Source organism: Channa argus, chromosome 5, assembly GCF_033026475.1.
Source record: "Channa argus isolate prfri chromosome 5, Channa argus male v1.0, whole genome shotgun sequence".
Taxonomy (NCBI): Eukaryota; Metazoa; Chordata; class Actinopteri; order Anabantiformes; family Channidae; genus Channa; species Channa argus.
Window position 1 is genome coordinate 7,977,082 of NC_090201.1, and position 144,179 is coordinate 8,121,260.

The 144,179-nt window shown below is 39.9% G+C and overlaps 6 protein-coding genes and 2 non-coding genes across 16 annotated transcripts; 6 read left to right on the forward strand and 2 right to left on the reverse strand.

Annotated features, from left to right (window-relative positions):
• Nucleotides 1-243: 243 nt before the first annotated feature.
• Nucleotides 244-18,168, reverse strand: prkcdb (protein kinase C, delta b). Of its 2 annotated transcripts, none has more exons than XM_067505427.1 (17): nt 17,985-18,168; nt 8,779-8,909; nt 8,298-8,570; nt 5,958-6,126; nt 4,897-4,928; nt 4,721-4,806; nt 4,290-4,419; nt 4,062-4,162; nt 3,885-3,969; nt 3,555-3,670; nt 3,251-3,424; nt 2,959-3,050; nt 2,757-2,819; nt 2,493-2,631; nt 2,051-2,239; nt 1,741-1,869; nt 244-1,586 (listed from the first exon to the last, which is right to left on the reverse strand). In XM_067505427.1, exons 2-17 carry the CDS (start codon nt 8,885-8,887, stop codon nt 1,428-1,430), a joined length of 2,046 nt encoding a protein of 681 aa, XP_067361528.1. In that variant the 5' UTR covers nt 8,888-8,909; nt 17,985-18,168; the 3' UTR covers nt 244-1,427. The 2 variants fall into 2 exon arrangements, with proteins under 2 accessions (XP_067361528.1, XP_067361527.1); XM_067505426.1 differs by having other exon boundaries at nt 3,555-3,673.
• trnae-cuc (transfer RNA glutamic acid (anticodon CUC)) lies at nt 7,526-7,597 on the forward strand. The gene has a single exon. It is a non-coding gene; the product is annotated as a tRNA-Glu (tRNA).
• Nucleotides 18,169-22,470: 4,302 nt separating the features above from the next.
• fgd5a (FYVE, RhoGEF and PH domain containing 5a) lies at nt 22,471-52,471 on the reverse strand. Of its 2 annotated transcripts, none has more exons than XM_067504511.1 (21): nt 52,167-52,471; nt 47,420-50,144; nt 39,480-39,597; nt 38,433-38,491; nt 38,064-38,094; nt 35,279-35,430; nt 34,910-35,066; nt 31,307-31,397; nt 30,963-31,013; nt 30,194-30,252; nt 29,506-29,577; nt 29,271-29,339; nt 26,834-26,917; nt 26,588-26,667; nt 26,366-26,462; nt 26,011-26,148; nt 25,710-25,812; nt 25,431-25,567; nt 24,920-25,021; nt 24,383-24,537; nt 22,471-23,936 (listed from the first exon to the last, which is right to left on the reverse strand). In XM_067504511.1, the coding sequence occupies exons 1-21, from the start codon at nt 52,174-52,176 to the stop codon at nt 23,900-23,902; spliced, it is 4,527 nt and encodes a 1,508-aa protein (XP_067360612.1). In that variant the 5' UTR covers nt 52,177-52,471; the 3' UTR covers nt 22,471-23,899. The 2 variants fall into 2 exon arrangements, with proteins under 2 accessions (XP_067360612.1, XP_067360611.1); XM_067504510.1 differs by having other exon boundaries at nt 24,893-25,021.
• Nucleotides 52,472-71,495: 19,024 nt separating this feature from the next.
• On the forward strand, nt 71,496-76,797 carry uba3 (ubiquitin-like modifier activating enzyme 3). Of its 6 annotated transcripts, none has more exons than XM_067504687.1 (17): nt 71,497-71,625; nt 72,422-72,542; nt 72,633-72,713; nt 72,792-72,874; nt 72,974-73,054; nt 73,519-73,562; nt 73,986-74,050; nt 74,189-74,344; nt 74,453-74,555; nt 74,697-74,810; nt 75,050-75,103; nt 75,269-75,305; nt 75,390-75,471; nt 75,548-75,663; nt 75,811-75,874; nt 76,016-76,070; nt 76,187-76,797. In XM_067504687.1, exons 1-17 carry the CDS (start codon nt 71,606-71,608, stop codon nt 76,273-76,275), a joined length of 1,365 nt encoding a protein of 454 aa, XP_067360788.1. In that variant the 5' UTR covers nt 71,497-71,605; the 3' UTR covers nt 76,276-76,797. The 6 variants fall into 6 exon arrangements, with proteins under 6 accessions (XP_067360792.1, XP_067360788.1, XP_067360793.1 ...); XM_067504688.1 differs by having other exon boundaries at nt 71,498-71,625; nt 75,563-75,663; XM_067504689.1 differs by lacking the exon at nt 71,497-71,625 and adding an exon at nt 71,636-72,204.
• Nucleotides 76,798-77,027: 230 nt separating this feature from the next.
• Nucleotides 77,028-86,530, forward strand: tmf1 (TATA element modulatory factor 1). 2 transcript variants are annotated; one of them, XM_067504685.1, is made up of 17 exons: nt 77,029-77,646; nt 77,757-79,144; nt 79,760-79,863; nt 80,196-80,322; nt 80,526-80,631; nt 80,832-80,974; nt 81,468-81,634; nt 81,963-82,113; nt 82,487-82,579; nt 82,670-82,826; nt 82,910-83,102; nt 84,472-84,541; nt 84,625-84,717; nt 84,844-84,966; nt 85,067-85,225; nt 85,393-85,518; nt 85,839-86,530. In XM_067504685.1, exons 1-17 carry the CDS (start codon nt 77,511-77,513, stop codon nt 85,977-85,979), a joined length of 3,477 nt encoding a protein of 1,158 aa, XP_067360786.1. In that variant the 5' UTR covers nt 77,029-77,510; the 3' UTR covers nt 85,980-86,530. The 2 variants fall into 2 exon arrangements, with proteins under 2 accessions (XP_067360787.1, XP_067360786.1); XM_067504686.1 differs by lacking the exon at nt 80,196-80,322 and having other exon boundaries at nt 77,028-77,646; nt 80,504-80,631.
• trnar-acg (transfer RNA arginine (anticodon ACG)) lies at nt 84,187-84,259 on the forward strand. Its single transcript has one exon. It is a non-coding gene; the product is annotated as a tRNA-Arg (tRNA).
• Nucleotides 86,531-87,092: 562 nt separating the features above from the next.
• Nucleotides 87,093-102,548, forward strand: eogt (EGF domain-specific O-linked N-acetylglucosamine (GlcNAc) transferase). The gene is made up of 16 exons (XM_067505750.1): nt 87,093-87,180; nt 88,435-88,687; nt 89,467-89,567; nt 89,824-89,932; nt 90,143-90,237; nt 90,330-90,434; nt 93,572-93,678; nt 94,003-94,106; nt 95,071-95,163; nt 95,408-95,479; nt 96,302-96,388; nt 99,854-99,922; nt 100,243-100,304; nt 100,476-100,595; nt 100,966-101,068; nt 101,355-102,548. Exons 2-16 carry the CDS (start codon nt 88,484-88,486, stop codon nt 101,499-101,501), a joined length of 1,578 nt encoding a protein of 525 aa, XP_067361851.1. The 5' UTR covers nt 87,093-87,180; nt 88,435-88,483; the 3' UTR covers nt 101,502-102,548.
• Nucleotides 102,549-106,135: 3,587 nt separating this feature from the next.
• tafa4b (TAFA chemokine like family member 4b) lies at nt 106,136-141,323 on the forward strand. The gene is made up of 6 exons (XM_067506135.1): nt 106,136-106,657; nt 118,655-118,824; nt 119,392-119,507; nt 127,862-128,017; nt 138,340-138,464; nt 140,314-141,323. The coding sequence occupies exons 3-6, from the start codon at nt 119,393-119,395 to the stop codon at nt 140,323-140,325; spliced, it is 408 nt and encodes a 135-aa protein (XP_067362236.1). The 5' UTR covers nt 106,136-106,657; nt 118,655-118,824; nt 119,392; the 3' UTR covers nt 140,326-141,323.
• The last annotated feature ends 2,856 nt before the right edge of the window (nt 141,324-144,179 follow it).

The following is a 144,179-nucleotide window of genomic DNA, read 5'->3' on the forward strand; positions in this document are numbered from 1 at the left end:
TAATACTGAATTTCGCTGTAAGTCTTTACAGTACATCTTTTTTGCTTTTAAATATGAAGCCTTGCAATATACAAGACTCCATAATTAACACTACAGTAAAGGTAAACAAAAAAATGGAGTCTGGTAAACAATGGTTAACACGAATTTTGAGTTTATAATAAATGTATTAATAATCAGATGTAAAAGAGGAGGAGAGTAAAAAAAGTACACCCACAGAATACATCATGCTTACATACATATTAATTTCTCTCTCTCTCTCTCTCTCTAGATATATATATATATATATATATATATATATATATATATATATACACACATTCATATGTTTCTTGTTAAAATTTTCTACATTCAAGTAATATAACACATATCAAAGACCTATGCTTACAGTAAAATGAGTCCCGCCCCCAACAGGCAGATAATAATTTCCTTCAAGGTATATAGATGTGCATGTAAAGTACCACACCATTACTTCAGTTCTTTACAGTGAGTAAAGACTGTAGCAAGAAAAGGACCCAGAAAGTGACTATTACATAACAAATGATTGTTTGCATTATACTGTAGTTTGATGTAAGTCTACACCATGAAGTTTGACATCAGAGGCAGATAAAAGACAAGAAGATTACTACTTTAAAGGCTGTGTTAAATTAAAGATAAAAACACATTTTCTTATTTCAAGGTTTATGAGACTAAAGACTTTCTCATGACAGCGCAGAAGAGAAGACAACTCAGCTCTACAAAAACCTTACTTCACTTAAGAGGAAACCTGAATTCGACAAACCATTATATCACAATTTGTTCTTTGATTCCTGGAACAACTGAGGATTCATTCGATATTAGAGTACAGTAGCACCATTTGCATCTGAGGAAATACCTGCACAGAACCAAAAATATTTTATGCATATGCATAAAACACACAAATGCACACAGTTAGGGTGTACTAGGTGGCATACAATTGGAAAAGCCCACAGAGTGAGTGTATTTAGGGACCACTGAACTCTCTAGACCTGCATGTGCAAGGTTGGGTGTACATATTTAGCTAAATAAGGGTGTTGTGGCTGTGCATGTGAATAAAAATGTCAGCATAGACATTCAGTGATTAGTACAGTTTCATATTATGAACGATGCCAGATAAAGAGAAGACTGAATGCATCACTAATGTTGATTATGGTAACACTGGTTTCTTAAAAATCTGCCTTAATTTTCTGGTATTTTTGTACACCTGTAAAAGTTGACAGCTGATATAGGATTATTGCTTCCGGATGTTTTCTGGTATCTGAAGCAATACTCCTAGACCACAAAAGATAAGCCTAAATCTTTTAATGTTCTTGTCATCCATCCAGTTGGACCCCAATCACGTGAAGATAAAGGAAAGAGGTTAAGTGTCTAGTTCAGACTGTCCATGTTCCCATAGCAGCTATATAATCTTTTCATTTTTTTATCATAGGTACCAGTGTTGGGTTGACAAATGAAAAGCCAGCAAATGCTGATTGGTCCATGGAGTCTATCAGGTTTTTGTCAGCGTGGGAGAGCCGTGGCTTCTCGTTCAGGAACTCTCGGTCAAAGTTGCTGCAGTCACTGGGAGACTTCTGTGTGATGCAGGTCAGGAATTGTAGTTAGGTTAATGTTGCACAGCATACTGAAAAAATGTACCAGATTTGCACAACTATATTTACATTAAGGGCTTCCTGGTACCACATAGTTTAGGTAAAAAAAACAACATAAAACATAAGAGGCACATACCACTTTGGGCTTGAAAGGAGGCTCCACTTCCCTCTTCTCCAGTGCTGACCAGTTAATGGTTCTGAAGAACAGATGTGCACGGATGTCTCCCACCACGCCCAACCTGCGAGTGGGATCTCGCTCAAACAGCTAATATAATAATGGCAAAAGACATCCAATTTCAATACACAAACAACACAATACAACTCCTTTTAACAATATTTTGTAAAATTGAGAAAAGCATGCTATGTCATCCATGCATATTTAGGATATATAAAGACTTAATAAGCATGCAAGGGACAAAGATGGTCTAGTAATGTTGTTTATTCACCAGTTCAAGCATGCTCTTAGACTCCTTGGTGATCCAACGAGGGTAGTGAGGGCTGTCCGACCGGATGGATTCAAATAATTCATCCTCATCATCGCCTTGGAATGGGGACTGACCAATCAGCATCTCATACACCAGTACACCAAAAGACCACCAGTCCACTGAGAATGTGTACTTCTGTCCTAGCAGGATCTGAGATAAGGGAATTAAGAAGATTCAACACAAGTAAGTGAAGAGAACAAAGATATGCAGGCACTTTAGGAAAATAGTGAGTTGCTATGGTTTAATATTTTCTCTGGCCTCCAGGGGGCATATGTAGCATATTGTAAAACTATGACAGATTCCTTGTCAAGTTGGGTCAGCAGATTTTCATATATAACTGGGTTTCAAAGCTTCTAATGGAAAGTTAAAGGTATGAAACTACAAAGCCAAGCACCAAACTAACCTCTGGTGCGATATAGTCTGGTGTCCCACAAAAAGTGGTAGCTCTGGCATCTCCAAACACATTCTCTTTACACATGCCAAAGTCTGCTATCTTTATGTGTCCATCCTTGTCCAGCATGACATTGTCTAGCTTCAGATCTCTGCAGATAAGAAAATACAGTAAGTTTGAAGTACAGTAGTGTAAGATGAAAAGAGAAATTGTTCTATTCTATGGTGATGTAGTTAAACAATATCAGACACCAGTGTAGTGGCTGTTGTGTCTTACCTGTAGATAATTCCTTTTGAGTGGAGGAACTGCAGTCCTACTATTATCTCAGCTGCATAGAATCTAAAGTTTGAAAAATGCAAAACAACCATTAAACTAGGTTTTACAGTGTTTAAGAGCTCAAATCACTGATCCTTCCTTGAGCAAAATGACAACTGCCACATTGCTCACAGTTGTTTACATAGTTTCCCAGTGTACTCACACAGCTCTGTTGATATCAAAGCGGCCTTTGTCTTGGATGTGGAACATCAAGTCGCCCCCATTCAGGTACTCCATTACAAAGAAGAGGTGCTCCTGTACAACAACACATTACTGTCACTGTTGCAAATGGGATACATGTGTATGTCTAAAACAGAATGGATTCAGATAAACGAGGTCTAGAAGTGTGTGGTTTTTCACTACCTGGGGTTTGTTGCTGTTACTAATGCAGTCCAGGCTGATTCCCTATTAGGGGAGTTTTTGGGTTTTAAGATGTTCGATATGTGTGTGCTTACTTTTGACTGGAATGTGGAGTAGAGATGTGTGAGGAAGGGGTTTTCCCAAGCAAGAGCAAGGACTCGTTTCTCCACCATGGTACACTCCACATCGTCATCCATGAGAACTACGTCCTTCTTCAGAACCTTCACGGCAAAGTACTGACCCTGTCCTTTCAGTTCTGCCAGCAGCACCTGTGGTGTCAGAGCCAGTCAGTACTTATACAGTTTCATTTTTCAGTCATACATTCATTCATTTTAGTTTCTACACAGTCATTTCATGTTTAGGCCAGGATTTATGTTACACAGGACCTATGGGTTATACCTTGCCAAAGCTACCTTTGCCCAGCACCTTGTGGAACACCAGCTGGTTCATGCTTAGGCGTACCCGGGAACCTGCAGGTGTGGCTGGGGTTGGGTTCAAGCCCTTGTTGTCATCATCTGCTTAAAACACACATTTGCAAACATAAAGTAAATACATACGCGCACATGAATGCAAAGATACAAGAAACTCTCATAATAATCAATAAAGATTTGAGTAAGTAAGTGCAAAACTACTTTTATAATCATAATATATAATACCCTTAAAGATAAAATCTTATTTATCTTTAACAGCTGTGTAATACAGTGTGTGCGGTACTATGACACAGCTTACCACTAGGGTCTGCTGTTGCACTTTGGATGTCTTGGTAGACACCAATATCCACTGATTTGGAGTTGTCAGACTTCTTTGAAGATTTCTAGGGAGAAAACAAGTTTGCAAAACATTCTTGAGTATATACATCTACATCAACTACGCACAAAAATTAAACTAGAGTATTAATGTGCAAACCGGGGTGACTTGAAGCAGAGCCTCTGCCAGTAGTTTTTGGTTGATTCCACACAGATTGGCCACTTTCTTCTGGCAATAACTATGTACGTTCATGCTGCAGTCTGGACATAGGTGTTAAAAACGTATTATAATGTGTTAAAAAACATCTGAGACATGCAAAAATGCCAATAAAATCGCACAGATGACACATTTGAGGTAAAATGCAAAGAATACATTAATTGGACTTACCTTCACATTTAAGGCCCTGTCTGTAGAGTCCCCACAGCAAACTGCCACAATGCTCACAGAATGTTGGGCTCTTGTAGTTATAGTACTTGAAGCGATGCGGCATGTCAATCTTAAAACGCTCCTTCTGGAACTACACACATTAGGGGTCATTAAAACGAACAAAAGCTGCCTATCGACAGAGGCGAGTGAAAGTCTAAATGAAATTCCACAACCAATACTTGAGCACATGTCTCCATGCATGTTATAAGTGTAGTTAGTATTGATGCTGTCTATATATTTGGCCCTGGACAAGTTTGGCTGTGTAAATATTTATCTGTGTTGAAGAACCTGAGAGGTCAACTTGTGTAAAAGTTTGACCCATCTGGAGATGTAAAAAAAAAGATCTAAGGCCAAGTTTTGCATTAATGGTGGAGAATGTTAACTTTGCTTACCATTGTGTCACGACTATTGGTGGCTGTACCAGTGCACCTGCCGATGATCTTTTCGATGCATTTTTTATGTATTGCTGCATTGCATTCTAGGTAAAATAGAAAAAAACCAAGTATTGTATGCAATATGATTAAATCCAAAAGATGCAGACACCAGTTAAACAACAACAAACACTTACGTCTGCACTTGTATCCTTGTTTGTTGAGCCCCCTACATGTGGAAAAAAGACATAGAATTAAATGTTTCTAATGAGTGACATGAAATATGTGTTTTTCTTTTCTACATAGATGTACTGTAGCTGGGAGGTAGATCATTAATTGATCTACCTCTTGGTCTTGCATAAAAGTTTACTGGCTGTCACAAACATATCTCTCTAGTAATATGCAAAAAAAGCAGGAAAAACCTGATATTAAAATGAGCAAGAAATCATATGGGTGTTTTACATCTGTTATCAGCATAACTGGAGGATACGTATATTTAATCTTAGATAATGAAACTGAAACCTGTTTGCTTTAATGTTAGCCACAGACACACAAACTTTGCTCTCAGGTTAATTCGGCTGACATAGAACACAAATTGACATCCTTGTGGGATTTCAATAGACAGTGAGTCATTCTCACAATAGCAGCCCTACTGTTGTTGCTATTATTACTAACACCCCCAAGACGACTCTATTTAGCAAACTACAAGTGCTACTGATTGGTCTTTTCAGAAACACCAGTGGGGGGCTGGACTACGCTTATTGGACAACGGATGTTTTTGTCCTTTTTGGTACCCAGGGAATAATAGTAGATGAGAGCACAACTGGTCTGGAATTATTACACCTGTGCATGTGACCTCCCTAATAAAAACACCATGCTGATTGCAGTAATAACAAGCAGTAACAGCAAAATAGCTGCTTGCTTCTATGTAAGTCACGAAGGGGGGCCTGGGTTGGGATGTTGAAGGCCGTGGGTTTGAATCCCACTCGACCCACACAGCTACCATGGCTGGTAAAAATAAATTCATGGCAAATCAACGTGGTGTCCCCTGAACGGACAAGCCGAAAGCCGTTGATCTTTGATTTTCTATGTAAGTCATGCAACAACAAAGTAGGATACAAATTGCTCCAACAGCCTCTTACAGAAATACAAGCATACCGAATGTCAAAGCTAATTTGATATGCAAACCAGTTAAAGTACAAAAGTGTAACAGTGATATATTTGTGACAGCTGTTCACGTAACAAACGCAGATCTCACCAGAGGAAGTCTCTGCAGACAGAGCAGAATGTGGGCTGGCCGAAGAAGGTGGCAGTGAACTCGTGGTTCTTGATGACGTGAACCCTGGGCTGCTTGAAAGCTCCTCTCCTCTTGTTGAGGGTCATGACTCCATCTTCAGGAGGAACCCTCACTGATGGCTTAAATGATGCTAAGGGAATACAACAATTTTTAAATCAAACTACTGCAATTGTTTTCAAATCTAGAGTATGCGGCAAACTTGTTCCCCAAAGAGTTCCACTCAAAGTTAAATATAATGATACCATGAATAAATGATACAGGCCACTTAACCACCCTGTGCTTGTATAATGTACCTAAACTTTATTCGCATTTAAATGCAGTTGCAGTAGACATTATCATAAAGTAAACACTGAAATACGCCCTCTAGGGCTGATGCAAGTCAGGGGTGGGGTCAAAACTCATCCAGTGAAGAAAAAGAGGCATGAGAGATGTAAATAAGGGAGGCAGAAACTCTGGAAGAGATAGGGACTGTAGGTGGGTGGATGAGAAGGAGCGAGGTTGAGTTAGGAGGTGCCCAGACAACTGATAGACAGGGAAACATGGGAAGACTAATGAGGTGAGGGAGATAAACTAATTTCCTCTCTTCAATTCTACTGACAGATGTTTGTGTTTGGACAGCACTTCTGTGAGTAGAGCCAGGAAAGTGGGAGTGACGAAGGGCAAGGGAAAGACAGAAAAGGCCGACAGCATTGACGACTGTTCACACATGCCTAAAAATACTCCGGGCAGCTTTTCAGGAAACCTGTGGAGTGTGTAGGAGGGAGCTGATGTAGGAGGTCTTATAACAGCAGGCACACCCCTCTCTCATGACCCTCTTCAGGCCTGAACAGTGAACCCCTAACTGTGCTTGTCCAACAGTGCAACACAGAAACTCCCTATACCCAGAAGCCATTTGGAAAATCTCACCCAGTTCCCTCAGCACTGGCAGAACTACAATAAGTGGGCTTTCCTGGCTGGAATTAGTATCCCAAGACTGCAGTTTCCAGCTGTTAGTGTTCTGCTTCACCTCTGTTTTTAACAACACAGACCTAAAATATTGTATATAGTTGCTTAAAAAAATAAAAAACAAACTATTACTGGCTACTTTGCAAAGTAAAGCCATCCAAAATGAAAAATTTCAACATGACCTTGAAAAGGTGTGTACATTGGAAACATGGTATAGTCACCTGACAAGCTCATTATGAGATATGTCACGCGCATGCAGATTAACCCTTGACAGGTTGAGTTTACTGGGCATTTGGTTCAGAGGATGATAACACTTACACTCCTCAGAGTGAACAGTGACATAAGTGTTACTGTGACAAAAAGCTGTGCTCTTGTGTAGATACAGAAAATAAATTAAGATATACAAAGAATATGCAAAATGTCTCATTAATTGTTTAAAGACTGTAGAGAAATTATCAACAGATGAGGGATTTATTCTGCCAGTAGAGGTCACTACATGTTAGTGCTGCAGGAAAGTGACTTTCTATAAGTGTGAAGAGAGGGGGGGGGGTGATTCACTCTGCCTCTTTGAGACAGCATATGACTCCCTGGTGGTCTAGTGGTTAGGATTCGGCGCTCTCACCGCCGCGGCCCGGGTTCGATTCCCGGTCAGGGAACTTTCTATTTTTTTTTTTTATTCACATTTTCTTGATCACATTGCCCTCTAAAGTGATAGGCTCCAACAAGAACACACAATTTTTTGATTTTAACATTTTTAAAGTTTTCTCAGTTTGGATTGCTTTGCATCAAAGGTTTCTTTAATTTGTTTTTCACTGGTCTGAACTGAGCTGCACTCAACTGGAAAAAGATAGTATCACATATTTCCATGTGCCAGGTAGAATTTAGCAATAATTCCATTCAAGTGTAAATGAAAAAGAGTAAAAACTATTGACTTCTGATTTGCTTCTCTTCAGTCTGATTGAACTAGCAAGGTTCTCTAAAGTTCAGCAAATTGAGAGAGGGAGTGAAATGAATGTCTTATTGTTTTAAATGTTGGCAAAATAATTTCTCTTGGTACTTGCTGCAGGCTGTAACCCTACCACTCCAGCTTCCACTGCATGCGTACTGTTTGCCAGGTGGGCTTTGGTCTGACCACATCCTAAGGATGCTGCACCCTAAGGACATCTTGTCAGGTCTTACCCATACCATCCTGAAGTATATGATCTTTCTAAGTATTAAACTAAATAATTAATATTTGTATGTGTTTTTCTGGAACTCTGACTTCTGAATATTTTTATCTGATGTTACAAAATCATCCTAAAGTCTAACCGCACACTAATCCAAACATTCAGGGACATAACAAAGTAGCTCTTATACCTGCATCACTGTCCTCAAGAAAGAACTGTACAGCCATTTGGACTCTCCCAGTAGGTTGTAGGTCCATCCAGAACTCAGCCTGTCCGTTGGTTTTGGACTTTTTACAGCGTTCTGCCAGTACAGATACGCCCACTGTGGCCTTGGCCAATGGCTCCTCAGTGCTCTGCATAAGGACCACTTCTAGGACACGGCCCTCATAGATGTGAGCGTCAAAAGTGGACTTCCAGGCTGGATACATGGTAGGCTTCCTCTGGACCAAGGTCTTGCCTCGCTCTGTGGAACAACATTGAGATCATCTTCTGGAAGATACATTTCCTGTCTCAGTCCAAAGGGGCTAGAGCAGAGTTTTACAGTATGCGGGGACTTCTGGATATGACTGTTTAGACAAAGAAACTTCAGACATATTGGCTCCCTACTCATTGTGCCACTCCCATTTAGAGAAAATGTGTTTGCATACGTGTATGTGAGCATGTGTACATACCTGTGCTGACAGACTCCTTCATCTTGATGGCACAGATGGGAGGCTCCGTCATAGGACTTAGAGCACCCATGTCATATGCAGTGAAGGCGATACGGAGGAAGGGTGCCATGGCGACCACTCACCTAAGCCTCCTAAACATAAAATAAAGTAAAGATAGATTATCATACACAGCACACATGCACATTCATGTGGTACTTGGATTGCTCAAGTTCTGCACTTAAAACAAGAAGGAAGAGAGTCAGTGGCTATCTGTTCTCAGATGACAACTACAGAGGAAGTAGAAGTTTCCAACTCAACATACAAGTTTGGAAACTACCTGCCAGTAATGAGTGAAGATGGAACAGATCCTGTGCACTTGAGAGCAAGGAGATGGTAACATTACTGAAATTCTAAAAGGATCTAATTTCCAAGACAGAAAGAAAAACCAGTGTAAGGGTAAAAGACAAAAGTCTCTGCTACTTTACTGTTGTCAAATTGGTTATGTGGTGATTTTCTCGAAAAAATCATGCTCACTTCCACAAAAATCCCTTAATGCAAAGTTCAGTTCACTAAAGGCCAATGGCTTAGGAAATACAATGTTCTAAAAATAGTAAAAACATATATACCCCCTTTTTAAATCAATATGGTTTGCCAAAACGATTGTCCCAGATTCTCTGAAAATTACAATTTCCTAAAAATAAAACGGATACAAAAAACATAAGGAGTATCTGCCTGCTTGCTTCTTTTAAGCTGCATCGCTACACCGACGGATTTTTTTGTTGACAGAGTTTTAAAAATAGGCTCTCTAGTCGTTACACAGCATACATCTGAACGCAATAATTACATATTTCTTAAGTAGTGTGATGGACTCATTATATAGATAAATACATACAGTATTCCTATTATACATACAGTACAAACAACCCCTAAAATATTAAATGATGCTTTAAAAACAATAATGTGTGCAAAAGGTCAATGAGTGAACACTTTCTTGGGGCAACTTCCTGTGGCAGGCTTAAAAATTTAAATTAAAAAACTAATTTAATGTATGTATGTCCTGTGTTTTCAGCTGCGACACAGAACAATGTTCTGTAAATCTCAATACTTAAATAGTATATTGTTAAACTGTGAAAACAAAAACTGAAAATAGTGACATTTCCCTTCAACGGGGCCTTATAACAGATTATCAAAAGGGGAAAACACGGAGGGCCAACAATCAAGCCTCATGTTGTGTAAAGGAACTACACTAAGAAACCCTCACTTAACCTTTCATGGTACAAACACTGTTTCACACCAAAGACTCAGAATACCTCCAAATATTTCCACATAGCACATTTTGTGAGCTTTTAAGTTCCTTAACTTGATCTCTTGTAGCTTTAGTTTCACATGCAACATTATCATAATCTTGGTTTAATAGTTATAGCAGAGGCATTGCACGCCTGTGATTTCAGGCATCCAGCAACTTATTTTAAACTACACAATGATGTTCGGACACAGAGTGAAAGGACATTTCTGGGAAATAATCTCTAAATGCAAAAGGCATTTTCTGTTCTTAAGATTGGCTATGCAGATGAAACTCCTGAACAGAAATTTATCATCTATTTATCATCTAAAAAAATGCGTTTGTGCTGATTTTTATGTTGCTCTGTGCCATTTGTTATGAGCTCCCGAGTAACTGAAGCCGTAAGTGCTGTGATATACACACACAGTGGTTTATTAGGTATAACTAAGCCATAGAATCCTGAAATAAATTCTCTTTTTATGAAGATAATGATTTCCAATCATTTTAGAAAGTGTAGTCTGTGATTTTGTTGAACTATATTGTCATAGTGACAAGTTCTCACCTTCCTTACAGCATAACCATATATAACACTGCTCTGTATAGTACACTGAAATCCAGTTATGTTATTATAGTTCAACAGCAGCACACTGTAGACTGTAGCCACAGAGCCAAGAGTTCAACATGTATTTATCAAATGCACTGTTTAGCTATAATGCTAACTTTATCTTTACACCGCTTACTTAGGTATACTTTGGATACCGAGCACTTGCATTTGGCTTTCTCAGCAGTATTGCCACTGGGCTGAGAATGACACATCTCTGCTGTTGCTACTGGAGCCTTTGTTTGACCCTGCAAGCCCATTTGGGATCTTAAAACTGCTAAACAAGCAACTGTTTCTGACTGAGATCATGTAGCTCGAGGAACTATTAGCGCTTTCATAATACTACCCACGCATGGACACAGACACATATAAAAACAGCATTAATCAGGGAGCTTGACCCATACACTAAGGCATTTAAAACCTACACTTATACAGCCTACTTCCAGTTTTCTCTCTGTTTTACATACACTCATTACAAAGACATGGCTACATCAGAGTCTCCCCAGAGAGAGTGGAAAAATTTAGCACATGCAATTGGGGACAGGGTGGGCAGAGATAAAGAACAAACAGAGCTAAAGAAAAAAGACAGACAACACACTTAAAGTCATGTCAGAGGACACAGAGAAAATCAGACTAAATGTTAGAATGAGATTTTTCGGTGGATTCAGCCAAAATGAAGTCGACTCCCAGTGAGATGGATAGTGGTTATTTGCATGTGCGGCTTATTTAGTTACAATCCTGAACTGTCAAACACAGGCAAATGTAAAACTGGAATGCCTGCCTGAGGTGTCTGCATTAACAAAGGAATTCATAAATTATGCTAACTGGAAGAAGGCGCAGCATGCAGAAAAAAACGTGACAAGAAGACATGAACAAGAAGAACATGCTATTAAATGCAGCTTGGCTTGACATGAAAATTACCACTGTCATATCTTCTCATATCAGAGGACGTCTAAGGACTGGCCTCAGTCTCAAAACCATATTTTTTAATGTAAGTCATATTACAACCAATGTTTTAAAAGGACAGCATATTCCAAATTCTATTAACACACGAGGAAAATAAGCATTAGCCTAGAAAAAGCATTTCTATAAGTAAATGCACAGTGAATGCTTCGATGCTGTAATAAATTACCAGCAGGCTAAAACTTCAAAAACATTGCTGAAATAAATGGAAGGCGAAAAGTTACAGTTGAAATTGGAGCCTTTGAGTTAAAAAGCATTACAGAAAGGGACTGTTTAAAATTGTAATTGATTTGTAAGTGAAAGTACACAGAAACAGTTGAAGGTCAAACTGGAGTAAGTTAATGAGGAATTCGACATTTTCATTATTTTGAAGAAATGTAGAAAAGGTAGGAGAAGCTGGAAGACAGGTGAATTGTGTCTAAAAGCTCAAAGCATTGCTGCATCAAATTTAAAAGGAAGTGAAACAGCTAAAAATTTTGGAGTTTAACAGTATTAACTAAAGTGGTCAAAGCGGAGAAAGTTAAAGAGGATTTAAAGCTACCCATCAAAATGTACTAATTAAAAAAACAGAAAGACAGAAAAAATGGTGGCACTAATATCTTTGAAGAGCTGAACAACATAATAGTTGAATGTTTTATAGATTTAAAAACAGATCTGGAGCTTACTTGTATCATCTATTAGTAGCTATAACAGTACGCTCAGGAAATTATAGAAACTGAAATTATGTTTAAATAATTTAAACCATCGTGCTACTGCACACAGCACAGTAATAGAAGAAAACAAGACTGTCTTACAAGAGACAGACAACCATCAATGCCAGGCACACAATAGCGACACCTCAATGCTTTGGTATGCAATGAATTCGTGGAGATGTCTTTTAGTGGAAGAAGTGATTAGGCAGGTTTAGCAGGTTGGACCACTTTTGTGAGTCAACCTTTCACAGACAAGCCCTAACACAGACAACTGGAGAGAATGACAAAACTGGAGTTTCCTTCAGCAAATAAACACGTGGCGCGATATTTTATATTTAAGTCTTTCACGTTATTCTGACAGCACCTAACTGCATTTTGTTATTCCTTATAGAAAGAAGCCTTCTCATTCAAATCAGTTATCTAATACAGCAGTAATGAAAACCATGTAGTTTGTTAAGGCCAAACAGCAGATCCTTCTTGTCTAAAACAAAAGTAAACAAAACAAAAAAGAAAGAGGTTTCAAGTTTAATTAGCTTAAAAATATAAAATATATATTTATGTTATTTAAAAAATACTATCTGAATCTTCAAAATTCCTGAATGGGACTTTAAAGTGTAAAAACTCTGGGTGGCCTATTCAGGTTTGTTGTTAGTTTTTTAAAAACTGGAACTAAATAAATAAATTAAGGATGGGTTCTTTATTTTTAATTTTGACCAGCTTTTAAATTAAGTTTTCAGCTGACTTAAACATGTACATGTAAAAAACATTAATATTATTACATTTTATGCTGGAAACATCTTCAATTTCAGTGGCACCTCCTAACCTACAAACCACATGAATCATATTTAAAGTGCAGCTATCTTATCACTGACAATGAGTCTCACTTCCAAACTGCAGGGAAAAAGCTTTTCAAACAAGCAAACATAAATGTGGCTGTAGACCTCAGTCAGTCATTACATTGTGTCCCCTAAGATTGGGAGTTAATGAATAAAGAAAAGATACATTTCCTTTGAAGTGATTTCAAACACCCTTAAATTATAAAGGAAAGTGCACTTTCGCCCCCACAGTCATTGGTGAACTTTAAACACAACAGAAATGTCACACACAACACAACAGAAAGTGTTTGGATACTTGCTATATCCAGTATTAGTTAAATACTACTGAATGCAGCAGGTATTAATGCTGTCAATTACAAAGATTTATTTAAACATAGGTATGAACACAAAGGTCACAAGGTTTAAACTTGACAACTATTGACATTTGAACATTCTTCGGTTTCTGGACCATGTGATTGTGTTAGTTCGCTGACATACCAGGCTTCATGTTTTACTAAAATGCTTGAACAGAACAGAGCCGTTACACCACCTCTCCTGCCGTGACAAATAGCAATGTTAAGGACAAAGAAAACTAATTAAACTCAATTGGATGCGTAAGACTGGCAGCATAGCCATTGTCCTTTGACATCTTATGGCCTGGCTACTGACAGATGACTTTTATTAAAAGTATGTTAGCTGGTATTTGTCCACTAAGGAATGGGTTTATGGGGAGGTGTAATACTTGGAAATGATGTCCGTCTGTGTCAAAAGAAGATCTTGAGTGATTAAACTGGTCTGACAGAACACTTAAACGAGAAGAAAAGCGGGACGCAGGTAAGACATAACTCTTTTCTAAAAAATAAAATGCATTCTTGCAATACTTAATCAGATGCATGTCATAACTTTAAAGTTACATAACATCACTAAACTAGAGATGTGGTCAATATCAAACTAACCACTGTAAGAATACATCAGCTTCGGCTGTTGCTGGCTCATTTGATGTTGCCTTGGAGGTGTTGTTAGGCAATACCATGAATATAATTAATTTGCTGAGCAATATTTGGAAACGTGTCAAAATATAAAAGAAAAAATAAAGAAAACATTTTTCAGTTACAGAATGATACAAACTTTGGTTTCTCTGTTCTGCCAGAGAGTTTGAGTGAAAGACATAAACATCCCAGGTTAAATGGATTTAAACACATGTGCAACACGGTTATAAAGAACTTGATCACGCATGGTCAAAGTCAGCCAAATCACATTTGGGTCTAAAGCTGCTACTCTGAGGTGGGCGTTTATGTGTAAACATCTACAGCATCAGTGAAATGCTCTTTAAGACAGTACAAAGAAAAACAAACCTTCTAGATTGTGAATTGAACCTTGATAATGGAAAATCATTATTCCTAATTGTTATCTGTTTTCCTAACTTCAAGTACAATAAGAACATTGTGTGTGAACAACTGTCAAAGCAATAACATCTGGGTTGTATGGACATATTCTGCACAGTGTCGAGTGAGGTTTGTTCAATTCATGACACTGCTTCAGTGCTTTATTGATTCCAAAGTTTGCTGAACAGGAATTTGTGCATGTGTGCACTGTCAAATCTAGCAGGGATTTGGAGAATAGTAGTAAACAGTGTTATGCAGAGTTGACAATGTCTGAAGATATGACGGCGACTAAAAATGAAAGCTACGAATACAAATGCAAGAAAACATATTCACTACACCAGCTATTATTTTCAGAGAGCCTAGGCCGACAACATTTAAACCCTCAGCTGTCGATAATGTTGTTGCTGCTGATTGATTTAGGACAAAAGTATAACCTCCTAGGTGGTGGTCATAACATGAGACTGCATCGTGTTTGTGTATAAAAAGCTATGTGATTATCGTTTTCATTCCTAGTTTTGACAAAAATTTTCCCTAATCCACAAGTCTTTCACTGAGACATAGTGGCATGTATTATTACTGCATTAGCACCAACTCAAATAACACATAAGTATAGTAGTGGCACACACATATACACACACACACGCACACTAATAACCTTGAACAAAGCAGCCTTTAATGAATTTCAGCAAGAGACTGGCTTGAAAGAATGAAAGCCTTCCTTTCTTTCACTAACCAAGGTTAATATCTAACACCCCTTTTCCACACACACACACACACACACAAAGTTATGTCAACACACAGTGTGTTACAGTAGTTGTCTGGTAAGGAGCCAACACTTATAGACAAAAAAGGTGAAAACATACATTTAACTGGATAGTAATGCTAAATTATCTGTTTTCCCTCTCTCTCTCTCACACACACACACACACACACACTGATGCACACTCAGTGATCTCCTCAAAGTAGGACAAGTAAGCTGAGTAAGACTGAAAATGAGTAAAAAATGAGCCCTGCTGCTTGTTCAAGGTCGGAATAAGATGAATGGGTGCTGTGATACATTTAATCCATTGATACTCACAGTTTTTTTTTCACATGGCCTTGATTTGACCTCCAACTAAATCAATACAAGCGTTTTGTGAATGCCAACTGGATGTAAGTACAGTGCACATTGCCATAAACTTCAATGTGGGGAAATAACCTTTTCACAATTTCTCTCCCTTCTTCTGTAGTGTCACTGGGCACTGTGACACAATGTCAAATCTGCTATACCAGTATGGATTAAAAGCCTGCCTGTTTGTGTGTGAGTTGGTGTGTGCGTGTACGTTTGCATGTGTGTCTTTTCACCACATGCATTAAGAGCGGTGTCCATTTCTGCCACGCTCACAGTTCACAAAGCCTCAGATAAGTCAGACAAAACCTCATCCGCGCAAGGAGAGCCAAGCAGGACAGCATGATGTGGAGTGAGTGTGTGAGTAAGTATGTGTGTGTGTGTGTGTGTGTGTGTGTGTGTGTGTGTGTGTGTGTGTGTGTGTGTGTGTGTGTGTGTGTGCGTGTGTGTGTGTGTGTGTATTTGTGTGCGTGAGAGATAAAGTGGGAGCAGTAGTGAAACCAAAGGCAACTAATGAGCCAAACTATCTTCAATACACAAACTAGTTACTGAGGTGTACTTACAAGTAGACTGGTTCAATGTCCAGACTTCTAATTTTAAGTCAAGCTTACAGGACTCTGTTTTAAGTCATGATGTGTTTGTGTGCGTGTTGAACTATGAAGGGATCTATGCTCCTTCTCAAACTCCACACTCAGCAGATGTCTCATCCGTGTCTTGCAAGCAGCCTATGATACCATAAGCCAATATTGACACACCACTAACTGCAGGCAGTTAATGTTACCTGTGCTCATAAAGCTGCACAGTTTCCAAAATATACCAACAGGAACACAGAACTGTGCTAAACCGTGTGACATAAGAATTTGCACACAGCAGAAGGAATATTTCACAAGAGGGCAATGCGTTTTGTGTTGGTGTCTTGTTTGCAGCCACAAGAATGTGCCGTAATCTTCAGAAAGACACTTCCCTTAAACTAAACACTTCCATCACACAACTCCCACACGAGCCTTCCTCACCTTTACAAGCCAACGCCAACAGCCGAGAAACAGGCTGCACACTGAACACAAGGAGAGCAATGTCTTTGTGGAGACAGAACAGATGCGACATATTAGCAGGATAATGACTACGAAGCATTTCCAATGAGTAAACCTTAATGCAACAAGGAAGGAGCTTTGGAGCTTCTTTTAAGGTTTGTTTAGTCAGCTGAACAATGAAAACCAGCTCCTGTTCAAGTCAGACAACAATATAAGCCAGGTGCTGGTGTATCACCTTCATTATATTTCTAATGATCTGTCTGTCAAACCAGACCAGAAACCGAATAATGGTTCACGCTATTTAATAGAAGTAAAGTCCTCTACAGATCCTCTTAGCCAGCTTTGTACCTGAAGAAATTGGATTACATCCACATGTTATAACTGATGCAAAATGAATCATTTAGATGTTTAAATCAAAACAACCTACATATAGAATGGTAGTCGCTATAGGTGTGTACTATACAATATGAGGAACCTTACATTGTATTGGATGTATTGCAGTGAGAGGGCCCTTTGTCTTTTAATTCAAGTAGTATCACTAAACAAATTTCTTGAGTATACACCTAAAATGCACCTGAACACAACACTTTAGAGCAAAAATGACTGAGGCTTAATAGACAGGAATGCAAACATGTATCTTCTGTCACATAAAGAGATTTTATACAATCTCCCTACTTCTTTATGTAGAAGTGTAGTAATTACAGTAAGGGGTATTCAGAAAGAAGAAGTTTAAAGGAGATAACCTGCGTTATAGGGAACTTTTTCCCCTGATAGACTGCAGTAAATCGTTGTCATTCACTGGGTTAAAGATCCTACATTAATGTATTTCTGGCTCGTGGTTGCAGGTGCACCGTTTAATCCTAAATTATTATTTTTTTTACAGTAAGTAAACAATCACTTCAAAAACTTTTGCCGTAGGATAAAACACTTTGCTGGTATCACTGGAGAAAAAAGTTATATCATGGAAACACTAAAACACTGCTAACCTCACACAGCAGCAGCTGAAACGCGACAAGAGACGTTCCAAGTCTTACTGCTACTATGTATTACTATGTATTACTATGTATTAAGTACTAAGACTACCACTAATATTATGTAGTAGTAACACTCGCTTCTGTAGTCTCACATGTATCTTCTACTATGTAATAGTAAGTCTTGGGCTAATGCATAGTAGTAGTAGTCAGTAGCGTTTGCTGTCGACAAAACACGGATCAAAGCAAACAGTCGACTCCTGACACCCAGTAAACAGCAGCCAGTCTTCAAGTCCTCTTATCCCTGCTGTCACACACCGAGCTCAAGTTTGAAACACTCCGAACAAGTGGCCTCTCTTCACAACAAACTGTGCCTTACCTCTTTCACTAAGCTGTGAGCTTCTTGTCGCGACTTTGGCGTTTGAACCACGGTTTTTACCGGAGGCTCGACTTCAAAATCTTAAGTGGTGTTTGAGGAAGTGTTCCGTCGGCTGCCGTCAATCTCGCACTCTCTCTCTCTCTCTCGCTCTCTCTCTCTCTCTCGCTCTGCCCGGCTCTGTACTGCGGCTCTACAGCAACGCGCGGTATAGGGCACAGGGTGTCTGACGTGAACCAGGTGATTCCCCACACCCCACCCCCCTCACACACACAAACGCACACGCACACGCACACTTAGAGGTGAGACTACGGTGTTTTGCGGTGTGAGCAGTAAACACGTCATAGAAGTGAGTATTGTTGATACTCATCCAGACTAGAAACCTTGTGTTTCACATTAGAAGCAGGCTTTTCTCACCGACTGCATCATAATTAATGCGGTGTGTTTCCAGAATTCAGTTTGTCTTTGAACACCTTGCCCTGATGTGTATCAGTGTAGGTTTTCAGACAACATAGCAATGTTGAAAAGACAAACAAATACGTTTTACAGGTACACGTTGTGTTAATGTCCTACAACAATTTTTCCCCACGTTAAAATAAATGCTTTGACTCTGGAAGAAGTTACCTGGGAAATCACTGCACTACACTACACACACAAAAAAACAAACACACACGCACACACACAAGAGTAAAGAATACAGTTTCACGGGTTGATCCAACCAGCCCTGTATTTCCATAGTGGAATCCTCCTACAGCACCTCCACTACACTGGCTCCTCCTCTCCATCACAAAGCAAGATGCACGTGGTGCTGACTCATCACCATCCACCCACCAAAACTGACTTCAAGAGAGAATAGATCTGGAAATTCAGGCTGACCATATCAGCTCCTAATGGGCTATTTATAGCTCCGAAAAGGTTGGAAAAATGACGTATAGACTAAGAGATTATTGAGTAAGTCTATGGAGTTACTCATCACCGCCACACACACTTGTAGCACAGGACAACAAACTCAAGCACAACAGTTTTGCTTCAATGTCTCCACCACTCAGAGAGTTTTGGCAGCTAGAGGTTGCCTACTCTAGCCCATCCATATTTTGCGGTATCGAAAGACTCTCACTAATACCTACCAAACATTTGTCATGTTAGTAGTGTACAGTGTAGCCACGTAAGCATTTTTTAACACAAGGAAGAAACCATTGAAAACGTGACGTTGCAACAGGACAACTCATCTTTACCCATGACTTCCTAACTGTAAGACTGCGTCTCTTCCTGATGACCTCATGCTGCAACAGTGGTCATAGGTTAAAATTCCATTCATAAAACCATCTCAGGTTTCTGATTTGTCATCTCGGCCTGCCCTTCCTATAAAATAAAACTGGTGTTTCCCCTATGACATCCAGTGGATATGCTTTTCGCTGACACCTTTTTGGTATTTTGTTACTGGTTCAACAGGAACTAAACATCAGATTGAGGAAGCAAGATTTTCTTTTCAACATAACCATCACCACTTCCTAAATGAAGAAATAATTCGTCAAATGGATGCATAGTTCACTGTTATCACTAAAATAATTTCTTGAGCACACCTGGGACTGCAGGTGTGACAAAATTTCCACTTGTGGCTTTAACTAGGGGCAGCATTGTCAGCGGGGGGACGGTGCCTCAAAAGTGATCCACCTTGTTGTGTCTCTGTGGGCTATGTAATTTCATTTCACAACACCACATATTCTGCATGTAACTACTGATTTCATATTTGCTGTATGAATTAGTCTTGTATCCGGGCAAGGGTCCCAGACAGTTCCTGTTTGGATGGCCATTCCTGCCATCCCAGCCATGCCAGAGCAAACATAAGAGTGAGTAAAGAAAGGAACAGACTGAGGGAGGGAGGGATGAAAAAACAACCCCTGAAAATGGAGAGAAACAGTCCTTTCATCAAGAGTCATGCCACAGACTAAAACGTCCTTTCTCTATTTGTCCTCAATTCTGTCTGCTTCAGTTCTTTGCCTTAACAGTTCCTCTCATCAGTTCCTCTCATCTTTGCTTCGTGTTTCAAGGAAATTGGGCTTTTGCAGTAAATAAAGACAACTTCAATTTTTTATTCTGGGGGACTTGTTATACACCAGAGATGGAAATTAGCTTTCTTGAGCCCACAAGTGAAACTTGAAGTTGAGAAAACATTATGCTGGAAAGCGGGTAATCTCTAAGTGCAGCGTAACCTTTCTTTCCTGTTTGAGCCACTGTTGAAGTGACTTTCCTCTCAAGCTGCTTCTTGTTGCCTCTGGTTAAAAACTGATCGCCACGGGACTTATGTAAAATTACTTGTACATTCAGTGTACTCAGCTGCTTATTTCATATCGTATGAATACTCTTGTGAATACTCAGTATTGCAGGAACACTTCCTTTTCAAAAACTCCTTACTTCAAAGTTTGATCATGTGTGTTTTATATTGGAAGCGGATTTTGAGGATTAGAGCACAAAAACTTTCCTAACCTGCCTACACCGTTTCTGTGTTGGCATTTTTTGTTGGTATCAGAGTCTGATCTTGAAACATAACTAAAGCTCAAATGAGTATCACTCATTCTTTCACTTTGCCTTCTGATTAGCACTTTTCTCTGTTTTTTTCTGAGCCTTTTTGCATGTTTCAAATTGGAGTTCTGGCAGTTTTTACAGTCACACTATTAATAATTCCTGATTCATTATTGGATGTGGATTTGAAGCATTTTCAGTGTGTTCAAGGAGAAGCTGTCCTTTTGCTATTTTTAGAGGTCCTTTGGTTACATTTTGGAGAGAACAGAAATGGAAAACTATTGATTCAAACATACAGGCAGTTACCTAATCACTCTGTACATATCTGGTTCCTTGGCAGAGAGACGTTTGTTGAATGTGGTTGTATGTAAGAAACTGTGTGATAGAGATCACTTCCAACAGTCCAAAAAGGCCATATGTTTTTTACTTTCAGGTTCTTAAAGGAAACCTCTCTCGCTCTCTCTCTCTCTCTCTCTCTCTCTCTCTCTCTCTCTCTCTCTCGCTCTCTCTCTCTCTCTCTGGCTTTCATTTGTTACAACCAGTAAGAACTATTGGGTCATTGATACTCACGGGATCATGTATCTAGAGCAACCCCAATCTTTCTACTTCATGTTCTACGTACTTTCTGACTGACACACAATCACTATCACTTCATTGTAACTTGTCGGTATAATCATCCTATTACTCTTGATCTTTGTACCCAGTTATCCACTGTGTGCATCAGTGCGGTTCCTTATTACCAATATAGACAGCCATTCAAAGTTATTAATCAGCAAATCTTATGCCCGCTTAGGCCAAAATATTTTTGTCCTATAGTTTTTGCTGCCATGGACGCTTTCCACTGCTGTCTGACTTGGTGGATAAGGCACTGTTTGGTTTATCTAATTAATTTATCAGAGAGGGTAGTAATTACTCTGTAGTGTGGCCTAGACTGGTAAGTGGAAATACTGGAAAAAAGAGTGCTGATTATGGTCTGTAACGGGAATGATCGGAAATGTACAGTAGTTATACATGTCCCCTCTGGCTCAGTCAGTGTGTAATGAAATTTTGTCATGTTCTGAAATTAAAATGACTTGTATACATGTAAGGAATAATCAAATATTTGCTGCAAATCTCATCACACAATCAAGACAAAGAAAACAACCCTTCAAAAGTAAACCTGTTCACCAGATGTCTTTGTCAAAGAAATAAAAAAAATAAAATTCCACACTTCCCTTTTAAAATGAAACATTATTTGGGTCAATAAAAATATATGATTCAAGCCTCAGTATTGTTATATTGATGCACGCCTCTCCTTTCATAAACAGATGTAAATATAAAGTGTTCTCAAATATCAGTTAGAATATTCGTTTAATCAATCCCTGTTAATTAGTTTCCCTTCCTCTTCATGACTTCTTTATAAATTAATAAACATATTCAACACATGGCTGTTTACACATCGCCATTGAAACTCTTTCCAGACCTTTTAACATGTGACATTGATTATAAATGTATTTTGCTCGCAACACTTACTCTAACTGTAATTCAAACCCTTATTACTACACTGGTAACTCAAACAGTCACTATGTGCTGGTGACTTAACACCTGTGAGGATTCTTCCGTTCTCAGATGTTGAAATGTCCTCTACAGTTCAAACGACATCTGCACGGCATGATTTACTGCTGCCCCCTGCTGGGTGAAAGGGCCTTTTAACAACCAAACACACAGTACAGCAGCACAAGAGACAAAGACATCATGAACACCTGTTCAAACTAGCACAATGTTTATTAGCTTAGCTCTTTATTGAGTTGTGTTGGTGTAAAATATCATCTAATTCCAATGTATTATTCATAAAGGAGCGTTTTTCTTAAAATGGTTATAATTATACACTTGTTGACGTTATTGGGTCCAATTATTATTCTCAATAACACACATATTCATGTATATGACCAGGCAGCACGACACAACACTGTAAAAGGACATTGAGTAAACCTTTTGAAGTAGTTTATTTTATATGTATCTATATACACAAACATTTACAATGCACTGTATGCAAGAGGTACATTCCATGATAACACTATAGGTGTGGCCCATATGAAACAGCTGGAAAAGCTGAACAGTACTTGATGAATGAATAATGCATTTTAATAAAGAGAGGAATCAAATGTAGGGCAGCTGCATTGTGAATGGAGCACATCATCTCTTTAGGTAGATAATTGGTGGTCTGATTATATTAGAGCAGATTATATTAGAGCAGTAAAGAAGATGGAGCTCCAGTGTACTTGCTACTGCTGAAGTCATGAGCGTCTCAGATGACACTACACCTGAATGATTATTGGTAGTTTAAGAGTGGCTTCTTTGTCAGCAGTTTGCTTTATGTCCAAGTGGTTAAAGTGTAATTATATCCAGCAGTGTATATACAGCATTTAAAAAGTCATTTAAAAAAGGGAAGAATAGTGTATTCTTATGTTTCTGGACTGTAACTTAATTGTTCAAAATAGCAGAATATGAGAGTAGTTAAAATGTTATCATGGTCTCTTCTGGAGAAATGACCATTGTACAGTACTGTGATAATATAACAACAAGCAAGGAGTACAATTCCAGTTCAGGCACATTCATTATCAGTTGCAAATTGCATTGCATTCAGCTGGAAGAAATCAAATGGCACTTCAGAACCGTATAACACAATTTAAAAAGCCACTGTTTCATATAAAAAAGGTGTTCACCATTATAGAAATGGTTGTCATGCAGAGGATCATTCCATAGTTTCAGTACAACTGTAAGTGTAAAATGCCACAAGACATAAAATGTACACACGGTAATTTAAATTGACTTCTTACTTCGTCATGGAACATTGTTTCTATACAAACAAGAAGGTATAATTCACTTCAATATCTGCAGTGTATACTTCACAATATATATATTGAGAATACCAAATAGCAAATACTTTCCTTTTTATGGCCTACAAATGTGACTATGGAGCAAAATCTACTTTGGATTTTTTTTTGCAAAGTATTTAATACTGAAGAATGTGATAAAACGTTCTCCTACAAACAAGCGAGTTGTTTAATAACCCATTAGAAAGACGGTGGAAAAGTGACAGGCTTATGTGAGGTGGTAAAAAAACCCAACAACGAACAACAGGAAATTAAATTTTCCTTCTCAGGCTTTTAGATTTTAGGTTTCCACTTCTCCTTTCCACATAGTAGCATTCTTCTCTCTTTTACCACTGGGTGGCAGCCTTGTCCAGCTAGAGATTACATTATCATGTAATATTCCACAAAAGCTCACACTTAATCAATTTTTCTAGTGTTCAGATTGGAGTGAGTAGTGTGCAGCAGGTAGCTTTGTTGTGCTCCACTGAGGAGTTCTAGCAGTCGCAGACAGCAGTGCTTGTTGGTTTAACTGAGCAGGTGCTATAGAACAGTAGCCTCCTCCATTGCATTGACCCACCTGAAACACAAGGATAAGGAAGATTTTAATGCAGTGCTTGTGTCAGATCTGTAATGAAAATTCTGTGATGTAGACCTTGACCGAGCAGAAAGTGTCTCTAAATCAAATACTAGTGCTTATACTGGGAGGAAATAAATGACCAAGGGCTACAAATAAGCCTATGTTAACTGTTTTGCTCACAGCTTAATTCAGTCCTAGCGGTGTTCTTGTTTATTATGTCTCTTTTATTTCCCATTTCCCAGGTTTTAAGGCTAATATTTATACTCTGCCTGTTGTCACACATTCCACACATCCCAAGTGGCAGCTTCCTGACAGTTCCCTGTTGTTCTGCTGCTTAGGATTCAGCATTATCAGTGTGCTTGTTTCCAGGGAATGTAGGTTTAGTCTGTACTCAGTTTTCAAAGGTGGAAATAAACTGTCTATCTTAATGCAACATCACCGCTGACCTGCGTGCAGTATGCTGATCATCAGCTCTGAAGGTATAGTAGAGGGTCTTCTTGTGGTAGAGATGGAACACATTGCTGCTTTCCTCTCCCTCTGGTCTCTCAGTCAGCTTCACAGTGAATCCCTGCAGTGGTAAACTCTCTGAAGCCACTTTATCCTGAGGAAACCAGAGTTAACACATCAAACACAGGCACACCACGTAAATGTACCGTTCTTGCTGTTAAAAAGTATTTTATGCTTCAAGAAGACGAAAGCAGTGCATCACTCAGATGTTGAAAGAAGAGAGAGCACAGAGAATCCCTTCAGTAGTAACACAAAGTAGTTTGCCCGGGAAGAAAAATGGCTGGTTGAGATGTGTAAATAAGTAGGTTAATTAGTTTTGTGGTACATTGGGCAGCAGAGGTGAAGAAGAAGAATAGACAGAGTTTGTAAGGAATTGCGTATATGACTGAGTGATGATGAGAGTGTGTGAGTGTTTTGGGGCTGGTGTGGGAGACTCTGTGCCCCCTCACCTCACAGGCTGTGAAGGTGTAGAGCACCTTGTCTTTGAGGAGGAACCACAGCCGTTTCCACTTCCTCTTGCTTTTCTTTCGCCGCTGTAAGCTGCCGCTGATGGTGGAGCCCTCCACACCAAGTGACACCTGAAGATTTTGATGACACGTCAACTACACAAATCGGATATTTTTTGCAGAACAGCATTACATTCAAATTATTCTGTCCATTGCCTGATGGTAGGAATATGGGTGTAAAAATCCCCAGCGGCAACTGTTGTCAAGTACATGTAGCTGTCAGAAATCCCTTGGTTCTCTTATAGTCATGGCTTGGATTCAATTTCTGCTAAGGGAATATCTACTTTTCTGTTAATATTGCAGTATTCTGTAACATGTTATATTATAGTGTGAAGTTAGGTGCCATAAAAGTCAGCATGTTTCCTTCCAGTGGAAATATAAAGTCCCCTCAACTGTCACTGAAACTGAACTGGAAGCTAAAGAAGCCGTGTTTTGAGCCTTGTCAAAGCCATTTTGATGACAAATGGTGATTGTGAGCCACCTGGTTGAGAGAGGCGGTACTCTTCCTGTTCTTCCATAAACTTGGGGGCTGCAGACTCTGGAAGACAGCAGAGAGGGGACGACTGGCCCGGTGAGTCCTAGGGCTGGTGTTACCGCATGCTCCCGACACACTGCCACCTACAGACACACAGACATTTAGTCATTTAGCACAGACACACACACTGAGTTAATACCATGTCAAAGATGAACATTAACACCAAAAGAATTGCTACATTCTGCAGCAGTGAGACACTTGTACAAACAGAAAGCTAATATTTACCTCTTTTCCTGAGTTCGGCATAGCAATGGTCACACACTTTGGCCACTCTGTCTTTGAGGTACTTCAGTGGGTATCTCTTCCTAGAACAAGCACGGCACACCACCTGGTCAGAGAGACAGGATAAAAGGAGAATTTACAAACCACACATGGACATTGGCCAGTTTCAGTTATTGTATCATTCGATACTCATGATACTGTAAATAGATATATAATAAACTGCTTAAATCTTTTTTCCTCAAAACTAAGCGTTTCCGACACCAAACAGAACTGTAGTGAAGAGTTGCAGTGCAGCGTTTCTGACCTTGCCACAAGCATTGCAGTGGTGTCGTCTGAGTGTGAGACTGAAGTCAGAGGTACAGTTCATACACATCATCACATGAGAAACTGGCACCAGTACTGGAGCAGCTTCACCCAGTGCCATCCACAATTTCTCACGGGCCTGTGAGAAATTGAGACTAGAATGTATGACTTATTCTTTTACAGTTACAATAATTGTTAGCTACAGGAAACCGAGGAAAGAAATATTGATCATCATCTACGAATAAAGTCTCTTTTATGTTTATACAATGCACAATAGAAATGAAAGATAACTTTTCTTCTTCAGCGAAGAGTTTTGTTATAGATGTAGGGTGTAACACCAAAACTGTTTTTCTTACCTCACTGCAGGGTCCACCAAAGGTACACAATCCTGCAGCATGGTCTGCTATGGCTCGACTTAGAGTGTGGAACCAGTCCTCCCTTTCTACAACCGAGCTGAAGAGATAAGCATGCGAACAATCACACCGGATGCCTTTAAAGGGTTTTAGACGTACCATAGACCTAACATAATCATTTTGAGCAACAGTCTGTAATCATTGTTCTGATTGCGAGTTACCCACCTGGCAGAGAGTGTGATGGTGATTTCCGACACCTCAATCCTGAGACAGTTCAGGACATTGTCCAGGACAGGTTTGCTCACCTGTGTGTGTTTGTGTGTTTGTGTGTGTGTGTGTGTGTGTGTGAGTGTTTGTGTGTGTATTTGTGTGTGTTAGGGACAAAAAGATATCACATTTCAGTCAACAAACACTGTGTACAGAAGGATGGACATGAGGTGGGATCATGAGAGGTGGGAAAAATAAACTAACCTTCATGCCTGTCAGAGAGAGTGTGTTCTTCAGCCTGTATTTCCCATCCTGCTGAGGATATGTGTACAGCATTATATCATTCATCTGATGAAGAAAAAAAGAAAAGATGGTAAAAGAGGTTATATAATGTTAGATTTTAGATTTATCATGGTAAAGAGACATTGTTCAGAATGTTAAATAATCACATTGACATTGTTTCTGGTTACAAATCAAAAGACAAATCCAATTGCAAACCCCAGCTATTCACAGTACAACATCTCCAACTCCACAAGGTGGTGGTGTTACCTTGGGAAAAATCTCAAAAGTCGCAGCACACTCCTTACCTTATCTTACAGTAAAGCCACTTGCTACGCTCACCTTTATTACCTCATTATTTTTCCTTTCACACGACTCATACATGTCTGTATATCCTGTGAACACAAAATTCCCATGTACACACACAACAAAACCAGGCATTACTGTAAATAAAGTGTTTATTTGCTTGTCAGACTTAGTATTGTGACAGAAAATACTAAGATTCCATTGTGTTATGAGAAGCATTTCATTTCTTCCCACACAAAAGAAATGACATAATTGGTCACACCTAACGTGTGCTCTAAACATCCGCTGGGGCTGTAAAGGCAGCATCCAGGAATTCTCCACCCTGCTCTGGGCTCCAGACCTTCCCTCGCCCTCCCAGCTTTCTCAGGCTACACTGAGAACCAGGACTGGGTGGAACCAGCCACCTTCACCACAACAACAAACACAAACAGCTACAGCCGCGTGTTCATTGGCTGAGTGGCTGGAGACAAAACAGTGCATGATAGCCCTGCCCGTGACCTCTGGGCTGCAGCCACTGCAGTATGCTGCTCCACCCTGTGCTGCTCATTTATGCAGGGATTCCTCCCACACAAACCAAACTAAGTACCAAGTTAACAGAATTCAAAGAGCAACTTTCCCAGATGAGACACACCATTCACCTACTTGAATACATTTGAGACTTAAGACAGTTACTCTGTCAGCAGTGGCATCCTCTAACTCTCCTTCACGTCGTATTAACTCATTCGCTTATTCGGCTAGTAGCTTTCTGTACCTTCTTCTTCTCTTTGTCTCTGAGATAAGAGATGACTAATATCTTCACTGTTGCCTGGATTCCCTTAAAAACCCCATAAATAACATCTGAGGTGACCCACTGAAGCTGTCCACTTTAACGGCTATTGAACCCAATGGCCTATATATATCAATGTCCAATCGTATTTAGCGATTGTCCACCTGAAGTCCTTTGTAATAGGACAGGGAGCATTAACGAGCAGAATGAAAAAAATGAATGAATGAATCCACATCATGTGTTTGTTTTATTAGTCTTACTGGATCAGCTAGGACAGGTCTTAGTTTATTTTCAGTTGATACATAGCACAGGCATAATTACCAACACGAGACACTTCTGATCGCATATGGAACAATAGCGTGAGCTTCTCTATTTCATGCTATGTGTTTGTTTAAAACCACGCCCACTGCATTATCCCCCTCCCCACCGCATTCTACAGGGTGTCTGGCCTTCACTTTGCTGTCAGCCCCCTCCCAATACACAGGAAGCCAGCATCCAGTGACCCACACCAAACATCCTGTGAGGAAGCTGGGCGCTGGAAAACAAGTTCTGAGAGAAGAGGAGAAGAGTGGAGAGGGAGGACCTTGCTGGATGGGTGTGGAGGTCTAACAGCCTTGGCCTTGTGTCTCCCTCCTCCTCAATCTCACCTACCTCGCGGAATGACCTCCGCCCAACATTCACATATTTTCGTAGGTCACGCTAGCATTGTTTTCGTCACTGACTCAGTAATATATCAGGTGTTTTGTACTGCTGTGCTGCCTCAATCCCTGATGGCTCAAATCGCTGACATAACAATGTTTGAGCCTCATAAAAAGACATCAGAAATACATTGTTTCTATCAATGTACTCTACACGCTCTACTTTAATGGAAAACCCACAGTATCCAAAGACAACACAAATGCGAGACTGAACTTTGTCAATTTTATGTGTATAGTACAGTGTATGGTAGAACCTGATGCACAAGATAGTTGAATGAAATGTCCAGCAATAAGCTTTATATAAATAAAATAAGAGTGATACCACTCTTATGTATGTAGGTAAGAAAACGAGCATTTGCTCACAACAATACACATTATATATTGTAAATTGTGTGACCTTTATTAAAAGCCACAGATCCCAGATATGAAACCACAATTTACAATTGCTACTTCACAGTATTAATGCTGGATAACCTGCTGGCTAGCTTTCATTTTAACAGAGAAGAGAGTGGATCTTCTCTGTAATACTACTTCCAAATTATAGACATGAACAACAGCGAAAAATAATATTCTAAAGGATTCAACACGAGCTTTACAATCTCATATTGCATCTGATGTGATAGTGTTAGAGTGATACAGAAGGAAGTGTTACCAGAAACAGATGTCGTGGCTGTCTGCTTTTTCTTGAGACCTTCATGAGTGTCCCCTCTTTGACAAACAGCTGCCAAACGAAAAAAAAAAAATAAGCCATCGAAAAGACATTTTCTGCTGTCCTATTGTTGCTTACATCAAATTGTGCTTTAAAAATCCTATGAAACACTGTATATAAGTATTTAAGAATTTAAATGTCATTGACGAATAATGTGTTGTGACTACATAGTGCTCACCCTTCCAGGTTTCAGGAGGTCCCTCTTGCCTTTCACGCTGTACTCTATGTGGACAAGGCGCAGCAAATTCTCCTACAGGAGAGCAGAGAGATAGAGGGAGATTATCCAGTGATGGACAGAAGAGGAGAAAGAGAATGAAATTGTCCCTGTTTGTAAGTGAATGAAAAGCAGGCGGAAAGGGATGTGATACAGCAAACTGAATAGCAGGGTACACAGATAGATGAGGCCTGTGTTTCCACTGTCTATCAGTCTGTGTGTGTCAGTGCATGTGCGTAAAGAACAACAACAACAGGAGGGGATCTTAACAGTGAGAGATGAGACAGAGACAGTGGAGGGAGGGTTTTTGACACGAGATGCGTACAGCGCTTATACCGCTCTCGCTCTTTGTGTAATGATAAACGGGGGACTGTCTGATGACATCACCTTTCCTCGACACTTGCCGTAACCAACAAGCTGTGAAGGCCGGCGCCAAAAGACAGATCTTCTCCTTCAGCATATCATTTAAAAGAGCATTTCAAACGCAGGATCACCTCAGCTCTCTGACTTTTTTCACGCGTGAACTCCATTTGCAAATTGCTCTTTCATTGCCAAGCAGAAGATAAAGTAGGGTCTTAAAAACCGGGCTGCAAATATGTCAAAATTAACACTTTAAACATAAGTGCATAGTGTGCATGCAGACTGAACTCACCCCCTGTTTTAGATTGTCGTTGGCCTGATCTGCCACATCGGACACGATCACCAAAGCAGCTGCGACACAAAGAAAGAAAGAGAGACACTCAGTGACTGTGATTCAAAAACTATGCCCTGATACATGTGGAGCAGCTGCAGCGTGTATGTGTGTATCAGTGGTGGAAAGGATCGATGTACAAGGTACTTAGGTAAATAAAGTACTTTTCATGTATCTGTACTTGAGTAGATTTAATTATTGCTACTTTGAGTTTTATTCCCATACATCTAAGAGCAAATATCGCAACTTTTTACTTCACTCCACTACATTTCTAATCAAACTACACTCACGTCACTTTAGACATTTCATAATAAACAACTTTTTCATTTTCTCTTATTTAAATTACTTATTTGACATATTGGCAGTACTCAAAGTGAGCTGGTAAGTAATTTTACTCTTTGACTTTGGTGTTGCCTACCCCTTCTTCGACATAAGTAGTTTAAAAATAAAACTGAAAAAAAAAAAAAAAGCATCAGATTTTTAACCCATCATTTATGTCTATTACCATTAATTAGTTAATGTCCGCCCAAACACGGAGCAGCACTGGTCCACAAAAGGACAAAGGAAAAAAGTAATCAAGTAATTTGACTTTTAATACTTTAAGTAAAATATAAAAATTATGTAAAATTGTATGTTTACTTGTACTTTTATTTAAGTACAGTTTCTGAGTACTACATTAACCACTGGTGTGTATTTATATATATGACAGGGTTTCGTTCTGAAGCCTTACCTTGCGTATCCTCATATTCTTTAGAGTCAGGAGAGAGGTTGTTCAGGTAATCTGAAGGAAATGCAAAAACAAAATTGTCAAGAATGAAAGTAACCGTCATACAGTAAAAACCTAAAACACCTGCTTACTTGAATTGACTGAGTAGTTTGGCTGTTACAACCTTACTTGGTTTTATCATGGATGAATTGTTAGAACTTGTTATGTGAACACTATGATGTGTGTACAGCTGAGGCCTGGTAAGGTAGAGTCAGCCTTTTCTACAATTATATTTATCCCATAGTGACTGCTGGTGGCCACAGTACTTAGCATAAATGTACTCGGGAGAATGTGTGTTCGTGTGTTACCTGTGAGTAGCATTCGGTATTGAAGTACCCTCACTATGACCTGCTGCAGCTGGTGTTTTAGTGGGACCTCAGCTTCTTCTGGACCCCGTTTCTATACACACAAACAGTAGCAATCATCAGACTTTAGTGGGAAATTTACATAGATTCCAAAATTGTGTGTGACAGATTTATTAAATATGTGCATTTAATTGTTTCAGTTTTATTGTACTGTGTTTTCAGAATAAGGGTAACCTCTACATGTCAGTGTTTGCAGGTCACAGTTACACGTGACCGAGGGAACATTGTCAGACATGATGACCTTTATACATTTTTCAGCCCACAAACCCCTTCCTGAACACCACCCATTCTTCTTTTCAGAGCAGCCATTTGCAGGTGAAAGGGGAAAGAAATTGGCACATTCAAAGACAGGTTTAAAAAAATCAATCAAGATCTAATTGTCTCTGACAGGTATTTATGCCCTGAGCGTTCAAGAGCACTGGGAGCATTGAGTACACACACACACACACACACACACACACACACACACACACACACACACACACACACACACACACACACACACACACACACACAACTAAACACACACATATACTAAACATATTATGACACATCCCACAACAAACCCCACAACAAACACACACACACACAAACACACACACACAGACTTTTTACTGAGGTTGAGTAAAAAAATGATTAGGCCTGGAAACTTGGGGGGTGGGGTGACCTAAACACACTAGTCTTTATCTTCATTATCAAAAGCTGGAGTGCAGAAGTCAAAACTAAGACAAAGAGCTGGAGCATACAGCCTCTTTTAATAAGCAGGACTTCGTGTACACACACTCTCTTTTTGTCGCTGTTGTTTTTCTCTCTCATCACCTTTTTCTCCTGAACTTTATTCCTAAGCAGCAACTTCTGTGTTTTTCTTCCCCCTCATCTGTCCCCCCTGTTATGATCACGAAGCATCAAGTACAATCATTGGGAGTTCTACATTTTTAAACGTACTTTGCTTCTCAACATCCGCTCGTTTTAAGTGTTGCTTGTAAATTGTCATCCAATTGACATTTGTTCAGAAGAAGTGGCTTTCCAGTGATGGTAATTAGTGTGAGAATTGTTTGGATGAGTGAGCCAAATGCTTGATGAGAGGAAAGAAGTGGAAGAGAGTCATGCCTCGTGCTGGGAGATAAACACACACACAGATGTACGCACATGCAAACAAACACAACTTTCACACATGGCCAGCTGATTTCCTGCCTGCACACACAACTGATCTAATTGGGGAGTTGTAAAGGAGGCTGCTTCTCTAATTAGCTTCTGTCTGCCTCATTGCCCAGCTGCCTTTACAAGGAATTCACTCCATCGCTCTCTCCCTCTATTGCTCTCCGTCCACCTGCTACACACCTCCTCCTGTCCTCCTAAGATTCTTACACAAGAGAAAAAAAACACTGGCTTTTACACCAACTCAGGCCATGGCATGGATATAAAGCAGATTTCATAAGACTAGTTTCACACAATTCGTGTATGGACATGTCTTTGCAAAACAGTCAGACACAAATACACAGAGGTGTAAACACAGTCATAGGGGGCACAAACACGCACACACACCATACCGTGTTGGCCAGTGTTTATAGATGGCGCAGTAACTGGCTGTGGAGAGGAGGCTTTAATCTTGTAAGGGTCTAGCTCTGATCTGATCAGGGTCTGTGGCTACTTCATCACTGTCATCACAACATCCACAATGAAATTACTACCACTTACAATTTACTGCTGAAGTGGAGCAGGGGGGTGGAACGAGAGAGGAAAGAGAGGTGTTGAGATAAATGACATTTAGGTCAGAGAAAGAGAAATTAAATGCTGAAAATTATTGTTTGTGTCATCTGCGGTCACATGAAGTATGATGTCACACAGCCAGTGTGTGATACAGCAAATGACAGTTGTGTTTCTCTGTATCTGGTATAGTGTATATTGCAACATGTACAATAGTCTTTGCTCTCCCTTGGTCCTCCTTCTCCCTCATTACAGAGGGGGTCATACAAACTATGCAACTCCCAAGGCGGTGCTCTGATACAGCACAGCATCTATCACACACAAACACACACACTACAATGGACGGCATAGCGGGAACAGACCCCAGGCTATGGGTTTACATGCAATACGGGAAAAGTAAAAACAGTATGCAGTGTGTTTTTGAAGTGACAGGTGAGGTGAATTTGCCTCTGGACTGAAACGGTATTGAATACGCCTCTGGCGGGTTATATCGCAGGTGTAAGATGAATCAAGAGTTTACATGGACACAAATGAGGAGCAAGAAAACATATGAGCTCAATTGTATTTGAATCAACTTTTTACAGAAAAAAAAAACTTATGTCACTAGATAGGCTGCTATTATCCCTTGCTATTATAGGCTTTTGTTGCAGGTAACACTTAGTGGTTTTTGATTTGAGAAATGGGACAAATTTTAACTTAATAAGGCTAAAATTAAGAGGCGCATTATTGACTTTGTTTAAGATTATAAAGGTCTAAATTCTGTGGCACTGTGGCAACATGCTGTAGGAAAAGTTGGTGTTTACTGAAGGTGGCGAGGGCTTAGAGTCTCCATCTTTCATTTCCAATCTCTTCCATTTACGTTAGTACCATTAAACTCCGGCAGAGCCAAAGTTTTTCTTAGACGGGGCAGCTGCTGCTGAATATTCATGACTGGAGACAGTTGGCGCCTTGTCCATTTGCTTTTCTTATCAAAACAGAAAGGCCTGGAACCATTGTGTCAACCACTTAGTGAATCAGACTACAACTTGGAACTGGTAATGAGTAAATTTAGCTACAAAGGCGCAGAGCTGAATGGGTCACTTTGTAAAACCCAGACATTAACATAAACAGAATCCTGGAAAATCCTTCTAACCCCTTTGTACTTAACTCTTTAATACAAAATGAATTGAAATAAAATAAATGACCAAAAAACAACGTAACCATTTTCTGTTCCCCAGTTTATCCTGTGTGCTGCCTCACAGTGGTTTTAGCTCTGTGTGGTCTTATACATGCTCTCAACATACTGACTGTTTTCTTGTTTCCAGCTTGGACTGTACAGAATCCTGTCAGAAGTGAGGATAAAGCAGTGATTAAGTGAACAATTTTCAGACAACAATTTTTTTTGATTCCTTCTTTCAAATCCTATGTCCCTGCTCTCCAGGGAGCACTAAGGATGAAGAGATTCATGCTGGACAAAGAATAAGTTCTTGGTGTTGAGTGGGTATAAAATATGCGAGTATTGCAGTGGAAAGGTCAGTCCCACAGAGAGCAGTGGAACAGAGAGGGTTGAGAAAGGCTATTATCTCCCTGTGGATGCTAGGTGACAAATATGTAAGTGAGTCACTCCTGAGTGAGTACCAGGGGAATTTGCTCTTTGCTCTGTGAAAACATCCCAAAAAACTCACTTTCCTTTCACAAACGGATCCTCAAATTCAAACATGTGAATGCATAATACTTCCTTTGTTCCCATTCAGGTATCCTGCAGCATTCCAAACCCCCACATGGGTGACACTATACTTTTATAACAACAAACAGGAAGATTTGTTACACCCAAGCAACAACAACTGTCCAGTTTTTTACCTCAAATTTCTTGACGATGCTGGCGAAGGCATGGTTGCTCCTGCAGCTCTCCTCCAGAAGGGACATGCTGCGATCATACTCAGAGATGTAGGTGTCAAACACACCGAAGTCCTCTCGACGAGAAAGAATCACATCTACCACCCTTGGGTTCTCTTCCCTTCACAGTGAAAAAAATATCAGATTAAGTAAAATAAAGTAAAACTTTATGTAAAATTATTATTAATAATTAAAAGGGGGAATTCTTCAAAAACCGTACACTGATGAATGCAATACATTCGTCATGTGCCGTTTTAAGTCCAACCTAACTAGATGCCTTAGTGAACGCATGAGTCTGAGCATTACCATTATCATTATTGAGTGTACTCTTACCACTGACTAATGCGTTCCTCCAGCTCAGTAAGGATGCTGCTGTGAAGGGTGTAGGCCTGTGGCAGCACCCCCAGTATCTCCCCCAACCTCTGCTCATCTAGCACTGGCTCCCCTTCGTCACCCACTGCTTCAGCCACTGCTGACCTAAAGTCCTGCACGAGAGAGGAGGGAAAACAGGATTTGTGGTAACAATTGTTTCATTAGAACACCTGTAGCGCAAAAGAAAAAGAGGAAGAAAAGGAATGGGGAAATTATTGTGGGGATGGAAGGAGGAAGGGAGGGAGAGCAGGAGAAATGAAAGGCATAGAGGACTGAGGAATGAAGAGGAGGAGAAAAATGAAAGGAAGGAAGATCAGATCCTCCTAAATATCCTTCCTGCCACCCTCCCTTCATATCACCTCATTACTTTGGGCTCTGTCCAGGCTTTCAGGAAAGGCGGCTCTGCTTGTACAAGAGTTACACACCAGGTGTTGTTGCATAATGACCTTGGTCCTCAATGACACAATGCTGCTTTGTACATAGTCCCCACTTTTCATTTCTCTGTATACGTTAAAAGCACCTAAATTCACTTAGAAACTGCATGTACATCTTGTGACGTACACTTATTAATAACACCTGTACTGATAGGACTAATAGGAAGATTTATGGCACATAGGACATAAAAAATGTATTAAACAAAGAAAAAAAAAAAATCCTCAAGATTATTTATTAACAAATCAAGACAAATATTAATAAAGTACGTGAATATTAAGAAGGTGTTGACTTTCTTTAAAAAATCTTTTTTTTTTGTGAGACATAAAAGATAGTGTCATATAGAAAACCTTAAGAGTGTTCGTATAAGATAAGCATCTTGAACCTTTCTATTTCAGTTCTGGCATAAAACAAACGGAAATGTCTCAGTTGGACCAGAGATAATGTGGTGACACTGCGTGCTTCAGAACACGTAGTACGTCATGCACAATCGATCGCGTATGAGTTAACATTCATCATTTTCACCAGCTACTTCAACTGCTTTGGTCTGAATCCATCTCCCAAGTTACACACACACAGACACACACAGACCCATGAATAAGAAGAGCTTAACACTCCACCTTATAGCTATTTTTTCTCACGTTAAGGCAGGTCAGGAAACAACGTTAAGCGGTTGGTTGAGCAACCGGTCATGTGCAGTCATAACTGAGCACAGCAGAATCTGTAAAGGGGTCACAGGCTACAAATGAGAGAAAATAATAAGTCTGAGCCTCATGTGTTGAAGCTATTATGAGGAAAGTCCTTTAGAGGAGGAGCATTGGCCTCCCTTCCTATGTGGAGACAGCGTCTGGAAATTCTTTGTATTCTTGCTATTCCTTATCGAACAATGGAACAATAGCTCGTGTGTGCCTCTCACTTAACACTCTCCTGTTTTTCTCCCTAAACTGTGTATTTGTGCATGCTGTGCTGTTGTTACCCAGCTAAATTACTTATCTTCATATTAATTATAACATGGGTTCAGTATTAGATGAATAACAAGAGCCTAACACTCCTACCTATGTATTATGCATCAGTGAAGAACACAGCCTTCAGTGTCACCTTTGAGAGGTGATGAGAAGATTCATTTAGGTAGCCAAGGTTACTCCGTGTGTTTTGAATGTGAGAATTTCCGATAACAGATAATTTACACTGAAACACTAGTTCAGGCTTCACTTGGAAATTCCTGTCAAAATGTCACCTCTCAAGCACGGTGCCCATATTGACTTACAGCTCATGTTTCTGCCTGCCCTTTGGCACCAACTAATTGGTATAATTGAGCATCATGATGAGAGTGCAGGTTTATGATCTTTAGAAAAGGCTATTGCATAATATTTGCATTAGTTGCTGTTTAATGGCATTAAATTGCACATTACACAAAGCAGCTTCTTTTGTACTCACAGCAGGCTTTCATAAATTACAGCATGGGGACACACATAGGAAATTCCAGTTATGACCTTATTCAAGGTTACACAATACAGGCTGACTGATGAGCTTCTCCGTGTTCAACGAGTCTACCTGTCTGCAAACCATCACCTCAATAGCAATTCCTCCCCACTATTCTTTAAAAGGTGCTATGTACCTCACTTCTCATTTTTAATCAGAATGAAATACCTGTTCAAACTCTGTCATTGTCCAGCTTTAAAAGTTGTTTTATGTGGTCAACATTATTCAATGTTATTAATTCTGCATCTACAGCAATATAGTCTTGTGTTGACAGGCACTGAGAGGGAAATGATGGAAAAAGGTGAAACCGTTGTGATGCATGGCCGAGCTCTACGGAAGCTCATCATTATTTTCTCTGTCTTGCCTTGACTACACTCATAACTCAACTAAAGAAAATTCTTCGCAAATTTTGTCTGGTCATAAGGTGCTCACAAAATGCCCTATCAGCATGTTTGTGAACCTTTAGGTGGCAGCTTGCCGGCCATGTTGCTTGCATATCTACGCATACAGTATCACTTGAGTAAGAAAACAAGGAAAGCGTGAGCAAGAGCGCCTGGCGTGTGCACGCTGCGTCATCTTACAACTGACCACACCAGAGAACATGGCAGATTTGTCAGGACCAGGAAGTAGATCTTGCTGCAACAACATTGATAAATCTAAGCAGAGTCTTTCAACAGGGGGAGGAGGAGAAGATGGAGACAGTGACTGGGGAGCAGACACAAAAGATACGATGCTATCAGAAGGTTTTCAAGAACATTTAAGAGGCCTTGAAGCCGCAGACAATTAAAGCTAATGTGGCACATTCATAGCATGACAGCAAAGGTTTTCCTACCTCTTGGAGGTACTTGAGGGCACTGACGTGTCTGCAAAACAAGAAGAGAGACGAATCATTATTAATTACACTACTAATTTTTCTACTACCCTCATTTAATTATTTAACTTGTGCATAGTAAGAACTACTTTAGAAGAATGATTAAGAGTGTAGTGAGCAAAGGGCAAGGCTGGCGTATTCAGCAAGTTTCACAAGACACTTGTGTAATTGGCTGTCAGTTACTCTGCGAGCAGCTTGATGAATTAGCTTAGGAGCAGAATAGATACAGTTGGAGGCAACAGGAGAACGAGCGACACATCAGATTTGGATGCAGCACACATGTCTGTGATGACAGTGAAAATAGGAAAATCCACGAATGGAGATACTCACAGTCTCTCTGACTCGATGAGCTCTTTGGCGACATAGAACGCTCTGGATTGACCATCAATCTGCGTGACAGGGAAAGAACAGTGCGAGATGAATGAACTCTGCTAATGTTTGAAGGCTCTCTGTGGACACTTAGTTCTCTCAAACATCTACGTAGCAGCTGAAAAGACAAATTCAATTCACCTTTTTAGAAATTTGTTTCAGATTTCTGCTGTCAAAATAAGACTGATCATTTCATTACAGTGCAGCATAGACCTGAAACCTTTCTCAATTACGGGACTTTTAAATTCAGATGCATTATGTATGAGAGGCTGTGTGTGTGGTGACAACAATGCTGCCCATTGATTTAGAGGCTAATCACAGGGTCTCAAAACATCCGAGCCAGAACATAACATTGAAGCTATTTAGGAGGTTTACAAACAAGGCTCTGGTGATTTGTCAGTGTTATTTTTTCCTATGTGGGGAATTTCACAAACACTCCAAAGAAAAGCACACTGATCCTCCTTTCCTCAAAATAGAACCAAAACACACTTTCATCAAATCACACTGTTCCTGAAGCCAAGTCTCTCTGGTCCTTTTCCTTTGTATTTGTGTTTTTAATTTATTGTATTTTGTTCTTTGAAGAAGAAGAAAACAAGGAAATGTGTGTAAGATGATGGGAGGAGGGTTCTGATATTACTGTGGCAGCAGCAGAATGGGTGGGGTCCACTTCTAAGCCACTGTAAAATGGCTGCCTTTTACTGTTCAGTTGACTGAGGAGTTTAGGGTGATATATTACAGGCAGCACATGAATTATAGGGTAACGTTTATGTACTGTATTACTTTTAAAATGAATGACTGTAGACCTAATATGCCATAGAACATTTGATTTCCTCCTATTATTTTATGACTTGTCATTTCTTTTCATATCTGTCCATTTCTCTTGGCCTTGAGCATATTTCTAGAATAAGACATTCAGTGGGATTCCTGCAGCATTTCAGCTCATTTTCATCAAATTGTTGGACCAATTTGCTGTTCTGATTTAATTTGTGGGTGCTTCCCATATATCACCTGACGGTCATTGCACTGCTCTGCTACTCCTTCTTCCTCCTCCGAGGTACGGCCATGGTCCTCGTCCACTGACAGCTCAGCAGAGGTGGGGTTCATTGGAAAAGGCTCAGTGTAGGCACTGCCAAGTGAAGAAAAGATGGTATAAATATACCACAAATAGCACTGGTACTGAGATATATATCCATATATTAATGGTATATCAGCATCCTTAATGTTGCATAAAAAAACATAAAAAAAAACACTTCAGCTGGGGATGCAAGGCTGCATAGAGGACACAAATTCCAAACAGTAAATTTCTAATCTATTCGATCTTTGACGCATCATGATCTCAAAATACTGAACAATATTCCAAGTCCCTTGTGTAAATATATATTTTTGCCTTTCCTGTGTGTGTCTCTGAACATTTCCACTCCTCTCACACAGAGTCCTCCAGAGGCACATTGTAATCCCTTTCATGATTCATTCTTCTCACAAATGGCACGGTAGTGTAAATGGACTAATAATCCCTTTCTATGCTGTCGAAAGGGGGGAGTGGGGGGGTTACATCATTTCACATGTAATTAGTTTAAATGTTACCTCTTGTAATTATTGATGTCATCTGGCCCATTAAGACCCATTCGGTATGTTTGATAAATTTCACATAGCCAGGATGACAACTGCATAACAAAAAATATTTTAAAAGCAGCTATAAGGCAGAACTCTTATTGGGTTTCACCACGAACAGAGAAGTTCCTCTGCATGCTTGTTATGTTGTCTATGAATGCTTAAATGTCAAAATTTTGTGCAGTATTTCACTTAACACAATACATGAATGAAACAGACTTACAATGGCGCATAACTGAGCATTAAAATGCATAAAAATACGTTGCCACAGGGACACAAATTATGTATACACTAAGGCCTGCTATAGTTAGAATAAAGAGTCATATTAAGCCAATGCAACAATTTGGAATGCCGTGAAAAAGAAGGAAATGGGCTGAAATCTAAAGCGTTACCAAGAAACATACTAAGCAACATGCACAGAACAGCCATCTTCTTCTCATACTGCACCAAGGTAGAAAGGACTGTCCCTATTAAAACACCGCTGGACATTTGAAAATTTACCTGACATTGCACATATGTTATTAAGACCCTTGCTATTTCAATATTTGCTAGAAATGCGGTGATCATTCAAAAACATTTTTAAAACCTAATGTCTCCAAAATCTCTTTTACGGTCACTATTGTGACTAGTAGAGTTAAATGGTTTGTAGTGAACATTTTAGTTCCTGTGTCAGCTTTCACTTACTCTGTGCAAAACTGTATATGTTTAAAAAATAAATAAAATAAACAATAAATATTTCCCATTAAATCATATAGACTGATTGATTTGATTAAAATTTTTTTTGATATCTTGTCCAGATTTGTTTACAGTAATATAAAGAATAAAGCGGAATCAGATATTAATGTAATGTAAACATTTTCCCATTAAATTGTCATGGCTAAGAGCTCATCCCTGTAGGACGCCACTACCAACGATCCTCTTGGCCAACGTCCCCTCACTGGAAAAGAAACTGGACCACCTGAGACTAGATATAACATCAATATGGGAGGTAAGACCCTGTTGTGCACTAGTACTGACTGAAACCTGGCTGAATGACACTGTCACAGACGAAGCCATTGCTGTTTACATTTAACATGTCTCTGCGTCAAGTGTCTCTACTATCCTGCTACAAAACCTCAGCCATTATTCCAGTGCAAAAATACTCCTCAGTCACCTGCCTGAATGTATACAGCCCATTAGCACAAACCTCCTTAATAATAAAATGTTTTGAGAGACTGGTAAAAGATTACATCCTCTCCATCTTGCCCCGTTCACTTGACCTACTCCAATTTGCATATCGCCCAAACCGCTCCACTGAGATTGCCATAGAAACTGCACTGCAACTGAGCCTGCAACACCTGGAGGGACAGAACACATGGGTCTGGATGCTGTTTGTTGACTTTAGTTCGGCATTTAACACCATAATCCCTCAGCATCTGATCATCAAACCAAGGCATCCCCTGGGCATCAATACATCTCTTTGAAACTGGATTTTTGACTTCCTGACAGGCAGGCCTCATTTTTTGAGGATGGGGAAAAACACATAAACCACCACTTTAGTACTGGCTCTCCTCAGGGTCTGTCCTAAGTGCATTATTATTTACTTTGATGACACATGACTGCAAAATTTGAAACAAACCATATTATTAAATACGCAGATGACATAACAGTGGTGTGTCTCACCGAGAACAACGATGATACACTCTACAGAAAAGAGGTGAAACTGCTCACAGACTGGTGCAGCAACAACAATTTGACCCTGAATATCGAAACAAAGAAGCAGGTTTTACACATTTTTAAATTTACGCACCTTTTATATTTACATATTTATTTTTTACTTGCAAGATACATACATTCCTGCTGCTATATACGCCCTCAGCTACTTTCTTTTTGTCCTTTCGGCTTATCCCATGAGTTCAGGGTCACCGCAGTGGATCATTGTTCGCATGTTGATTTGGCAGTTGTTTTTTTGTTTTTGTTTTTTATACCGAATGCCTTTCCTGACTCAACTTTCCCAAATTTCTACCGGGCACTGCACAGCTGGGGTTGGGAAAGGGCTGTGGGGGGTTCCGTGTCTTGCCCAGAGACATTTTGACATATTGCCAGGACTGGGGATCGAACCACTGACCCTGTGGTCGGTGGACGATTGCCTTTAATAACTGAGCTTTTATATCTCTTGTTCAAGTCAATCTGTGAAATCGAAATTTTGTTCTCTACTGCATCTTTGAAGTGTTGTTTGAGTGGCACTGAAAGGAATCTTGAATCTTAATCATTTTCTTGTTTCAACCTTTCAGTTTAGTGTGTTTGTTACAGTAATTTATTTTATGCGATCACAAACTGAATGTGCTTTGGTTATTGGCTTGTTTGGCAACAAAATATTTTATAATTTACAGATGTAATTATGGGAACAGACTTTCAGGTTTTACAAACACAAAGACACAAATTAAATATAAATGAATAAAACTAGATTTACTGATGAATAGTTGCCTTCAGCCCTCTATATGAGCAGAGTATACTGCTATTTGAAGACCAAAGGTTAACAGACATACCTGCTGGGCTTTGTGTCCATTCACAAATAGTCATATTTCAGAACACACACACACACACACACACACACACACACACACAGCAGACCTATTGGGTGGGCTGCAGAAAGCTCCCATGGGCCATTACTCATGGTTGACCTCAGAGGTCACCCTAATGTAGGCCCCTGGGTGATCTTGGGAAGGAAAGAAAGCTGGAAGATGGGGACTTAGCAGAAGAAGTAGGCCTATTCCTCTATCCTCTACTCTTAATTCTTAAGCTATGATTTTTTTGTATTAGTAAGGGAAATTACTTCATACTGTGTGTCTAAAAGGAATTCTGTGCCAGTGAATTCTGACATTTTCACCCTTTCACCATGAAATGTTGGAGAAATTTGCAAGGTCTCTGACCCATTTATAATAATTTCTTACACAAAACCTCAACGGACGAAACTATCTTCTTTATCTATATTTATATAATTCATATTTCCAAAAAGTAAAATCCCAGAATGCAGCTCTTTTAATTGATTCATTCATTATTATTTTTTTACCCTATTTAAAACTTTAACACACATTTTCTTTTCTTATTTCTTAGTTGAAACATGCACCAACTTATAACCTAACATGGACAAGTGCTGTCAAAGGTTTCTTTGACTTAGACTCATTGAACAGCCAAAGATTCTATTAAAGGGTTTGTGCAAATCTTGCCCTTCTAATTAATCAGGAGGAAGTAGGGAAAAGGAAGAAGCTTGTGGCTCTCAAGAAGTAGATGAATGCACTTCTTCTGTTTACAACATAGTACTTGTTTCACGTTGAGAGTTAAAGCTACAGTAGCTGCTTGAAGCTGTCACTATGGCTGACTGACAGGTTAACAAGAAGCTAATGCGAGAAGCATTAAAAACTAGAATCATGATGATCACTGTCTTCCGCCCGAAACATAATGAAACAGAAAGTTGGGTGGGGTGGAGTTATTTGATTTTAATTGTAATGTTAGTGCTGGGTTGATAAACAGAATGTGTATTTTGTACACATTCCATGCAAATGTGAGGTTTTGTAGTATTGCAGTCCGTGAAGCTCTTTGAGGAGACCATTGAAGCAATGCTATTATGCCAGCTGAATGCAATGTCTTTTATAACACCACAAGGTTAAATCTAGTGTATCAAATGCAGAAGAAGACAGAATGACTTTCTGTAAAAAGACCCATATTCAGCCAATCTACTGTGAATTTGATGATGCTTGTAATATGTAATTCAATTGAGCTAAACATTGAGTATTAAAATATATATTAGTTGCAATCAGACAGGCCTTTACCACTTGTAATGGCACCATTATAGGAAATAACAGCGGTTGAATTGGTTCATTAGCCTGCTAAATATATAAGTCCAGGAAACTGATGGAGAGATTAGGAGATTGGGAGCAGTCTTAAATTGTTTGCTCCTTTCAGTGCCAATCCTTATGTAGCTTGTAGCTGCTGCACTTGTGATGGTGTGTGTGAAGACGCTGCCACTCTGACTCTGTTGTTGCCTCACCTGGTATTTGCTGAAAGATAAGTGTGGATAGCCCAGCCAGTGGCTCAGGAGAGTTTGGCCTGTGCTCACCTCTTTTCAGTTCATCTATCCTCTCTACCACTGTTTCATGGGATTCAGAAATGCACTTTGAGTCGAGAACAAGATGGACAACAAGAACCGCAGACCTGGCATTCCTGTGACCACACCTCAACTTATTGTTCTGTGAAGAATCTGGGAACCTCCACCCAACCACGGTGACCCCCTTATCCCCCTCCTTCATCTGTTCTTCTCCACCTCTCTGCCTCCCGTTACAGCCCTGCCCTTGTCCTGCATTTCCTGTAAACAGGCTGGTGGGAAGCTCCTAGGCTGGACACTTCCTCCCTTGGGATGACCTGGCAATGACCTCAGCGTGCCTGGCATCGAGCCTGCCGAGCCAATGACACACCCTGTCCACCACCTCGCCACAGAACCACCACCCATCACTACTCAACACTAACATAACAGTGGGTGGAGGAATTGTTCTAGAGGCCATTTCAGGGGTTTGTCATCACTTGAAGAGGTTAATGTTGAACATTTGAGGCAAAAATTATGCAAGGATAGGTTACAGAGTGCAGGTTTTTGATACATAAGCAGAATCTTACTGAACATACCACTATAGAAACTGTTTGCTTTATATACTGGGACATCAACACACCTGCATTACTGTTGTGAGTCTACCTGGAACTAGTTAAAGTTGACATAAAAAATTCTTTATGGTCTCTAAGTTGAGCACAATCACAAATCCTGGGCTTTCTTTGCTAAAACGAGTTTTTCAAAACTCATTTGTTGCTATACAGCTGCTTGGCAAGGACAATTCTGCTGAGACAGCATGCTCAGCGTGAGCTTCCACTTTGATAAAACAGCACAGAGCTGTAAATTAGTGTGCATGCACATACAGTCAGTGCACACAAACCTACTAACATACACCTTAAGCTTGGTATTAATCCTTTTCTTTTCTATTGTATAATAAAGTAGTTTGCTAATGAAGATGTGTGTTTGCTCAGCCTGAGAGTGTCTGAATGGTACTGTACATTAATCACACAAGTGGAAACAAGCCAAACCTATGGCAGCAGCTTTTTAACTTCTGCTTAAAATGCGTGTCTCAATGTTCACACAGCCTTTCTGTGAGCAGTGCTCTGGGGCCATTCGGTTATTTTCCTCTCCACGAAAATCTCAGTGTCTTTTTCTTTGTGGCACTACAACCACACTGACTGTTAAATGTGTTCTTAATAAATCACTGACATGCTCAGCTAGGCAGCCTGAAACAGCAGCAATGTTAAGCTTTTAACAGGGTTTAGTGCAAGATGCACACACAAAAGCAGAGAAACACGAAACCCTGTACTGACTACACATGACTTATAATATGTGCCCCCTCACGCACACTTAGTGTATATACACTCACAGTCAAATCAACATTAACTAGCCCTTTACAGACACACCAAACACTGGCCCTAAACACAGATGGATCTCCAGAGAGAATGCACTGAAGGCGAGGTGACGGGACAGGACAGATAGGTTGTTGGGACCATGTGAGCTCTGTGACACCTCCAGCAGACAATGAGCCACATCGATAACATCACTGGGGGGAAAAGAGCCCTCACCGAGGCACCGTTGTCTTGTAAATGGAGGGATTTCTTCTGTATAGATACGGTATATATAGGGTTTACAGTGCAGTGGAAATAAACACTGGGGACATTGCTGTCACCTGCAGAGAATGTCTTACCTGCAAAGATTTATGTGTGCAAAAAGTCCATTAAATGCAAGCTGAACATTTTCTATCTTGACAAAATAATATAAAGAATCTACAAAAGCATTTGATGAGCTGTCTATGAAATATAAATAAATGAAAGCAAACTAGGGAAGAAGCATTCTGTTCCACAATTATCTTGTGCCTTTAGGGAAGTTCTTGGTAATAGCCCATCTCTTTAAATACACACAGGTCATCAAGCACAACTATTTTATTAAGACTGTGGAAAGACTGTGGCCCATTGCGGCTGAAGCTGTGGCACAGGTGGGGGTAATTTGCTACCCTCTGACCAAAATGATTCCTCTCTCTATCACACACTGCAGTAAATTCTGCAGCCCCCTCAAGGGTCCAACGAAAGAGAAGCCACTTTAATAAAAGCCCTCCTAAACTTAACCATTGGTGTCAGGTACAGGACCACAATTACCAAAGAACTGCTCTTGCTCCCTTTTTCTCGCTCCCCCCCTTACGTTATGTTATCCGTACACCCTTTGTTTTCTCACTCTTTGGGTCCTTTATTTTACATCCCCCCTCCCCATTCACCTTTTCTTCATTCTTCATCACTTCCCTGTGTGAGAGGAATTTTCACACGTTTTTTTTTAATACTTTTAACAGCCCATAATGTCTTTGTTTAATTTATTTAACCTGTGATCAGTAAGCTACAATATTACTATTACCTGTTCTATCACCTCAGGGTTGCCACTAGAAGCAATGGCACCAGATGTGACCTCTAAATCTATCAAATGAAAAACAGGCACCCACAAGCACTGTCCATCATCTTAAAGCCGGCGATGCTCAACACAGCAGGCTGCTCATATCTCACTGAACAATATGCTACAAGAGGGAGATCTGATTCTACTCAGCCAGGTGCCCACTGCTCATCAGAGGTACAGTATAGACGAATATCTGTCAGCTGTTCAGGGGTCAAGATTGCACTTTTGAGGGTTTTAAGTGATGCACATTCTCACCTATTCTGTTCAGTGTCAAATGGCAAAGTGGGATTTTAGCTTTACAAATAAATTCTACTAAATCAATTAACTATCCAGAAATCTGTTAAAAATTACATAGTCTAAGGGGAAATCCTCAACCTATAAAAATCAGTAAATATTTATATTTTACAAGTTCGAGCAAGTGAACAGTTTATTCAACAGGGCTTTTTTCCTTAAAACGTGGGTTTAGTGATGAATTTAATATAAAACAATTGCATTATTATTTTGTTTACTAATTATTAATTTGACTAATTAATTAATTGCCTTGGAAGCTGTAGTTAGAATCACAGATGATTATTTTGCATTTTTGGATAAAAAGGTCAGTACACCCAGGTTTCTGCCTACCCATGCAAAAGTTGTGGGTGTTTGCACAGATTTTGGAAATGTCTACCTCTGAACTTTTGGCTTCAACTCAGATACAGTCGAAATAAATAGAATAGCTCATAGCAATTAAATATATATATATATATATATATATATATTGAGTGATTCAACCTATTAACGTTTGCTTGACATGATGCTAAAGCATTTTAGCTTAAATAAATGTTGCCTATACCTTTCAGTCTCTGCTTTTGATGTCTGGGGTTTGGTGTCAATCCCAGGGAAACTGTTCATGTCCACATAGCCATCATTCTCATTGAAGGCGAGTGCTGTGCGATTTGTATCCTCAAAAAACTCAGTAACAGTGTGGGATCTGGTGGGTCTGCCAGGTATCTGGATGTTTTCATAATCTGAACTCATGGCTGGGATGTTTTCATAGTCTGAAGTATCTGCACTGGGGAAGGAGATGGAGCGAGGTTTAGTCAAAGGCAGTGGCATGGCAGAGCGGCGAGAGCGCTCCTCAAAGGACTCCACTCTGGAGACACCCCTGCCATATGTTTTGGGGCCGCTTTTGACTCTCTGTTGGTCATGGTAGAGAAGAAAGGTGGACGGCAAGTCTAAAGGACGCTGCTTAGGGTTCACCAAGCGAGACTGAAGCTGAGGAGAGCTGCCGGTGCTTCTACGATCCAGCTCTATGACTCTTACTGGGCCATGGTGGCTGGACTCAGAGGAAGAACGTGAAGAGCGTACACTTCCGTCGCTAAACCCTTTTGAATCTGCCTTCCTCTTGAACTTGAGCGTCAGAAAGCGCTTAAAAGACGATTTCTTCTTTTTCGGAATGTCGCTGGGTTCATGGTGGATAAGGAGGGATGGGGAGCTCTTGGTGACTGGTCTTTTAGTAATGAATGCCAGCTCGAATGGTGGTGGGATGTCTACTAGAGAGGTTGGCGTGGAAACACCACTTGATGATTGATGGCTACGCTGGGAGAAGCTTCCAGAAGAGGCTATGACACACGGGAGTGAAAGGTTATCATCTCTTCTTTTCATCCTTATCTCGTCCTTCAGAGATTCATTGATGTCTGTTGGGGTGGACAAAGAAAATTCTTGACCATCTGCTGACTGAGAGTACAACAAGAATCGACGAGATTTGGTAGACGGGATCAGACAGTTGACCCCAGGCTTTTGTGAATGGCTGACAGGCTCACTGTTCTTATCCAAGGCCACTGTGCAGTAGTCATGAGTCTGATACTCAGTTCCCGTCTCCTCTGGGACAGTTTCTGGGACATAACCTGGAACTTTCCCAGAATAAGAGCGTGACCTTGTGACAATGGTCTTCCTATCCAGTGTTACAAAGTTCTCCCCTTCAGAGTCAAACCCCGCCTCTTCGTATATATGCTCCTCGTCATCTGAGTCTGTGCCATAGTAAGGCACAATATGGCAGTCAAGTTCCTCTATGTCTTCTTCAAAGGCCTCGGTGGTGTGGGCGAACACCACCCTGTTAGTGAGTTCTGGTGTGCGACCCAGGTCGAGGTCTGGTGGCACTGTGATGTTGCACAACCTGAGGCGAGGCTGGCAGCTTCTTCTTTGGGCCTGCTCGCGTTTAGCTGTTCTCTCTTTTGCACTTTTTCCTCTAATATGTTTCTTTTCTTTTTCTTCCTCTTCGTCCTCTTCACCTATCTCCACGTAATCCTCTGATGAGGCACATTCCAACTGTTGGCAGTCATCTTCTTTAGGGCATATTGATTCGTCAATGTCTGCATACTCATCTGCTGACTCACTATCCTTTGCTTTATCTTTGTGTTGATTTGACTGCTCTGTGTCCCCGTTTATCTCACCCTGTTCTGACAGGGCTTGCTTATCCTCCAGCTTGTCCACATCATCTGATGATATATAGTAAGGCTCCTGGTTAGAAGCATCTGGCGTTTGCAGTTCATTTGAAGGTTTGCCATCAGTATCATCCTGGCTCCACTCTGGGTCGGCAGTGCTGGTCATATCCTCTGAAACTGCTCCTATCACTGAATAAGGCCCAAACACATCCTCAGTGCTGGATGTGAATCTAAAACAGCCAGAGAGGTCCTTGGTAGCCCTTTCTGGTTGCCATACCTCAGTGTCTCCTGTTTCAGCTGTGTCACATGACTCACATGTGTCACTAGCATCATCTGTATGGCCAATCACATCATAGGGATACTCCTCAGCTAAAGTTGGAAGCACGCTAAATCCAAATCCAAATTCCCCATCTTCCAGCTGAGCCTCGTCAGTGAGTAAGTCACAGTTTAAACAGTCCTCACTGGCTGCTTCATTAAGTCCAGAATCATTATCCTTATCGCCCTGACTGAGCGATGCTGTTTCTTCATCTGAGTGTCCAACAGGGTCGCAAACTACTTCAGTCTTTTCATTCAAAGTCTGCCCCTCCTCTTCTACATCTGCTCCTGCTTCTTCCTGTGTTTCAGTCAGCGATAAAAGTGCTGATATATTCTCATTTTCAGTGTGTTTGCAACCTTCAGGCTGTTGGCTGTTTTCATCTTCAGTAGTGTTAACAGTATCATCTGCTTTGATTGTGTCGTCAGAACCCATGCTGTCTCTATCACCATCATTATCTAATGTGTCTACTTCTTTTTCCTCCTCAGTTTCTTCCTCTACCATGCATGCACTGTCGTTGTCACTTGCCATGCCATTGCCATTAACCCCATCTTCTGCCTCTATTTTCTCCTCTTTGTCCTGATTCTCCTCAGCCATCTCATGGAAATCATTCTCTCCATCTGAGTGTAAGAGGTCTCCATTACTAAGGGGGGATAGTTCCCCCTGTGGTTGAGGCTCATATGAGGGTCTTGGCTTGGGGGCAACAGGAGGCTTTGGACCACACACTGGGAAACAAGACCTGGACATCAGCTTGGACTGCACTTTGATGGTAAGATGACTGCGGACCTTTGGCTGAGGGACTTGCAGTGGATTCTGAAAATCTATACAAAGACAATAAAAGGTAATGAGATTTAACTTTCTTTAATTTATTTTTACATTTTACTTACTACACAGCCATAAACACGTAGGGCCACTCTCTATATAGAATGCAAAGAGGAAGCCCAATCCTATAGCAGGGACATGCAGAATGCTGCAGGGAACATTATCAGCAGGAAAAACAACAGAGCCACAGGGTACTTAGAGAAGGAACAATAACATCTGACTGGGAAATGACACATGCAGGTTGGTTGCTTACGGCAGGACTGGAGTAGCTGTTCATTGAGTCATTCTGATTACAGTAAAATTCATTATTTTTTCCCCAATGTTCCTTTAGTGCAGTGATGAGAGTCAATAATAAGCTTAAATCTGTAACCACAAAATCCTGATTTGTGCAACCTGTCATGCTTTTAAATTAGGAATTTAAATTTAGATTTGCTCTAAAATTAAAGTCATTAGAGAGCAATGTTTATGAAATTTCAGATCTGTCAATAAATACTCATACTTATAGTGTGTACACCCCTTGTCTCTTCCTGTTATTTAGTACCCGCCCTGACGCACATCCTATTAAACCCTGTGTGCACCCTGGCTATCTCTGTGTGTTTTCTCTCTCTCTCTCTTTCTTTCGCTTTCTTTCCCTGAAGATATGAATCTAATTGTGAGAAACATTTATTTATTGTCATTTATTGCCACATGTGCTCAAAAAGTTGTGTCTCATTTCCAAAAGAGAAACATATTTCAAAAATGAATAGAATGTGTTTACTTATGTTAAATGATTTATTCTTGGTTATCGTTTTACTATAAAAGGATAAAAATTTAGAGATTTCTTCAGATGCTGAATGAGTGCACATTAATTTTTAGTATAGTATCACTTTTTTCCCACACCTTTTTTTTTTTTTAAATATTACAGGGTTATTAATCAGAGCCTCCTTGAAAGACTCCACACAGGATGTGGATGAGGGTACGACCATAACAACACAGCCCCCATCACTGCTCCATGAACCTCTCCAGGAGTACACATTTTTACAAAACAAATAGACTTCCTTCTCGTCATTCTTTCCCAATTCTCACGAAACATACTCACACTGCCTCTCTCTCTCTCTCTCTCTCTCTCTCAAACACACACACACACACAGGGCTTTTCTTTTGTAAAAAGGTCTTTTGCCTCAAAGAACAATAAAACAGAGAGAAAACAAGGGTCCCAGTCTGGTGAGGCACCCTACTGCAAACAACAGGATATGAATTATGCAATAAAGAATTCAATAAAAATAAATGTTTAAAAAACAAAGGAAGAGTTGGATACTGGGACCTTGGCTGTGCCAAATTCACAGGATATGATTTAAGACTGTGTCCTCATAATGAAATGTCACTCCTCAAGCTGTAATAACCTGTCTAAAATCTAGAGTAACAAACCTGTGAAACAGAACTACATTTCATGTTATGGATTACAGGTCTGTCTCTGTTGAAAGCGTTTACCATTAAAAGAAAAGTCGTAAATAACAAGTTCTGACTTAATTCACAGAGAAACAATTTAAAGACAAGACACAGAGCAGCAGAGGCTCCATCTACTTTCATCAGCATGGATTATAATCACAATTTAAACCTGATACTAATCCTAGAGCAGAACATTTTCCCAGTGGAGACTGCCACTAAAAGCTAAAACTAAGAATAATACTAATCCACAAGTATGGAGTCCAAGCCATCAATGCATGGAGCCTATATCTAATTCATCATTTCACTTCATTTTATCTATTGAATAACTTGCCAAGGACGGTGTCGAGCTGCATTGTGTATTAGTTTGCAAAATATGAAAATGGCAAATATATATGGAATCTACAGATGAAATATATGTAATAAACACTTTGGTTCATTCTGAAACACATTTCAATTTAAACTAACGCACCACCACCATATAAACACAGGCATGGAAGCACGTTACTCGTGCTTTGTTGCACTTTGTTTTCTTTAAAGCATTTAAAGTCTGACATCGGGACTCTAGACATGAACAGAGACAACTGAGAACCGACCTGTATTCATTGTGGGACATCATCATTCACGGAACCCGACAGTTCTCCTCATGTTTGCCCACACGGACCGTGTCCCTCCAAATGACGTGGAAACTTAATCCATATAAACGCACACTGCGGGGATATCAAGTTGTCCAAGAAGAGTTACTGAACATCCCGTCTTGGTTTTCTCCAGATGGCTGCCTACCTTCGTGGAAGACGTCGGTGTTCACAGAGTGAGCAGCTGAGCTTTCGGCCGGCGTACATCTCCAGTGCTGATGCTACAGTAAAGTGGTGCGCTCCTCTGTGGAAACGGGAGGTGCAGCTTGGCGCTTCCTGAGGCAGGACTATAGTGCACAGCGCGAACGTGGAGCGTCAACCAAAACCGCTTTCTATCCAGAGTGCACATTATATCTCAGCTACTGCATGAGGTTTTGCACAGAGAGCATCAATGTGCTATTATATTTACTGCTGGTCAAGCTTAGATCCAGGACGCTGCTCCATGGATGTCTATAACGGTGCCGTAGAGGCAACTGGAGTAGACTGGACTTAAAGTACTAAAGCTATTTTGTATGGAATTGTTTGGCTGAAACTATAAGCCACAATTAATTTCTAATGTTTTTGGTGCTAATGGAGAGCTTTGAATTTCCTGCTACTGTTTTTGTATAAAGAATATACATTTCTCTGCCTCATGTTTGACTGTATGGCATGTTCGTTCACTGATATACAGTGGACAACAATTGGAGAGTTAAGACCTACACAATAACATAAGCTGTTGGACTGTATGTTGAACAACATTTCATGCTTTGAATGACAGGAACATTGTGCACAGGGAGGATTATTTTCAGAAATCAAGCATGGATTCCTCTGGCTGTGTTCTCCAACATGTTTTGCTCATAGATTATTTCCTGAACTAGAACAGTACATAGAAAGGTTCCTAAAAGCAATTTCCAAAAACAGTTTCTCTAGGACACCAAAGCTTTTGCTATTGGCTGGACTTCCTGGCCCGGCATCTGTTGCATGTTTGAATGAATGCAACCCTTTAAAAACCTCTCTTCATAACAGGAAACCTCTCTCCCTGTTTCCTGCACAACAGGCAACACTTCCTTAGCAACAAATAGGAAAGGTTGGCAAAGTTAACCCCTTAGGGAAGCTCCAACAGAGCTGATTGACTGGTACTATGATGAGCCTGGTGGTTCGAGGAACAGACAAACTTTGACCAGCTCTCATCTAGGACCCATGGTAAGCTTCCAAGGACAGAGACACCTTGTGCATTGCAGGGGGTTGGCTGGGATTGTCGCCCACTCAGTCTTTGATTTGACAGCTCCCAATGCTGGTTGAACGCCCATGCACTGGGATGGGAATAGCACACCTTTTTCTCTTCTACACACTTGAAGGTCAAAAAATACAGCGGACCACAGACCTTTTTTTACAGGAGAGCTGAAGTGGATAGTGATAGAATAGACAAAACACAATGAAAGAATCAGCCGTGCTGTAACGCTACGGGACTCTGGTCCTGACTACTGCATTGGCATACAGAGCCATACATTATACACACAGCAAAATTCCCATTCCAGATGGTCTGGTGCGGGAAGGATAAGGCTCTGCTGCAGATGCAAAGCTCTGTCAGGCTAAGAGGTGGTTAGAGAATGTCATAATGTTATCTTTCCATCTCATTAAAGAATTAATATTATGGTGTATGTTATAATGCAATTTCTGAATTATTAAGTATATCACTAAAGAGGGTATTAATTATGAAACACTGTAATCCAGCACTGCAAATAGTTGTACTACATGCATATTTGTACTGCCACACCATAAAAACAAGTAAAACACTGTGACTCCGTTGTTGTGCTTCCACTTGCAAGAGTGCGATACTATAATAGCTATTATGAAGTGATGAAGCCAAGACAGTTATAATGTGTCAGTAGAAGCACATTTATAGCTGCCATAAAGTAATCTTTTGTTTTTGAATTAGATGACTAAAGATAGCTCTGCTCTGGTCTTTTAGCAGTGCCAGCATGCCTCTCTTGAGGGACTTCTACACACAATTGCTACATATGACCTTTCTTTTTGTTTCATTTGTGCAAAATATGTTATGCTTTTGCAGGGTGTGCAAATAGATCCTGTCAAGAGTATTGTGTCATGTGGCTGCAGAAAAGAATGGCGTTAGGAGTAAATAACCCTCCAGATGTGGCACAGATGGTGAAAACATGTTTTTGGACTCACTGGACAAATTTCCTGGACTGCCTTTAGCTGCGTCCTGAGCTCTGTCACCCCACCTGGAACATGATTTAACTAGAAGAGAAAAGGAGAATGGAGATATTGGGACAAACATGCCACGGTAGTGGGAAACAAACAAAATCTTCTCTACTCTGCAGCATACTGTATACTACGGCAAACAGGAAAGGGTTCGGGTAAAGGGGTCAGCACTTGTTCCCAGAGCTAAGATTATTCATAACACTTGTTTGCCAGCGACTGAACACTAAATTGAATCGCGGTGCTCAGTGTTTCCTCATACCCAGTGAGGCTAAAGCTATGTGATGTCACACATTTCTGCAGGTTGTTACTAGAAAGGAATTACGCGAGTTGATTATTTCCCCATTATGGTACAGTGAGATACATTAATGTATCTCAGAGGCTTATTCAGTAGAGGGTTAATTTCCGAGAACAAAGGGCACTTAATCATGGCGTAATTAAAACTAGCTGTAGTGTATTAAGTTCAGGTATTGATTTATGTGATACTCAAGTACAATCAGGCAGAGGTCTTCCGCTCTTTAAAGTGACCCAAACACCTTTGTAATTGCATGGCAAAGTGTTTGACTGCTGTAAGGGGTCGAATCGTTATTGACAGGTTTTATTGATCCCCAGCTGTGCACAGACCACAAAGTCCTCGGAGACATTTGGATTCTAATGAAGAGATTCCAGAGTAAACGTGTGAATATAACAGAACAACGGACTCTATTAAAATGTGTGAGTGCAGAGATGATTTTTAGATTAATAGATTTCGATTGCATTTGACAAAGAAATTTGACAACATATACTGTATAATGCATTATTAAACAGGACATCAGCTGTTGACACCTAAGACACTCGGGTGTATTTATGCATAAAAATTGTTTTGTGTAACCTGAGAAAATAAAACCCTGTTGTCAGCGATATATATTTCACTCCCCCAACAATATAAAGCCAGAACTCCCTCCCACCACCACACCTCAGTGGCTGCCTTTTACATACACACACGCACATACACACACATGCTCACACATGCACACACAGCAGAGTCTTGCCATAAACAGGTGGACTAGAGAAGTCAGCAATTCATCAGAAAGCAGCAAATACAGGTTTATTTCCCCACAGGCATTTCAAAACCCGACGCCAATCAACAACAGTCGTCTATATTATTGTTGTCATTTGAATAAAAAAGAGGCAATATATTAAATTTTCAAATACTAGAGGTATGTTTATGTTGTAGTGCTGTAGTCATCACAAGGTGGATTTCTAAAATGTGTAAGCACTTCTTGGCAGATACAGTCACCTACCCACACATTGATTGTGTTGTGAATCATTAGATCACACTAACTTGTAATTTCAGCAGTGCTATTTGTTTTAAGTCTAGTCTAGCTGTAAAGTACAAGGCCATGGCAAAAGAACAATACCCGTCACATAGTCGTTAATTAACTTCGAAGTCCAGAGACTAGGTCAAACTTTGATAACAGCTGAATTTGTTATTCTTTTGCTTTATTGCTGCCGAGACAATCCTCCAAGCTGCACTGTAAAAACAATGATTTACAGAATAAAATGGCTAATAGTCGCATGAAAGATAATCATTTTTAAATGATGCACAATATTGCAGCCAAAATATTATACAGTCTATACAGCTTTTCTCAGATTTATGAGAACTGTAGAGCCTATAGCCTGTAACCGTAGCCTTCCTTTGTTAGATACTGTTTAGTTGGTGTGACCCCTTTCTCTGCAACATGTATATTGTACGTTACCTCAATCTCTTTGTACATTCAAGTGTGCACTGTAAATACTCTGTGTGAGTGAAAATAAAGCATGTGCATGTGCTATATGCCACCGCTATTCTGAATGTGTATGGGACTGAAGGATCCAGAGGGAAAACAATAGGGTCATGAAAAAAAAAAAAAAATCCCAAGCCAGAATTTACTCTTCCTGTGAGTGTTTTTACATTTCTCAGCCAAAGGAGACTGGACTAGTGCAACACAGTGTTTTGGCAGAGCTTTTATGTAGTCTCACGCAAGTCTTGCTGAAGATGTAAGCACACTGTATCACTTATGTAACAGCATGCTGCAGAAGAAATGGTACCGTTTAAACCAAAACACAAACCATTGTAGAGTTTAACCATTTATTTCTTTGAGATGTGTCAAAGTTGCACATTGAAGGCCTGTCACATGAACAAAATAACATTCTGCACAATTTTAACACAAAGCATAAATCTCTGTTAATCATTCCAAGCAATAGCAAGTGCATAAATAATGTGGTGTTGCAAAAACAATGATACATATACACACACATCACAAGAAGGAAACATATCAGGGGTTTTCCAACATCTTCTGACAATGCATCTTTTATCATACTGCCCGTGTGCACAGATATGAGTGAGCGATGTGATATCTGTGTGTTTGTGTGTTCACTCAGCCCAGCTCTCATTGGTCTAGATGGCTGCGCCATAGTGTGTGGAAAACACGGATGGTTGTTGCTTTTGCTTCTTCCGCCAGACCTGTGTGACCTTTTACACAAAGATAACAGGGCGGTCTCTTATCCCCAGGACCCCCCACCCCTGTCCAAAAAACAGCCAGGCCTGGCCGGTCAGACAGGGGACTTCCTCCGCTCAAGCTGTCTGATAGAACAATATCAACAGCCAGCTCCACAGCCTCCCTTTTGTGACTCCACCAGGCTTTTGTTTTGGAATAATTAAGTCCTTTCCAATCAAGATGGTGCCTTGACAGACAGGAAATGAGAGATCTGCATTAAATAACATTAGATTTTTATTCTATGTGATATTGTATTGTAAGTCCTTTTATCTAAATGACCAAGTACAGTGTATTTTACATTCAGATGAGACACACTGTTCAGGTCATGCAGCATGTGCTGTCATACTGACAGTCAAACTAAACCGAATTAAAGCACATTTTAAAATTTTAACCAGTAGAGCACTGTAGTTCTTAGCAAGTGTCACCTGGAAGGGAGTGTTAGACCATTTGTTGGAGACTATTTAAAGCAGATAAACACACATTTGAGGAATATGCTATAAAAACACTACTTGTTAACATGACATATTCATTGATAGTTTTCTTCTTTGGTATTACCTGACAATAAAAAGAAAAAAAAAAGAAGAAAGAATAATGAACAATATTACCATAATTATACCACATCAATTTTAGTTACTATCTTATTTAATCTTCCCTAAGCAACTTCAGCTCTCAGCATTTGATTCTCTGTATGTGTATTATTATGTCCTTTGTGTTTATGCTGTGCCAAGACATGCTCAACGTCAGGACTTTTTGAATTTTCCTTCGGCAAGACATTGTTTTCCCAAGAGAACATTGATCTCGAGACAAGGTGACCCTATAGGACGGTGTTTATAGCAGGACATAGAAGCTTATTTGACTGTGCTAACATCTTTTCTCTTTTTCTGTTCCTTTGTCAGTGGTATCCACCTTTTTGCTTTACTGTCTTTTCCTTGTCTTCTTTTATTCCTCTCGTGGGCATACACCCCAGGGAAAACACCAGCCTAGCCATCCTATCTTTGGTCAGATATTATGCTGAGGTGGATACAGTCGGGGATCTTTTCAAGCACGGTGAGCCTCAGGGGTTGAAGGGTGTGATGGGGGCAGATGCTTTATATACAAACTGGAGGGTATTCTCCCAACATCAGCACAAACAGCATGGTCAATTTTCATTTATGGAAGCTGCGAAATCACCACAGTGCGGCATGTGCTGCAGCAAGTATATTTGATCATGTGATTTATTATGAAAACCATAGGTCACAGGATTGGTTGATTGTAGTTAAATGTGTGATAATGAAGAAGAGCTGTAGAGATTTGTGCACCTATCTCAGTAGGAAACAGTAGTGCCACAAGACACTTAAAATAACATTATCTATAGGTAATATCTGCCCAGGTGATGGATGTCACTGTCAGCACTTTGTCAGTTGATGTCAATCAGTAGCTATCACTCCTAGACAATGTGTTACCATAGCAACCTTGAGGTCAAAAGGGTCATCTTTGATACAATGAACCACAGCCAATCGTTACTGCCATTGTAACACGCTGCTGGGGTGATATTGCCTGAGTTGTCATTATTTGGTGAAGTGAAAATCTCTCTTGCTCCATCTCTTGGGACTCACATTCTCTTCTCACCCCTCACTGACCCAACGGCCATTGTCTGTAATACCCACACTTGTTTTCTTGAGGGTCTTGGCTGTGCTGAGTTGTATTGGTGTATGAATTTGGCACACTCGCACCAGTGCAATAATAAAGATTTAAATGTCAGATGATGGCGCCATTTCAGGCTTTAAGTAGGTAATACATATCTATTGCAGTAGAGACAGTGTCTTTTAGAGGGTCAAATGTGTAAAGGTTGAAATATTTGTTTATATTTGGTGTGAGTTTGTATGTGTGCATGCGGAGACAAATATCTATTCCTTTGTTTTTTTCATTTTTCTCTAATAAGGTTAAGTGGCACCTGGAGGTGAAGCACAGCTGAGGTCGTGGTCAGACCATCACGCACAATAATTCAGGGGATTCATTTTTGTCATGTTTTATTCAATTGACTTTTGTTTCCCTGTAGTGAAACCAAATTCACCTCAAAGACCTGAACCATGGCAAGCATATCCGGGTATTAAATAAATGTATTCAGATAGCACTGCTGTAAATGAACCGAGTAAATGAACCATTAGACTGTCATGAAGCACAACTGCCATTATTGCCATTATAGTCTATCCAGCACTGAGCTCTCTCTGTATTTTTTAAATGTATCCTACTTTAAACTGATTTAACCTTGTCGTATGTTCTGTAGGATGTCAGTGTTACAAGGGAAACTGCTTGAATGTTTTTATGGCACCCTTTTAAAAGTATACCTGCGAAAGCACATTTATCAAAAATATTATTGTTGTGAGTGTTGCAATATATATAAATATGCACATGAAATATAGAAATAACATGCAGAGAGCACAAGCATCAGGGATTTTTCCATTGTTGCAGCCATAGGTCTCTACTGTGAGAAAATCTTTACCTTAAGCACTATGCACATTTATGACCTCCATTACAAAGTTTGTGCTAACACAGATGCAAGCAGGTCATAAAATGGGAGATATCTTCCTTGGGGCAAACCTTACTATTGAATTTCTGTTCTCCTTAGGATGGACACATGCTTATTGTTCCAAACCTCTGCTCACTTTAGTATCAACACCTTTCAGCGCTTTCCCCTTCTGCCTTGGGGAGCAGTGAATGTGTGTGTGTGTGTGTGTGCACAGGGAGACAGCCTACGTTTATCCGTGGCTGCAATATTCATTACTTTCATAAGGTGAGGTCAAGGGGTGAGGTCTGTTTGGGTCTTACCACGTAGGCACAGTGCACAACTAGTGTCAGTGAAATGAGATGTAATATGTGGTGGAGTGGCTTTTATCAAAGTGCGTGTCCTTGCGGCACACGGTAAGCAGTGCGGATGGTGACAGGCGGGGAAATGAAGCTTTAGGTAGCCGCTGAGATGGAACAGGAGATGTCTCAGTCAGATAGATAGCAGGAAGTTACCAGCAGTGCCACTGAGCTCCCTGCAGAGACTGTCAACAGAGAAAAAAGTAAATTATTAGGCGGACGCATTTGCACTTGGCTACATGCTTTGGTAACTTTGTGCTAAGGGGGAGCACATAAACAGAAGTTTTCATCAGTAAAATGAAATAATAAAATAAAACACATCTTGTTTTGTGCAACTGTGACCTGTGTTCTAGCCTGCACAGGACAAGGCTGTCACAATCTCATCTCTGATGTGCATCCATTACTGTGTGGAAATATAATGCGACAGAGCCACAAGGGCAAAGCCAAACACTAACATGATTATGGTAATAAATGCCAACAGCTTTCCCTATGAGCACCAGGAACATGTGCACTGAACAGACAATTCCTAACAATTAATCAAAACACATAAATAAACAAAATGCCTTTGACTTTCACGTTTGGCTGACAAGCGATTGTTGAATGTTGTTATAGCTATTCATGCAAAGGGGTAGAGGTGGAATGAATCATGTCAACATTTAGCTTACACTTTGTCAGCAAATGTAATTAGCCTGAATCACTGTATTACAAACTTCCAACTTTGTGTCTGGACACTAAAAAATGTAAATTTGCTGGTTGCATTTCATCTTAAACTGACTCAGTGGTTAATGGCAAACTGACAGATGCAGCATTGTGGAAAACAGTGCTTTTAATGGCCTGGTGTGAGAGGACAAGTGGAGTAATGAGGGATGTGAGCATGTAGAGTCATACAGTCATAATAACAGCTACAGTATATTGCTAATACTAATGTGCACAATAACACTTACACACAGATTCTGCAATCATCAGGTATGTTTTTACAAATTAGCATGTTAATCCAGCTCATGGCAACACAGTGGTGGAGTGGTTAGTGCTGCTGCCTCACTATTAGGTCCAGAAGATCTGGTGGCTGTGGCCTTTTTATCTGTCAGTTTGCATGTTCTCCTCATGCTCTTGTGGATTTCCTCCAGGCTCTTTGGTTTCTCCACATGCATGTTAGGTTGTTAAGTGACTCTAACATTTCTGGAGGTGTGAATCTGAGCATCTGGTGAATTGTGAACGGTTGTCTGTCTGCGTATGTTACTCTCTGCTGGCCCTGAGATAGGCTGGAGACATGTCTAAGGTGTACCCTGCCTCGTGACAGCTGGGATAGGCTCCACATCTCTGCCTCGCTGAACAGGTTAAGTAGTCAAAACATAATAAATGCACGCATCTATTCCGTAGTTGTTAGGATTTCTTTAAATTTGAAACAAATTGGTGAACAGACAGGCTGACTAAGCAACAAACAGAAATCATCTTTGGAGACAGACAAGTAGGACATGGCTATGAGCAAAAGGCATGTAGGCTAATGCAGCATCAGTATTAGCTTTAGATCCGATCATGTTATAAACTGATCACAGAAGGAGGATCATATTTGTTTTATCACATAATATTGGATGAAAAGGGAATTATAAGCTAGATGTGACACAATAAATTTCTACTTTCTAAATTCCTTATTTCTTGGCTAATCAGAATCAGTTTTTGGTTTTAAGTCTATTATCGCAGCTGTATCAGCTTCCACTGCTGAGGAGAGCAGCAGTTTCCCACACAGGGTGTAAATCCCGACACCTCCTGTGAGCCAAGAGCTTTTCACAGGAACATCCCACCTCAGCACATACACTTTAGTGAGCTAATGTATGTGCGATCAGTCAAGCATGTGTTTAAATGCAAGGATTCGGTACTTTATCCCCATAGAACAGATGGTGCCCCCTCCCTCCAATATCACTTTGACTTCCCCATCCTCTCAAAAATACATAGATTTGATTTATGTTCTAACACCATTAGCAACTTTCTCTTTTGCTCCTCTTTTCTTTGTTTAATTGCTAACCCCACCCCCGACCTCCCGTCTCTCACCTTTTCCTCTCAACACACAGAGGCATTAAAGGAGGAAATGATAAGAGAATGTGCTGTTTCTTTGTGTGGTTAAACTGGAGCTGTAGTAGATGGCTGCAGACTTTGAATTGGGAGATGGGCTTCGCTTGTGTTGATCTGCCTGAGACCAGACTCAAAGGGGGCAGGCCCTCAGACTTTATAATTCTTTATATAATCGATCCCAGAACAAAATGTATCCGTTTCTGCCCATGGTTTTAGGCAAAATGAAAATGTCAAAGCACAGTAAAGAATGATATTTCCTCTATTTCCCCATGTTTTTATAGTTGTCTTTGTAACACATGCTGTTATTTTTCAACTACAGTATCGCCATGGGAAGAATATAATTGAGACAAATATATGGCTTTTATGAAACGGTGGCTTAAGGGGCTCTGCATCTATGCAAGGGTCTCCACTCACAGACATACACCTTGCATTATCACATTGTGACGAATATTGCAAGAGAACCCCTGCTCAAATTTAAGAGATGATTTTATATTACAGTATTATTTGGGGAATGGATGCTTTAACATAAACTCTCATATGGTGGCAGAGGTAGCGTTCAGGCCAGTATTGTGGCAATAACAATAGCTGGAGGCAAGACATCAAAAGCTGGATTCTGGGGTAGATTTAACAGACAAACTGCAACTGCACAACCCAAGGATAGAAAACAGAAGTAAACCTAAATCTTAAGCCTGTGGACTCTGTGTGTGTGTGTGTTGGATTTGGTTTGTCTTTGAACATAATATAGAATTTGTGTTTATTAGCACCAAGAAAGTGGCTTAGTCGTGATGGAGTTGTTTTGATCCTCCATCAACATCTCACATGCTAAATCTTGACAGCTGTGACTGAGCACTTTGTAGAAATATGCCTGAGGGTCACGCTTGATGTTCCATAAAGAAATACGTAAAGGTTGTTAACAATGCTGCTGCAGTTTGTACTCTGTTAGCTTAATAATTGCATCTTAATATTCTTATTGTAATGTACTATTGTTTTTCCTTATTCTGTGCACAGGACATCTATCAGAAATTCAACCCAGAGGGCAAAGGTGGATAAATCCTCAGTTGTGAGCCCTCACTGATACATCCCTTAAATATAAAATATATGACTCCATGTGTGCATTATGCAACCAGACAAGTGTGCAAACACACTGCACCACTAGTCTGAAATGTGCATTTCTGAATGCAATTTCAGGATTTGCTCAGAAACAGAATTTTTATCATCCAAGCTAAATTAGCATATGCTAATTGCAACCACGTTCATCCTACTGTGCATATACACTAATTTACTATAAACATACACAGGTCAATTGACTTTAGGAAGATAATTTATAAAATGCAAATAGATATCCCAACAAATTTGCTGTGGTCCCACTCACAGGCTGCTGACTTCAAAATGGATTGACACTAATGCAATTCTGTGTGTAAAAAAAGAGTCATTTCTCCTCTATCCTGTATATGTTCACACAAACAGTGGAAGAGGTGTAGACACAGGGGGGGGATAAACTTATAGACAGTATATAATACAGTTCAGATAATAAAGTTCACATAAAATGCACATGAGAGAACATGGGGCCACCAACAAAATAAAAGCCTGGTTGCAATTTTTATTCAATTTTAACAATTTAGAGAAAGAAGAGAAAGAAAAGGATACTTTAGACACATTCATGATAACTAAAAACCATTTGGTTCTTATCTTAAGGGTAGGTGTGAGTCATCTGATGCTGTTTTATTCCTTTATTGTTTATTACTATTCAAGACACTGAATCCCCAACAGCCCATTCCCATCCCCAGCTGTGCAGTGCTGGTCCAAGCCCGGTAGAAATATGGGAGGGTTGCATCAGGAAGGGCATCCGGCGTAAAAACTGTGCCAAATCAACATCAACAAATCCACTGTGCGGCCCTGAACTCACGGTATAAGCCGAAAAAAGAAAAAAAAAAACTATTCCTTTTGAGAGACAAACAACTGTTGTGACTCATAAACTGACTTTGCAGTTTCCTAGCTACCAATGTTAGACAATTTCGTGGACTTTATTTATAATCAAGCATTCTGGTAACTTTGTTCTAACAGGTTATGATCACTACCAGAACCATTATCTACTTCTACAGAGAGTTATAAACTTAACGACTCAGCATAATCTCATTTTCTTCTCCATTATTAATCTGTTCCTCGACAGCTGTTATCAGGGGGGGAAATCTCTTCAAAATGGATGGTGTTATCATGTTTGTTAAGATCACTGTGCAACTGGTCATACTGCCTCGCTAAGCAGATAGTTATGTTATGACAATTATAGAAATATGTATTTTGGATCTTTCAGATAAAGACACTGAATCCTACAGAAAAAGGAAAATATTTCTTTATTTTAAACATCGTATGCTATTTTATTTGAGCATCAGTGACCTCAGTAAGCAGTTGCCTTGAATACCACATATGCACAAAGCTCTTACAGATAAAACCAGCGTACCATGAGTCCAGCAGTGTAGCAGGACCCAAATTCATCAAGTTACAATGTATGCATGAAACTATTGCCCTAAATTGTCCAGCACTTGACCCACACAAAGCAGAGGTGAAAACTACAGCTGTTGGCAGGCTGTTTTTGGAAAGTAGTAAATCCCCACCAGATGAGGTGTAATGTGGAAGTGCCGGGCTGTGATCCCCTCAGCCTGGGCTTAATATGATAATACCTGCCCCCACAACACCCCAGCTGTTGGCAGAGAACACAACCAGGATTTACTCTCTTTATTACCTGAGCGGAGCATTTAATTTCCGCAGCTTCTGGGTGAGTTAGTGGTACAAGCAAGCGGGTGTCAGGACTGGCAATCACTCAGGGTGATGCTGGGAGACAGTGACATACGATAGAGTCATCACTTTAGACAGGGGATAGAGAGTGAGAGAGCAAGTGAGTATAATCCTTTGTTTGGTATGACTGATGCCCCAGCCAACCCACGTGAGAAATGGGATGTACGCAACACAGACTAGCAAGTGTTAAATATTAATTTGTGGGTGTCTCTGTGTTTCTATGTGCATCATACTCCTGAAAAGGTATAGATAGTCATGTGATGTTGGTCATGTCAGGGTGTGGCCACAAGGGCTGATAAACACCACTTGGCCACCACCTTAATAAATAAGTCATAACCCAAATTGTTTTTAATCAAGATCTCATTTTAGTTGCGCTCTAATGAATTCATTATGGTGGGTTGGGGAGAACACAGACCAAACTGCAAATAGGTTGCATCTACTCTTTGGGACAGACAGTTATGCCATCAAATAGAGCTGGATTGGATTGGATTGGATGGTAGCAGAAAAAATAAGTATAGTAAATAATGAGATAGGCAACATTGAAGTGAAAACTTCGTGTTTAAGATATACATTTTTATCTGTTTTTATCCACATTTCCAAGTAAGTCCTGTGCATGCTGCCAGTTCACCCTCTTTTTACTGTAGGTACAAGACCAAATGCTGGGTGGTATTTGCCCAGAATTTGGACTATAAAATAGACTAGTGCTTCATCCCCTTTTCAAAAGAATTACAATAAATATTGTGCATACATGCTGTAATATGTGAGATTACTTACCCTTTTTCTCTTACACAGTAGAATCTATCACATGTTAAAACTCACTGGTAAAACAGGTGTGTAGTGCCAGTAGACTGTAAATAATGTAAAGTTTGTTCAACTTTCAAACAAAACTTCAATTGCTGCCTTGAAAATGTGATATAACTGTGCTTAGGTTTAATAGTTAGTTCAATGTGAATTCCTGAGTTTTGCGATTGAGTAAGTGAATTAGTAAGTATGTTCAGTTACTGAACTCAAAATGTTAAGTTGGCTGGATTTATTAATCACATAGCCTGTCTGTCTTATGGCCGGTCAAAACATAATGTCTTTATTTTTACACTTTGTAAAGACTCAATTGCTGCTGACCAAAATTAGCAGAAAGACAACATTTCAGGTTATTCTGTGTACTTGTTCATTGTTACCATCATTTTATTTATTATTATGAAAATAAACTATAATATAGTAGTATCTACACATAAACAATACATGCTGGGTAGTCTGCTTGTTTTGTTACTTACTGAGTTGAGTGAACTCAACTTCAGTTGAATCATTCAACTCTTCATTTCAAATTAAAAGACCTTCAGTCAGAACAGCTCATGTTCATAAGTTGTAAAGTGGTGTGAAAATAAAGTATTACAAAGATTGACATACTAATTATTATTTTCAAAAGTATTTAAGTAGAGAATGCAACTAGCTTTCAACCCTTTGCCTCCACCACTCACTTGTTAAACTCATGTTTAACAAGTATACAATCACATCACATTGTCATTAAGCTTATTTAATGCAGGGTGTTTTCAAACATAAAATCATGACTCAGGTTGTTTACAGCCTCCATAAAAATGTAAAGTTGTGAAGAAAACAAAGATGAAAAATCTCAAGATTAATTGACGAGTCATAAATTGTCAACAAGACTAATATTGTACAGCTCTGTTCTCAGTCTGAGTAGTTATGAGTTTTGTATAAATCTAAGTTACAAACAATAAACATTTTACTACTCTGTTCATTAGGTAATAGAGTTACTGTAACCATTATGAGTACAAATAAAAAAGACTTATTGTTTGATTTTATGTGTCATCTAAATGACAGTGCTACAATGTTATGAAGCTAAAACACATTCTGACACATATTGCTGCAGTGAAGCTGCTATGGCAGAAAAGCATCTTTTCTTTTAGGTGTCACTTTATCAGTGCAAACATCACAGGCAATTTAACCCTAAGGGCTGCTACGTAGGCAGATTCACTGCTGTGTACTACCTTGGTGAGAAGATTTCAGGATGCTTTATCTCCTGTGACTGTTTCCTATGAATATCACTTGTAAACATTTGAGACAATAAGCTGTACCTTGCTGTAGTGGGATGCAAGCTTCAGCTGTCTAACCCTGCAGCCTCACTCCTCAGTAATGTTCTCAGTGGAGAGGAAGGATATACCCCACTTCCTAAATCTCCACCCTGCCCTATGCTCTGCAGAGGAAAGAGGAGAACATAAAATACAGAGCTAAGACACTCCCCAGGGGTTAAACCTTAAGGGTTGGATCTGTACAGACAACACACCCCGTATCTATCATAAATCATGCTTGTTTACAATTCATGGAATGGCAAGGTGCAGAACGTGTCACACCTTAATTAGTGAGTGTGAACATAAGACCCAATAAACTCTGCTTTAAATAAAAAATGTGAGGATATCTGTAAATCTTTAATGTGTGCTTCATTGACGAAGTATGGCCAGGAGTAAAACACTGTCACACCAAAATTTACTGGAAGTTTAAGTTTTGATGGAAAAAAACAACCACATTCCTGCACCACAGACTCTTTTATAAAGGGAGGGGCAGGAATTGAAAAGAGAACCTCCTTCAGAGTTACGATTTGGGGTCTTTTTTGTCCAAAGGTAACAGACTAGTACTTGAGGAGGCCTTAGGGGAATGTGTAAAGTCAGGTAGACAAATACTCCTGCCTTTGTACTTTGTACTTTGTACTTTGGCAGTGTACTTCCTGAGCTTTAGTCATCTGATGTTTCTTGATGAATCACATAACACAATACATTTTTAGGAAAAGGGGAGCTTCCTTTTTGGTATAGACCTCTGTCACATATTTCATCTTTTACGGATACAAAATATGAACCTTGAAGTACATGTTGTTTGTCACATCATTTCCAGATAGGTTTTAGGAAATTGTTGTGTGACTGATGACAGACTGAATGTTGTCTCCATAATGCTCAATGTCACTTTGCAGCATAGAGGGGACAATAGCGACGAAGGAACATTGGGAATGGCATAGCAGGAAGCATGCTGAGGAGGACAGGAAATAGGAAGCCCGAACAGGAATAAACGCTGTTGAAATAGCTGGAGGAAAATTTCCGTTTTGCCATCTTCAGGTTCTTCCAGAAGTAATTCCTCTGCTGTCCTTTAAAGACACTGAGAGTAAGTCTCTCCCAGAGATAAGGATAAGGATAACAGAATTATTGAAGGATAAAAGAAGTATTGTTCATATTAACACTACACAATACAAAACTGCAGTCTATGCCCCATGACTAGTAGTTGTTCCCAATGTTCCTAACGGTGTAGCTGCTGAGAACCTAAAGTGTCACAAGCTGTTATGAAACTTAAACAAACAGTTAGATAGAGAAGATACTCGTCTGGCATAAAGAACCAGATACTTCGCCTACTTCAAAGAAACAGCTATCCTGGATCTGTCTAAATGTTGCTCTAAAGCTCACTCACAGTTTCTCACTTTTTATTATCTTTATTTCCCATGCTTTCAGTCATTAATAAACTTTAATTTTGAGAACCGATGATGAAAACAAAACATTAACACCTTAAACATTGAAGGTGTGAAGGTGCTCCTGCTCTCTGCTGCTCAGAACAATTTAGTTTTGAAGTTCAAGTTTAAGTTAGCTTGAAAAATAATGATGAAGTGGAAGTGTGGTTATGTGTACTGTTTTCTCATTGTAAATGTAGGCCTATTGTACGTTACATATTTGCATTTAAGAGAGTCCTACATGGTGAATATATAGACTTTATGAGAATCAGTGGTTCAAGTATTAAATGAGGTACATTGTTTTCCTAGTTGAGTACTTGTGTACAGCAAAATTTTACTTAAGTACTGTGTTTGTATACTTCTACCACCTCTACTCAGAGTGTATCACATTTTACTGTGTATGTGGCTGTGTAGCTGCAGACTGCTCACAGTGACCATTCTGACCTTTATCCTCCATGAATGTTAATGAGCAGCAGTGTTAATGCTGTAGCTGATTGGTATAACATCAAAATCACTGTGTGATAGAGTCCAAATCTTTGGCTTTACCTCCATCAGAAAGCTAGGAAAACAAATGATGTCCTGCAAGGTCACGACCAGTCCTCCACCTCTGTAAGCAAGGAAGTGTAGTGCACAAATTGTCTGTGGGGCTCTGCCCATTAGAATCAGGAAGAACAAAGTGCAGACCAGCAATGACGCCATACCTCTCACACTAGGAAGATGGATAATGTTCTTGAACACCTTGGTGATGTTCCAACAACAAATAGCCATTATGACCATTATAACATATAGTCTATTATTCATTCTTAGCATAATTTTCAAAAGGATTCAAATTATTATCCATTAGCAATGTGAAAAAACAAATATAATGGGGTTTTACTGACCAAAATTCCAACCATTCTGCATGGAAAAGAACTTCAGAACTTCTTTTATCCTTTTCTGTTTTCTCTTCTTCTTCTGACCAACTATATAGACCAAGACAAACCAAAACTCATAGCGCTTATACGGAGCTTCTTGGCAATAGTGAATCGAATACACTTCAGGCAATTTCAGTTAAAGGTAAACACATCCATCACACTTTAAATAATGTAATAATATCTCACAATCAACACATTTCCTGCTTATAATTCCCGCTTTAGTACAAAAAATGAACAAAGGGGGTGTGATATCCTGGGAAGCATTGCAAAATGATGTAAAACTGTATGGAGATAACATGCTCACGTGCGCACACACATGCAGACACACACACACACACACTTATTGGAATCGTATAGTAAGACAACACTGTTTTGTAGGGTATATATATAGAGTCTAATTACATTGTGAGGAGTGGCGATAAATCACTAGAGTCTTAATCAAAGCACTACAACAGAGAGAGTCATCAATCACTTGCTACAGCACAACACAACATCATCCTGTAGTGTCTCCTTGTCTTGTGGCTGGCAGCCCAGCTCTGAGCCTTACATGGAACACGTTGCTGTGACACATTATCATTAGCACAATCAGCACCACTTTGGTCACCCTGACAGAAAGCCATCAAATAGCAAATGGATAGGGAGATATATGGGGCAATAGAGCTGACAAACCTTGATTCCCATGTTAATGTGTGAAAAAGAAATTGTGCAAGAAAAAAAAGATTCTATTCTCAGTTTTCTGAAAATTTGGAAAGTGGGATGCGGACAGGCACAGAATATCAGTAGCTCCTCTGATGTGATCTATTTTTCTCTCTAGCAAAGTGTCACATGACTGATAGCCTGTTATGATCAAGTATTTTGAGTAATGGTCTATTCAGTTATGGACTCCTCAATCTATGCTCAGATGCGTTTACTGTAGTTGGTTGTGATGGATGGCAGAGAGCTAGGTCACCTCAAAAACATGGTAGTGACATTCAGAATGTCCCTGCTTAAGGTGGGGGAATGACAGATGGCATTTCAATTGAATCTATAAAAATGTGTCAGCACTGGAAGATGTTTTTACTCCTAGTCCTCTGATGCCCTACTTTAGATCCAGTATATGTTCAACATCACTTGGTGGTTTAAAGACCATCAGAATTATGCAGGAGCCAAAAACAACAGATGTAATTTCTTCCGACTCATGATCTGGGCAAAATCACACCTGCTGAAGTGTCCATGAGAACTAATCTCAAATCAATAAGCCTTAATGATATTTTAATTGTTTTTAAAAATGTACTTCTTTGTTTTTTTTATGACATTTTATCTGATGTGATATGCTGTTCAACAGGGAAGCTCAGCTGAAGTTAAATGAATGAGGACAAGACAGACAGAACAAAAATAAAAGGGGGGGGGGGGGGGGGCACTGAAGACTGAGATGGCAGTCAGTCAGCTATGAAGGACATGGCTGCAGCAGTTATTTTTAGTGATCAGTTTTCGGAGGTTGTCATTCGGAACATCTCATTAAAAAGAAAAAATCTTGAAACTCTTTCAAACATTCAAATCGCCAAAACAATATGGCAAATAGATCTGTGTCTGTTTTTTTTTCATCACTTATGAGGACTTTGCATTAACCTTTGCAGACTATAAAATGGCCAGATATTTGGTGACCTCTGCAAAGACAGGGTGTGCACAGACAGATTTATTATGTTCTTGTTCCTAAAGGCATGTCTATTAAAATGTATGGAACCTCAACCAAGGATTATTAATCATTCTATAATGAGAGATGAAACACCGAGATTCATTAGCACAGTGTGGACACAGGAAATCAGACACTTGAGAGAGATGCCCTCAGTGAAGTCGTTAAATTTAATAACATGATTTCACTCTCATGTTTTATTCATGCTAAATGTGTCATGCACACTTCACAATAACAGGCAGGTACATATGTGGCAACATGTACATACATACATATACATACATATCTTTATATAGTTTTGCTGTGGACATTGATTAAAGAGGTTATATTTTGTATCTAGCATAATTAATCTCTGCTCTTGAAACAGGCTAATTTGTCGGTTGTTGACTCTTAACTGTTTTTTACTGATAACTGCTACCCTGCTTTAATTTGTTTTTATTCCAAGTTAAGCTGTATGAACCATTACCAATATCTAGATGAACAAATAACTGCTGGACCATGTGATAGAAGTAGAGTATGATGTTGTGAACATACAGTGGGAATTTTGGAGCTTTGCAAAATTAAAGGGATAACGCTGCCATCTGTCGGATCTGTGTCGTAATCGCTGTTTTTGTAATGTTGCATTCATGGCTTCAGAAAATTTTGAAACTCAAATGAAAACAAGATTGCTAACGCAAGCTGGCTTATAAGAAATTTCCATGCCAAACGATAGGTATAAATCCCAAACACAATAGGTAGTGCTATATTGGTCTTAATTTTAAATGGGGTATAAATCAAATTTTGTGGAGTATTTTGCCAAATATAGTACATGGATATTATTGCTTTAGAGATTCTGAATTTACTGCTATAAGATTCGGCACTTGAAGTTAAAGAAGTATCCAAACATGGCGGAAACGGATGAGCCGTAAGTAGCTGCAGAAGAAACGAGCAAGAAAACAGTTAATAACTGCCCGAAAGATGCTTTCATATCTCAGTAACCTACGAAAGCACGGCATGAATGAACCTTCCTTTATTCTCTCTTTTTAGGGAAAAGAAAAGAAGGAGAGTAGTGGAGCTGACTTAGAAGTTAGTAATGAATTAGTAGAACTGGCGGAAGGTTTGAAGTTAGGAGCAGTTATGAGACAGGAAGAAACTTAACGCTAACTTACCCAACCCGCCACTGGCTGTAAACAAAATATGTAGCCTTCAGAAAGAAATACCGACTAACCAAGCGTGAGTAGCTGACACGTCAATACAGTGAATATTTTGTGGTGTCTTTACCATATGTTTCTTTGTACCCTTGGCGTGTTAGCTACTCAACTAGCCTGGCTAACGTTAACGTTACCGGGAGCTGACCGCTTAAGATAGTTGGTAACAAAATGCTGCAGGGTGAGAAACGCCCACCAAATGTGCGATTAATGTCCGTAGAAATCCCCAAAAGCAACAACGTTACTCGTCAATGATAAAGAGCAGACGCGTACAAAGGACAAATACTAAAGAACAGGTGCACGTTTATACAGTAGATCTGTTCAGTGCTGTGACCTATGAATACTACATTTCCCATTTGAAGTGTATTTACAGCAATGCGTTTAACGTTAGGTCTCTACTGATTTCAGTAGGATTACAAGTTTTGTGTCACATCAGACCAGGCTAGATCATACTTGCCATCCTGTGTATTCTGACACTGTCAAGATACGGCTAAATGTACATATTGTCTTCAGGATGGTGGTGGATGGAGGAGATGTAAGCACCTGTGAGTGGGAAGGGCGATGGAACCATACTAAAAGGTTTCTGGAAAGGTCAGGGCCCTTCACACATCCTGACTTTCAGCCCAGTTCAGAGGTAACAATACCAGGCCAACAGTTGGCCGACATTCATTACACTTGTATGATTTAAGTTTTTTAATCATTATTTTATCACTTTTTATCACAGACTTTGCAGTTTATGTTGGAAACCTGTAGAATCCTGGTCATTGGTGCTGGCGGTCTGGGATGTGAGCTACTGAAAGACCTGGTATAACGTTATTCTTACTGATGTTCGAAAGGTGCTATTTAAATTGTAACAAACGATCAACACTTGTTCTCGGCTCAGTCTTTATCAGGCTTTCGCAATATTCATGTTGTTGACATGGACACCATTGATATTTCTAACCTGAATCGACAGTTCCTCTTCAGGTCAGCATGTTTTCTGTTTCAAGTTTTTGACCTGTTTTATTAGGTAATTTAATGCATAAGTCAAGTAATCATTTGCTTTTATTGTATGATGTTAATTAGATCAAAAGATGTGGGTCGATCCAAGGCAGACGTTGCAGCTGATTTTATAAACAGCCGAATACCTGGATGCTGTGTAGTCCCGTATCCTTTTAAATATAATGCATTGTTTGTCAGTAGTTCAGCCTGGAAGATGCTATTTGCATATGTTTAAAATGCATATTATATTTGTATTTAACTTCAATTGCTCTAAATGATACCACCATTATTAATATTAAATATAGGTTTTGGTGCCCACCTAAAAGACCCAACATGATGCAAAGTTTTGTGCCAAGAAAATAACACATATATTCACGATAAACTGTTTACAACTCTGGAAATATGAAGTACATTTGAGGACTCCAGGTAATGTGTTAAACATGTAAATCAAAAAAGGAAATCATATCTTTAATCTGAATACAACTTCTTAATATGCTTTGTCAAAATAACAGTAAAAACAGAAAACTCATCATCTAAATCTAATCTCAAAATAACAATGTAGGCGGATAATATATTCACAGAGATCTTTTTGAAATTCACAATGAACGTCTCCTTAATGCTTTTTGCAGACATTTTAAAAAAATTCAAGACTTAGATGGAGCATTCTACAGACGTAAGTATCTGGATGAGTTGATGATGTTGTTAGAAGTGTAGCAGTTTAACCAGTTTATGATAGTGTTCTAACAACAATATGGGGCTGATTGTTTGATACACTCAAAATCATTTTCACAAAGAATAAACTGCTTGGGACCACAAGGCAATCTGACCAACCATTCAAGTTATCAAAAGTCAGAAACCTTCATTTGTTATTTTGCAACAATATTGACTTAAAAGCTTCTTGATGTTCTTCCAATGATATGCTTTCTCTCAGCAGTGCTCAAATAACTAGACAATATCTGTTGAGTTATTTTGGGATACATTTTTTACTTTCTATAATGAGATATTTATTATTTAAGATTTTGTCATGCCCCTACCTGTTTGATTGTGGCATTCTTACACATTAGATTTGAATGTGTTAATTTCTTTTCTTCTTAAGAATTCCATATCATTGTCTGTGGACTGGACTCAGTAGTTGCCAGGAGGTGGATAAATGGTATGCTGGTAAGTTATTTTTTCTTCCTTGGAATCTTTGATACTGTCCCTATTTTCTCCTTGCATTTTTTCCTGCTGTCTTTTTTACTGTTACTTTTTTGCAAAACAACTAACATTTTGTGCTACACCTATGCTTTTGTTTTGAAGCTGTCTTTGCTGGTCTATGAGGATGGTGTCTTAGACCCTGATTCCATCATTCCTTTAATCGATGGTGGGACAGAAGGGTTTAAAGGCAATGCTCGAGTCATTCTGCCTGGCATGACTGCCTGTATCGATTGCACTCTCGAGCTTTATCCTCCACAGGTAGGAGGGGGGCGTTTTTAAAAAATAAAATAATGTTTACAACCACGATTTAGTGATTCTAAAGAAACCCCTCCTGGTCAGTTTCCTAAACTATGTCTGTCTTTTTAGATTAACTTCCCTATGTGTACTATAGCCTCCATGCCTCGTTTGCCAGAACATTGCATTGAGTATGTCCGGGTGCTGTTGTGGCCCAAAGTGACACCATTTGGAGGTACAAAATCTGACTGAAGTTAATATTTTAACTGTTAATGGGATTGGTGGGGTCGAGAACGATCATTAAATATGAGCTGAGTTGACCCTTTGTACAAAAAGGTAAACTGTATTTTTCTTTCTTTGTGTGTGTGTGGATTAGACGGAGTGGCCCTGGATGGAGATGACCCAGAGCACATCCAGTGGGTGTACCAGAGATCTCTGGAGAGGGCAGCAGAGTTCAACATAACAGGAGTCTCATACCGGTTAACCCAGGGTGAGTATAAATAGCAAACACCTGTCACCAGCAGGACAAGGCTATGTCTCAGAGCCCCGCTAGGGGTCAAACCCAAATATATAGAACTCATTGTCTATTTGGAACCTTAATTAAAAAGGGGCAAACATTACTTACATGTCAGATTAATATTAAATAATCAGAAGATTTCTGTGGCTTTTATTTCTTTTATGTGAATTTTAGAATTATGCACTTTATGTATCCTGCTTTAAATGCTGCAGGTGTTATTAAAAGGATAATCCCAGCTGTGGCATCTACAAATGCTGTTATTGCTGGTAAGTGAGATGGGCTTTTAAAAGATATCTGTGTGCCTTCAAGAATGGTGTTATGCGTCAATCGTTTCCATCAGAGTCAATCATTTCCAAACAATGTTCATTATGTTGACTTTCTGTAAACTGAAATGTGTAAACAAATGAATCTTTATGCTTTATTTGACCCAGCTGCTTGTGCAACTGAAGTTTTCAAAATAGCATCAAGGTGAGTGTGCAGGCTTTGTACAGCAACCATATACATAATCATATTTTTATGTATCATTTATCATGACATCTTTTCCATCTTCAGTGCCTCTATACCTTTAAACAACTACATGGTCTTCAATGATGTTGATGGCCTCTACACCTACACCTTTGAGGCAGAACGAAAGGTTTGTCCCTAAAATGATCTTCTAGCTCATATTTTCTACTCTGATCAATTATCCTTTGAAAATTACATGTTTACAGCCACTTCTGTTGCAGGAAAACTGTTTTGCCTGCAGCCAAGTACCTCTGGATTTGCACTTTTCTCCATCTTCCAAACTCCAGGAGGTGTTGGACTACTTGACTGGGAGTGCCTCCCTGTACGTTTGCCTAACTCATCACAATTTATCGCTGGTTACAATTAACATACTAAAGTTCTATTTGCAGTCAAACATTTCGTTTGGTTTGTAGGTATGTAGAATGCATTATTTTAAACACCAATTATAATGTTTTATTTTCTTTTTCAGACAAATGAAATCACCTGCTTTAACAGCAACACTGGAAGGAAAAAGCAAGACATTATATTTACAGGTAATTGACCTCTGATTTCACACAGTTTTATGTTTTCTTTTCAGTCTGATGATAATGTATGTCTGATGTGTGTCCTCATAAAACTCCACTGTCATACAAATTTTAATTTGAGCTTAACTTGAATATCATTTTGCTTCACAGTCTGTTGCATCAATTGAACAGAGGACTCGAGCAAATCTGTCCAAAACTCTGAAAGGTGAGGTGCTTTATTTATACTGAATATGTATTTGAAAATTATACAACGTACACTTGACCGGATGAAAACAATGTGAATATGTTGACTCAATTATGTTATGAACATGTATTTTCCAGAGCTGGGGCTAGTTAATGGACAAGAGCTGGCTGTAGCTGATGTGACCACACCCCAGACCTTGTTGTTCAGACTCTGCTTTACCTCATAGGACAAATACAAGCACTCCCAGAACCAGTTGATGTCATTTTTGTTTCTTCGCCAACTATGACATATTTAAAATGGGTCAAAAACTAAACTTTTACAGTGTTTCCAGTCATAGTGTAAATTATTATACAGTAGCTAATTTTATTATTTTAATGTACATATTGACTAGAGTTGATGTTTTGCACTGACAAGCCAAATCATACTTTGTCCTATTTTGTGATATATTGTCTGCAAATTTCAGAGATTCTGGAAAGATGTTATCTGCACTACAAACAAAGGAACAAGCAATAGTTACATTGTAAAAGATTATTCTGTACTTGGGCTATACTTGGGTTTGAATCATTTGAATTTATTTATTTAACATTGTTTTAAGTTGCAGCAACCACTAAAGTGGTAATTGACAAACACTGGTAAGGATGCGAACTGGAGTAAAATGTACAGTTTCTGTTTTCTTGGTAGAGAAATGATGGTTACAAGTCCAGTATGTAGGATTGAAAGCTTTTAATACAGACTGATGATGAAATTGTTTTATTGTCAATGTGCAGTATGTGTTATTTCTAAAAAAGCAAAAGCTCAAACACTTATATAGAAATCAGTACATACAGAACTTTATTATATTAATGAACAGTATTATATTGATGACATAGTGTCCTATTAATTTAGTTGTCTATTTAAGTTTTAGAATTTTAAGGCTCTTGGATTTCATTCAGCTGACTAGACTTCTCAGACTTAATCAGAATGTTTCATGACGTCATTGTGAGACGTGGAAAGGAAGTAGCGAGCAGGCTAATGCTAGCTGGGCTACAAGTTGAAGCGACCAAAACAAACGATGACGGCCGAGAAAAGGACCCGAAAGAGACCTGGATTATATACTAGAATGATTTTATTTTGACAACAGTGGCAGAATTTCCTATGCGGTACTAGAAATACATGCCGTTCTTGTAGAGATGATACAGTTTTGAGTGACAACTGGCCAGTTTGCGAGCTGTAACTATACACAAACGTTATGCGTTGGCTAGTTTACAGCTTTGCTAACTAGCTAGGTGGACGCAAGCTGTAAAAAAGGCTTTTGGGGACAGAGAAACATTTCAAATTGAGAAATATTGTTCGCACACGGTTAATGTTAATAACTACAATGTAGATAAAGTGACTGTGCTTTATGTGGCAACGCCAAATACCCTGTAAGATTCGTGTAACAATTTGTCAACTTAGTGATCGCTAGCTAGCTTCATAGTCAAAATGAGTTGGTTCAACACATCTCACTTGTCCAGCTTCGCAAAACAAGCTTTGACAACTGCTCAAAAGTCGATCGACCGAGTTCTGGACATCAAAGAAGGGGATCAGTGGGGTGACACAACTGTAATGTCTTTCGATGGTAAGAAATATTTCACGCGGTTGTGACATCAAATGTTGCCATGTGTAAATTATGACTTATTGCTGCAGCTAATTTGAAAAAAAAGAGGTTAAAATTGACATTTATTGCAGATGTTACATTACCTGGGAAGCTGTCATTAAGTGGAGGCTGGGGGATGACGCAGTGGGAAGCACCACCTGAAGAAAAGATTCCTCCTGCGCCCTCTTCGGAGGCCATTACAACGCCAGTAACCCGCACAGTTGTGGATGAATCCGAAAACTTTTTTAGTGCCTTTCTGTCATCTGGAGATTTACAAGGTGTCAACAAAACCCAGGTTGTTTCTGTACCCCCTATAAAGTCTCAAAGGCAGCAGCAGGAGAATGGAAAGAAAAACAAAGAGGCTGTGACCAAAAATGACGTGGAGGCTGAAAAGTCAGCACCTGCTGATAAGAGTCCTGTGAATGAAACAATTTCTGACAGCCAGCTGGTAAATGCTGAGTCCTCACCAACAGCACCTTATGCAGACACTATCCTCCTGCAACCAGTTTCTCCTGTGGATTCTTCCATTGATCTTCCTTGTAACGCTGACAACAATGTGAAATGTGTGCCAGATGATGGCTTAAGGGCAGAAACAAACCAAGCTGGTGAAACAATTTCTGTAGACTCAAAAATGGACCAGTCACAGACTCCATCAGAACATCAGGCACAGGATGATTCCACAGATTCCTCTAAATCTTCTGTTCTCACTTCTGAACTCAAGAGCTCTATTACTTCTTCACCCTCCCCATCTTCTAAGGAAGTACTAGACCAAAAAGACTCAAAGATGGAGGACCGTCAAAATGATACCCCATCCCCTCCAGTCAGTGCTTTCTCCTCAGGAACTTCTACCACCAGTGACATTGAAGTGCTTGACCATGAGAGTGTGTTGAGTGAGAGCTCAGCCAGCTCCAGACAGGAAACTGGGGAGGGAAAGTCAGGCCTTCACCTAATGCAGGGCTCATTTCAGCTTCTCACTGCCTCCACCTGTGGCGATTTTCCCAGAATGGAAGACTACCCCAAGCTTACAGAGAGCTGCGGCTCCTCATCGGATGCATTTGAACGCATTGATTCATTCAGTGTACAGTCACTTGATAGCCGAAGTGTCAGTGAGGTTAACTCAGATGATGAGATCCCTGGCAGTCGGACTTTAGCGTCTGTCACTGCAAGCCCTGCTCCTCTGACAGTACCAACAGCTGTATGTGAAAAGCAGGAAGAAGGAGTGGTGGAGAAGATAGGAGATGAAGAAGAGGGGTTCACCGAAATGACAAGGGAGCAATCTCTGGATGAGATGGAGGAGAGTGGCCGAAGTGCGACACCGGTGAATAGTGAGCAACCTGAAGAGTTGACAGAACAGGAACAGAAATCTGAGGTTAAGGTCACACTGTTTGATAACTCCTCTAATTCTGGAGACCAGATCACTCCACCAATAACAGAAGAGATGAAAAGCGTCTCAACAGTTCAGATATTGGAGCTTCAGAAGGTAAAAGATGGCATTAAAATTCTGTAGCTGGTAATATAAATGGCTTATGTTTGTTTTGTGCATAATAAACGAATAATACATTATACACATGTTTTTTGTGTTAGAAGCTGTATATCTTTATGGGTCATGTTGACTACGCTAGATTTTATCCTCGAACTCCACAACACCCTTGCTGTAGTGCATACAGTGTCTTTGTCACAACCCCTGAGTTGTGTGTTGTGTTTGTGTACAAGTGCAGTAGCATGATTCATTAAGTATTTCTTAAAAAGTAACATTACACAACTGTTTATATGACATAGCAACGTTTATAAAAATAACAAAACTTTAAACCACTTGGCAATTTTCTAGCTTTCTCACAATGCAAATCAGAAGTAGGTTTTCTATCTTGTTCTCTTTAGTAGCTTTAATCACTATTTTCCTGCGATTGAAGCCCCTTAAAATATCATGGAATTTATCTGCTAGTATGTAGTGGAACTTTTTTTTTTTTTTTTTCAGCAAAAGTTATGTGTTTTACCGGTCAGTCCCAGAATTTGTTTTGCTTTGTGAATAAGGGTGAAGGTATTTTAGGCCATTTCTGTGCAGCTGCTATTGCTAACAAAATATTTTGTGTTTCAGGTCATTGATGATCTGTCAGGACGCCTTGAGAAGAGGGAGTCCCAGCTGCTTTTAGTCAGCAAAGACAAGGCTAGGCTGGAGGAAGAGTGTGACAATCTCAAAGAGTAAGTAGACAGTGCATGCACCTGGTTTACAAGTGGTCTGTAAATAATATCGATAAGGAAGTTGTTTTGATCAGGAGACTAATGCTCTTCTTGTAAACTTGCTCAGGCAAGGCATTACCATTCATCTACTGTTGTAGATGTAATTCACTTAAATTGTATAACTGTATGTGCTTATTATTTTTGCTACAATATAGAAATACTGTGAAAATGTAAAAAAATAATAATAATAAGGACAGTTTGAATAACTTTCATACGTAGATTTCTAAAAGCAGTCTTGGCTTTAAGGCCATATAGATTTTGAGAGTGAACTAATGAGTCTGTTCATCTAACAGTGAGGTAATTAGCCTGAAGGAGGAGAGCTCCACTGTTCAGTCTCTAAAGGATGAGTTCACCCAACGCATAGCGGATGCAGAGAGGAAGGCTCAGGTAGCCTGCAAAGAAAGAGACATTGCCAAAAAGGTAATTAGAATATCAGTGGCTTCAGTTCCTTCATCTCTTATCGGACAAGCTAATATACTCTGTACCATAGTCTTTTAAAAGCTACAAACTTACTTTTTCTAACCTTTTAAAGCTGGTCCGACTCAGCCTAGGCGTATTTTCAAATCCAAAAGCAAATATTTCCAAATGTTTTGTGTCCAAGATGGCAATTGTTTTTGCTACAGGAAATAAAGGGGTTGAGAGAAGAGCTTTCCACAAGACTTAACTCCAGTGATACAATGGAGATCATCAGAGAGAAGGAGGAACAGATCAGAGGTCTGCTGGAAGAAGGTAAGACTAAATTAAGTAGTTGACTGTTCTTCACTTCCACCGACCCTTACAAGTGGTCTGTGACGAGACTGTACAGATAACAAGTATGTTACATATCAAGTACCAATTCCATGCTGCTGGGGGACATTATTACCGTTTGATGGAACTACTGCTCACTCATATTGCGTGTTGTTTCAGCATCTTTTTTAACACTTCACTAGGTGAAAAGTTGTCCAAGCAGCAGCTGCAACACAGCAACATTATCAAGAAGCTGCGTGTGAAGGAGAAGGAGACTGATGCAAAGACTGTCAAACAACAGAAGAAAATCAAGGAGCAGGAGGAGGAGCTCAGGCACCTGCAGCAGGTTTGGCTTAGCACAGTGTTAATGGATTGTCCTTTATACTGTCAAAAACAGAATGAGTTGACTTTCATGTCATGTACTTTAATCGTTTATGTTTTAGAGAAATCTTACTGTAAGGATTATGGCAAATTAGTGAGTTTTAACATGATGATAGATGGTTGAATCATGTTTAAGACATATCTGGCTGGTATATTGTATGTATGTCAGAAAAATACATGTTTGTAGTAATATCTCGTAATGATTCTGCATTTGTTGACATAAACAAAACTATATAATAAATATTAATTTACATATTAGACTTTTACTGTTGTTTTTGCATGCTTTTTTTCGTTTATAAATTTTTAAATTATTGCTCTCTCTGTATCATTTGAAGGGTTTCACAGCATTCAGATTACTTTTTGGATGTTTTAGAGTTTGCCTTTTCCCTCCAAACACCTACTAACATTTGTTTCTGCGTTACTTTTCATAAATTGAGTGTCTGTGTTTTATATGTTAGGTACTAGATGGGAAGGAGGAGGTTGAGAAACAACACCGGGAAAGCATCAAAAAGCTGAACATTGTGGTGGAGCGGCAGGAGAAAGACCTGAGCAGGCTGCAGTCAGACTTTGATGAGCTGCAGGAGAAGAACAGGAGCCTCCAGGCTGCTCTGGACAACTCCTATAAGTAAACACAGACACACCCTACTGTTAATACGGAAGGTTGAGCAACATGTTCCTGTAAATATAACTTTACAGGCCAGCTACTTGGAAAACTTTGATTGGCTGGTCCAGCAATTTATTGAATTTAAAATAAAGCAATGAAATGGAACATTTTCTTACAAAGTCCCTTGGTTTTAATGGAACAGAAAGTAATTTTAAGAATTTGCATGATTTTAAATGTTAAATTTTTATTTCAATGAACTGAGATAGAGAGTCAAAACAACACATTCTTATTACTTACAGTGTAGTAAGATGAATGTGTTAAAGGTCTTCTTTAACATATCTGTTGTCAGGGAGATAGCAGAACTTCATAAGGCAAATGCCAGCAGAGCCAGTGAGGCTGAGGAAGCAGCTCTGAGCAGGGAAACACAGGCCAAGCTGAGCTTGGCTCTTGATAAAGCCCAGGAGGAGGCCAGGATGCAGCAGGAGGCCCTTGCTAACCAGGTAATTCTGGCCCATACTTTAAACCCGCTGTGCTTAGGGGTTCATCTCATCCACGCATTGTTTGTTTTGCATGCATTGCAGTTTTTGGAGGGGAGTGGGTTGCTTGGTGCAGAAAGTACTACCTTTTGTGATCACTCACTTTCTAATTTGGGCAACCATAGTTGATGGTGTAATTTTTTTCATTTCCCCTAAGATCCATGCTGGCAGCTGAATAAAATCTGATTATAAAGTGAAACCTTTCTTTTGACATGAACTGGTGGAATAAAAATAAATGTCTGCTGCAGTCCAGCAACGTTATATTGTATAGTTTGTCAAATAGATGTAGTCTTTTGTCAAGAAGATCCTTCATTAACTGTTCACATGCTGTGTATAGGTTGCTGACCTAAGACTGGCTCTACAAAGGACTGAGCAACAGCAGGCAAGGAAAGAAGATTATTTGAGGGAGGAGATCAGTGATCTGCAAGAGGTAACATAATATTACAACCAAGCAACCTCCTTTTGATTAGAATCAAATGCAGAGTTTTTTTAAATTGCTAAATTTGTTTTTCTTACACAGAGGCTTCAAGAGGCGGAGACTAGGAACCAGGAACTCAGTCAGAGCGTTACCTCGGCTACACGGCCCCTTCTGCGACAGATTGAGAACTTGCAGGCCTCACTGGGTGGACAAACTGCGTCCTGGGAAAAACTGGAGAAGAACATCTCTGATAGGCTTGGTAAGAGGCAAGGAGTGTTCGAACACCAAAATACAACTCTGTGAAGGGCTGATCAAAACCGAACTTCTTTTGACTGTCAACAGCTGATGCCCAGGCACAGCTGGCTGTTGCTGTGGAGAAGGAGCGTGCTGCAACAGAAGAACTGCAGTCCATTAACTTTAAGCTGGCATCTCTGGAGTCCCAGAATTCCTTGCTTCGCCAGGAAAAAGCAAAATGCCAAGCTCAAATGGAAGCTGAGAAGAGCAAGAGAGAAAAACTTGAGGATGAAAGCAGCAGGTAACATATAACACTATTTAAATTATGTATCCTCTGGGTGAAGAAGTTATTTAAAATTTGTATGGTTGGATAGATTGTTTGCCGATGTGTGTAAGTAAGTGCTTTGCTGTTGATAAAGATGCTTCTCAACTGTACAAGAGGCGCTATAAAAACAAAGTGTTTTAGATTTTTATTTTTTTTTTACAGATATGTTCTAAAATTTGTCTTAATGTAGAGGGATGTTGTTGAAACCTCCTGTGACCAAACTCAAACACAGCTCTCTCTCTTAATGCTCTGCTACATTCTTCAGGTAGTTGCTAACTACTAATCAGGATACTGATCAAGCCAAAAAAACGTAAATTATCTGATTGGTTAGAAGGGTAAACTTCACTCTGAAAAATTATCTGTAATGCTAAAGATGCTATTGAATGAGTCAGGGTTTTAAGAGGCTTTGACAGAACGTCCCCACGTTACAATAGGTTTTTGAGCACATTGGACCTAAACTAAAATAAAAAAAAAACATAATTTATTTTTAATTTAAACATTGTAGCTTTAAGTAGTCCATTCCTCTCAATGGGAATTGAACTCAGGCCATGGTGACCATCCTATAAAGAACAATAATAAAGTGTGTTAAAAAACAGAAGAAAGAATTTTGCCATCCAAGTGTACTCGTCTGAGAATACGCAGTTTGTTTTGTTTTTTGTAATGTAGTCAAGAACCTTACTAGGAGACAATGGTAAACAGCACAGTTAGTTTTATGATGCATTATCTTTTCCTTTTCCCTTAGATCCCTGTAACTTGTGTTTCTGTGTGTGTTAGTATGTTGTATGCATGCATATATGTTAGTATATTAAAATAGAATTGGCATAGTTTCACGGGGTATGATAAAATTGGTTGTGAGTGTTCAGGAAAACTTTGTCACCACATACCTCTCTGTAATGCAAATGCTTCCTGGAGATTGGTCTTGTGGTCTCGTCGGGGCTTTTGTGAGATAGAGTGGAGCGCAGAGGCTGAGGGAAAGCCCCTCCTGAGGGGATAGGTCATGCATGTGCTCATGGGCTTTGTGCAACGTTCCTATGCTTTGTAAGAGGTCTAACTGATGACTGGGCCAGTGGCGCAATGGATAACGCGTCTGACTACGGATCAGAAGATTCTAGGTTCGACTCCTGGCTGGCTCGGAAAATTTTATCGCTGTTAAAACGGATGTATAACCTCCTTCTAAACAATATGTGTCTACTTTAGTGATACAGAACTCTCATTATGTTTCATGGTTTTATGTGATTCCATCATGTTTAGAGGGTTATACCCTTGCATTTTATTCTATATTGCTGTTTTTGTAGTTATTCTCAGTTTTGTTTTTTTGTTGTTTTTTTGGCTTTTCTCAATGTAGGAATCATGTTGAATTGCAAAATCTGAGAGGAGAACACACTCGAAAGCTAGAAGAGGCCAAAAAGGAAAAGGTACCACGTTGCTCTTTCTTACTGTTGTTGTAATGCAGTGTGAAACAATTTTTCCACGTCCATCTTTTCCTTCTTTTCTTCAGATGGTTCTCACTAGTCAGCTGGAGATGGAGAAGATGAAAGTGGAGCAAGAGAAGAAGAAATGCTACTTGGCACAAGAGGCACTCAAGGAAAAGGTTTAGAGGAATTTAGGAGAATATTAATAGAATACAATTGAGTTGTGTTATGTCAAATAAGCTTTGTATGCAAACAATCAGGATCTTTTAATTCAGTACTCTAATAATTATGTTTTTTACTATTAGGAGCGCAAGGGTATGACCTACCCATTTGTTGAGCCCCCAGCTTCTTCTACACCCTCCCTGTCCCGCTCCAGTTCCATCAGTGGGGTGGATAATGTTGGTCTGCACACTTCTATTCTTTCCCAGGTAGATGTTTGAAAAAATTGTAATACTTAAATAAATGGATTAAAGCACTCTGGATTTCTATCTTGTAACAAGTTTCATAGCTTATTTTATCCTTCTCCAGGATGACTGTTTAGACCACTCACTGGGTACCATGACCATGTCGGGTTCAATGAGCGGGACCAACTTATATGAGGCTGCCAGACTGACTGGAGGCTCCAGCATTATAGAGAACCTTCAGTCGCAGCTCAAACTTAGAGAAGGAGAGATCGTGCAGCTGCAGGTAACATTGCAGAACAAATCCACATAAAGCAACATAGGATTTGTTAGTTAAATGATTCCGCTTCATGTCAGCACTACTGGTCCTACAATGTATGTACATGTGAAAAATTGTCACTTCTGGTACCAACAGGTTGTTTTTCCTACTGTTTGACTTTCCTTGTGATATAGCTTGAGATATCTAGTTTGGAGAGGAGTCGATCTGTGATGGCAGAAGAGCTGGTTCGACTCACCAATCAAAATGATGAGATGGAGGAGAAAGTGAAGGACATTCCTAAGCTGAAAGTACAGCTCAAGGTGAAGGCTGCAAATCTTGAGTAAAGTCTCAGAGATCAAAAAAGATATATAATTGTATTGTGTCAGCAGTCTCCAGGTGAAAAAATTATTAGTATATTTTCTAAAAGTATATTTTATACTTTTAAATATATTTTATACTTTTAAAATGTTTAAAATTAGTTGTTGTGTTAAATTGAAACTACTTCAGTTTTATTTAATATACTGAAAGTTGGACTTAACTTGCTTTATTGTATATATTACCAGTATGTTTGTGTACTTTCACTTGTCAAAACAGAAAGAACACTACTTTTAAAATTGATTTGTGTGACTGCATATATTAGGATCTGGAGCAGAGGCACAACACCATTCTGCAGATGTATGGAGAAAAGGCTGAGGAGGCAGAGGAGCTGAGGCTGGACCTTGAAGATGTCAAGAACATGTACAAAACCCAGATTGATGAACTGTTGAAGAACCAGAAATAAACAGTTTTTGCTGCACTGTGTTACTTCTGGGATGCTGGCAAACAAATAGTTCAACAATCGAGAAAAGAAAGAGAGGACAGAGAATTTAAGTTTAATCACTGTCACAATAAATAGTCATGTATCTATTTTAAGTAATAATCATATTCTTTATTTAAATGGAATGTAGGGAATGTGCATAACAAACACTGCGTTATTCAGAAACGGCATTAAGGTTTGCTACAGTTTGTGATTCAGACTTTGTTCAAGCTTTATTTTAGACATAATTTGTCATGATTGAGCCTTCAATGAAGTACTTTATAGACAGTTTATAACTGAAGGAGGATGGTAAAGGTTTTTGCACTATTCAAATTCATCCTTGTTTACTCCTTCATTCGTATTCATAAAGGTGTAAGGACTAGAACAGATTGTACAGAGAAATGTATGTATTGCTCTTAATAATACAAATCACACTATGTGGTATCGATGTGAGAGTAGATTGATTAAAATCCTGAAGAGTAGATTTTAGAATCTTTAAATATGTAAATGAATAAACATTTTGGTGGCGACAATAATGTTACTCTTAATTTCAAGTATGGGGTGTCGCACATTAGAAGTTTTTTCTTGATTCACACAAATTCCTTCAATTCTTGGAATTTACAGATCGTCAGAGATGTCCACATTTTCATATGACATGCCAAAGTAAAAAGAGTTCGCGCGTGCTTGCGCGTGCTTGCCCATGTTCAATCCCACAGATGTTGGTTCGTTCCCCGGCTCCTCTGGTCGCATGTCGAAGTGTCCTTAAAGATGAATCTCAACTTAGATTCTCCTGGTGATGTTGCCCATCTGTGCGTGTGATTGTGAGTGCGAATGGCTGAATGAGAAGCCGTGTAAAGCGCTTTGAGTACCAATGGGTAGAAAACGCTATATAACGCTGTATCAGTGCAGATATATGTAAAATATATATATATGTAAAACGTATTCTATTACAATATGAGAGACCACGTTATTATGAGACATTTAAAGCTGATTTAACTGATTTTAAATATTCTGAATCCATCCTGTTTTCTGGATGTAAACAATTGCACCAGAAGCTTAAAGAGCGCGGTGCACAGCACCACCTTGCGGTGGCCGCTGCATTAACTTGCCGGTATGAGGTTTCCGGTGTGATGGCGACCACCGGGATCATCACTTTTGTCTGGAGGAGAGCAGGCAGTGCGTAAAGGTAAAGTTTTTCCTACGGGTTCACAACAACCCCTCAAAATTGACTAGTGACAGTGAGTTTAGAGTCCGATACAAGTTTCTGTAGCGCGAAATTGGGAAACGTGTGACCTCGTTGTTTTGCTGCCTAATCGTTACCGCTTTCATTAATGTTCAGGAGTCCTGGCTTTGTACCGTTAGCCAACACATTCCACACATTAGCCTAAACGAGATCGGTATGTTTAATAACTTAGTTACCCATGAAAATAAAAGAGTAAATATTGCATTATTATTTCTACAACATCTTAGCCGTGAGAATTACCTACGTTACTTAACACCTCACATTTATTACAGTAAAGTCACAGAGTGATACTTGCGGGTCGAGACGTGAAATTAAGTGTAAACCACGTTAATTGAGGCCTTGCTAGCGGACATGGTGTTAATTGACCTGCTTACAGACTGTATCAGACTCTTATTAGCTTCCATTAAGTTTGCTTTTTCTCAGTGAGTCCTCGTGGAAAAAAAAAAACGTCAATGAAGGATCGTTCAAAGTTTTTCTCTAAAGTTCGATGTTGATTAAGTTAACGTAGCAAAAGTTCCCCGTGTGTTCACAATCACAGCAACTTTACTCGACAGTGACTATGTTTAATTCAATCTCAAACAGAGGGAGCCGTCGATTTATTTGAGCACGGCGGTCCATCCCGTTACGGCAAACTATTATTTCCGAGGTATTTAACACGTTAACGTGAATGTATAGTAACTAGTTGTTCATAATTTATGCCTCACCGAATGATGCTGCAGATATGCAGACTAGACAGTCGAAAGATTGTATAACACGTTAAGCAGCACCAGCGCCAGTTCCTCTTAATGTCAAACGATTTGGGAGCCAAAGTGCTCCACAATGTGGATTATGTCTTCACCAAAGTCATGTTCTAAACTCCATCGGCAACGCTAAATGACTTTGGGAGACAACAATTACTTTGGCACATTGTTTTTTTTTTTTACAAAATAATTTGTATAATGTGTTGATAACGCTTTGGCCACCGGGAGCTGCGCAGGTTTTACCACAGGGAGTTTTCATTTGCCTCTTCTGACTCGATTTTGATTGCTCCAGACAACAGCCGGAAAAAGGGTCAGCGATACTTCCTGCAACAGGACCTTGCCTTATGTGGAGCTCACATCTGCCTAGAGCTACATTCCCACACACTTGCTTGTGCCCACATGCTTGTTGGGATTTCTAGATTACTGACTGCAAGTGTGTCTGTCTCTCCTTTCACAGAGTGCTGTAAAGAGACGCAGCTGCTTCACATGTCTGTGCAATTCTGACTATGCTGCCTTTGGTAGTGCTGGGCATAGTGTTTTCTTCCACTGTGGTTATCACTGGGAAGGCTGCGAGTGCCAACAGCAAACTATCAACACTGCTACACAACTACATTCGAATCTCCCTCCCATCAGAGCATGTGCCATACTTCCTCCACAACAACAAGAGGGTCACCAAGCAATGTGGCCTGGACCCACTCTGCCCTTTTAAAGTAAGATATGCAGGCTTTCAGTTTTTCACTGTTCACACGTTTTTCATTGTAGAGTGCCTGCATGGTTGCTAGTTTCTCTGAGAGGAAAAGCTCTAACAAAGCTCTTTGTTTCTGAGCGTCAACTGCCTTAAGAGTTGTTATTAAGATTAATAACATAAAGTAGCTGCAGTTTGTTATTTGTTAGTGTAGTAAGGAGGACAGCAATTATTCAGGCTGCAGTTTTTAAAAATTGTTTGAGATGGGAGATCTCAGGTCTAACTCAAACAATGAGATGGGAGATTGTTTGAGTTAGACCTGAGTTAGACATGTCAATAAAAATAGTTAGTAAAAATAGTGCACATTTGCCCAAAAATCAGATTGATGTTTTTGTCTAAAGCCATTCACATTCATGTAACCAAAAATTTTTTTTTCTGTCGTTTCGGTGTAACCTATTTAAAATGTACAAATTATTAGACAATTTTACTGTACTGAAGCACTTTGGGTGTGCTATTACAATTGTAAAACGTTTTTTTAAATTTGTTTTAGCAATTGAAAACTATTGCATGTCCACTGAGTCTGCTTCTAGTTCATATTCAGACACAAAATCACCAGTGTTATAGGTTTGATATAGTATGTTAAATTTTTGTTACATGCTTTTTAATTAATTATATCAGTGTTTTATAAAAATATTGAAATTTGATGGTAAATTTCTGTCACAAAACTGTGTGAAGATTCTTATCTGGACATTTCCTTCTCATCTCAAAACACACACATGTATTTATACTTATTTTTTGCAACAGGATGCACTGCTGAATTTATCTTCCTGTTGGGGTTACGAGAAGAACTGTGATCCTGGGAAGCGATTCAGCTATCCAGTCTGTACCAAAGCTGACTCTGGATGGTATTGCTCCTCTCAACAATGTTAACACCCTTTATGTTCACACTTTCTAACTATAGCTATCAATTACATATCAGGTTCTCAGTAATCTCAGTAAAATACTAGTCTTCTTTTATTCATAGGTATTGGCTTTACCAAATCACAGACTTTTAGTCACAAAGGCTTTTCAAAGCAAAAGTGTGCCCATTCAGATAACATAAGAACATTAACCAATATTTAGCCACAATGGTTTTGACTACGGTGATTTCTGATCTGTCAGGACTCGTTCACTCGAGGCAGCCCAGGAGCTTTTCTGGAAGCAGGCTGATTTTGGCTACGTCAAAGAGCGTCTTTCAGAGCTCAAAACTCTCTGCAAGGCCAGCAAGCCAGTGAGTATGCTCATTTCCTCAGTTCCCACGGGTCTGCTGAGTAAACAGGAAGAAACAACAGGTAGAAACAGGCGCATTGTTAAACAAATTAATCTACGAACAATAGACACAAATGTGATTTTGCAGTTCAAAAGAGGCTGTATAGAGAGTACTGGCCACTCCCATGTTATATATGTCACTTAAATATTATACATTTCTAACATTTTCCAGGGAGATTCATCATTAAAATGCAGTAGTTACACTAGATTTTGTAAGGCTACTAACCTTTACCTGGACTTACGGAAGCCACGCAGAAGCCAAGAGAGGTCAGTACCACTGAACATGACATATTTACACAATTAGCATTGCATTATCACTGATGAGCAGAGCTTGGTAATCATCCATGTTTATGCTGCAGATATAAGGAGGACTTCATTCAGAAGGGTGAGATTGGTGGCCACTGCAGACTGAACAAGCAAGCACTGGCAGCAGAGGGAGAGCACAAGAGCCCCTTGCAATCTTGGTAAAACGTGAAACACAGACACACACTTTTAGAAAACTCATTGCTTTAGCACACTCACAGTGTGAGCTCTTGAAAACTGGCCTAAAGCATGTTCCCTTACCAGGAATTGAATCTAAGCCACGATGGTGAGAACACTGAATCTTAATCACTAGACCACCAGAGAGTCACAGTTTAAAGGCGGTTTAAAATTTCATCCCTAAGCATGTTTTTTGCATCCTAATGAGGCTTTTTGAAAATTGTTTGGCAGTGGACTTATTTGAAGACAGTTATGACACTGAATGATCTGCATGTCATGTGGTTATCTTTTATTTATGAATACAGTTAAAATTGGAAAAGTGTAGAGAAAATAAATATATAGAATGACATGAGTTTGCAGCAAAGGATCTAATGTACTTTTAATATTGTTTACTATTTATATAAAACAAAAAATCAAATTAACCACCAGACCATCAGGGAAATGCATGTGTTTCTCGAACTGTATCACAGGATTGCAAGGCATCTGTGACAGCTGCTATGGGCCAGACTCAATGATTATCACTAGACAGTGTTGTTCTCCCTCACCAATAATGGACATTATGCAATGTGTTACCAGAGTTTTGCTTAACAGGCATCTGTTGGAATTATTGTCCTCTAGTGGCTTTGCTGCCTGGAGAGTTCGCTATCACAGTACGTCATGTTTATTCGAAGCAACTATTAGACATATGGGACAGTGGTGCAGTATATATTGTGTCTGACTACATATCAGCAGATTCTAGGTTTGACTCCTGGATGGCTCATGTTTTTTCATAATTTCTAAAGAACTTACTCAAGTCACTACAGTAGAGTAGGAATCAGTGAGGAAATGTCAGATTGTGCAAAATTAGAGGATAAAATGGATGAGATAAGAAAAACCAGTATGTTTTGATTTCAGTATTTTTCTTTTATGAATGTATTTATTCCAATATTCATTAATTTAACCCTTTATTAATTAATAGATTTATTATTATATATTTATTTATGCATTTTTCACATTTGTTTATAAACTTATAGTTTCTACTTAAGACTTCATATAAAATATTGCTTATATGTGGTCTTAATAAAGCTGTTCATTTTCCCTTATTGTAATAATGACACAATTGATGATATAATAGATAAAAAGAAAAGGTACTATAATTTTTATTCTGTATGAGTTGTTAAATTTAAAGTTACTGCATCCAGCCTCTGTCGTCCATAAGCTACTGTAAATGAAAAAGCTGTTGTCTGTGTGGAAACAGCTTTACAAACATGGCAGCTGTACTTTTCCTAATCTTCTGGATTTGACTCACCACTTTTAATATTTTAAACAACCCTCTCTGGCACACTTGTGTATAGCACTAAAACAAAAGGAAAATCTGTCACCACGCCTAATGTCAGCTGAAGTAAAGGGTCAGACAGGGTGTTACCTAGAGACTCCCAAAGCTGTTAGGGCTCAGGATTTGTATTTGTATGTTTATAGTTTAATGAATTAAACCATATGACTCCCATCCTATAGCCACTGAAAGGAGAAAGACAGAGCTAGGTTCAGCTCAGAAATGTTCAGATGGTTTGGAACAAAAAAGGGAATTGCTTCCACAGTTTGTTGGATATCGTAGCCACGGAACATTGAAAAGAAGGTCTGTCCTAGGATTTTGGGTTTGACTCTGGGTTTGATTTTAGGTTTGACTCTTTTGACTTTAGCTTAAATTTTTGTTTAGTTGTGAAAACAAGAATGCTATAGTGTCTATAAGAAACTGCCACTCAAACAGTGCTTTCAGTTAGACCTGCTTTCTGCCTGTTAGGAAACTTGCTTTCAAAATATGTAGTTTTAATAATGAAAAAAAGCAAAATGTGTTACAATCTGAAAAGTTATCCTTCCATTCATTGTTTTAATTGCATATCCTATTCAGGGTCATGGGTGGCTGTAGCCTGTAATAGCTGTCAATGGGTGAGAGGCAGGGTAACGTCTGGACAGGTCACCCAAAATATGATCATCCTAGATCATGGATTTACCAGAGCGACCTCTAAAGAAAAAAATAAAATATCAAAAGATACTTTGTTGCTTAAACCTACAGCCCCTAGGTGTAAGTGTATTTATCTGATTTCAACACACAGTCAGGTCTGTAAGTGACACAATTTTCATCATTTTGGCTCTGTACACTCATTAGTTTGGAATGAAACAATCACGATTTGCTTAAATTGTAAACTATTTAATATAAGGACTTGTTTGAGCATACTGGATGAACTGTTCACTTGTTCACTTTTTTTGATAATTAACAACAACGGGTCCCAAATGCAACAAAAAACTAAAGAGGAAACTTTAGATTATAAAAGGAAATAACACAATCCATGGCCATTGAACAGCTGTCCAGATTGATCTCCAATATTTGTGAGAGTGGTCAGTGTTAAATTCATTTTCATTAATAATTTAAATGTTCTGTGTTTATGTTAGATGTAAATTGTCAAAATATTTTTTGTATTTTGGAGAATCACACTATCATTTCAAGTGTTTCAAGTTGATTATTATGGCAAGGTTCCGTTTGGTTTTATGAACGCAGAGGTGACAAAACCCAAGCTTATTAATCTAATCATTAAAAACTCACCTAGGGTCTTTTCTCTCCAAGCTCTTATAAACCCACACACACACACACATACACACACACACACACACGTATATATAAATGAAGTGAAGGAGTCTAAATTAAATGAAATATATCTTATTTATATTTAATAATAACAGCAAGTATTTTTATAACCAATGTCTTCAAAATAATTGATAGAGAGAAAGTCTAACGCAGCCTTTCTAGCATACAGAGCCAAAATGATACAAATTGTATGACTAATACTAAATACTTATAGAAGTTACTGTATCTGAAATAATTCTGATGGCACTGTAAAAGTTAATGCAGCTTTTTAGCTCATTCACATGGGCGTCTTCAGAGCGTTTGACTGTTGTCTGCTTCAAATTTCTTTTTTAATGGTTCAACCATCAGACATTTACTTGTCCCACTCATAGGAGATATATGATACATCAGTGTTAAAAAAACATTACACTGTGAATTCTTTCTGCTTAAACTAGTTTTTATTTCCATTCCTGCACTATGTTAATGCAGACAATGTAATGTGATGTACCAATTTTGTAGGTATGCTGAGCTCCAGACATATGCAGAGCTGGACTTTCGTCCTATGGAGGATGGACAGTGTGACATCATCATTGAAAAACCCACTGTTTTCATGAAACTGGATGCCGGTAAGTGACACAGATTCATGTGACTCAATTCCTTTACGCACCAAAAACAATTCATTTGGTCTGTTGCAAGTGTGTGCACATGCAGGCTGTTTGAAACCTAGACAGGGGTAGCTATTACTGCAGTCAGTCTAGTTTTCCAATATTTAATAGTACCAATTCTACCAAACCAACAGTTTAGAAATGACATTTGTATGTTGCACTAATGTATTAAGAGCTTGACTCAATGCTATTATTCTGCTTTACTCTACTAATAGAAAACAGACTGATGTTTACAGTTCACGTCTTTTCCAAAATAATAATACAGTAGTGTGTTTTTCCTAACAGGAGTGAATATGTATCACCATTTCTGTGACTTTGTCAACCTTTACATCTCCCAGCACATTAACAACTCCTTCAGCTCCGATGTCAACATCGTAATGTGGGACACGGTATGTATCTGATGCATGGGAGGGTGTAATCTAGATCTTATTTTATTGTAACTGTTTGAAGTTACCCAGCAGATATTGCGCAGTTAGTGAAACATATCTGTTTACATTCAGGTGGATTTGCCTCCTCTCACCTCAGGAAATCCCATGCATCATGAATGAATAACATATTTGCTGCATTTTATGTAACCTTTACGGGTGAGGCAGATGAAGATAGAAGTTATTATTAAAATAAAACATACAACTGATTCCATGTGGGCTGCCTCCAGTAAATTGGTTACTACTTCTAGCTACACAAGAAAAAGATTTGCATTTATGAAAGAAATCTTTAGGTTAGGTTCAGATGTTAGAAGTTTTAAATTTGTTCTTGTGTCACAAAAGACAGGACATGAAAACTTATTAAGATGATTATTGCTTTTTGTGTTTCCAAAACAGTTTTTCTCATGTTCTTGTGGAGAAAAAAAAACACAATCAAATATTTAAAAGGCTTCGTTACCACGTCAAATTAAAAACTTGTAGTTTTTGTACCAGTAATTTGTAACACACTTCGGGTAAGAATGTTCTATACTCAGACACACAGTTTTTGTTCAACAAATCAGGGGCATGACTGCCTGATAAGGGAGAACACCAGCTGAATAACAGAATGATTTACACTCAGCCTTTTCCGGTCTATTGTTCCCCCACTGCGCACAGAGGAAAAAGGAAAGAGAGAAAGAGAAAAGGGAGGGAGAGACAACTGCCAGAAAGAAGGAAAGCAGTGACCTTTCATCACAAACTGTACACTGCCGTCCAAACACGGACCGGTTTTTTAGATAACCGTGTGATAACAGATTTTTCTTCAGGAAAATGCAACTCTCAGCAATGCTGAAGCCTTTAGCTGATTTTAATTGAATTGCTTTGTTTTTTATTTCAGTGTCACATTAGTTTAATCTACATTTCTTCCCTTTTTTTTTATGTATTATCCCAGAGTTTTTATGGTTATGGGGATCTGTTCAGTGAAACATGGAGAGCCTTCTCAGATTATGACATCATCCACCTGAAGACCTATGACTCAAAAAGAGTATGTATAATGTCACCTCTGGTTCCTGTGTGGTCCTCCTTTCTAAAGACTCACCCCAATCTTTGACCTCTTTGATCTTTAAATATGGATTGTATGCTATTTGTATGCTATTTATTTACATATTAACAGCGTACTGTCCAAAAGCTATTTCTGTTTCAGATCATTTTCATAATTCATAATTTTCAAACTGATACTATACTATATTTTTATTTCTTGCAATCATTAACACTTGTCCGTACTGCAGGTGTGTTTCAAAGATGCTTTCTTCTCCCTCCTTCCAAGAATGAGATACGGCCTCTTCTACAACACGCCTCTTGTAAGTTGCCCTTCATGTATCTAACCTTTAAACAAACATATATACGTATATATGCATAGGTTTTTTTATATATATACATATGTATATATATATATATATATATATATATATATATATATATATATATATATATATATATATATATATATATATATATATATATATATATATATGTTTCAAGTGAGATTTTTTAAAATGTATTTTTGTAATTAGGAAAGGAGAAGAAAAAAATGCATAAGAAAAAAGGGTCAAATGTTTATGCAATGTATTCAAAAGCTTAGCAAGTGCTTATGTTATTTGAATGAAAATTCCCTGGAGATTACTTTTTAAATGATGCCATGTATTCATGTGGTGTTCCGTTGAGATGTGAAATATTGATAGGTCAACGTCAAGCTCTTTTGATAGCCCCTACGGCATACATGTGATGTTTATATTCATGTGCTCACAGCTGCAATGCCTCAGTGTAGATGAGAGATTGTATGACTTTAGAAATGCATACAGTCATATGATATTTATTCCAGGGAGATAAGGAAATGTGTTTACAGCTGTCAGATTCCAGATGATGTGTTGGGCGATGTGTAATATTACACATAATTTTTTATTCCAGTCCAGTGCAATGTACTAGTTTGGCCACATTAAAGTTACCTTTAATACATTTGCAATCAGACAGTAAATATTTTACAAAAGTATATTTATTTTTACATGAAAAAATACAAATTGTAGTGAAATAATAATTTAAATAAAAATATTTTTAGTTAAAGGAATTAAGCTAAATTGAGTGTGCATAAAATTTACATTTCTTTTGTTGTGTGCTGATGACAGATATCAGACTGCTACAGTGAAGGGATGTTTCGGGCATTTTCCCAGCATGTCCTCCACCAGCTGAACATCCCGCAAGATGGGTCAAAGGTAGAAGAATGGCTGCTAAGTTCTTGCCTTCTAAATCCTTTTGACATCTGTTATTTTTCTACTCCATTGTTAGTTTCTATGCTGTATGTAGAATTGATACAGCATTGTCAGCATATTTATAATCATTTTATTTGCTTAAGTACTGACTTTTCTGCAACTGAGACCAACCAGAAATATATTTTTCTAGGCTAATTTAAATACAGTGCAAGGTTTTCCAAATAATAAGCAATAGCCTGTGTGTTTGTTGAGGTGTTTTTTAATTTTGTACATATATATATATATGGTACAGAGTGATAACAGGACTTGAATATCAAATACAAAAAACTTTTTATTTTACAACATGCCTGTGAGGGAAGAAATTACTGCATTGGAAAGTAATCTGCCTTGAAAAGTGCATCCACCTAGTCAATTAATTTAAACATGTAAAATCACTGGGGTTCTTCTATAAATAAACTGAATGGCCATACAGTGGCTACAGTATATGTAAGTCCTATGTACTTTTAAGTGGAGGTTGCCAGAAAGATTGTAACATTTCCTTAAAAACAAATCTAAAGCCTGGTCATGTAATAATCAAGCCCAAACCTGCAACCAGACTGCATGTACCAAAATAGCATAAGTGAAAAGAACAACTGGCAGAGAGTGATAACAGAAATTTGACAAACAAAAATCAAGGCTGAGTTTTTGTCTGTCGCTGTGATAAATTACCCATCTCAAGTTACCAGTACTCGCATGTTCAAATGAATGTGTAAACGTAAATAAAAGCAGAATGCAATAATTTCCAAATCTCATCAACACATTTTTTATTCACAATAGAACTTAAGCAACATATCAGATGTTGAAACTTAGATATTTTACCATATGATGGAAAATATTAGCTCATTTTTAATTTGATGGCAGCAACACATCTGAAAAAAGTTGGAACAGGGTGATGTTTACAATTGTGTAGTATCCCCTCTTCTTTTAACAACTGTCTGTAAATTTCTGGGAAGTGAGGAGACCAGTTGCTGCAGTTTTAGGAGGGGAATGTTGTCCCATTCTTTTCTTATGCAGGACTCTGGGTGCTTAACAGTCCTGGGCCTTTGTTGCCAGATTTTTTGTTTTATGGTGAAAAGTCTGGGCTACAGGGGGGCCAGTTCAGCACCTGGACTCTTCTCCTGCGAAGCCATGTTGTTGTGATGGATGCATTATGTGGTTTAGCATTGTCTTGCTGAATTATGCAGGGCCTTCCCTGAAAGAGACGTTGTCTGGATGGGAGCAAATGTTGCTCTAAAACTTAAACTTACGTACTTTCCAGCATTGATGGTGGCTTTGCAGATGCCCACACCACAGGCACCAATGCACCCCCATACATGGTTTTCAAAAATAATTTCAAATTTTAATTCATTTGACCACAGAACAGTTTTCCATTTTGTCTCAGACTATTTTTAAGGAACCTAGGCCCAGAGAACAAGGCAGCGTTTCTGGCTTCTTCTTTGCATGATACAGATTTAACTTTCATTTGTGGATTGCATGGTGAACTGTCATTTCTGGAAGTGTTCCTGAGGCCATGCAGTGATGTCCATCCATTTATTATTTGTCACCGCGAGAGAACGGGGAGACCTTTTAGTTGTGAGGTGGCATCGCTAACCACTCCACCACCGTGCTGCCCCCGTGCAGTGATGTCAAGTAGAGAATCAGGACTGTTTTTAATGCAGTGCCACCTGGGGGTCCGAAGCTCACCCGCACCCAGTTTTGACCTTCGTCTGTCCATCAAATTCAAACTGAGATAATATTTTCCATGAAATGGTAAAATGTCTCAGTTTCAACACCTGATATGTTGTTTACGTTCTATTGTGAATAAAATATCGGTTGATAAGATTTGTAAATCATTGCATTCTGTTTTTGTTTACATTTTACACATCGTCCCAACCTTTTTGTAATCAGAGTTGTATATTCGAGCTGATTAACTTACACATTTATTACAATGAAAACACACAGTTAAGAATGGCTCTACTCTAATCGCATAATAAACTGTCAGGTAATCAAATCCTAAATAGATTTTATACTCTTTCAACTCTGGCCTGGGTTTAATTGCAAGTCTGCAAATGCACATAATATGTGCACAATACTGCTTTTTTCTGACCAATTAGAAATAGTTACATCTGAGTACTTGCTGATACTGAGTAGAAATATGTAATAATGATGCATCGTGTATTAATACCCATTACAACAATTACAATTCCGAAATAACTCTTGCTTCTAAATCTGAGTTTCATGGACTGTGTCAAGAAGGACATGTAAAACAAGAACTATGAGTAAAGCCTGTATTTTGAGATTTAACTTTGAACTATAGGAACTTCTTCTTTTCTTTTACTTGGCAGCTTTTCCTTGCCACAAAGAGATCAGGTAATTGTAGTAAATCTTATACTGGATGACAGATGCAGTGAGAAGTTGCTCCCACCAGAGCCAGACTTTAATGTACAATACGTGATCTCCCCTCTATGTTAAATTTAAGGAAGGAGCTCCTCACTGTCAGTATCTATAGGGCACTATTTTCTGAGATGAGGACAATACATGCACTCACCTCCTTATTCATCTCCTACATCTATAACTCTCCAGTACTCCTCACTACAGTTTTATGATCCCAGGTTTGAAGTACTTGACTGTATCTTTATGACCAGCAAAGCCCAATAACTTCCCTTCTGTGGAGCAGCCTATTGGTTATTCATGGCCTTCACTTGAAATATGCTAAGAGGATTTTCAGTTAGACATGGAGTTCTTGGTGATAGCAGGCTGGCTACTGAATGAGAGGTCTTCACAGCCCTGACCCTCTCCCAACTCCTTCTTTCATCCCTAGATTAATGGCACAGCCAGGGACTCACACTGCTGCTCTTCTCTATTGTGTCCTGTTCATCTGCGTCTACCTCCCTTCTCCTGCTATCTCCCCGTCGTTATAATTGGCTCTGGCCTGGTCTTGGTCAAAATGGCTTTTTTCTCTCAGTACTACTAAAAAAAGATATTTAAGTAGAACGGGTGAAATTGAATTTGTTCTGAACACATATATACTCACTGCTTGTAGTAAGGGTTAGGTTAGGTTAATGTATTGTGTACGCAGGTTTTAGGTTGATTTAATGGCCATCACCTTGATTTAAGAATACTAAAATCATAAACCTATATTGTTTAAACCCAAATGTTACAGATGTTTAAAATGTACATACTTTCAGAACACAAGGTGGCAGTAGAAGAACACAGAAAAAAAGGCAGTTTTGTATTGACCATGATAACTGATAACAGCATATCAGAAAAGTTTTCAGTCAAAAAATAAATAAATAAATAAATAAATATATATATTTATTTATTTATTTTTTAGCTATTTTGTCTGTTCGCCTGTGCTAAATAAAGCTATTTTAAATGAGCATCATGTTTTCCCAGCCTAGTCTTTTCTGTCCTTGGCTGATTGATTATTGAATGCATTGCTGTTTTCAGGAAGGGCGTGTCCGCGTCACCCTGCTGGCACGCAGCACAGCATACAGAAGGATACTTAACCAAGTGGAGGTAAGAGCAGCTCGGCCTTCCTTCCCTGTCTCCCTCCCTCTTTTCTCATTCATTCTCTTCAAAAACCTGTCCTCCTTCTTTCTTTCTTTCTTTTCTCTGTATCTTTTGTCTATTTCTTCTTCACTTCATACATAACTCCCTCGCCCTCAGCCCCTCCTTCCCATCATTGATTTACTGCCCGCCTCTGTTAAGTGCCTATTTAAAATCTTATTTGCTATAAACAGTACGATTAAAAAAAGGCTTGTGATTTATATGGTCAATGCCCATATTTGTTCGCTCTGTCACTGATCAGAAAACATGCCCCTCTGTTGTTGTTATAGCTTGTAAATGCCCTCAAGACTGTGCCTTTACTGGAGGTCAATGTGGTGGACTACAAATACAAGTGAGTTATAGAGTGCTGCTCACATTAAAACAGGAGCTATGGAGAGCTGCTTAGCAGTGGTCAGGCATGTAACAGTGCTGTATAAGAATAAAGAAAGCTTTAAAATTATGTAGTATGACCATGTTCAAACAATGAAAATGATTGATGTGTGACTCCCTGCCTGTCTTTCAGGGATGTTCCCTTCCTGGAGCAGTTGAGGATCACCCACAACTCTGACATCTTTATAGGGATGCATGGGGCCGGTCTCACACACCTCCTCTTTCTCCCTGACTGGGCTGTCATCTTTGAGCTGTGAGTGACACTTTTTTTTTATCTGCCCATTTGTGTGTGAAAGCCAGAAAAAAGAGAGGAGGGGGCTAAAAGAGCAATAGGTTTGGCAGTGGGCTGTGCACAAAGTACCTCTGAGCCACTTGGCGTATGACTGTGAAATACTGCCTAATTAACCAGGCATTCATCACATCTGGCTACCCTAGATAGAGCAATTGATTGGAAGGTGTGTGTTTAGAGGGAGATGTGTGGGGGAGGTTTGTGTGTGTTTAGGTGAGTGACATCGGGTGTGAACCACAGTGTGCATATAGAGAGAAAGACGGCGCAAGAAAGAGTGAAAGTGAAGCAGAGAGAGAAGAGCAGCAGATAAAGTGTCTGCATCTGTCCCTCCCAGATATAATTGTCAGGATGAGAGCTGCTATCGAGATTTGGCTCGACTGCGGGGCATTCGATACGTGACTTGGCAGAAGATGGACAAAGTGTTCCCACAGGACAAGGTAGGGGAAACTCCTGCGCCAACCATTAGCTCCCCACAGCAAGAGCTTTCTCTATTTATCTCACCTTTCACGCAGACACAGACACTTACACTCACATGCACACATTTAATTATGTGCACTTAAAGACACAGCAGACCAAATATACAGACTTAATATCTCAATTGAGTTACCTGTCTCACATTTAACAGAGAAAACTGCTTTACAGGACATGCGCACTACCAATGCTTTTTAGGTTCTGTTTAGATTTCTATTTGCTATATTCTCTTAACTTTAATTCTTTTCTCAGGGTCACCATCCCACCCTCGGGGACCATCCGAAGTTTACCAACTACTCTTTCGACGTGGAGGAATTCATGCGGCTTGTGCTGGAAGCAGCCGGTTATGTCACACACCATCCCAAATGGCAGCATCAAGCAGTGCACGATGAACTTTAGTCTTTGTAAACGGCAGGGGGACATATGGCCGCTGAAGAACTCGTAACACAATCCTGCCTTTTGTTCTGATCGGGTCACCTTAACACTGGCAGTTTACTTTTACTGATGTTTTTAAGTTACCTCATTCACCAGTGTTGTGACATAATGTGAAACCTCCTGTTTGCTGCTTTTATTGGCGTGGCGAGTAAAAGCAGTACTACAGACAACTTAGGTTTGACTAGCTGCCACGAGCTCTGTTACAGTCAGATGAATTAAAAGACAATGCATGTGGAATCTAAGCATCTAGGAAGAAATGAAATGTGTCCCAGGTTTCTTCATTACCTCAGTTGCGCCTCTTTCATTCCACAGCAGCAATGTTAGCTAATGAGCAGCTGTTGCAGCGTCCCTTCACATGTGACGTCTTGTCATTTTTGATCAGTGTCGTGTTGATGCAACTCGCTTCAGAGCTCTCGACAATCACACTCTAACATCATTTGCAGTATTAACAAGCCGGTTTTGTGTGTATAGTTGCAGTTTTAGACTTTTTTTTGCTTTTAGTTTGACATATTGAACTTGTGGTTTTAAGCTACAGTATGCTCATACATAATAGTACAAACCTTTTAAAAAATAGGACAGCTCTCTCGTCAGTTGAATGTAAAAGTCAACAGGCTTTTTGTTGATTCTATTTAAACACGATCTCTTTGTTGAATGTCTTTTTCATACTGGCGTCTGTTTTACTGTACTACTAATGGAAATCCTTTGTCAGTGTGGTTGCTTACCTTTCCTTAAGCACTGTGAATGCAGTTAGTTTTGTGTTTTACTGTAAGTGAGGCCAAAATAGTGAGTTGAGTAAGGCAATTTGCATGCTGTTTGATGCAATTCACAAGAGCATTTTGAGAGATCAAAAGATCATTTTCGTGTTTCTTAGCTCCTCCATGGGCTTGATGTTTTATTTATCAATGAAACCATGTACTGAGTCAGACTTTTTTCGGTCAGGGCTTTGCTAGTCTTGTGTGATTTCATATTCAGAAGCTGTGTAATATTTTGAAATAAATAATTTTAAAAACCGCTGAAACATGTCTTCTTGTCTATGTTGGCCACATTAAGGAACAGAGATTTAATTCATCTTAATTTAATCAATCATCTTCTGAAGTCTGACCTTGGGGGAGGAACTGAAGCCTCTGTCTTGCCAGTTCTTGCTGATGCCAGACAGCTCTTTGCTGCAGATTTCATAATTTTAGTGAGTTCAGGCCTAAGGAGGGAAAGGCCTTTTCACAAAAGGGCACTAGTTCAGTTTTTACTGTCACCATAATAAATCTGGATGACCTCAAAAAGTACCGAGTTTAACAGTGACTCATCGCAGCCACGTGGGGGCAGTATAAGACCACGCATCAACCCCGGTCTTCACCCTGCGCTGTGTGATCGTTCCTGACAGACTTGTTCCAACAGTGTGCAGGATGAGAATAAGTTATTCACAAATATATCCAGTGGGTCACAAGACAATGCTTGTTAAAGTTAGATGTCAGCAATCGTTCTCCGGCTCGCTCTTTGCGGATGTCGTGTCTGAACTTTCTGCGTATTGACAGACACCGGGCCTGTCTGGGATGTACACTATTTATGGCCCTGCTCGGGTTACTGCCAGTGACCTCGTAAAGAAATGAAGAATCTCTGTGCAGGGGGATCAAAAGCAGAGGAGCCAAGATGCCTCTTCTCATTAACCTTCATGGCGGCTCCAAATCGATGACCGAGTCTTGTTTTGTAGCGCAGCTCCTGCCTGCTGGATGTATCCAAAGTGGGTTATTTGAGTGGAAGATAAGACGTCAAAACACAAGGCACACACCCGATCAGCCAAACCACATTTCGACTTCCGTGTATAAAGCCAGAAGTACCTGCACCTTTCTGTGAGGTGCTTGCGCACACACTATTCTTACCTTATACTTGACAGCGCTTTTGTCATGGCTGCTTTGCAGGCGTATTTTCTCTCACCTGTCATTAACAAACAGGCCCAACATGTGCTGCCTCAGGCCAGACTTCTTTAGCTGCCCCTCTTGTGTGGCCTTATTTCGTCGTGCCGTAAGTAATGATGTGTTTTCCCCGAGAAACGTTGAATCGCTTATCTCTGTCGCCCTTAATGCCGCTTATAGGCCCTAAAGAAAAGGGTTTGGGATGCGCTGGGACAGGAGAGCTCGTTGCAAAAAAACAACAACAACAACAAAAAAAAAAAGGCTGAGGTTTAATCACTCAAGTGGAAGCTGTCAGATCCTGTCTGAGCTGTGATTCACACTTCAAAATTAGGGGGAAGTTTTTATGCGGCGGTTTTTACCACTTTAGTTTTCAGGCGTGAGATACCCAACCAGCTGCTTTGTGTGACTGTTACTTTCCTATTTTAGTTTGTCTGACATTTCTGCTGCTTTTCTTGTCTAGTCACAGTGTCTCAGCTGCTTGGTTCATTTCTTACATTATCGCCCGAAACTGTTGCTTCTCTTCACGTTTAACAACGCGATCATTAGTATAATTTAATTTATCTCAAAAGACAAACGCTTCTCACCGCTGAGCTCAGACAAATCAATCACATTGCACTCATCTTACCTGGACCACGTTTTCAGTCGTCCACAGGAAAACCGGAAAACGGCGCCTTTTAGAGGGATTTATGCAGGAATATCGATTCAGGAGAAAGAAATATTCCAGAAGGTATGGACAGATATTTGCCTAATGTTTTCTCCCCTGGGCAATGGTTATTGGGAGAATAATCCCACAGGAGATCACATAACACATCTTCTCTGATACATGACACCCTAGGAGGCCCCCTGTCTGCACTCTTACCTTTTTCCACAATACCACAAAGTTTAAGGGCAATTCTGTATTTTTTTTTTTAAACATGCCATGTCTGCTTTAGGTTGCAGAACTGAGGCAGATACGTGCTGTGGGACGTGTTAAGAGAACTGATGACTCTGGAACAACAACTAGAAATGTAATGGGAAGTAAAGAGGACGTAAATTACATTTCACACAGTTCAGCCTCGCACTATAAAGTCCAGTCAAGTGTTTATGTCACATGGTGTGGTTTCCTCTGATACTATCTGGCCCCTCCGAGGAAGTTTAGATGAGATAAGTGCTATGAGCTCTTGCATCCATTAGCTGCCTCACTTTTCGATCCCCATAGTGGCACACAGCCACTACAGACAGGATATATTATGATTGATCAACTTTCAAGTGTTTTTCTTCTCTTCACACACACTTTACTCTTTTTCTCTGATTTGTCTACAACTGGATCAGCTACTTGACAATAAAGTAAGCACAAAGACAAGCCCTTTAAAGGGACAGCCAGGAGCTGTCCAATGAACTGAATTGATATGCAGCGCGTCTGGCCCTGTCCATGGTGCTGAAATTTGGATTTTTACTTCAGTTTAATGTTTTTATCTGACTCCTCAAACTAAAAGGCAGCATGTACCGGAGTTCTGACAAATCTACTTTAATGTCTAATCTGTTCTCAGTTCAAAGCCAGACGGATCGATTTGTAATAGATTCAAGCCTAGATTAATCGGTTGAAAACAACATACAGCACATTTCTCACTCGGGTAGCAGAATGGTCAAAATGGTCATGAGGGATTGAGGACAGTGCCAGACAAAGATGCTAGAGATTGCTCCATGTTGCGGCCCTGAAACTCATTACATTTCACGGTGCTTGGCTCTTTTATTGCTTAGATAAGTTAAAAGCTAAGTACTTTTACTACTTCAAGCAAAACCGACTCTACTTACGCAGGGCCCATGTTAGGGCCCAGCAGTGCTGTCAACAAGACAACAAGGAAGACATCTGACTGTATCGGATGCAGCTCACCTTGGGTCGTTAGCAGACATCAACCTCCTGAGTCTTAAGGACTGCAAATACAGCGCAAAGCAATCAATAGCCATCAACACACTAGAATATTCTAGGGGTGGAATAATTTATAGGCTGTCTCCTGGTGCGTAACGGAGAAGCGGTGGTGATTAACTTCTGTTTAACATCTGGGTGGGGGCTGGGAGGGGGCGTAGCTTTCCACCATCGGCGCTTACAACCGAGCGCAGAACCAAGTATTGATACCCAGACAGCACCTGCAGCATGATCGAAGTGTAGAACCCGGGCTGATTATTATGTTATGAGCAGGGGTCATTGACCTCTCTGCCGCGTGGCATCTGTCAGTCAAGATCCCTGACAGTCTGAAGACCCCCTTGTAAGCTCAGCAAAGTTATATACAAGTAATGAAATGTAAAGTATGCCGAACTAAACAGTTTAGCTTAAGGGCATTTTTATGACCAGTTTGTAGTCAGATGTGCTTTCAAACTCTTTTTTTCAATTGCCTCTGTTGTCGCTTGTGCACTTATGTTTTCCCTTAGTATCCTCTTTTAAGAAAATTGAGAAGTCCAATGTTTCACAAAAAAGAGAAAGAAACATACCGACTCGTTAAGAGAAACAGTATTTCGAATCGCCTGCATGATTCTCTTCTCTCTTTTTGTCATACAGGTGCAGACCTGCCAGGGTACTTGTAGTCCAGGGTACTTGTAAACTACATGACATCAGTGAGGAAGGGGGGCGGGATGGGGGTACTTCGGTGCTGGTGAACTGGGCGGGCGCTGTTGCACGTGTTCTGAATGGGGAAGACGGGCTCGCATCGCATTTCTCACGTCCAATCGATCCCTGCTCGGGAGGAGCGACGGGAGCGCAACTATCACTCCTGCATCACTATACCATCACTTTCATCAGCATCTCTCCGACGACTATAACGCCTCTGTGTGTCAATTGCCTAACGGAGGGTGGTGGGGGGTGGTGAACTTGTGTGGAGTGTTCGCTCAGAACACCAGCCCGGCGTCTCTTTTGGGGGAATTATGCACTTTTGACGACTTTCTCCTCAGTCTGGCTTTGGCATGGAAGATCGGACCACATCGCTATTGCACGAGCCCTGTTCTCTCACCCGGCTCCGGAGAGCGGGCACTCCGGGGTGCCACTAGCCTTCCTCACCCCTGCTTTCCTGGGCTTGTGCGCGGGGTCCGGGACCTGGACAGGAGGCTCAAACGGATTGCCCCGTTTAGTGGAAAACAAAATCAGTGGAGTTGAATCACAAAGTGTCAAAGCGATCGACTATATAGTACCTGGATCTTTTACAATTCACCGTGATCATGTCATCGAGTTTATAGATTTGGGTAAGGTGATTTTTAAAATTCAGATTCAATTTGTACAGATTCCCGTTTCAATTTCCTGTATCTTTTAATTTCGCACTGATAACAGACAAATGAAATGAGGATGGGGTCAGAGGGGGACTTTTTGTTGCTGTGATGTGGAACATTTTCCCATGGGCAGCAGGGAGAGTAGGGTGGTGACTGACTGACTGATTCACTGAATGACTGGCGAGCTGAGAGCAACTTCACTGTTCTTTGCGAACACGTTTTCCTAAGGACCGACTTATTAAAGGAGCAGCAGGATTTGCAACAAAACCTCCCTCATCTCCAAGTGAGTTCGCTCCCTCTCGGCGCGTGAGTGCCATGCGTAAAAATGGAAAGCAGGATGAGCCCCTTCAAACAGCAGTCAGTCCCGTTGACCGTGTGTAGCGCGCGCTGTCGGTGAGCGCGGGCGAGACTGAGGTAAGACTGATGCAGTGTTTCACCACTGCGAGGTTAAATAAGCTATCGGTCGGAGCTCGGCGCTGCTTAGCACCTGCTGAGTGATCTGCGAGGCTGATCCGCTGACCGGGCTCTTTTCACGCGCCTTCTAATCGCTTTGCATGGATCGTGATCGGCTGGGAATAAAGTGGAGAGCGCGCACAGCTCAGACATATGGGGGAAAGAAATGAGGTGCCGCCGGGTTCTCCGAGCATATTGCGCACGGAGGCAGGGAGGTGTGTTGCAGAACCTAATGGGCACACTCCTATTGGGCGCACACGCACAAGCTTAGCAAGCACACACACACACACACACACACACACACACACACACACACACACACACACACACACACACACACACACACACACACTCCTCCTTTTTTGCTCTTCCTCTCTCATGCGCGCAGACACACAAACTAAAAAGGGAAAAATTACTTGGTGCATGTTAATGGGCGCAGTAATGAGACCCAACCCCTATCGTGTTGTAATTGTTAGTCATCCTTGTCTCCATTCCTCACTCCACCATCCCCTCTCTCCCCCTCCTCTCCTCCTCCTTTGCTTATATCTCTCGCTGTCCCTATGCTCGACTCAGCAATTTGTACTGTATAGAGAGAGTGTAATTATTTCCCCATTGTTTTTAGCGCGTGGCTCTGGCACTCCACAGAAAGTGGTGTCATTAGCGTGACAGGGTGGACAGGAGAGGAGAGAGAGAGCGAGAGAGGAGAGAGCCTGCAGGGACCTAATTCTCATTGACAGTCACATTAACACAGGAGCTGCACTCTTAATCCTGTGGAGATTACTCTCTTCAACCTGACCCCCTGTCACCCAGCGCGCGCACACAGACACACACACACACTGTGATACACACCAGTATTTACTGTAGGTTCTTGGTTATGCTGTTTTTCCTTCTTCTCTGTCTTTGTCACCCTTTTCATCACCTCACTACAACCTTCCCTTCCACTACACTTTTCATAGATAGACACACTCTGGAAGTTTTCTTTTTACGCCCCTATCCTTCTCTAGCAGCCCCCAGCGGCGGGGCAGCCAGTAGCCATTCAACTCTACATGTTTCAACAGCCTTCTATCTACTTACCCCAGAGGGCTGTTCAGGATGAGTGTGTGGGAATGGATTTTGCGCATTTGTGATTGTGCATGAAGACACAGTCAAGCAGAGAAGAGACAGACGACAGTAAGGAGAAAAGGGAGAGCATAGTAGGTGAGAGAAATGAGCTGGAGAGACACAAAAAAATATTTCTGAGAGATGAGGTGAGGGAAGGAGATTGTGTGTGTGTGTGTGTGTGTGTGTGTGTGTGTGCGCGTGTGTGTGTGTAATAGGCAGAACTCTCATATTGGTATCTTGTAAATCTGTGTCCTTGTTCATGTGTGAAACTGAGAAAGCATTACACATGTGAGATGATGATGATGATTGTGTGTGTGTGTGTGTGTGTGTGTGCACGTGTGTAATAGGCAAAACTCTCATATTGGTATCTTGTAAATCTGTGTCTTTGTTCATGTGTGAAACTGAGAAAGCATTACACATGTGAGATGAAGTTGATGATTGTGTGTGTGTGTGTGTGTGTGTGAAAGGCGTTCTGGGTTATATGCTTGATGAATAAGTAGGGATCAGGCATGTCGGACTGATGAGGTGACAGCAGCACGAAAGATGACCTCCACACACACACACACATACTCTGGCATTAACAGATTGACTGTGATGAATGGCTACTTCCCAACCGAGAGAGGAAGGAAACGAGGAGAAAAGAGATGAGAGGAAAAGAGAGGAGGGGCTTTCTTTCATGTCACAGCCAGAAAGATGGAGAAAGGCCTCTCCTTTGTAAATGACAGCATGCTTGACTTCTGTGGTAGTTTCTGGCCATATTAAGTCAGATAACATGGATAGATGTCAATGTCATACAGAAGCATTGGTCTGTAACACCTCAACCCATTTTCATGAAATCGGTTTCAGAGAAAATCCACTTGGGGATGGATGTCTGCTCTCAAACAGGTGATCCATGGCTCTAATGGGTATCTGTATATTAAATCAATAAGGTGTGAGTGTGATGTGTATCTGTTTCTTGTCTTGACCACAAAACCCTAACTGAACGGAGGTCATGACCTCCTGTTAAGAAAGGGCTACAGTTCAGATGCTTCTGACAGACTGAACTTATAATCTGATACCTTGTTAACAGTGTGCTCAGAGGAGAGCCACTGTCTTCCAGCATCCATGAATGAATCCTCCACTCATTAGCCAAAACTCACTGTTCATCTCACTCGCTGCAGCTTACTGACTCACACGTAACCGCTCTCTTCCTGTGCACATCTTTAAGTGGGGTTTTGAAAGGAGTGCACTGATGTGAGATGGGAGTAGTTGCATCTATAACATGCACTAGTTAATGCTTGAGTTGTAATCAGTGGTGTATACTGCTATAATTCTCAAGCTTGACTCCAAGAAGCTGTGGTTTATTGCCTGTAGTTAACAGTTCACCTCGGTTTTCAAAGAGACATATTAGTATTTTAAAAGGAGTACTAATTGGTATAGTTGTGTACTTTATTTCAGCAAATGATTAAGAACTTGTGGTACAGAACTATTAAACATAGCTTGAGGTAATTTAGAGTTACCTTCACCTTTTCATAGTTTGATGTCTCCTATGTAAAACACTAATTTTGGACAGTATGTGTCTAATTTACAATTATTTAAAAACACAATTCTAAATAATCTGTGTGAAAATTGTTTGCTTAAATTACAACTGGTCAACATATTTTATACTAATTTTAATCAGCATCCAAGCAAAGGTGTGGGAGATGGGAAGATGATTGCAGCTTTGGGCTTTCCTTTCACAGAGCAGTCATTTTCGAAGAGTATTTACCAGCTGGTCTAGACGGGGGAGGTCTCTTGTTGGAGCTCCACAGCTGTGTGGGTTCTCTGTCTTCCATTCTCCCTGTACATAAGTCAATCAGTGACAGTGAGGCCTTGGTCTCCTGCGGCACCATCACACCATCCAGACTCTCTCTGATTCCATCTCACAGCGCCTGCTTTGACTGGCAGCTCACACTGCCGCATGGCCTCCTCCTGTGGCTGAGGCAGTGAAAGACCCAGCAGCCAAACTGTAGTACACAGACTGAGAGTTAGTAGATGATGGTTATTATATGTTAAACATTAGTTTGGAGCTTTGAAGTAATTAATTTATGTAAAAATTAGTCATTTTCAATTTGGACAGAGTTGTGAGGACACGGTAACCCTTTTACAAAAACTGAAAGTAACACCACTTTACAGGCCTCAAGGTGATTTTCTCCACAGCTCCGACTCACTTTGACCATGACAAATCTCCCTAAGTGATAGTAATGATTGTAATTGAACAGGCACAGTTCCTTCCCACAGTGTGCTATCTATCACCTTGGATGCAATCTGCTGCTTCTACTTGTGTGTGTGTGTGTGTGTGTGTCTGCAAGAGACAGTCCCCATTCCTCCCCCCCGGCAGCTGGCAGATGTGTTGGTAACCGTGAGCGACAGTGTGAGTGTAGGAGTATTAGTGTGTCTGCAGGATTATGAAAAGCTCCCAGCATGCTCTGCAGTACGGGTCCACTGTGAAGCTGCATAAGGGAGCAGTGGGGTTGTAGCTGGGCCTGGGGCGGTCATCACAGCAGCCCTCAAATAACACTGCTCCGCATGAGGGGAGAAGAAGGTTTAACCCTGTGGGAAACAGAGGGGCGGGGAGGGGGGGAGTGGAATGATGGGACAGGAAAGGAAAAGACAAAAGAACCCAGAGGAGCAAGAGAGGAAGCCATGGCCAAACAGGTGATAGCTGAGCAACAGTGAAGAGTCTGGGTAGTCAGGACTGATGAGAAACCTGTCAGAGGAGTGAGTGAGTGTGTGTAAATGTGTACAGTAGTGTATGTGCGCACAGTGAATGTGTGTGGGCTGGAGGTGATGCCTTTGTAATGAAACCAGAAGGCAGCCAGCGATTGAGGGCTCCTACCAGCGCCCGACTGATGTCAGTCACCAGTGGACACCATCATCTCTTAGGGATGGCTGCTCTAATGAGGATGTATGACTATTGTTTATATGTGTGTGTGTGTGTATCTAGTAACATTTACTGAATTTGCATTCAAATTTAGCTGCCAAAAACTGAATGATGTGTCAACATTGGCACGTTTTTGCATTCATCATAAAATTCTGTTCATTCAGCAAATTATGTGCGCTCACCTGATAACAATAAGCAGCCTGCCGCAATGAAAGTCATTAAATTTGGGTTCATGTCGTGATTATGTGTAAAGTTAGGCTCCAGTGTGTGTGTGTTTGTGGGTGTGGGTGGAGGGGAGGATATGCATTTACCAGCATGAGTTCATCTGTATGAAAATGTTTTCGTGTCAGCATATCCAGCGTGCGTGATCCTTCTGTGGAATTGTTTTGTAAGAGTGTGTATGCCAGCTTGTGTGTGAGACGGTTAGAGGCCCTGCCTGTCTTGGGAGTGCAGAGTGATATGGTGTCATGCTCTGGAGACCCACAGACAAATTAATTCACTTATTGACACTGCTGACATGTCTCAGTGACTTTGTAAAATGAACAATTGATCAGGCTTCCTCTCTCTCCTCGCTCTCTGTCTTTGTCGGTAACTTGCTCTCCCACACCTTATTGTCCCGGCATCTCTTCCTCCCTCGTTCCCTCTTTCTCTGCCATTGCCCACTCTCTCGGACTCTCTCATTCGTAGGTTCCCTCCTTTCTTTTGCTCTTTTTCACTTCTCTTGTATCAAGCTCTCTCTATCTTTTGGCTAGCCAATTGACAGGCGGAGCACGTACAATAATTAATATAATTATGTGCAAGCTGGTCATTAGCAGCAGAAGGGACTGATATAATCAGGGTATCTTTTTGTCTGCATATATGAGTTTCTGTGAGTATATGGATGTGCAATGATTAAAAAAAAATGTGGGAGCACTAGAGGCTGGAGAATGGCTTCTAAATCTGCGTGTCCATTTATTTAAAGCTGTTGTGTAAAATCATTATGAGACCCAGACTTGTCCATAGCATTTCTCTGGGCCAAAGGAGAAACTACAGTGAGCCTAAACTCAGTGAAATCAAAGCAGTTTTCCCATCCAGATTGTTTATTTTCCATCATTGAGCACAAAGCCCAGTGAATGTCTGCTACTGACGAGAGTCTCATTATGAGGGCCTTCTTTTGTCTGGCTCCCGTCCGTCATTTGATACCAGCAGCCAGATTGTAAAGGTCCAGTCAGGGATGGCATTATGCTGCCACACACACACACACACACACACACACACACACACACACACACACACACACACACACACACACACACACACTGTGTCTGTGTATGTTTCTTTTTGTTATTCTTTGTACAGAAAGGAGCAAGGATCAGTGACTTATTGCGTAGCAACTATATGTTTTATTACTCAACTGGGTTGAGCTGTCTCCCTCTTATGCTGCTCAGGTTCACCTGTTCTCTCCTCTGTACATGTCCTTGTCTTGATCCTCGACTTCTTGAGCTTGAGAAGAAAAAAATGTGATGGTATGAAATAAAAGAAGAAAATAAGATAAATTTGATTTCCCATTAACAGAAGATTCCTCCTCTTGTTACAAACATATAGATAATGAAGATAATAAAGGCGGGAATGATGTTAAGAATAATACTCAGTTCTACTAGAAAGTCTGGTTTTAGTACTATGTCGTTCCTAGCAAACAGTAAAGGCAGGATGTGAAAAGCAACTTTTACATTTGCATTTGTGCATGGTAGTGTGAATAAAAGTTGTAAGTGTGAGCATGTACTGGTGTGCAATGAGCTGATATGAAGTCATTCTAGCCGGAAACATTGCAGTAGACCACACGCAAAGGAAGGTAGATCTGTAGCGAAGACTGTAGCGAGCTGACTGACTGAGCAGAAAAGTACATAAAGATTGTGCTTAACTATTCGAAATCACAGGGTTTCCTCTCTTTTTATCTCAAAGTGAACTGCAGCCAGCAAGAATAAAAGACAAGTAACAACGGGAGAACGGCATCAATATTGCAGATATCTAGTTTGTCGCCAGCAGAAAGGGGAAGAAAACGTGCCAAAAATGTGTGTGGGTGTGTACAGTCGTCCAAAACTGTCTCCCTTTTTTCCATCTTTCCATCCATCTTCCAGTGCAGAGGGACACTGACTTTTAATGGCCTTTTATTGCTTTATTAGAGTGTGCCGGATTTATGGCCCGGGCCTTGCCTCAGCGGCTCTGAGGAGGGCGGCTCTAATGTCGGTGCATGCTCCCTGTCTGTGTTTTAAACGACAAACTCTTACAGAGGAAACCATGGACTGGGCTACCACTGCAGACTAGTTCTGTTAGAAAGCTATTGTTTATTAACCTGTTAGTGTCTCTAAGTAGCAGAAGAAGTAGCAGCCAACATCCGGCTCCCTTCCTTCCACACTTTAGTGGTAGAGGTTGGTAAAAGACTTTAATGAGATTTGCTAGCAGTATGTGACAGGTATACACAGCCAAACCAGACTATGAAAAACGCCACCCTGTTGCAAAGTATGTAAGAAGAGCGATCTTTGCGATTGTAGTATGGCTCTTGTTTGTATATCGGCTGGGGAGGTTTGCCTTCGTCTGGTTCAAAACCTAAAACATGCACCGCAATCATTTCAAAATTTTATCTTTGGAAACGGGGAAAGAAAAAGAGAGGACTGCTGAGAAAAAGAATGTGGACCAGACATGGTAGAGAGAGAATGAGATACGAGATAAAGAGCAACCTTGGAAAACACCAAAGACACAAAAATAGATTCAACAGTCTGTTGCATGTGCACACTCACACTTACCAAGCACCACAACCACACATTTATTTTGTGGTCACCGGATCCTGAGATGATGGCTTGTGCAACAAGGTAGGATTTGGACTTAAGTGCAGGCTGATCAATTGAGCTGTAATGGTACCGAAGTGCCAAGGCCATTCTCTGAACTCTGCAGTCAATAGCAGAGCCAGGTAATGGTCCTGAATTCTGACTTTTACACACAACTCTCTTTTCTTTTTCTTTCCACCTGCTCATTTCACCCAACAGAGGATCCTCCACCTATTTGCTTTTTGGTTTATTGATGGAAACAATACCGTGGGGGAGGTGTGGCAGGAACCAATGGAAAGCAGTAAACTGGTGCAGTGTTATCATGGCTTCTAACACTATAAGAATCACATTATAAAGTATTATATTTACATAGGCTCTGGGCCTTCTCAGGGACACAGTATAGTTTTTGTTACACAGAGATGTTGTCACATAAAATACACAAAATAACTTAAATTCACTTATTTTCAATTTAAACATATGTAATGTGTCACAACCTGTGAATGCATATAAAAGGAGAATTGAGTTTTTTTATGTCTATCAGTTTCTATATACTTCTGCCTCAGTCTATTTTTCATACAAACAGTGCACGCACACACACACACACACACACACACACACACACACACACACACAAACACACACATGCACACACACACAAATTGTCACACACAAGCATGTCTGGTGATGTGTTCATTTACAAGGCGAAGAATTAAGAAAATGGTGGTGAGATATGATTAGAACTCGCATTTAGGGAATTTGTTCATAGCAGACCGAGAGCAGTGGGAGAGGAGGAAGCCGAGATGCTCATCAGCACACTGATAAAGAGTTATTAAGATGAAGATAAAGAGAGACGGAAACACACACAAATGTATGGAGGCTTGGCTACTGCGGAGAGCAAGAGCCGGAGAAGGAATAAATAAGGACCGGAAAAATTGTGGGCTGAACATTAGGGGATAAAAATGTTCTGGCTTCCAAACACATACTGGTGTGGTGTGTTAATTTAAGTTGTTGTGTGTCTCTGTGTGTGAGAATGTGCCTTTGTGTGGGGGCACACACCCACTCTGTCTGCCCAGCGACCCAGAGGAAATGACTGGAGCAGAGCGCTGTAATGATTTAGAGTCGGAGGCAGACAAATATATAGAAGCAGTACATTACACACCCTAACTGAATGTTAATACTGTGCATATCGGCAGAAATCTGAAACGCTTCACATAAGATTCTATTGGGCTTTGTGCTTTCGTCTCTTCCATTTTCAATATCTTTCTGCCTTAGGGAGACACACTTTGTTTTACACTGATACGCTTTTTGTATGCTTTGTCTGAGTCTGGGCACAGAAATCTACATACTGAGATACTGGTGTGATGCCTGTGTGATCTTCAATCCCACTGCTTTTTAGTTTACACACATACTTGGAAGTAAATCATGTCCATGCTGACATTTTGGTTCTTGTACCTGGAATTCCAAATAGACACAATATTTATTTAGTATAGAAAAGTATTTATGTCAGAATAACATTTTTTTTAAATTATAGAATTTTAGGACACAGCACTGCCTTTAAGTAATTCATAGAGGCAATAGGCAAAACAAATAAATAACAAATAAAATTACAGATTTGCTGAATATTATATTATTTGCACATGTGAGAAACACAAGAGTGGTGCTCACTTCTTACAGGATGAAAGTGTTCATCAGAAAAGTAGAATATGATGATTTGTTAGAGATGGGCCTTTTACAGAACTACACATCTACTGTATGTATAAATGTTTGCCTCATATAAAACATGGCAGCAGTAGCCGTGGTCATTAAAAGGAGTTTATCGTAATGTGAGAATAAATATGTTCATTTATTTTTTATGTTAATCATATTGACTTTTATTACAATAAACCCAAGTCGTCACCAAATAATCACTAACGTCATCACTGGGAGGATCGTGAACGTCTATAAGAAATATCAATGCAACGGGGGCTTTAATTTTGAGTAATCTTGACCCAGATTAAAGTAGTGGATGAATCAACCTAATGACCCACATCATGCATGTGTCTAGCCAAGCAAAATCAATCATATTTTGATGAAGAGACCATCTAAAGTAATTCTTTCACAGATCTATTTCTCAGTCTTGTTTTTGACATCTAATCTGATAAACATCCGTTTAGGAAATGCACCTAATTCCAATGAGCGATAAAAGATAAACCAGAGACACAGACAAGGAACAAATGCTGTTACATAGTAAACAGGTGACAGGTGACAGGTTATCAAGTGCTGATGTAGTTTCTAATCTTCACAGGAGTTCAGTTCAATCCAATGGAAATCTCTGGCAGTGTTCTAATAAATGTTACAATCTCTGAGTGCCGAAAAGGAGCATGTCAGTAACATTCCCCCCAAGCAGAAAGTGTCCCATTTTGTTCCTTCTGATCAGTAGCATACATGCATGTACGTATTTACTTTCTGCACTAGGATTTTGCAGGTGAGTTCTATGTTTTTGTATGTCGGAGGGTGCTGGCAGATGATGCTGTTTGGATGCAGGGCACACAGATATATATTGTGGTCGAGGTGGGACTGTCTCACTGCATGTCAATGAGCACCCGTGCCACTCCTGTGTGATTACTGCAAGAAATGCCACAAATCAGCCATTCAGCCCTCAGAGACACACACACAGAAAGAGGAAAAGGTGATATGGAAGGAGCAATAAGAGCAATACTTGATGTTGATAATCTAACGTGTGTGTGCACTTTTCACACACGTGTGCATGTTTTGGACTGTGTCCACTCTGAAGCCGAATCCAATGACAGCGTGAGCCCAACATACACCTCTGCTTTCTTCAACCCCCCAGAGACACCAGTGTCTTTTTGAAAACCTGTATTTGTTAAAAAAAAAATTCAGAGACTGTGTGATTGTGGGTATTTGCACAGATATGTTTTGTCACCGATTTATTACTGTGTTATAACACCGCAATCTGCGTGTGATACCCAGTAGAGGTGACAGTATCACCTTGACTGATGGGATGTTTTATTCCTGACATCCCAATGAAACTGAGTGGCATCTGGAGCGACACATGCAGACACACACATGAACTATTGTGCTCTTTTAATGAGTGTATCAGAGAACAAAGCTGATAAAAATGCGTTCCATGGCCTAGCCTTTAAAAAGAGAATAAGAAATGGGCTACTGTGCTGCCATGCAGCATGCCTAATCACTCCACACACACACACACACACACACACACACACACATACACACACACACACACACACACACACACACACACACACACACACACACACACACACACACACAACTTATGCACATATATACTGTACAGGTTGTGGAAAAACAAACACACAAATTTGAATATAATATACAAAATATGAATACTGTACATGCTATTACTCTGCTCGCGTTGGGACTGATCGATTCTGAATTTGAACTCCTCTCACAATTATACACATCCGCTCCTATATGCAGTGTGCGTCTGTGAACGTTTTATGGGACATTACCAATAATATGTTTAAATTCCTAGGTGTTGATGCCCTCTCTGCTCCTAAGAGCTTTGCTTTTTTATTTTTCATAAGCTTTCTTTCATTTTCAGCCCTCTCATTATCTCACCATCTCTTTGCTCCTCTTTAGGATCCCATTTTTGTATTTCCGAACTCTACCTCTACCTGAACTTATTTTGCAAGAATCTTCATCTTTGTTAAGCGTCACAAACAGGGCCTATTAATTCTGTGTCATTTTTATTGCCTTCGTTGTCAGCTATGTAAAAATATGTGGTCCTTTTATGTTCTGTATCTCTTCATCTTTCACTGGTTATTGTCTGTTGCTGTTGGGTTGTTTCCCACTAGGGGGCAGTGGCACTATACTGATGGCTCAGTGGAGGTATCATTCTCGTATGGAACTGACACCTTCCCAGGAAGTTTCTGAGCGTATCAGTGGACTGAGCTGCATATCAATGAGTCGTGATGAATAATCAATGTTCAAGAAGGGAAGAACATTTTGTTATTAATGTGAATCTGTTGTCTTTCATTTGGATTGTGAAGTTAGTCTCTCTGCAAAGAGAAGTGTGTTGACACACTCTCATGGCAGGATGGTAATTTACTCTGTGTGTGAGTGTGTAGAAGTGCACATGCATCAGAAGCTGTCACTCAGCTGTAATTAGGGAGAGTCTCTCCTGCTGTCCTCCAACACTGGTTAAATTTACCTTGCAAACACTGTGTAAATGTACTGTGTGTGTTTGTGTGGTTGTGTGTGTGTGTTTGTGTGTGTGTACCATGGATCTGTGTTTTTGGATTGTTTGATCATCTGATGTATCGCCGGTGCTTTAGCTATAACGCTTTTCTGAAGGTTTTCCTTATGTAAGGTAAATTTGGAATTAATTTAAAATTGCACTGTGTTGTGTACACTGATTTGCTGGGTCCATCTGTGTGTGAATGTTAATGAGTATTTGTCTGTGTGTGTGGTGGGTGGGAGACAGACAGAGAGAGGGCGAGCTGTTTGTGATGTCTAGAGTGGGGATCACATTCAGCCTGGGGGTAGGTGAACCTATTGTAAACAATGGATCTGACAGAATCTAGGCCTTCACATCTTTACCTCTGTGTGTGTATATGCGTGAGTTTGTGCATGTGTGTAGAAGTTCATACAAGGCCACTGGAGGCCATGGAGGATCCCCTGGGCAGACAGGCCTCTGTGACCAAGTGTCTTTGTACCTCCTCTCTCCAGGGGTTTCTTCTGTTTTACGTGAGCGAGAGGAGAAGCAGGAGAAGGAGGAAGAAGAAGAGGACGAGACAGAGAGCTGAGGTGTGGGTGGATGCAGCCATGGCCTGTACGTCCCTTCCATAGAGGAGACACTCAGTGGAAGTGAGATCAAACCAGACAAAAACAAGCAACAGGTGAGATAAGGTCCTACACAGCTCCACAAAAGAAACAAAAAGAAAAAGAAAAGAACTGTAACTAAAATTCTTTCAATCAATAATTACATTTTTATTCTATCTACCCCACTGAGAATGAAAGAAATGATTAGATGCAGTCGTAAACCACATAGTTTTGGGTGGAGCTTGTTTCATTTGTGTTTAACCTGTCAATAATACACTTAACTTTTTTATTATTGTCGTCTGTTAGAACAAAATTGAGAGTTAAGAGTTAATCCTAAAGTAATACTAATAGGAAGTTATACAGCTGCTCTAACCACAATGTGTGCGCTGGAAATTTGGAAAGAAAAAGAAAATTTTCCTCGGGTCTATTCTGTTCTGACACTTGTCTCTTTTCCTTTGACCCTTGCTGGTCTACCTCTTACATTGTTTCTGCTTGTTCGAAAAGCAATATTTTTTATTTGCTGCACTGTTGTGTCACTGTTGGGTGTTTTTGGGAGGTTTGTAACCTCTTCTCTTGCCCTCTTCTTCTGCCTACCACCCCTTTGCTCCCTCTTTGTCTCTCTCTCTCTTCTGTTTCTCTCTCAGGATGAAATTGTGGGGGAGGTCAGCTTGGCCTTTGCAGGTGGCCTTCCTCGTTGCCTTGGTGATGCTCTGCGTTGACCCGGTGTGTGCTGGCAATCGTAACCATCGGGGAACGACAGGTACACCGGGTCAAGCACTGAATGCCCGTTCCAAAACCACAAGAGCTTAATTTCACTGTCACTACAGCAGCACAACACATGTTCTCTGAGCACCTCGCTGACTGAGCCATCCCCACTGTGGAGGAGGGGGCTGAGTGGGGACAATTTGCTTCGTCCCTCAATGTGACAGAGTGTAATCTAGACAAGCCCTCGTTTTGGGCAGGGATGCAAACACGCCCCATTTTGAATGTTCAAGCCTGAACAGATAAAAATGGCACTTAAGCTGTCAGCAGCTGTCAACACAAATAGATCAGTGTGAGTGTGATCTGATCTATGCAGATTGGATGCAGACATCCAGCAGTTCAGGGCTGATACTGTTGTTCTCAAGCTGCCTGATTCTTAGTGATTTTGCTTTAACAAAAGTCTCATGGAAAATACACTATGTAGGCTCATGACTTCTAATCCTCAGGCTCATAATTGGCAATGGCCACTTTAATATGCATGGCTCAGCAGTCGCCTCTTAAACCCAAACACCACTTCTCTCATTTCTTAAGAAATTCATGAAAAGGAGAAAACCACAGTCAGTGTTGACTTCATCCAAACCCACAAACTAAACCTATTCTCTGCCTTTAATTTCCATAAGTCAGGGAGACAGGCATCCCCCTCAACCAAAAAACGACCAACAGAGTCTTATTAATATTTATAAGTCGGACCATAGGGACAGCTGTGCTGAGTCACAGCATCTTGCGCTTGGTCCTGTTGGTGACAACCTCCCCGGTCACCTCTTCCTTGTACTTAATTATAACTATTTCCCTAATTATCTCTTGGTTTCTTTGCTCTCACTGCTTGTGTTTTGCAAGGTGACCTTTATGTGCCACAGAAATGCTACCAGCACTCAGTCTGTACAATGTATGATGGTATTAGTTTTCTTTTTGACGTAGAGGAGGCAGCCTGCTTACGGCAGGGACACTGCTAATTGCAGGCCCTGTGTATTGTGAAGGTCAGCATGGGTACCCGCCCCCTTCGTACTTCACTCTTGCTGTGAAACAAGATGACTCGCTCTCAAACTGACTAGGGCTTTTTATTAGAGCGTTTGCTCTAATTGGTAGAGGTTTAGGCCTCATAGGCTGTGAATACAAGCACACACACACACACACACATATACAGAAACAGTAGTTTGAGGCTGAAAAATAATTGGCTCTATTTTATGACTGCTCAAAACGTTTTTTGTGTTTTATATGTAAGTGCTGGTTTGTTGGCAAGCCAGCGAGGCATTGCTTTGATCCATGTTGCTGCTAATGTACCATTTGCTACCACATGGTGGCTCTAGAGGTCAAAAAATGCTCAACAACAGGCACCGCATCTTATACTTGATCCTTCATTTTAGCATTCAGTCAGTACCATTCTCAGAGGCAATCTTTAGTCTTTGCAAATCTATAAAAGGAATTTACGCAGTGAACAGCAACTAACCGTGCAGACTTGACATGATTGACAGCTGTCACTTTAAATAAATGTGCTTTATTTTTATTTTCTAGAAGCGCCCTCATGAGAATAACAAATGTAGAATGAGCCACCAAATGTTTTCCTCACTTACAGATATGGTGTCTTAATAATGTCAGCACAACCACCTGGCAGGTGTTGCATAAAATGTCTGAAACCAGTTTATGTCAATTTATATAGCTTTTTATTGGGCCTACAGATGGCAAGTACATACGTACATACAGCATATTGGCAGTTTATTAGATACACCAAGGAAAAAGTGGTTTAATGGTCCTGCAGAATATCCTCCTTTCATGGCCATAATGTTCTCAATTGATTTGTGATATACTTTCTCTTATTTTGTCCAGCCTGTTTACAGCAATGAGGTTGGGCTATACGTCACAGAAACCCCTCACTGTGTTCAAGAGCAGCTGAACTACAGCCTCCAAAACTGTATTATTATCACCCTCATAGAGGAGGATTTATTGAAGGAGTGTTGCGTTGGATTACATTAGTTTTTTCCTTGTTACACCTAATGAACTGCTAATGTGCCACAAAGTATGTATTTTTCACTACCTAGCTCTGAGGTCACAAAACAAGGCAGATAGTGCTACAATGAACAAAACGTTGTCTTTGGAAAATACAATACAAATATATTAACTACATGTAGGAAATACAAAGGAATGTCAAGAAGTGGATGTGTAAATATGTAGTATTACACTACAAGTAAACCAAGCTGATTAAAGGACCTGACAAAGGCATATAACATCATTTACTTAGCCCAAGTAGGTAAGAGCTTTTCCAGAGCCTTTCCAGGTTGATATCTTTAAACATTAAACATTCAACACAAAAATTATTGGCCAATGTTTTCATTTTCACAGTCAGCCCTCTCACTAGTAGAACAAAGCTGTGTAGAAAATTACAAAAATCTATTATGGAACATGCTGCCACAAATACATTACACACCCATTAGAACTTTTATGGTTGTTCGTTAGGTCTTTATTGAAATAACAAATACAAGGCACAATTCAAAAATGTATCACACAATAAATTTCAACCCAGGAGCTGAAAACGTAGTGCAATACAAATAATTATATACTCAATCTGTTTTTGCTGTTTTTGTTGAAACATCAGACTTACAGCTCATGCTTGCATGGACTCCAAACATGTTTTGGTTTTATTTTATTAAAAATGCACTGATATTATCATATGACACTCATATTGGATACACAAAATGAAATTATCTGAGACTAAAAGGTCTGTTACTAGGTTGCAGAACTGATGCCAAAAGTGGATATGGCAACTTTCTGCTGCACTTTCTTCGTTAACTCATGATTCCTTAAAGCATCCTCGCAAAGCCTCAGTACGGAGGTTTTACCAGGAATTCAGCTGTACCAACAACCGGTTATAAAAATTAGCATAAAGTCGGTTGAGGCCTGATGTGGTGGACAAGTTAAACACTGGTAATGTCTGGAGAATCGATGAGCTTTGTTGAACTAGCCTGAGGAGGAGATGAAGAAAGGCCAACAAATTGTCTAAAAGCTTACATTTCAAATGCAGAAAGAAAGAAAAACAGGCAATAATTTAGGAACAGACTTCGCTGTTCCACCTTGTTCCACACAACTAGCCATTGTAAACTTGCTCTCTTGAGACACTGCAGTGTGTGGTGTCGTGCAGTATGTCCTCTTAAAGCTGACTTTGCTGCCTCCGACAGATTCTCTAGATATCTTTTTGTAGCAATGGACGTGCCCATCAGGTATTGACAGGGGAAAGGTACAGCTTTTTGATGAATTGCACAGTGCTTCTGCTCGCCTGTGTCTGTCAGAGTACATCAATCGCCTGGCTAAGCCATAAGTTCAAGGTAGTGGCTGCCCAGGCACTCCCCACCAGCCTCCCTCTCTTTTGCCTGCCACAGCAATAGAAGCATTTAGCCATGCTTGAGAAGTCTTTTCATCTCAGCGTGTGCTAGGTTCTATTGCATTAAGATGGCCATAACCAAATGGTTTAAAGCCAACATTGAGACATTAGATACACTGTTATTGTGTGTCTATAGCTGGGGGCTGGCTGCTAACACATACATGAATTTTGAGCAGATGAGGAGCAGTAGTGCTCTGAGCAGAGATGGGCTCACATGTCTGCTCCACAGACCACTTTCCTAAAGTCTGTGACTAGTCTTTGTTTTATAGTAGTATTTCGATCTGGACTTGTTGGTTGTGTATGGTTTTGATCCAGAGTCACCGTAGATATTGACCTGACTCTGCTTTTTATTTCTGAAACAATTGCTGTCTGAAAATTGGCCTTCTACAAAAAAATTATAAGATTTCTCTATTAGCAGTTTTTTGGTATAGTTGTAGTGAAACATTGCTCAATGGTTTGTTCTGGTTCATTTTTGCTGTAATGCACTGCAGACTGCTAATAACATAATATCATGATAGACAAGCTGACCAACACGAGCTGAGTTTATTTCTTCACATTAAATAGATTTTGACTGTAAACTCTACATGACTCCCTGACTTATGCCTATTCATATAATACCTTGCATGCTCAAATATATAAATTGTAGGTTCCCTTTATAAATATGGTTTAGTGCCTTGAATCTGGGCTACTCCTACAGTACTTGATCTATATACGTAAATTATTGTGGATACTGACTTATCCACCTACTTTATGTATTTTTTAGAAATTATTTTTTGACCTATGCCAGAGCATTATCCCAAGTGCAGCACGATTTAACTTTTTTATTTTTATTATAAAAAATGACTGTTTACAAATCACATTGAAAGTGATAGTTGGGATTGCGATTAACATCAAGCTTAAATAGGATCTCAGGGTAAAAAAATGTGTTTAATAATTTTAATTATTGTTTAGGTTTAGGTTATTTAATACTAACTAACAATTACCACAAAGCGAAGACACAAAGGTGAAATGGGAAGTATAAATACAAGATTGTAGTTATGTGAGTACATGAAAAGCAGAATGCAAGTCTGTGCTGGAGAAGATATATGACAAATAAACTGACTGTTCTGAGAAGCAATAAGTAAATTCAAGAGCTTATTTGTGGGTTTTATTACAGTTGATGAATTAATAAAACAACAGGTTTTAAGCAAGTTCACTTGATATTTAAGAAATACTTGAATGTACTCTGGGGAGTCTTCTTCTTATGTGACAGAGCTGAGTCCAATTAAACAAAGTGCTGATGAATTTGAAGTCGGGTGAAGGTCAGAGTCTTTGGATAGCAAGGGTTAGAAGGGTGGAAGGCTTCCTTGTGAGATGGATTTTGAGGATCTTCTTGACTCTTGACTCACACTTTGTCTCTGAGGTAGGAGACTTATAGTTTAACACCCAGAAATCTAGACACTTGATGAAGAAGAGAATTTGGGGGAAGTCGATGTCCAGGGACAAAAATGTATCTAATCTTTTGGCTAAACATGTTTTTCTTATAACAAGTATATGGTTTTATTATTGCATATAAGGAATTTTTTGATATGAACAAGCAGAACCACACGGAATATGATGTTTATTTATACATTATCAGAGTATTATGTGGATGAGTTGAATGAAAGTGGAATTAAATGTTTTAAGACAAACTGTTGAAAACATCTAAGAGTCCGTGGTCTCTCAGTTCTTTTCTTTCTCTGTCTTTTTCTCAGAACTATTTGCTCTGTGTGAGTGTGTGTGTGCGTGCGTGCGTGCGTGTGCATGTGTGTGGCTTCTGGTCTGTGTCATTAAGACATGAGAGGGGTTTGTTGGTGATCATTTCTAGCTTGTCTAGGTTGTCTGCAACCCGCAGCGAGGCCAATCCAGGCTGTTCATTCCTGGGCTGTGCTTAAGGTCAAAAGTGTTCGGCTCCTGGTGGAAGTGAACATAATGTTTGCAGGTTTCTCTGAGTCTGAAGCCTCGGTTTGATTTCTGATGAGCTGTGGTCTGCATTCTTTGGTTTAAAATGAAGTGCTCGTTTGGTTGACTGCTCTGAAACTTGAGGCGACCATTCCATTGCACAGCATAGAAGAAAAGGTCAGCATGCCATTGATGGAAAATGCTATTGTAACTAAGGCTTACTACTGCTAACCATGATTTGTTCTTTGCTCACATTTCTGTGACACCTCACCACTGAACTGAAGACAGATTTTCACTGTGATTTATTTATTTTATTTTGGCTTTGCTCTTTGCTCAGAAGATAAGGAAATCCATATTTTGAGATTTGATGATATGTATAACTGAAAATAACCTTTTGCACTCACACTGATGTGGCAACTGGACCAAAAAACAGGTTGAACGTTGAAAAGAAAATTATTTAACAAATATTGTATTTGCAGGAAATTATTTACTAAATCTTTTTAGGCCAGCATGAACCATGTTGGGGTAAATTCCTTCACCAATGTTTCAGGCTAATGGAGCTGGTGCTGTAACAGTTCAGAAATATTTTGTTTACTATCAAAAAAAACCTCCATCTGAAACAGTGAGGTGGTTCTGAGTGTTCTTTTGAACTTAAGGACTCCCTAAACTGCAGCATTTCTAAAGACAACCCAGTGAAAGGCCCCTTAAGCTGTCCTCTTAACAGAAATCACTTTCAGAAAACAATGTAGACTCTCCCTAGACCCGTCTGAATTTTACCTTATATGTGTTATAAAGTACTTCACCCAGATTTGAATCAATGTAAAAACCTGGGCACACTCAGTAAAATCAAATGAACGTGAGGTAGTGTTACCTTCCACTGCTCTAGCTCTGTATTTAAAAATACACGTCTGATGGAGGCAATAAAGAGAGAAGCCCTGTGAACCTTCTGACCCCATTATGCCAGCAGGAAGCCAGTCGCTCCTTGTTCTCTCTGTTGTCTGTGACGCCACTTCTCCTCCTCTGGTATGACTTGCTGTCTTTCTCTCCCTTTCTCATTAACAAGCTGCTAATGTCTGAGATGAGATTGACCAGTCACCACTCCATACTGACAGTGGAATTCATTTTCAGTGAAGTAATTATAATGACAAAGGCAATTTGATTGCGTTTGAACTGAGCTTCTTTTAACCCTTCCATGTTTAAATGGTGATTATTACTCTTTTAATTACAGCTTATTAAGAGTCCTTTTCCCATTGAGTCCAGTTCTATTTCTTTCTATTCCTGATTTCTCTCAATAGATACAGGCTGGATGTTTTCGTGTGCATGAGTGTGTGCACGCGTGTGGGGGTAATTCAGCAGCTGCTCCAGCCTCAGGAGAGCCCGAGACAGAGGAGTGAGGGAAATGAAAGTGGAGGGATGATAGCGGAGGGGCGCCCTCAGAGAGCCAGGGATCATTGATGGGGCTCTCTGGAGAAGAGAACAAACAAACTTTAAATCAGAAAGGATGAGAGAGGCCATGGCCTGCAGAAATGGAACCCTTTACAGAGTGTGTGTGTGTGCGTGTGTGTGTGTGCGCACGCGCGCGTGTGCACATTTGTATCCTCCTGCAAAGCTCATTCAGCTGAGCATGAAAAGTTTTGGAGTCTGGGTAAAGTCACGTACATAAATGAAATCTGGGCTTATGGTACAGTATAACCAAGGTTTTCTCAGGGCTGTAAAGAGGCTTATAGGTAGCAATGTCGCCAGCAGGGTTTGCTGTGCTCAGGAAATGGTGCCAGAGACTCTCAGGAGTGCACAACAAGCGTTGAGAGTGAAGATAAGGCAGCTGGAATCCATTCAGAAGCCATAAGCAAAGATTAGATTTACTAAACATTTTGCCCAACATTTATGGTCGGCGCCTGTTCCTTGAGTTGGCCACAAAATCCCTTCCTCTTCAGAGATTCATGTGTTTAATGCACTAAGTTATAGGTAACATAAGCATAGAGGCTGTGCAGTACACTAAGCTTTGACATGCAGATTAAGCCCATTCACACACTATTCTCACAGCCTCCTCATGTACTGTACATGTGGCCAATGTAGTGATATTAAAATAGCATCTGCTCCTATGTTCTTTATAAAGGGACATTTATCTTTTAGCACGTGGAGACTGCTGGTCACTTCAACAAAACACGCTGCTCGTAAGCCGAGCGAGCATCATCAAGGGACACGTTTACAACTTTTTGATTCAGCTGAAACAGATTAGAACAATAACATTGTTTTCAGCAACATCACACACATAAACGGACATATTATGCCACTGGGTTCAAATTTTGGATTTTGGTTCAAATTTTATTTTAAGTATCGTTCGCCCTTCTGTTCCGTTACTGTCAGGAAAATGTTATCATTAACCAGACCAAGGTCCCCAGGGAAGTGTGGAGATAATCAAGGCAGATTAGACGCTGTTTGTGTTTTGGAGGTGTCAGGTGAAAAGCAATTATCCTCATATAAATAATTCCTCTCAGGAACACACGCACGCACACACACATACACAGACACAGACACACAACTGTGGCTGATTCTAAACCATTATGCCTTAAATGCATTCTATTAGTGAATTGCTCCATCACGTGACTCTCTTGCAAGTTGTGTATGCTTGTTCTTTGTTTGGATCAAGCAATTTACTTTATTTGAAAGACGTGTGAATAAGTTATTTTTTTCAGCACATCCTGCTTTCATATATATTTTTTTAATTCTGCACACAATGACAACAGCAGTGCTGCTTCTGTGACGAAGTTAATGAGGGCACTCAGCTGAGAATAAAAGCAAAGTATCACTAAAGAGTGTTTACTTATGAATCAAAGGGTATGAGACTGGAATAAATTGAGGAGTTTATACTGAAGTAAATAATTCAGGGCGATTTGTTTAATCCTCAGAGAAGCTGTTATGGTGTATATTTGATTATTTGCAGAACACATTTATTTGAATTTAAACTAAAATTGTTGCAGGAACAAACCTTCAAAATACCAATAAGCCACCTTTTAACGTCTATGAATTTCCTCTGTCCTTCTTTGTCTCTCTCTCAGTCTCATACCAGGTGAAGCAGGGAACATGTGAGGTTGTGGCCGTCCATCGCTGCTGTAATAAGAATAAGATTGAGGAGCGCTCTCAAACCGTCAAGTGTTCCTGTTTCCCGGGGCAGGTTGCTGGCACCACCAGAGCCAGACCCTCCTGTGTAGAAGGTAAAACTTCACAACCCCCTTTGTTTGTGCCACTGTGTATGTCTATATGTCTTTATAGTGCAGTATAGGTATTTGCAGCCCTATTTTCCTGATCCATCATATTTTTCTGTCTTTAAGCTTCATTTCTCAAAGCTACTGATTCAAAGAAACAATTAGACGCCATGAAAATGATCACTTTGCATTTAGGTGAAAGATGCACAATTTTTTCTTGATCAAGTCAACAACATCATAGCATCTGAAGCAGAGCTGCCCATCCACCACCAGTCTAATTATCCTGGTTTATTAAATTAACCGCACGTTACTAGCTTGTGTCTGAACCTGTTCCAATATTTCATTTAAACTACACAACACCTACATTCAAAATGCCGTAAAACCACAGCTGCAGTATTAAATCAAAGACAATTTTTTAAATTTGGCAGATGCTTCCCTACAGCCATGCACTAGGGTCTGCCCAATTCGGTTTGGTATCTTTGGAAAACACAACTATAATTCAAGATGTGTGTTTAGACAAACCTTGGCGGCGCAACATGTTTTTCTAACGATTAACAAACTGCTCAGTCTGTTAGAGGCTAAAATTGTTTTTAATCATCTTCTATCATCTAGGTTGCCACTTTGACACCTCACCTAAAACAAATCATTATCAGATTCTTTTGGAAAATATTAGTGCAAAAGTCCAGAGCAGGAGCAATTTCAAGTTTCTGTTTGGATTCAGTGTGAAATTTATTTTAATGAAATGTACAACAGGAAAACTCTGCTCTTTTTCTAACATGACCAGCTGAAAGCATGAATTGCCAATAATTACACCTGGCCTTTATATCCTCCTTAGCAAAGCCAACAAAAATAACACACTAAGGGTGAGACAGGGATGTGTTGAACAAATCCTACATGAAATTGACAATTTACTTTCCATGATTTCAAACTGAAAATGAATATTTCTGTCACATTATTTCAATGTGATAAAGAAATAAATAGTATGTTTTTGGGCATAGTGAGTATAGTAAGTCTCTGCTCTGCCACACTAGCAGGAAGTGGGTCATCATGAAACATGGAGATCATGTAACATGAAAGGTTAAAGACACAAATGCAGGTAACTGAAGCCTGGTCATCAGTGTCTCCTTGCTTTCCTTATGCCCCTGTTTCTGAAAGAAGAAGATCTATATGACAGCTGTCGGCCATGACTGGCTCAGCCCTAAGACTGAGAACTTAAACTGCCGTTTTAAAGGCCTGATATGATGATTCGGGACAGTATTCCATTTTAAATCTATTCTGCCACATATGTTACAATGTTAGTTGAAAAATATATTTTCTTCTGGTGTCTTTTCTATGTGAAAATATAACGTTAGAGAGAGTATGTATTGGCAAGAGGGAAGTTTTGAAAGTGCAATACAGATAAAAGCCTGAAATAATTTGAATAGGTTAATCATGATGTTGAGTCGCTAATAAAAGTACATGTAGAAATACAGAGTAGATTAATTGTCAGTAGAATTTTGCTCGTACACATGGTTGTCATGCACATCACATATGTAAACGGGGTTAGTGCTCCTTAATCTATGCTGTGTGTTTGTGAGGGTACGGTTGATAAACAGATGAAAGCTTTTGTAGACCTTTGTGTCACCTGTTTGTCTGCTCTGAGAGCTCCTTCCCAGCGAGAAACAAGCAGTGTTACTGACCCCTATCATCCACAGATGGTCCCCTGAAGTCATAAACACACACACACACACACACACACTGTGTCAGCCCACCCGATCCAATCACACTATATTAGCCCCCACCAGAGCAAAAGACACAGTTGACTCATACTGTATGTGAGTAGAGACAGTGAATCTCCAAAGCACACGGGTTATTCAGACTGTTAAGGTCATCCAGTGGCTTAAAACTGATTCAGGGCTCACGCAGACCTGAATAACTGACGCGCACACACACACACACAAAGATATAGTCATGTATTTTGTCAGTCTTGGACTAGCTTTCATTTGTGTTGTATTGACCATTGATATGTTTCAGTAAAAAGGGAAAAAAGTTAAACCATAGCTTGGTAACCAAAATTTTTCACACTTAAGACATGTCTCATGTTGTTGTAGACACAGGCTTTACTGTCCCCCCACTGGATATGTAGAAGCAATAATACATTTGTGATTTTACCAATTTGTTGTATAATGTGTTTAATAAAGGCCAGCGAGTATAAAAACACTAAAGTGGGAATCCTTCACTTCGCCACAAGCTGTGAAGGTGAAAAAACAATATTGACCATAGCGCAATTACACTAAATGAGCGAATATTGCCCATTCATGTATGTTACATGAATCATGCATGAAAAAATACATTTTACTTTTGTTTGACAACAGTAACATTACTTAGGTTTGGGATCAATTAGACTCGTTATTAAACCTCTTGAATAAGCTTTTCCACTAAATCTTATGGAAGTTTTCTATTCCTGAGATCATAAATGGATCAAAAATCAGAAATGTCATAAAATAGAAACAGCGCTAAGTACGCTGCTAGGGGTCTTCTGATCCCCAAACTACAGTTTATGAGTCTTTATTACATATTTTTCTTACTTTGCACTCTAACACCTTCACTTTTTTTTTGCTTCCTAGTTTTATTAGCATATTTAATTCATTTGATAAATAAATAAAGCAAATTAATCTCATGTGCATCACTGGTGAATTTCTGTTCTTCTTGTCGGTGCTCTGAGTGCATAAAACATCTCTAGCATTTAATAACCATACAGCACCCATCTGTCACTCGTCATTCACAGCTTTGCTATTCCTGCATGTGTCCAGTAGACGGTGCTTTTCCCATTCAAATGACTAACGCATGGTCCCAAACATGCCTGCTAGCTCATTTCAGCACTATTTTCACCCAATAAAAAGCAGATTTGTTGTTAACCACTTTGATGAGTTCCCAGATGGGAACAATAGCTTGATAATGATAAAATCAGGCAACCATAGCAAAGATGATTAGCTTTGTAATGAAAGCTGGGATAAATAAGGAACTGTGAAAGTTTGCTAACGTTTCAGAATAGACACTGCCCTGATGCTTTTGTTTGTTCACTTCAAAAACTTACTATAATTTTCTAAGAGGAAAAAGCCACACTAATGAAAAGCTAATAAACTGCTAATGATTACTGCTCAACTGAAAGTCACTTAATAATCCATTCTTCTTTGATGGTCTTTTTCCTACCTTATGAAAAGGCACGCACACACACACACACACACACACACACACACACACACACACACACACACACACACACACACACACACACAAACTGCTCAGTTCCTTCATCACACTAGTCATGAGGTTTTCTAATTTTCTATTCAGATCTCACCTCTGAGTCTCACCGCCTCTCACTTCCAAATCCAGTGCTCAGCAGCACTTATCTCATGAGTCATGCTTGACCTCTGAGTTCGCAGTTACAAAAGATCTCATCTCACCAACAATGTCTCGCACACGGCACCACACAACTGCGCGCACACTTCGGCAAACGCTCCCCTCACCTTCTTAGTCTTGAGCACTGATGGAAGGAGACAAACCCCTCTCAGTAGCCAGCCTTTGTAGAAAAGCCATAGTGTAAATGGAGTTAAATTATTGACGCTGACTGAAAGAAGAGCACCAGATCCCATTGCTAGTTGCTGCACTGTGGGGTCCATTACTGTGAAACTACCTCTGTCAAGTGAGCTTCATTTTTCCCTCTTGATTTTTTCACTGATCATGAAACCAACTTCTTTTGTTTCATGTTTATTAGAATTAACAGTAGTATTGTTTGGTATGAAACATGTGCTATGGATACTGTGATTTATACTGTATATATATTACACACATATATACAACAAATGTCTGTTGGTATGATGCAGTAATAAACATTGACCACCAAGGTGTAGGCAGAACCTACTGTTCACCACATTAACTCCAAATAAGAATGCAAAATGTTTCCCCAGGTAAAATTGATAATTGATATTAATGGCCCTGAGGTGGACTGGAGTCCTGTCCAGGGTGTACACCACCTCTCACTCAATGCCTAGTATAGGCTGCAGCCCCCCATGACTTTAAACCGGACAAGTGGTTTCAGATAATGAATGGAATGGTGGAAGGACATAAAAGAAAAGAGATGAATCTTTTTATAGCAGCAGTCTTTGTGAGAAATAATCTGGGTCCACTTTTGTGTCTGCATTTAACAGATTTCAGTGTTTGCGACAGCCTTCCTTGTCTCAGTGGAGATAAAACAGTGTTTTGTTTTACTGCAGTAGCATTCAGGATTAATAATAATGTGCTGCCAAGGCTAGTGAAGTGGGTTAGTTAAAACAGCATCAGTTGGAGCTTGAGCTGGTGTGCCCCTCACTCAGAAATGAATTCAAGCCAGAGTAAACCTGCATAATGTATAACTTCTTTCTTAGATTTTGTGTATGTATCTTTACTTGTCTGTGAGTCATTATCAATACAGGAGTGTCTAAAATATTCTATTACAAGACTTCTATTTAAAATTGTAATATGTCAGTATTATTAACAAAATGTAATATGGAGTAAAATGTAGAGGTTCTCATTATGAGGAATGACCCCTTTTTACAGTGCCAAATTGCTGCTGGGTGGTTTAACCTTTAACAATGTTTCACCCTGAATGAACCTCTGGGCTTTTATCTGCAAAGTAACTAAGTGCAACCACAAGGTAAATGCGGTAAAAAATAAAAGGTACAAGATTTTTGTTCTTGAAATCTACAATAATGAAGGTAAAGTAAAAACTTACTCATGATGTGTTTGTGTCTGGTTCCAGTAAAAAAAAAGGACTTTAAATCTTAGCACAGACTTTGTCATTAAAGAATGTTTGCTGGCATCCAGACAGAGAGAGAGAGAGAGAATGGAGATCTGATAAAATCAGTGAATGAGTGTATTAGTTTGGTGTGTGATAGGGTGACAGATAAACTGTGTTTCATTACTGGGCAAAGAAATCTAGTTTAGTATTTCAGCAAACATCAGCTGTTTTTTTTTTTTTTACTATAAAATCTGCTTCACAACGTCATGCTTTTGTCTTTTTGTCAGTCTGTTCTTCTCTCACTCCCTCTCTCTCTGTGAGTGCGCAGGTGTTCACCGTACATAATCTGTTTCTGACAGTTTTTCCACTGCACTTTCCACTTGTGTTTTCTTGTCATGCATACCTGGGTGTGCTGGCATGGCTGTGTGAGTCGGGGCAACAGAGATACAGTCTGTTAGTAAATCCTTGTAGAAAGAGATGGATGCCTCTCTTCAGCTACTTCTGCACTCTAAGATCGCTGAGCGGAACGATTTAAATGCCTGAGGGTGTCCATGTTTCTACTGTAGGTCCTCCCCAGTTTTTTGGTGTGTGTGTGTGTGTGTGTGTGTGTGAATTTATATATTTGTATGTTTCTGAACGTACATCACTTTAAATAGTAATGACCAGGGAGCAAGGGCACAGGACTGCTTACTGCTTTTATACATGTACATGTTTCTCACTGCTCGGTGGTAACTGCCCCACAAAACACGTGGCATCTATAAATGCGAGCATATACACGCACAGACTCACAGGTACACGCACACACACCAACACACACACACAGATGCAAAGAAACAGTAAACTCTCCATTGAGTGTTGATCCAATGACTGAGGTCAGGCAGTGCCTTTGTTAAGTATTAATGGGGAAACACTCTAGCAGACTCGTGCCAGAGTGCACATGTTGTACATCAAACAGGCTACATTTGAGTGATACAATGAGGCATGTAGTCATTGAATCAGGTTTTTTTTTAATTTAACAAGGGATAATTTAGTATTCTTTATCATGTGACTTAAATGGCTTCAGATAAAAGGGGTAGCGGTAATAGGAATCCCTTTGGTCTTGGAAACTTGTTCAGTTTGATCACATAAAATACGTTTTCCATGTCAGTGTTGGTCTGATCTCGTTTGTCTATGTGGATTTGAAAAATGAATTATGTACATTTAAAAATAAAATCTATTCGTTAACAATGTGTGAGTACCAGTTAAATTGTGTTTGCGTGCAAACACATTTAATTATGTTCACTTTTCCTGAACAATTAGAGGCACATACTGTATATTGAATTTGATGCTTGCATGAGGGTGTTTCATTTGTTAAGAATCACATGTTACATGCCCGCAGAGGTGGAACCTGCACGCATTCTTTAGGTGTTAATAAGGAAGTAACAAGGCATTACATACACAAAACGTGTGTAGTAATTCAACATGCATGGTCGTATTTTTTGGGAATAATTATATATTACAGAAAGACTAATCATGTGATTAAAAGGAGCTGCAGTTTCAACTCTGTCCACTTGATGTCACAAACATTACAATGACAATGCAGGTGGCCTTGCAGGAAGAAAAGAACAGAAGCTGTGTCGAGACGAGTGCTCATACAGCTGACATACTTGCTCACTCACACAGCAACAAAAGTGGAAAGCTGTAACCACAGCTGGTTTAAGGATGAGTGACATTCATCAGGCGTTTTTTGGATTGACGTGTTTTGATCAGTAGGAGGGGAGGCAGAGCTCTAAGCAGCCTTGTAGCATGAAATCTCAGCAGATCTTATTGAGAGAACCCCAGAGAATAGGTGAGAACCTGGGGAATAACATAGCCTCAGTCCCTTGTGTTGCCTAATCACATGCACCTTAAGCAAAGCACTGTCTAGACGTTTGCCCTCAGTTTATCCAGTCCTGAAAGTTTGTGAGAGAACTTGAAAGAAAACCAATCTGAGTGCAGATTCCACTGTAATGAGCTTATAGTAACAGTGATGAAATGCATGCATGTGCTGTAAACCTTTTTGTAATTAGCATACGCACCTTTAATGAATATAAATTTAGACTCTTAATGAGACTGATGCAATTAGAGTAGGTAGGCGGAGAGGTACCCTCTATGTTTTAAACATTTGTCCTGGAGAATATGCATCCTCATTCTGTTGCAGAAACTTGTAAATGATTGATTTTCACATTTACTTGTTGAATATTGTAGTGAAACTTTATCAGAGAGGGAAGAGCAGAGAATGCATAAAGCTGTCACTGTCAAATTAAGTTCATCATTTTAAAAGCTATTGAGCTAATAGCGCTCTTCAAGTATTTTGTGCTCATAAAAACTTGGCAATGTGACTGTGTGTGGAACTAATTGTGTGACTAATGAGCATATTGTGTATGTATGTCATATCAAAGTGTTGGTGAGATGAGGGCAGCATGGTGCTGGAGTGGTTAGTGCTGCTGCCTCACAGCTTGAAGGTCCCCAGTTTAAATCCCTGGCCAGCTGTAGTCTTTTGATTGTCGGGTTTGCATGTTTGTGTGCTTGCATGAGTTTCCTCCAGTTACTCTGATTTCCTCCTACAGTCCAAAAACATGCTTGTTAGGTTAATTGGTGACTCTAACTTGCCTATAAATGTAAATGGTTGTCTGTCTGTGTATGTCTCTCTCTGTTGGCCCTGAAATAGACCCGTGACCTTTCACCGGCGTACCCCGCCTCTTGCCCAGCTGGGCTCCAGCCTCCTGTGACCCTGAACAGGATAAGCAGTTACAGATAATGGATAGATGATGAAATGAACGGATCGACATTTTGTGGTTTACACTTACGAGCGATAGATGAGACAACTTATTGTACACTTACACAGCGTCTATACGGTCTATATTAAACTCGAGCCAGACTGAAAACATCTAATGCAGAATGACTCTGTCTGTATTAGCTGTAAATGTAAACGGCCAAGTGATAGTCTAGCACGTAATCCACCATAAAACAATAATGTGTTGTTTGCACACTGCAGAGATAACATGATATAATGGGCTAATTAGTAAGCATCAGCGATACTTGTTTAGACAAAGATAAGCTGTTTTGCCATTTGTTGGTGGCTTATATTTAATTATTACACACAAGAGCGATTTATATATTTTCAACATTCTTTTCCTTTAGAAAAAAATGTTCATTCAGTGTGGAACTTAAAGAAGCAGTCATGCAAAAAGACATTTATACACTGGGCCGTCTTTAGGGTACTTCCTTGTTTTCGGGGGAATCCAGCCATCATACTGGACATACACCACAAAAGGACACAGAAAATATGGTCCCAGAGGTGATGATTTCAGAATTGATTACTGCACTCACATTAAGTACTTCTATAATCTGTTCTATCTTTGACCTGTTGAGCTCAGTCTCTTAGTGAGGAGCATCTGAACTATCCATGACATCACAGGCCATGTCCTGGCTCCGGTTCATTTTCTTACTTGACAGGCAGGCTTATGTGTCACGCCTGCCCCGCCCTCTCTGTGTAGCATGAGATAAGCTGCAGGGAACGCTAACTCCATAATAGCACTCACAGGCCATGCCCATTAGCTCTAAATAACACTCTCGCAGTGCAAAGCACTGTCGTCGACACCATAATGGCCACATTAACGAGAATTACACAGCCATTGGTTTTTAGAACCGCTTACTGCCACTGAGCTTATGCATCATAAGAGTGTGTTCAACATTATGGCCTGTGATAGTTGTGAGGTTTTTTTGGGGTTTTTTTTGTGGTGACTTGGCAACATGGCTTTGGCTTAATTCTTTTCAGTATATGTCTGCCTGTCCCTGTTGCTCCATTTGTGCTGCCTATTTTCCACTCGGCTTCAGTTCCTTTACTCTCCTTTCTCTGTTTCTTTGTTTAATCTGCTCTTTTCTCTGTTAGACTCAGTGATAGTCAGCCTCAAATGGCCTGTTTCCTTCCCACACCCTTCTTTCTCTGCCTCTCTCAGTCCCCCTTGCTGCTCATTTCCTCACTACAAAGATGTTTTCTTGGTGAACGCCTATTATTTAGCCTTGTCTTCCTCCCGCTTTTTCTCTCAGTCAGTGTTTTTTTTTCTTACATGATGCTTGAGAGGATTTGTCGTGTTCTTATGTTCTTTTGCATTATGCAGTTGAAAGCCCATTTTCCTACCAATATCACCTCATCTTCCTTCTTTGTTGGAAACAATAGTCACCAGAGATCAAGATTTCTTTCTAAACACCATCAATCCGGCAACTTAATGCAGTTGGAGGAATGAGTACACTCTTTTATCCCTCTGTGCATCCACACTTGAGATGGGAAGATGGATGGATGATGAATTTGGAGAGAGGGAATTGAGTTATTCTCAGCTGTCGAGCTGTCTTCTGTCTAGACAGTGGGTCAGATGATCTGGAAGATTTGAGTGTCAGCTGCTAAGACATTAGAAAACTTTGGGCTTTAACATCGGATTAAGTGTAGATCTGGCCAAGTTCTGAAGGTGGATCTTTTCTAATCCATTTCACCCAAAGATACAGCAAGTCTTCCTTCTTATTTTAGATACAATTAGAAAAAAATCCATAGAATGCATTTCCATCAGGCTCCTTTTGTTTTTTAGTTTGAATGTCTCCGATAATAAGTGTTCACATTTCTTGTTTTAGGTATGTGACAGCAGTCTGTTTTAATTGCATTTCTTTATCATAATCCTGTTTTTACTTCTGCAATATGCAGGACAATATGCATTGGCCCACAATCTAGCTGTGCCTTGTGTTTGATACCAGAGACAATAGGAAATTAGATGATATGCAGTGAATTCATCCAAACAGAAGTATTGTCTCATTCATCTGCACAAATATAAAAATTCACAATAATTAATTTTGTGGAGTAGTGATGATTTCTTCAAAACCTCTCTGCCTTTTTAGAAAGTCAGTGGCATTAGAGGGTTGCCACATCTGATTGTGGTTGTGACCAGCGCAGTTTAGGAAGTTTTCTGAGTCATTGCTGCCTTTGCATGACAGTGAAATCTTGTCTCATATTTCCCTCATTCGTGTTACTTAAATGTTTTTTCTCTAGTGGATGCCAGAGTTATCTATTCCACACAAGGTTTAAGATCCCATGATGAGGGATTGCATTAATCTGATTAAAAGGGGAAAAAAGGGTAACAGCTATACATTTTAGCTACTGTGAAGAAGTAATCACATAACAGATAAAGAAACTCAGACAAAAAATTGAGAGAATGTAGGTTCGAGCAGAGCTGCCATCTAAACGTTTGTTCACAGATCCTGCAGTTGTGCCTGCAGTCAGGTCAGCACCATGGACAGTGCCTGTGACATTTACATTTTGAAAATGGTACCAAAATTATTTTGGCCATCTAGAATAATTGTTTATGATAGGAAATGATCTAATTATAAGACTGTAGTTTTAATGATCTATGCTTATAGGGTAATAATTGCAAGAATGTAAACACATTTTGGATGTGTGTGTTATACCGTTATTTTAGGCTTTTGTCAATTCAGGGCTTTTCATAAAATCATCCTTTCTGTAACCTGCCCCCTTTTTCCCCCGAATCTCTACTTGCTACCACAGCCTCCATTGTAGCTCAGAAGTGGTGGTGCCAGATGCAGCCGTGTATGGATGGGGAGGAGTGTAAAGTCCTGCCTGACCTGACTGGTTGGTCCTGCAGCACCGGCAACAAAGTCAAAACCACCAAGGTGAGAGGAAAATCTGTCTTTGATTGTGATTGTATACATGCATGTCTACCTTTTTACATCTCTGCCTTTCCAGCATCTGTTTATCTGTGTAGTTATTGACTGATTTCATGAGAATCCTACAATATCCAGAAAGAAAAAAATATATAAATTGCGTAGTGAGACATTGCGTGTCAATTACTGTCTCAAACGTTACATTTGATGGGTACATAAATATTTCTGTCCTTCATCCTGTACTTGCCTCTTTGTGTACTATTGGTATAGAAAACAAATAATTTGCTTGGTTGGTCAAGATGCCCTGAAATGAGAGTAGTTGAATCTTAAGTCTAATTTCACTTATCAACAAAAAATACATATGAAATAAAGACCAATTGACTAAATAAATCCCTCAGTGAGCTTTAATTGTTAATCTGCTGTAACAATATCTCCTTAGACAAGAGTGAAAAAGGGCAAACGCTGAAGAAAACACATGACCATTTTAAATGATGGTCCTTCATGGCCCTTTGTAAGCTGTTGAAGTGTGAAAGTTAATTTGCAGGACTGACAACTGGGATGTGTGTATAAATGTGCCAGAGTGCATGTCATGGGATGGAGCAGGTGCGGTTTATTTACAGGTGAAATATAAAAAGAGAAACAGTTGTGAGGGAAGAGGTGCGAGCGCCATAAGAGTAATTGCTCGAGAGATAGCATAACAGCACAACATCTGTCGCATTCATTAGAATGCATTATGGCTGGGGCCTTCCACAGAGGCTTTACAATTAAGAGTCATAATTAAATTGGTGAGTGGGATAGACTGAGGAACAGAGGCACCGCTGGGCTCAGTCACAGGCAGTGGAATTAATGACCCTGGGCCTAACACCAACGCTGGGACTGATAGGTGCAATTATCCTCATTCTGTTGCACGTTACCATCTCTCTCCTTCTTGTTCTCTCCCGTTCTCTCTATTTTATCTCTCCCACCCATCTGACTAGTTGATCAGCGGAGAGAGAGGGACGGAGAACCCAAAGCTGACTGCATCAGTGGACATTAATTGTGCATTTGCAAGGTGTTTTGGGACCAGGGCACAGTTACTTAGAGACTTGGTGGCAGATGTCACTAAAGATAGTTGCAATAAGACATCCATTCCCTGGCAACTGCTTGCACGGCCTTACTCTGTCCGTTATTCTGTCTCTCCTCTTTATCCTGCATCTCGCTTTCTACCCATGACCTCCTTGCACCACCTCAGCATCTTATTCACCATGACAATTTGTATCTGTCCATCTCTCTTTCACTCCCACACAGTGTAGGTGTGCTGTAGACGGATGCATAGATTCTGTTTTAACAAGGAACAGCAAAAACGCAGCAAGATGAGATACATATTTTCACATGTACCATTTCATGCATATGCTAAAGCATTCACAGAATTTGCAGGACTGGAACAGGAGAAAAAGGAATTTTGACTGTATGAGCATATCTGTTCATTATACATTCACATGGGAGAGGGTTTGTTGATGGAAAACCGGCTCTTTACATCGCCAATTATTCGCCTTCAACTCACTGCCCAAGTGTAAACAAAGCGTTACAGCTCTGAGACATGTGAAATCCAGCTTTCACAGTTGAGACACTGTTGGTCCCTGCAATCAGTCAGCCAGCTAGACTGCAAACAAAACACTTTCAATCCAATGAAAAGGACATACATCCGGAAATACCAAGACAATACTTTGATTTAGAATATCTCCTCTGAACCCTGATTGGCTCTTTCAAATAGAAACATTTATTCAGTGTGTGTGAAGTAAGACACAGAATCACTCCATGTAATTACAGTGTCTCTGTGACACTGATTCTCATATCTGTGCTGTTGTTTCTTTTTTAGGTCACACGATAGCAAGAGAGCCACGGAGCCACGAGGAAACCTGAAACTCTCCATGTGAAAAGGATGGATGACTCACACATATTTACTGTACCACGGGGAAAAAATATCAAGGACAGGACCGCTGTCAGGCTATCCATCACAAAACAATGGGATAAAATGTACTCATCACAAACGATGTATACTTGGAGCAGCATATACAGCATGCTGATTGTGGAAACCAATGGACTAAAGTCATGGACACCCAGGGTACATGTGGACAAAAATTGACTTTTGTTTTCCAATAATGGACAAAGTGTAGACTGATCACAAATTGTTGATTTTAAAAACTCGTTAAGCATTTCAAAGTATATATTTCAACAGAACATTTGGGGATGAGAGCAAGATGTGAACTAAAACCTTTGTTCAGGGTGCTGCAGAATACAGTCCAAACCTGTTGTCAGTGTCTGGAGCTTATACTGGAAACAATGGAGACAAATTTGGAGTAATGAATATGATAGAACCTCGTAAATAGCAAATAGCAAATTAGCATCAAACAGCTCTTGTGGGTCATGTCACCATGATGACTTCTTTGCGGGAGTAATTTTGCAGTTCTAATTAGGAATTGCAGGGTAGGATCATAACAACATATTAAAAATTCATGTAAGATATTTGCACTAGTCGAAAGCGTTTGGGAATGTTTTGTTTTTCTAGATATCGCCCATCTTTTGCTGTGGATGTCACATGAAATTGAAGGTGAGCATTTTATCAATTGTCTGAGACTTACATTAATATATATCTCACTCCCCATTATTCGTAGGTAGTTATTGGTTAAAAATGGCTCTGACTATTGAGCATCGCTTACATGCAGCTTAGTACAATATGAACTAGCTAAAGTGTGATTCATCTGTATCATTTTTGCCCTGACACATTTCCAAGCTCAGCCTTCAAAGCCTTTGATCTATTATATTCAGTCTGTGACATCTCTTATGTTAACTGTTAAAAGGAGGCCCATAAAATGTTCAAACAAAGAAGGTGAGTTGTCTTTACATTGTTATTTCCCTTTATTGAAAATGTTTTGTTCTTTCTCTTTTGAAATATGTTCAGGTTCTCAATGTTAAAAAGCTCTGCAAATACAAAACAATTATAAGAATAGAGGTATATTTAACCACATTTATTAGGAGATATTAGGAGACTGCATCCAGGACCCCCCCTCTTCATCAATGCTTCACTGAGATCTAGTAAAATAATTGCCACAGATAATGGTAGTTCAACCCTTTGCAAAGATGTTTTTCCTGCAGGGCTTGGTCATTACTGCACTGAGTACAATAGCGAATCACCCCTAACAACCATCTTAAATCTCTCAATTATCTGTGTCCATTCTCCGTCTCAAACTCCCCATTTTTTTAATCTCTCTGTCCATCTCTTGTGCCACTCTCTCTCCTTTCTGACACATTGCATAAAAGTGTTGGCACAGTTAAACTAGTTTTCACACACGGTCTCGCACACTATATCTTTATTTCTCAGCTGTGTGTACTAGTGTGCAGTTTTGCTCCTATGATTTCCAAAACCATTTTTTCTCCTGTAGACACTCATTCAAGTGCAAGTCTTTCTCAAACTGTATCTGTCTGCATCTCTGATATGTGAATGTGTTGGGTCAGTGTGCCCAGGGGTTAGCCTGCCGGGGGCCGCTCCTCTGCGAATGAGACACGCTGCTTTGTGAGCTATGATAAATCTGTGGGAGCTGCTGCCTCTCCAGCTCCGGTGCTGAGCTCTGAGCCAGAGGGAGCTTGGGGACAGTAAGGCTACCAGTGGCAGGCAGCTCTATTCTCTCATTACTGAGAGGCCTGGATAGCACTGGGCTTCTCTCGGGACCACTGACATGGAATATTTTTAGGCCTGTGGTGCAGCATTGCAGTTAGGCCAGTCACACCATAATGCCCTCTTTCCTTGAGCAGCATCTCAGCCACAATGGTCCATTTAGAGTGGGGATACATTCTTTAGCCGCATTTACAAACAAGCAAATACTCCAACAGTCATGAAAATGCACTTTTCAAACTTTCTCCAGCCACACACAACTTACACCTCCACACAGACGGTGATGTGGGAACACTGGAGGCAAGAAAAACGTGGCAAGCAGTAATTACAGCCAACACAGGGTGACAACATCAACATCAAACTATAAGGCTGTGTGAAGGCTCTGTTTGCTTTACTTCCTTCTAGCCCTCCCCCTTCTCTCTCCCCCCGAGAGGTTTAGTGTTCTGCAGTTGAGCCTGGTGCCTTGCTCCCTCCGTCCTACATGGGGCTCTGCAGAAGAATCAATATTTGAGGACAATTTGCACCGCGCTGCTCCCTGGTGGCTGGGTTTTGACGCTGCATCTCCACTTTCAGTTTCACCCTTGCTTAGACCTGCCAGGAACATCTTTACAGTTCCTCTCAGGACACCCCTGTTTAACAAAAATAAAAGTCCACCTTACATGCATTCACAACTGGCCAGCCCTGCAGCAGAGTTGATGCACACACCTTCACCTTCACCAATTTATGAGAAGGAAGGTGGCTGAACTTAGCCTGAAGGTATCTTGGGGGGATTTTGTATTACAGTACCACATTCACCTTTAATGAGATGTTACAATTTAGCAGGCATCAGCGCCTACAAGGGCCCATAGATTAACCGTTTAAAAACTCTCAAACCCACTTCCAAAATACCTGTTACCAGCTGGCATCAAAAGTAATAAAATAAATCAGTTAAATCCCAGTTAAAAACCCAGTTAGTGAACTGGGCTTATGGATGCATTCTTTAACATAAAAAAATGCTTTTACCAGATGGTAAAAATGCCTGTAGTGTGTCTGTAGGGGTCTAACCTTCCAAACATTCCTAACAGACCGGCTACTTTTATCTCTATAGGTTAGCAACTGGAGCTACCCAGAGGACACAACCCACCTCAAACAAACAGCATGGAGGGAATGGCTGCACTACAACATGCTAATGAGAGAGGATAGGCAGCTTGATTGAGAATGGAAAACAGGAGAATGATGAGCTACCTAAGAGAGAAAACAGCAATAAAGATGTATAGCTATAGTGTTTGAAAGAGTGGGAGTGTGTGGAGAGTATTTTAAGTAAGTCTTTGTTTATGCGCTAAGCCTGGGTGGCTCCCGAGAGGCTACTTGCATCGTCAAACCAAACGCCTCCAATAGTCCATCATCACATTGTCGGCAATTCACACAATCAGTACCTAGAGAGAGAGAAATAAAAGGATGAAACACTGTTGTCTTGGCTTATGCATCATCTTTTGTCTAGTCCAATTTGTATTAGCCTCCAGCCATACCCAGGAAATGTGGGTTCAGGATTCATGTTCAGTGAAAATGGTAATCTTCAGATGAAGTGAGTCTGTCAGAGGCAGAGAGATGTGTGACAACTTGAGTCAGCTCTAGGAAAAGAGAGTTTTGCCATGGTAAACGAAACAGGGTCCAACTCCTGCTGTCTGAAACTGACAGTGATTTAATATAAGTCAGAGGAAGATTAGCTGATGAGGGCAATCTGATATGAGTTTCTTTTGTACTGAGTGGCTGGTTTTGTCAGCGCCACATCAACTTTAACCAAAATGTTTCCTTTAAGAACTGCATATTCATATAAATACTCAAATGTGCTCAGGTGAGTGCACAAAAGCTCACAAAAAATACATTATTCAAACACCATCTAATTTTAGTCGGGCCTTACATCATCGCTCAGTTCACCACAGTTGTGAACACCACAACACAGTTTATAAAATTCAGTGAAACCAAGCAAAACCAAAGCCCCTCCCCCAAAGAAAAAGAATGGAAAACAATCCAAAGTGTCTTTAAAATTCATTTTGCAGCATGCCTGCAACCGGCCGATATTGACAGCGGAG

What these genes read in the sequence shown, in the direction of transcription:
- tmf1 (XM_067504685.1), top strand. Translation starts at nt 77,511, where the DNA reads ATGAGTTGGTTCAACACATCTCACTTGTCCAGCTTCGCAAAACAAGCT. An exon ending in AACTGTAATGTCTTTCGATG is followed by an intron (nt 77,647 to 77,756) that starts GTAAGAAATATT and finishes CATTTATTGCAG; the next exon opens with ATGTTACATTACCTGGGAAG. An exon ending in AGGAGGCCCTTGCTAACCAG is followed by an intron (nt 82,114 to 82,486) that starts GTAATTCTGGCC and finishes TGCTGTGTATAG; the next exon opens with GTTGCTGACCTAAGACTGGC.
- prkcdb (XM_067505426.1), bottom strand. Translation starts at nt 8,887, where the DNA reads ATGGCACCCTTCCTCCGTATCGCCTTCACTGCATATGACATGGGTGCT. An exon ending in CCAATAGTCGTGACACAATG is followed by an intron (nt 4,420 to 4,720) that starts GTAAGCAAAGTT and finishes TAATGTGTGTAG; the next exon opens with TTCCAGAAGGAGCGTTTTAA. An exon ending in CTCCTTTCAAGCCCAAAGTG is followed by an intron (nt 1,587 to 1,740) that starts GTATGTGCCTCT and finishes TGCATCACACAG; the next exon opens with AAGTCTCCCAGTGACTGCAG.
- eogt (XM_067505750.1), top strand. Translation starts at nt 88,484, where the DNA reads ATGCTGCCTTTGGTAGTGCTGGGCATAGTGTTTTCTTCCACTGTGGTT. An exon ending in GGATACTTAACCAAGTGGAG is followed by an intron (nt 99,923 to 100,242) that starts GTAAGAGCAGCT and finishes TTGTTGTTATAG; the next exon opens with CTTGTAAATGCCCTCAAGAC. An exon ending in GTGGTGGACTACAAATACAA is followed by an intron (nt 100,305 to 100,475) that starts GTGAGTTATAGA and finishes CCTGTCTTTCAG; the next exon opens with GGATGTTCCCTTCCTGGAGC.
- fgd5a (XM_067504510.1), bottom strand. An exon ending in AGAATATGAGGATACGCAAG is followed by an intron (nt 30,253 to 30,962) that starts GTAAGGCTTCAG and finishes TTTGTGTCGCAG; the next exon opens with CTGCTTTGGTGATCGTGTCC. An exon ending in GATCAGCATACTGCACGCAG is followed by an intron (nt 23,937 to 24,382) that starts GTCAGCGGTGAT and finishes CTTGTGTTTCAG; the next exon opens with GTGGGTCAATGCAATGGAGG.
- uba3 (XM_067504687.1), top strand. Translation starts at nt 71,606, where the DNA reads ATGGCGGAAACGGATGAGCC. An exon ending in ATGGCGGAAACGGATGAGCC is followed by an intron (nt 71,626 to 72,421) that starts GTAAGTAGCTGC and finishes TATTGTCTTCAG; the next exon opens with GATGGTGGTGGATGGAGGAG. An exon ending in GTTTTCAAAATAGCATCAAG is followed by an intron (nt 75,306 to 75,389) that starts GTGAGTGTGCAG and finishes TTCCATCTTCAG; the next exon opens with TGCCTCTATACCTTTAAACA.
- tafa4b (XM_067506135.1), top strand. Translation starts at nt 119,393, where the DNA reads ATGAAATTGTGGGGGAGGTCAGCTTGGCCTTTGCAGGTGGCCTTCCTC. An exon ending in TAACCATCGGGGAACGACAG is followed by an intron (nt 119,508 to 127,861) that starts GTACACCGGGTC and finishes TCTCTCTCTCAG; the next exon opens with TCTCATACCAGGTGAAGCAG. An exon ending in CAGACCCTCCTGTGTAGAAG is followed by an intron (nt 128,018 to 138,339) that starts GTAAAACTTCAC and finishes TTGCTACCACAG; the next exon opens with CCTCCATTGTAGCTCAGAAG.